Source organism: Esox lucius, chromosome 23, assembly GCF_011004845.1.
Source record: "Esox lucius isolate fEsoLuc1 chromosome 23, fEsoLuc1.pri, whole genome shotgun sequence".
Lineage (NCBI taxonomy): Eukaryota > Metazoa > Chordata > Actinopteri > Esociformes > Esocidae > Esox > Esox lucius.
Genome location: NC_047591.1, coordinates 19,649,967 through 19,757,155, shown reverse-complemented (window position 1 = coordinate 19,757,155; position 107,189 = coordinate 19,649,967). Strand labels below are relative to the sequence as shown.

General features: G+C 45.1%; 6 protein-coding genes across 12 annotated transcripts; 2 read left to right on the top strand and 4 right to left on the bottom strand.

Annotated features, from left to right (window-relative positions):
* Positions 1-5,343: 5,343 nt before the first annotated feature.
* On the bottom strand, positions 5,344-8,572 carry rhov (ras homolog family member V). Its single transcript, XM_010894235.5, has 3 exons — positions 8,204-8,572; positions 7,924-7,982; positions 5,344-7,608 (listed from the first exon to the last, which is right to left on the bottom strand). Exons 1-3 carry the CDS (start codon positions 8,415-8,417, stop codon positions 7,162-7,164), a joined length of 720 nt encoding a protein of 239 aa, XP_010892537.1. The 5' UTR covers positions 8,418-8,572; the 3' UTR covers positions 5,344-7,161.
* A 776-nt stretch (positions 8,573-9,348) lies between these two features.
* vps18 (VPS18 core subunit of CORVET and HOPS complexes) lies at positions 9,349-19,155 on the top strand. Its single transcript, XM_010894236.5, has 17 exons — positions 9,349-9,756; positions 10,048-10,189; positions 10,540-10,631; positions 12,356-12,606; positions 13,002-13,181; positions 13,362-13,535; positions 13,914-14,039; positions 14,328-14,434; positions 14,616-14,898; positions 15,170-15,415; positions 15,612-15,746; positions 15,959-16,054; positions 16,352-16,483; positions 16,612-16,752; positions 17,012-17,221; positions 17,534-17,773; positions 18,081-19,155. The coding sequence occupies exons 1-17, from the start codon at positions 9,654-9,656 to the stop codon at positions 18,381-18,383; spliced, it is 2,961 nt and encodes a 986-aa protein (XP_010892538.2). The 5' UTR covers positions 9,349-9,653; the 3' UTR covers positions 18,384-19,155.
* A 2,063-nt stretch (positions 19,156-21,218) lies between these two features.
* On the top strand, positions 21,219-59,195 carry ino80 (INO80 complex ATPase subunit). 6 transcript variants are annotated; one of them, XM_034290008.1, is made up of 36 exons: positions 21,219-21,389; positions 23,129-23,204; positions 23,439-23,620; positions 25,350-25,501; positions 25,799-25,866; positions 26,057-26,203; positions 26,694-26,808; positions 27,884-28,089; positions 28,210-28,263; positions 28,357-28,560; positions 29,834-30,026; positions 30,163-30,230; positions 30,366-30,569; positions 30,773-30,853; positions 31,271-31,366; positions 32,552-32,754; positions 33,117-33,201; positions 33,308-33,425; positions 34,444-34,529; positions 34,681-34,848; positions 35,309-35,448; positions 35,611-35,678; positions 35,835-35,928; positions 36,051-36,246; positions 36,971-37,114; positions 38,245-38,470; positions 44,635-44,762; positions 49,514-49,608; positions 50,239-50,311; positions 50,396-50,554; positions 51,343-51,445; positions 51,583-51,671; positions 54,241-54,405; positions 54,701-54,896; positions 55,991-56,212; positions 57,148-59,195. In XM_034290008.1, the coding sequence occupies exons 3-36, from the start codon at positions 23,481-23,483 to the stop codon at positions 57,396-57,398; spliced, it is 4,737 nt and encodes a 1,578-aa protein (XP_034145899.1). In that variant the 5' UTR covers positions 21,219-21,389; positions 23,129-23,204; positions 23,439-23,480; the 3' UTR covers positions 57,399-59,195. The 6 variants fall into 6 exon arrangements, with proteins under 6 accessions (XP_034145899.1, XP_028972754.2, XP_028972753.2 ...); XM_029116921.2 differs by having other exon boundaries at positions 25,341-25,501; positions 26,697-26,808; XM_029116920.2 differs by having other exon boundaries at positions 25,341-25,501; positions 57,151-59,195.
* Positions 51,689-60,236, bottom strand: LOC105024346 (complement C1q-like protein 2). 2 transcript variants are annotated; one of them, XM_010894238.5, is made up of 5 exons: positions 59,408-60,236; positions 53,253-53,638; positions 52,998-53,060; positions 52,667-52,795; positions 51,942-52,329 (listed from the first exon to the last, which is right to left on the bottom strand). In XM_010894238.5, the coding sequence occupies exons 2-5, from the start codon at positions 53,602-53,604 to the stop codon at positions 52,046-52,048; spliced, it is 828 nt and encodes a 275-aa protein (XP_010892540.1). In that variant the 5' UTR covers positions 53,605-53,638; positions 59,408-60,236; the 3' UTR covers positions 51,942-52,045. The 2 variants fall into 2 exon arrangements, with proteins under 2 accessions (XP_034145900.1, XP_010892540.1); XM_034290009.1 differs by lacking the exon at positions 59,408-60,236 and having other exon boundaries at positions 51,689-52,329; positions 53,253-54,232.
* A 954-nt stretch (positions 60,237-61,190) lies between these two features.
* Positions 61,191-63,012, bottom strand: chac1 (ChaC, cation transport regulator homolog 1 (E. coli)). The gene is made up of 3 exons (XM_010894244.5): positions 62,353-63,012; positions 62,165-62,200; positions 61,191-62,034 (listed from the first exon to the last, which is right to left on the bottom strand). The coding sequence occupies exons 1-3, from the start codon at positions 62,521-62,523 to the stop codon at positions 61,588-61,590; spliced, it is 654 nt and encodes a 217-aa protein (XP_010892546.1). The 5' UTR covers positions 62,524-63,012; the 3' UTR covers positions 61,191-61,587.
* Positions 63,013-73,656: 10,644 nt separating this feature from the next.
* Positions 73,657-85,335, bottom strand: dll4 (delta-like 4 (Drosophila)). Its single transcript, XM_010894245.4, has 11 exons — positions 84,818-85,335; positions 84,413-84,673; positions 83,952-84,009; positions 82,806-83,069; positions 80,814-80,874; positions 79,440-79,570; positions 78,839-79,008; positions 78,394-78,613; positions 76,673-77,429; positions 75,689-75,800; positions 73,657-75,143 (listed from the first exon to the last, which is right to left on the bottom strand). Exons 1-11 carry the CDS (start codon positions 84,869-84,871, stop codon positions 75,138-75,140), a joined length of 2,094 nt encoding a protein of 697 aa, XP_010892547.2. The 5' UTR covers positions 84,872-85,335; the 3' UTR covers positions 73,657-75,137.
* Between the last annotated feature and the right edge of the window lie 21,854 nt (positions 85,336-107,189).

Below are 107,189 nucleotides of genomic sequence, written 5' to 3'. Positions count from 1 at the left end.
CCCTAAACCACCCTGGACTAACTAGTAATATACCAGTCAGTACTATCCCCCACCAACCCTAAACCACCCTGGACTAACTAGTAATATACCAGTCAGTACTATCCCCACCAACCCTAAACCACCCTGGACTAACTAGTAATATACCAGTCAGTACTATCCCCGCCAACCCTAAACCACCCTGGACTAACTAGTAATATACCAGTCAGAACTATCCCCACCAACCCTAAACCACCCTGGACTAACTAGTAATATACCAGTCAGTACTATCCCCACCAACCCTAAACCACCCTGGACTAACTAGTAATATACCAGTCAGTACTATCCCCACCAACCCTAAACCACCCTGGACTAACTAGTACTATACCAGTCAGTACTATCCCCACCAACCCTAAACCACCCTGGACTAACTAGTAATATACCAGTCAGTACTATCCCCACCAACCCTAAACCACCCTGGACTAACTAGTAATATACCAGTCAGTACTATCCCCACCCACCCTAAACCACCCTGGACTAACTAGTAATATACCAGTCAGTACTATCCCCACCAACCCTAAACCACCCTGGACTAACTAGTAATATACCAGTCAGTACTATCCCTCCAACCCCCCCCCCCCCCCCCCCCCCCCCCCGTGAGTGACGGGCTGCGTAATGATGCTCTGATAGGCTGTTTGGTGTGTTAATCAACTCATTGGCCTCTATGTGTTAAATGTCAGCCTTGGTGGGTGGCATACTTTCAAGTTCACTGCTACTCCAGCATGACTGTTTCAGACAGCCAGTCATAGGCTGTAGACTGCAGAACGACCCTCTGAGAGTTTGATGAGCCATTTAGTGTGAAGGGAGCAGTTTGACGGCTGGTTCGGTTTGAAATGTTTTTCAAGTGTTCACGATCATTCCCTCACAATCATTCACCGTTAAGCATACGGGATGAAACAGTCAAAACAGATGGAAAACCAATTAAGTTCATGCTGGGTCATTGTGTGTGTGTGTGTATTCTGTCTCTATACGAGTGAAATTCTGAAAGTATTCAGACGGTGACACGTTTGTTTTATTCATTTTTTTGTGCAAAACCAGTCAAGCCCATCTGCACATCAAGCCATTGTATCATCGCTTCCAATCCATTGTTCTAGAACACAGAGCCAAAAAGAAGAAACAAGTTCCACTTTCCAAGTATTTTTGAATTCACTGTGTGTTGTCCACCAGCAGCAGCAACTTAACAACAAATATAATCCTGGTATTGTGATAATGTAGAAATACAGAAAAGAAAAAGCACATCCAGCTAATTATGCAGGACATGAGAACTTGTCAAAGTAAAAAGGAATGTCAGCATCTGAAGAGCAATAATCGTAATAATTTATTAAACTTAAATTGTGCTTTTTCCAGGCATGCAAAGCTCTTATTGTTGGGGCGAAATCCTACCTGATGGATCACCCATTTTTAGCAGCCTCTTCTACAAACAGTCTCACTTACAGGGGGGTTGCGGTGCAGAGTGTATGCTGCTGATCAGAAACGATTAGGACCTTCTTTAGTTGAAATGTGTATGTGTAATTAGCAAGAAAATGTCATTTTGATCATTTGCTTTCCAAATAACGCTTGCACCCATTAACCTTGTCTAACTTCATTCAGATTGACTCAGCGCCACATATGATGTTTAGAATCAAAACTGTGTCGCATCACTAAATTGTTGTATTGAGTCTCAGTAATATTGTCTGTTTTGTTCTCATAAATCGCGCCAGAAAGAGACGTTCCCATGTACCACCCCAAAGATGCCTCTTTCAAGAGGAAAAAAAAAGCAATGTTGTAAACCTCGTCCCTCTCTAGCAAAACTTGGGTTCTGTCCATCAAGGATGGAGACAGTAGGCCAGGGAGGTGGAGAAAGATAAGTAGGGCAAGATGGGGGGGGGGGGGGGTGTATAAAAAACGAATGAATGTCATCACCTCAAGGCACAATGTGACTTCCCTTCAGTCGAAACTGGCCGTTGACTGTTTACAATAGTTATTATTGCGATTCGTTGTGAGCCTGACAGTAGACGTGACTGATTGGCTGTCTACGCAAGGGTGCCTCAGGGAGATCTGCAAAACCAAAAAACTTTTCACACCAGCACCCTTGTACATCACTTCTAGAACCTGTGTGTGTGTGTGTGTGTGTGTGTGTGCACGCGGATTAGGACTAAAAAATCAAAGCACTCTTTTATTTGACCTTTTAAATCCATTGATTGGTCTGTCTTTCTGTGGAAGAGGGACATTATGTGACAGCGGTGCCAAGCCAAGTCAAAACAGTGTCTCCGGGCACAGCCGTATTATTAGCCAATGGGATGAGAACACAGCTTGATATACCTGTTACTACACCTGTTGTCTGGCAGAACCCCTGGTGAAACTAGAGTTCCTAGCACACACACACGAGTGAAACTGGAACGTGGCCAGAGGACTTGGCTAAGGCAAGGAGTCCTGGGAAGAAAGGTAGAGAGGGATGGCCCAGCATGTGGGAGAGGAGAGGAACAAAGGGATGACTAACCGTGTGAGAGAGAGAGCGGAGCCCATGGGAACCTAAAACCTGTACGACTTGCAATTTGGCCTTGATTGCTCAACGTGTGGCTTTGCGGCGTGCGTGTGTGTGTGTGTGTGTGTGTGTGTGTGTGTGCGTGCGTGTGTGTGTACATGCCCATCTCCTGGATGTGACAAGTCTTAAGTGCAGTTCAGGTACCACCTCTGTGTCGTACAGTTTGAGAACACACACACACCACTTATACATATCTATCACCACGACCGGCAGTTTTACACAACAGGCATGTCAGGGTTCTGCCTGGGAATAGTTTTAGGCTGGTCCTAGTCTTGCTGGTACTCATGGAAATGATTGCCAATGTGACCAGAGAGCAGAATCTGAATGAGACCCAGGTTATCCCTTATTGAAGAGATCTGGGCAAAATAGCAAGGCACAAAATGTAGGACACATTACAAAAGGAAAACATGAGCATCACGCGTAAATTATAACTCATCAAGCTTAAGTAGATCTTTCAATGGCATTCAGATGTAACATTAAATCTTTCAATTAAAAAGGGAACTATCATTAGAATTGTGTAGTAAATAATACAATATTCTGTTTGATGTGACAATCTGTGAAGGAGATACTTCCTTATTAGTTACTGGACTGAAATGGACAATTATTTAGAAACAGACAGATGTGTTTGCGATATTAGTCACTATTCTAAATGTTCCACATTCAAGAGCTTCACTTGAATGTCACTTCCTGTAGTGAAGGGGTTTGGTTCAAGTGTGTGTTGGTGAGGTTTTGACAGTGGGCCATTTTAGCAGGTCCGGTCACTTCAAACGTGCAACTAGTTAATTCATTGTCAATAGCTTTTAACCAGTGTGCTGAGAACGTTCAGAGGAACCTAGACTGAAAGGTGAAGCTTATTATACGACTTGTGAATTGCTATTGACTGTCTGTTTTACTCTTGCTTGTTTGCACAATGAATTAATTGTTTAATTTAGTGTATTCTGAGTGAAGCCTTGAGGAGCACAAAAGGACGCTAAACCTTTTCACACCATCATCAAAAACCCCTATATAAAGTGTTACCATTTCCACTGGTGCATAATCAAAGACAACAGGTTAAACAAAGTAACTCAAGGTTAAACGATTTAAAGAAATGATACATGAAAAACACAATGAAAATGAATGAAGGACACAGTATATAGAAGATGGAGACTGATCATTGCTTACAATGTACCTATTGCAACAGCAAGAATGGAATACTTTATTACATTATCACTTTTCGCTATCCTTGTTACAACCAGTCCTAACAAGTATTGTAATGACAAATGAGGCATTAGTACATTTTGGTCCTCACTTGAATTTAATTGAATTGACCCTTATTTTGGGTAAAAGTTGTGTTTAGATTAATATTGTGCTACAGGTTTAGAATTAGTCTTATAATTAGGATTAGAGTTAGGTTTAGGTATAAATGGTTATGTGTTAGGTTTAGATTTTAGGAATTTTTGGGGGGATTGTTAAGGTTAGGGTAAGGGTAGGGCTGCCATCTCCAACCCCAGATCTTTTCATCCAGCTAAGAATTTATAATTAGATGTGTTAGATTTGGTTTGGAGAGAACCTACGGGATGGTAGCTCTCCAGGAACAGGGTTGGGCCGCCCTGGGTTAAGGAAAATAGGTCTGTTAATTAGATGAAATGTCAGTCTCCAAAAGGTCCTGACAGGTAGTGTGCGTACGTGTGTACAGGTCCTGATTAAGAAATCATCATGGGGCTTTCTATAAAGCTAAGTGATCCAACAGGTACATGTTTTTTTGTTTTTTGTTTTCTTTGATAGTTTGTTTTTAATGTAATGATGCTTGACACCAGGAATCAGGGTTGGGTTTTTTGTATGTATTTTGAAAACCAACACGCGGACATTTCAGTTTTGATGCTAAAAACACACCCGAACATACGCACACACCTGATATTTGCAGTCTCCTTGGAGTACAGTTCCTTTCCTGAGAAAAGTACACATCTAATTGGATTATCCCGCTCGTATCCCAAATGCTGTCCTATGAAGGGCACTACTGGTTCGTAGTATTTAAAAGAAGTGGTCTAAAAGAAGTCAGTCGCCATTTGGTTAACGGCCAGTATGATCTAATTTGATTTCTATCTGACTTTCACACAGAGACAAGGGTGACTGAGGATCAGAAAGAAACCGATATTAAGTGCTGTTTTTGATAGGCTTGGTGGCTACTTGTAGCCGAAATGTACAGTATTTTATATGCCTAAATATAAGACGTCTGGACACTGGTTAGGGCCAGGTCAGGTTACTACGAGCACATATCCCATGTGTCAACCTTCAGGGTGGTAGTGTATATATACCAGTATAAAAAGGATGAGGGAATACACACGAGGAGCAGTTCCTTTTCAGTCAGTCACTCTGGGGTGGCACCTCATTCCCTCCCTCAGGGAACAAATGCTATATTCATTATTCATAAGCAACGGAACTTCACGGGTTTCCTTCCTAACCAGACCCTGGATCTGTAGCGCAACACTTGCTCACCGTTATCATATATCATTTTGTCATTTTGACACGCTCTCGCCCCTGTCACTTGCAATAACAAACAACATTCACCGGGAAAAGATTTCTACTTTCATATTTTTGTCATTTAACATCTAACATCACCAAATAGTGTTTTACGTAAACCACTATCCATGATTATGACCTGGCATTTCATCACGGCCAAAATCTTAGTTCTTTGTAAGTTGTTTACATGGAACCAATTTATATGGCAGGCAAGCAGCGTGCCATTTTTCTTTTAAATTATATTTTCATTCAAATGTATAGGATATAGGATATTACCAGAGAATAAAATTAGCTTTTCAGATAATTTATTTCCATCACTTCATTCAAACGCTGTATGAAAAAGAAGGCATTTTGACAGAATTAGAGACGTGACAAAAATATACAACTGCACAAAAATAAACAATTCACAGATTTAAAAAGCATAAATGGGAAGAGAAAGACTTCCAATAAACTGTTTAAAACCAACAGTAATAATTATCAAATGTACATTCACTCTTCCATAAGAAGCATATAAATCATATAGCCCTGGTGCCAATCTTTATCTACATGAGCCATCCTTTTAGACGGTCACAAATGTTCTGACAATCACTCAAACAACACAGAACCAGATGAGCACCCAGGCTATCAAACATGACATTGGCCTATTTGGCCTCCTATAATGTTCATAATATATTCTATAGATCCCTATATAGCAGCAGGAAGATTTGGTTGGATAAAGAGGCGGGACAGTGTGGTCATTACCAACAGATATTTAGACAGACAGACAGGAGTGAAGTCATCTTTAACCAACATTCAGACAGACAGGAGTGTAACATCCTTTGCAGGGTGAATGGGTTAGGGGTTATTGGGATTTCACCTGGACTCTACTCACTGAATCCACGCTCATTGGTAGTTTTTAAATCACAAATATTTCCCTGATGTATTTTGGAATACATGTGCAACTTAGGTACGCCAAAGAATGTATTTTTTTGGTCCATTTCTAAATGCATTTCTAATGTGTACAGGAAATGCATTTAAAATACAGAGTTTGGATAAATGGTGCAGGATGTAAACAAATAATGAAAAACAACAAACTGGTTCTGAGAGGGACAGTAGAATTCCCCGACTGCGTCTTTGCTGGGCTGGGTATATAAGCTCTCTCCTCTCCACCCCACTTGGGGCCTTTACAAATGCTTATTAAGATGGGGGAGAGGATGAAAAGACCCATGGGGGAGATTTGGCCAGCTCCCCTGCCAGCATCAGGGTATGGGGGTGGACTGCGGAATATAGCCTTTACAGTCACTACATTGTAATTGCAAATAGGTCTCCCAAGTTTCCCCAAGATTCATCCGAATAGAAAATCATTCTCTCTAGCGTGTCAAACAGATCCCAAAAGTTGATATAATTAGGAGTGTTAATAGAGTTACATTGATAAGTCAGGGGTGAGAGGCGTTGATGCTGTCAGTGGACCGCATCAAAGTCCTTTAATAATCAACACATTGGCCTGGGAGCCAGTTCACATACTGGTAAGAAGTTAACACCTAGCTTAGTGCTGGGACTGACTTGAGTCTACACTGTTGCATATGAATAGGGCTGTGTCTGTGTAGCTAGGCATCACCGAATACAAGGGAAACTGGCTAACAACCAAAGCTACCTTAACACTGCCTTGTGTCTTCCACAACTAACTCACCTATTGTCTCACACAAAAGTTGTGAGGCAGAGGTTGGAATAGGCACCAATCCAAATGAATTAACATCTTTCTCATGATGTCCCACCGACAGGATATTGCTAAAGACCTTGGTTAAATATTCTTCTCGTTTCTGTGCCACTCTTCCTTGTTGGTTACCAAAACAATGTGGAACTACTTGACCGACACTGTCAACCACCAACAATCAGGCATGATAGTTTGCCATGTTATGGTGTATTCAATGTATTGAGTAGTCCAAATGCAGCCCTTTGATTGTATAGCTCAAGCTTCTGTACCACTGTCCCCAGCAGTGAACAGTCAAGCTAGTCCGATACAGCTCAGTTCACATCTGTCTCTATATAAACTCTATTAGGTAAGTCCTCATAAGTTAATAAATAATAAGTCATTGTTCTCCCAGACCTGTGAGGTCTTAATCTCAGACAAAACAGAAGAACTTCTTCCAGCTGTATTTTGACAAAGTCTTGCTGCGTCTGCCCGACAGTCTCCTCTTCTTCTCCATTCTAGCCTTGTGCTTAATTGCGGCAAAGATGGCTGCATCGAACGCTTCCTTCAAGTTCTTCTGAGTCAGAGAGGAACACTCCACATAGTCAGCCGCCCTGATCTTCTGGGCCATTCTCCGTGCTAGAGGGGCAAGGACCGGTTTGACGCCGCAACAAGCCAGGTTGATCAGGACGTTGACATCCAAGAGGAGGTCAGACTGGGTGCCCACGAGGATGATGGGAGCTGAGGTGTTGCAGGCTCTGATTTCAGGTATCCACTTGTTGGTGATGTTGTGGAAGGATGAAGGATTTACCACACTGAAGCAGAGCAGAAAGACATCCGTGTGGGAATATGAGAGGGAGCGGAAATCATCAAAAACTTCCTGGAAACGTCCAAATAGAAAGGGGGGGAGAGAGAGTGAGAGACACACAGAGAGAGGCCAGGTTAGTGGATTCAGCAGTGAATGTGAAAGCTGTCTGGGGTCAACAACAACAGACACTGTGACAGAGAGAAATGACGACGCCAACAGTACACAGGCAAGCCCATTTACTGGTCTTTCAAACTAAACACTCAAGCCAATTCTGTGGAAACATGGAACATTTCCTTCTCAGTGTGTGTTTTGTAACATTTGTGACAGATTCTACAAAGTCGGCAGATATTCTGGTGTCTAACAATTAATCTCAATTCCATTTCTTACCTGCCCAGCAGTGTCCAGCAGTTGTATTCTGACTGGAGTTTCTTCTACTTGGACCTGACCTGTTAAACAAAGAATAATACAATTATTTAATAACTTTGTAAATTGTTTGAGTTGGCAAAATGTATGCCCTAGTAATTTCCATAAACAAAAATATTTTACATTGCAATAACTTATACAACAAGACAGTCAATTACTACATTCTTATAAACCGGGCTATACGGTTATAAAACACTATTTTTAAAATATGCATATATATCTCCACAAATGTACAGGTGCTCACCAGAAAACACATCAAATCCAGTCTGTTTATATTCCGCGGGGTATCCATTGGTTGTATAGCTTACTATCATGCTGGTCTTTCCCACTGCCCCGTCTCCTACTAGCATACAGCTGATGGCTGGTGATTCCCTATCCAACCCGTCATCTCTGCTCATCAGCCCGCACGAAGAGGAGACGCGTGATTCTTCACAATAATAATCCATTTGAGGTGGCATGTCCAATGATTAAAGTTGAGGAATCGTAACTTTCCAGTGGGCTGTCTTGTCTTATTTCTATGTGCAGTTCTCCAGAATAGCTGCCCCCTAAAAACTGGATACCGTATACGACACGCTCTGTAACATCACCTTGCTGGTTTCTGAATGCGAGTTGGTTTTGAGGGAACTTCCAACAAGACATGTTTAGCCACGCCCACCTAATTTGGCCAAACATCTAGGACGGTTGGATGGTTAATTTGCAGGCTATTTTTGAGATGAAGGCCACATGACAAATACATACAGTACTTTGACTAGATAATACATAGAAAAATAAATAATTCTAAAACATTTATTTGTGCAAGGAATTAAAGGTTTAATAAATTATTTCCTGTATTTTGTAAAACTGACTATGGTCATGTGAGGTATATGTATGTTTGTATGAATGTATCTCACAGAAGGAAAATATAAACATGAAACAATTTCTAAGAAGTCAGTTGACATGAATAGGCCCTAATCTATAGATTTCGCATGGCTTCCAGGAAGTGTGCAGAAATCCTTGCAACATGGGAACCATAATGTTCATGAGACATCTGTGGCATTGTATTGGGTAACAAAACTGGCATTTTATAGTGGCATTTTATTTGGCCGTAGGACGCATCTGGATCATGTTTAATCACCTCATTGATTGGCAACACAGCCACTCTCGTCCGATGGATTATGTTGGCATAGTAAGAATGCTCACTGACAATAATTGTACAACAATTATTATGCTCAAAACTTGAGAAAAATAATATTTTTGTGCATAAGGAACATTTCTGGAAAGGAATTGGACCAACACTTTGTATTTTATCCCAGTGCCCTTCATGAATACATAATATTGAAGTATTCTTTGAATAGGTGCGCCTCCTCATGTCAAACATTGAGTACTACAAACTAGTTCTTATCACATGACGAAAGCCTTGGATCACCTGACTGGTCGTCCCTTGTGCGTTTTCGGGAAGCTAGACCAAATTAGCATATGTGTACTGTTTTAGTTGATTGATTGTACATTCTTATTTGATCTAGACCATCATAATCCTTTTCACGAGACACCAGGCGGGCACCCCATGGGGTCTGCTAATTTCAGAAAGCTTGCTAGTATGTTGCGTTAGGTAAGACCTTGTCCGTGCCATCATGATTTGTCATTTTAGCAGTTAGCTAGCTGTCTCAATAAGTTGTTAGCTAGATTTTCCCTTTAGGTCACCTCGACGTTGTGCAATGGCTTCTATTCTGGATGAATACGAAGACTCGCAAAACAGGAGGCACCCGGTTCAACACAGTAGCCGTCTGGCTGCTGCCAACATCGGCATAACACACTCCGGTAACCTTGTTACTGAATCTACGGGCCTCTCAAATCGGTCTTATAACAAGGCTCTTTCGCGAAAATATTTATATTGTCAAATCTGTTCGTAGAATTACGTGCATGTACTGTTGTAAAATTAGAATATATGTATGGTTAGTTTGATACCGATTTGATAATATAGGATTGATAATGCCTGCAGTAATGTTGCAAAATTCTCCGAACAGTTGGATAGAGTTAATATGGCTAGCAAGTGATGATGATTGATATGACAAGTGTTAAACGTCGTTGCTTGCTTCTGATTCGTTGTAGGATTTGTCAATGTCAGGCTCGAAGAGGAGAAGCCTATTTTCAACAAACAGAGGATCGATTTTACACCGCCAGAAAAGATAAACCACTTCGCCGTCTGCAACAACCAACTATGCATGAGTTTAGGAAAGGACACTCTATTGAGGTAGGGTCCTCTATAATGTGCCACGCCTCTTCTGATGATCCAGCCTTTGATTTGTATCTACTGTTCATGCCTGTCAGGGAAGGTGTGAATGGTGCTGTTTGTCTTGATATCATCTCCAAATGATGGGATTAGAGGGTTGATCGTGTCAGTCATTCACGTTGATATGTCAAAGATTATTATGTTGGTGATGTCTTTTCACTTCTTCTGAAACTGTGTGTGTGTGTGTGTGTGTGTGTGTGTGTGTGTGTGTGTGTGTGTGTGTGTGTGTGTGTGTGTGTGTGTGTGTGTGTGAGAGATATGTTACGTGTTTCATAATAAAAGTGAACATGAGTCAATGTATGTTTGACTAGGATTGACCTAGCCAAGCCGGACCAGCCCAACCAGATAGAGTTGGGGAGAAAGGAGGACAGCAAAGTGCACAAGCTCTTCCTGGATCCCACTGGTGAGAGCCAGTGAATGGGGAAACAAAGGAGTATTGGGGTATGAGTAATGGTGATGGTAGTTTGCCCTGGTGGGGGGGGGGGGGGGGGGGGGGGGGGGGGGGGGGGGTCTACATTGAGCATTTGTGGCCAAACTCATGGCAATCATGGTTGTTAATCTCATTACCCTAAACTGCTCATAACAGTTTTACAGTATCTCACAAAAGTGAGTACACACCTCACATTTTTGTAAATATGAGTATTTCTTTTCATATGACTACACTGAAGAAATTACGCTTTGCTACAATGTAAAGTAGTGAGTTTACAGCTTGTATAACAATTTGCTGTCCCCTCAAAATAACTCAACACACAACCATTAATGTCTAAACCGCTGGCAACAAATGGGAGTACACCCCTAAGTGAAAATGTCCAAATTGGGCCCAAAGTGTCAACATTTTGTGTGGCCACAATCATTTTCCAGCACTGCCTTAACCCTCTTGGGCATGGAGTTCACCAGAGCTTCACAGGTTGCCACTGGAGTCCTCTTTCACTCCCCCATGACGACATCACAGAGATGGTGAATGTTAGAGACTTGCGCTCCTCCACCTTCCTTTTGAGGATGCCCCACAGAAGCTCAGTAGGGTTTAGGTCTGCAGACATGCTTGGCCAGTCCATCACCTTTACCCTCAGCTTCTTTAGCAAGGCAGTGGTTGTCTTGGAGGTGTATTTGGGGTCGTTATCATGTTGGAATACTGCCCTGCGGCCCAGTCTCCGAAGGGAGGGAATTATGCTCTGCTTCAGTATATCACAGTACATGTTGGCATTCATGGTTCCCTCAATGAACTGTAGCTCCCCAGTGCCAGAGCACTCATGCAGCCCCAGACCATGACACTCCCACCACCATGCTTGACTGTAGGCAAGACACTTGTCTTTGTACTCCTCACCTGGTTGCCGCCACACACGCTTGTCACTGTTTATCTTGGTCTCAGCAGACCACAGCACATGGTTCCAGTAATCCATGTCTTTAGTCTGCTTGTCATCAGCAAACTGTTTGCAGGCTTCGTTGTGCATCTATAGAAGAGGCTTCCTTCTGGGACGACCAATTTGATGCAGTGTGCGGTGTATGGTCTGAGCACTGACAGGCTGACCCCCCACCCCTTCAACCTCTGCAGCAATGCTGGCAGCACTCATACGTCTATTTCACAAAGACAACCTCTGGATATGATGCTGAGCATGTGCGCTCAACTTCTTTGGTCGACCATGGCGAGGCCTGTTCTGAGTGCTGTCATGTAACACTAACGAGTCACATGACACCGGGGATGGAAAATGTCTAATTGGGCCCAATTTGGACATTTTCACTTAGGGTTGAACTCACTTTTGTTGCCAGCAGTTTAGACAGTAATGGTTGTGTGTTGAGTTATTTTGAGGGGACAGCAAATTGCTATACTGTTATACAAGCTGTACACTCACTACTTTACATTGTAGCAAAGTGTAATTTCTTCAATGTTGTCACATGAAAAGATATACTCATATTTCCAAATATGTGAGGTGTGTACTCACTTTTGTGAGATAATGTAGCCATAGTAAGAGAGTCAATCCATTGAATCGTTACAGCATTTTCTGACACCCTCTTCCACTAACTCCCGCAGGGTCTCACTGGTTGACACGCCACAGTCAAAACCAGTTGTAACATAGTATTTATTCCAGCTATTACATCTATATTACGTGTCTCTGCTCCCCTCTGCAGGGTCCCACCTGGTGATCTCCCTCAGCACCAGTGAGTGCCTGTACCTGAACAGGAACACACAGAAAGTGCGGTCACTCTCCCGTTGGAGAGGCCACCTCATAGAGAGTGTGGGCTGGAACAAGTTACTGGGGACAGAGACCAATACCGGACCCATACTAGTGGGTACCAGCCAGGGGATAATCTTTGAGGCTGAGATCTCTGCTTCAGAGGGAAGCTTGTTTAACACCAACCCTGACCAGTACTTTAAGCAGGTTAGAACACACATACATGCGCGCACACACTCTCAGTCTCTCTCACTCCCTCTCTCTGAAATTGTTTTTGCAATTTTTAAAACCTTGCTGGGACCCAAATTAAACCTCCCATTCAGAATCTTGTCTTCCAGAAGTCTGAGTGGTCCGTCATTCCAAGCGCCTGCCTCCAATGCATGTATGAAAATGCATGAAGCAACATTTATCAACATAGCAATGCATGTTGATGTAACACTTTTTTTTTTTGTGGCACATTTTGTACCCATCAGTGGTACAGAAATAACTGACTTGTAAGGGGGTTGCAAAATTACGTATATTTGATACAGACTTTTGAAACTGGGTTTGTAAAACTGTGTGTGAAGCTTATGTCTCCTCAACGCTTCCTGTCCCTGACCCAGGTCCATGCCCTGGAAGAGGATGGGAAGCCAGCCCCGGTGTGCTGCATTGAGGTGGAGCGAGGCATGGAGTCCAAGGTCTTCATCATTGCCACGACCCGGAAGCGCCTGTTTCAGTTCGTAGGTCGCATACCGGAGGGGTCAGACCAACAAGGTTTCAGCTCCATCTTCTCCCAGAACCAGGTCGGTAAACAACTTTTAAAGTACAGAGCTAGATCTATTAAACAGGTATTAGTTAACAGAACCGGGTCCCAAGTATTTATGAGCTTTTAAACAGTCTAATAACAATGCGTCATCTTCCGTGAACCTTTATTATGCATTTTAAATAATGCTTATAAGAGGTTATGTTTTTATTGTTGCTAGGAGCTGTTGCCTAGCTTCCAGGAGTTTCCCTTTAACATGGGCTACAGTGAGATCACCTTCTACACCTCCAAGCTCAGGATCTGCCCCAAGGCCTTCGCGTGGATGATGGGTAATGGAGTTCTCTACGGACAGCTGGACTACGTGAGGCCGGACTCGTTGCTCAGTGACGTTCAGGTATGTCTGTTTGTGTGCTGTCAGTTGCAGTATATTTAGGAAGCGTACCAAATCCAAACATTTAATGCTTTTTAATGAGGGCTGTGTTGTATTCTGGTTTTGTAGTTAACTTGTCAAATTAACTGTAATTGTAAAGGAATTGAGCCCAAACCAGCATTTGTCCCTCTTCAAGTTGTCTAGACTCAACCACTTGAGAATTGGGTTTCAAATAATGTAGCTGTGTTTGATTTAGTTTGCCTAGGACAATCCAGCCAACATAGTATTACCAAAAAGTGAAATGCCACAACACCCCCAACATTTCTGCGGTGTTGGTGTTGATGATAAATATTTAGAAAATGTTGCTAACACTATAAAACAACTGTGTCATGCCCCCTGCAGGTGTGGGACTACACTCCGGACATAGACTTCAGTTTTAACAAGCCCATCTCCGTTGTGCTGACTCAGTTTCACTTCCTGCTTCTCCTCCCTGATCGTGTCAAAGCCATCTGCACGCTAAATGGGCAGGTGAGAAGTCATGATCGTGCCTTCTCTGTGGGCTATGCCAGGTTCCTGTAAAAGACATGTTCTGACAACTGCTGGGGTCAAACGGGCCTTTACAATTAATGACTGTGTTGATTGTTTGGCAGGTGGAAGCCATTCCAATTAACAAACATTAAGTATATCTGTAGAAGTTGGTTGGTTCTGTATTGGAAACCATCAGCAGTGGACTGCAATATAAGGTTGCTTGTTTATTCTGACATTCTCTCTGTCTCTTCCGCTATACCCACACCTTCCCTAATCAAATTCCTTTAGGTGGTCTACGAGGATGTATTCCCAGACAAGTTCGGCCCCCTGAAGAAGATGATAAAGGACCCAGTTGGTGGCCTCATCTGGATCTATACAGAAAAGGCTGTATTCAGGTACAGGGCTGACACTCTTACTCAGACATGACTGTTGCATTAAATTAAGACTGGCAGAACAACCGCATTTGTAGAAAGGCCTATCAGCAAAATCAGTTTGGGGAAGAACAGTGAGAGGGTGCCAGTACAGCCAGGGTAAAAAAACAACAACCCAACAGTACTTTTGTGTCTGTGAATCCAGGTACCACATCCAGAGGGAGGCCAGGGATGTATGGCAGATGTACATGAGCATGAACAAGTTTGACCTGGCCAAAGAGTACTGTCGAGACCGTCCTGAGTGCATGGACACGGTCCTGGCCAAGGAGGCTGAGCACTGCTTCCAGAACAAACGCTACATGGAGAGTGCCAAGTGTTACGCCCTGACCCAGAACTACTTTGAGGAGATTGCCTTGAAGTTCATCGAGGCAAAACAGGAAGAGGCTCTGAAAGAGTTCCTACTGAAAAAACTCAACAATCTGAAGGAGGTGTGTTGTATAAGGTTTTATTACTTTGTGTACCAAATGGCTCCCTATTCCCTTTGTGTAGGCCCTGGTCAAGAGTAGTGACCTATGTAGGAAATAATCTGCCATTATGGAAAGTGCTGTCGCAACTTTTCCTGAGGTAAATTATATTTGCATTGTGTTAACCCTGCTTGTTTTGCAGATTGTCTCTGGGAACAATAGAGATTGATTGATGCAAATAATTGATGTATTGAAATCCTTGATTGATTGGTTGATTGTTTGATCAACTGAACAGAGTGAGAAGACCCAGATCACCTTGCTGGTTATGTGGCTGACTGAGCTGTACCTGAATCGCCTGGGGCTTCTAGAATCCGACGAGGGCAAATATGGACTCTTCCTGGAGACACGGGAGGAGTTCCGGAAGTTTCTCTGTAGTTCCAAACACAAGGAGTGTCTTTATAACAATCGTACCACCATCTATGACCTGCTGGCTAGCCATGGCAACGTGGACGACATGGTCTACTTCTCTGTCATCATGCAGGTGTGTGTGTGTGTGTGTGTCAACCTGTCTATATATCATGCATTATCATCATCTGGGGTCTCTAACAGGAGTGCATGTTTATGCCACTGTTAATGGCCCCTGACATTTTCTGTCTTGTAATGTATGGTCGGCTGTTGTTTTAAATAGCATCCATTTGATTGGTGAATAACCTGCATTACTGTATCGGTCTTTCCAGGATTATGAGCGGGTGATCTCCCACTACTGTCAGCATGATGACTACGGCGCCGCCCTGGAGGTGCTTTCCAAGCACTGCGACGAGAAACTCTTCTATAAGTTCTCCCCTGTCCTCATGCAGCACATCCCCAAGAAGGTTTTTTTTCCCCGATCGTGTGCTACTGTTTGTTTTGGTGACACTTTATAGTCCTGACTCTGTGACAGTTCAGCTATCTTCCTGTCAGAACTCGGTGGCTTATCAACACATTGTCTTATCAACACACTGTCTCGGTAGTCTGATGATTGTGCGACGGTCTTTGGGAAACATACTTAATGACTGAATTCTAAATATATCTGTATTAATGCAAGGTGGTGGACGCCTGGATTAAGATGGGCAACCGGCTGGATCCTAAGAAGCTGATCCCAGCTCTGGTCAACTACAGTCAGATGGGTTCGACACAACAGGTACGTTTTTTTAAATATATAAAACCCAACTTTTTATATTATCACTAATTTTGTTGTAGTCTCCATGTAAAGCAATTTCAAAGATTTTACATTTATCAGATGAAACGCTACAGACAGTTCATAGTGCATATAAGTTTGAACTGGTCTCCCACGGGAATCGAACCCACAGTCCTGGCTTTGAAAGCCCCAAAGCCCCAAGCCACCCCGGACAAATCTGAAATATGAAACATCTACAAATGATACCAAGCGTAAAATACAGAAACGGCAATTGCATTCAACCAACCAATCTGCCCACAGATCAACGAGACGATCCGCTACATGGAGTTCTGTGTCTACCAGCTGGTTGTAACAGAGGAGGCCATACACAACTACCTCCTCTCCCTGTATGCCAAGTACAAGCCCGACTCCCTGCTGTCGTACCTGGAACAGGTGGGGCCACGTCTGACACGTGAATAAAGTACCAGAGGGGAACGTGTGATTATTATTATTATTATTATTATTATGGGCACACAAACCCGTGTTGTGAATATGCTGGTAAAATGGGGTCCCACTGGCAGGCTGGCACCCACGCGTCGGACATCCACTATGATCTGAAATACGCCCTGAGGCTGTGCGCCGAACACGGATACCTGCAGGCCTGTGTGCTGGTCTATAAGATCATGGAGCTGTACGAGGAAGCTGTGGATCTGGCCCTGCAGGTGAGTCGTCCTGGCTTGTCTCTGTGTTACGTACAGCGAGAATGCGCAGCGAGGCGTCAGAGGCCGTTCGTTTGTGCCCGAATCTCTCCAGGTCCCTGAGCTGTCCTTGGTCCACGCAGCGTGGACACCCTAGCGGTTTAGTAGCGGATTTGACTTAAATGACAATTGGAATTGGCCACAACGGTGGTGTTTACATTGATGTTGGGATGCAAGGCAAGGCACATTCTTGAAAGCGAAATGATGCCGATTACAATTCCAGGTGGATGTGGACTTGGCCAAGTCCTGTGCGGACCTGCCTGAGGATGACGAGGAGCTGAGGAAGAAGCTGTGGCTGAAGATCGCCCGTCACGTGGTGCAGGAGGAGAAGGACGTGAAGAAGGCCATGAACTGTCTGTCCTCCTGCAATCTGCTCAAGATAGAGGACATCCTGCCCTTCTTCCCTGACTTCGTTACTATAGACCACTTCAAGGTAATGGTGACAATTTGCCTTTTGATATCACAAGATGATGTGTTAATGTAAAATAAAGAAAACACAAATATGACCATTGCATTAGACAATATGTGAATATGTGTTGGACAATAACTAGGGTGTTTCTAACAACAGAGTGGTTTTCACTATGGCATACTGTCGCAAAAGGATTTGTCACAAAAAATTCCTGTTGAACGATGCTTACAATTTGCCTTTAGTAAACCACTGCCCAGAGGTATTAGTTAGAGTTTGGTGTGGGCCACATGCACGCACGCGCACACACAAAACACTACACTACGTAATATATTCCAGGAAGCCATCTGCAGCTCCCTGGAGGAGTACAACCAGCACATTGACGAGCTGAAGCGGGAGATGGAGGAGGCGACAGAGAGCGCCAAGCGGATCAGGGAGGACATCCAGGAGATGAGGAACAAGTATGGTCTGGTGGAGAGCCAGGAGAAGTGTGCCGTCTGTGACTTCCCACTCCTGAACAGACCTTTCTACCTGTTCCTCTGTGGACACATGTTCCACTACGACTGCCTCTTCCAGGAGGTGAGTTCACATCCGACAATGCCCAGGGGACCAGCACCACGCCGGGGAAGGTCGTCCCGGGTCGGTGGGTTAAATAATGGACAGGTCTGCCTTGTCTCATCACGCTTTAATGGAACGAGCTGTTCGGTTAAGTTTTTCTCCATCTTTGACTCCCACATTTTCTGGGCAGATGTTGTGATGATGCAAGGCAGTAATTGAGACATAAAAACTGGGAAGCAAGAATAGGGCGGGGGTCTGTCAACTGCTTTTGTTCCTCAAATGAACAGCCCTACATTGCGACATAATGTAACCGTCTGTCTGTCCTCAGGTGAACCCTCACCTGTCCTCCTACAAGCAGTCCAAACTAGAAGAGCTGCAAAAGAAGCTGGCTGCAGCCTCCCGGACATCCAAATCCCGCCCCCGTCCCGCCCCCAAGGAGAAGGAGGAGGGGGGTGACAGCGCCAGCCTGGGGAAAGGATCTGCCAGCGTCAGCCGCGAGCAGATCAAGTCCGACATTGATGACATCATTGCGTGCGAGTGCGTGTACTGTGGCGAGCTGATGATCAAGTCGATCGACAAGCCGTTTATTGACCCACTGAAGTTCGAGGAGGAGAAGTCCAGCTGGCTTTGAGCGAAAGGATTTGGAAGGTAGCGCTGAAGCTGCTCACAAATCTAAAATGGTGGACTTGAAGTGGCTCTCGGATATTCACAGGATCTGAAATGCAATTGAGCTGCCGATCTGAAATGACCAGTGAAGTGATGTGGGACTGAAATTGGCCTGAAATCCCTGAAATGGGCTTTAACTGTGTGGAGCTATGTGTGAAATAGAATTTTCTTCTACAGAAATGTCTGAGCTGATGACAGCATGTGTACGGTCTGAAATGTCCAGGGGCCTGTATGTACATCGCCTTGTGTAGGTTGGGAGTACAGCTGTTATTCTCTGTTATAATGGGATTTATGTTTAGCCACAGCTGCTCTGATGCTGATAGGAACACAGTCGAGGAGAAGAATGCAGGCGTTCCCATATAAGCTCTTATCCTCTATGTAACTTGACCTATTCTACAGTCGTTCTCTATTTGTCGCTCTGTGACACTTCAAATTGCACTGAGGTCATGTCTCACACATCGCTCTACTATACATTAATAAAACAGTTCATTGTCCGAGTTAACAAATTAACTGAAATGTTTTGTGAAATGTAATGCTTATTAATGAATATCAATTGCTATCAGTTTGGCTGGCAGCTGATATATAATAATATATGTGATGGATGCTTACATTTTGGTTATTTGTGGCTGTTGTTGCATCAGAAGAACTCCCTTTTGAGATCAGATGAATGTTACATTCCCCTTACTTACGGTTTGCAAAATGCTCTTATGACAAATAAACAGTTAATTTCTTCTTACTATGCAGATGTTTGAAGTGGATATGAACATGGAGATGGAAAGAACTCATCTGTGGTTCTGTGTTATTTTAGCATCTGCTCTTGCGTAGGCAAAACTACTGATGCGAGCAGGCCATTTCGGTAAAATTAGTTGGCCAATGATCCAGTTTGCTTTCTGGTCACATGGATAACTGCATCATCAGTAGGACCTGCTCTGAGTATCTCTGTAGTACGTGTGTTTTACCAGTAAATTTAAGTTTGCCAAGTGGTCCTACTACCCCTGGTTGGGAACCACAGATCTAATCTATGCAACACTGCCATTACTAGACCTTTGTTTATTAGTATAATATCTTGACATTCATTACCAGCAACTTGCCACAGTCTTAAGATTACCAAAATAGTCCATTAACCAGGAAAAATACAATTTTCTAAAATGCCAAATGGAGTTCTTGGAATAAGTTGACTTATTTAATAGGCCTACCTAAGAGTTGTCTCTTAACTCTTATTAAACCAGGTATATTGACATATTGCCCTGGTTCTCAAACAACGGTATGCAGTGCTCCCTTTTAGTGGATAATATAGTGAAATATTTTCTGAGGTGGTACGCAGCTTAAGAAGTTTGAGAACCACTGACATAGTTCAACACTTTCCCTTGTGCAGTAAAGATCTGTGCACAAAATTAGAAGGTAAAGCAGAAGAGAATAATGTGCAACTGAAAACAGAAAATAAGCAGCCTAAAACAAACAACTCTGGGGAAAAAATGGAGACGACTGCATCTTTTTCTTTCCTTTCCAAAAAAGTTGAAAAGGAAAGTTTTGAGTGAGGAACAGAAGCGTTCCATTTGCAGTGGTCTCTTAATTTTAACCATTCTGTTCCTCACTCAAAACCTTCCTTTTTGAATTTTTTGGAAAGGAAAGAAAAAGGTGCAGTGGTCTCTTAATTTTTTCCTGAGCTGTATTTGTTTTTTTCATAGAGTAATTTTATAATCATTAGAATCCTACTCTAATAAATATGTAAAAAACAAGGACAGAGAAATTGCCTCCAACTTCAGAGCTTGCATTCATGGTAGCACAGGTAGATCAGGATATCTATGAAAAATGGCAACCGATTTTGGGGCACTGGTTGTAGACCAGAAAGGGCCGCAAAACATGGTGTATTATGTCTTGTATGTGTCAATTTGTGCCACATGTCACCAAACCATTGACTTTGAAACTGGTAAATTACATGGATAACTGAGGTATGATAATAATGCTACTTATCGATTATGCAGAAATAACATATTGCACATCTAGACCAAAAAGGGAGTTTAAAATTATTTTGTTAATCAAAAAAGTCACTGCTTGTGAGCTACATTTGGCCACCAGGCCTTAGTTTACCCATTCAAACTTATAAATCTGGCCCGCTATATGTTTAAGTATAAAATAAATATATATATTTTTGTAAATATTTTTTATAGTTATTGAAAACACCCTAAAACTATATCAGAAGTATTTACAAATTATTATGTGTGCAGCCCTCCGTTAAAATTCAAAATCACTATGTGGCCCTTGAAATAAAAAGTTTGCACAACCCTGTCAGATGTGGACTGATATTCTCAGATAACATTCCCACCCTAGCAATTTATCTGTATTGTTACTCTTTGAAAAGTGAATGTAGGTTGTTAGGGATTAAGTAAAATATATTATGCACAATTTTCTTAAGGACCAGGAACACACAGTTGAAAACAATTACTACGCGTATTTTGTGTACGATTTAATGGTCTTATTCAATCAGACCTAAAATCGACATTTATTTCTAGGAAAATATTAACCGACTCGCGATACTTGTAACGAGTTTCCCTTTGAATGACGTAACATGTAGCTCGGCAATGTTCGGAAATAGCAGACTCCACTAGTAGAGTTCGAATCGAAAACTATAATGTCATATAAATCATCTGAAATGTACAATATTTACCACAAGTGGCTTCAAAATAATGTTTACAATGTTTCGATTGATATATTTCCCCAGGGATTCCTTCGACGAGCAGATGCTAAATCGTCACTCTCTCTGCATTTGATTAGTATGCCTGTTCCTTGCTCTATCCTCGCCATGGCGCCGTGTCCCTGCTCCCTCAGTTACAGAAAGTGGCCGCCTCTCTGCTGCTGTCGACCCAAAGCTCACAGACTCGCTCGTTGTCTAGACCCGCCATCTTGGAGTCAGAGAACTGAGAGTCGGCAGCAGCTACGAGAGAGCGCAAAAGGGGGACACGGGGCCAAGGTGAGAAAGTGTTTTGGAGGTAATATGGTGAGGGAGCAATGGGGTAAGATGGCCGGGAGGGAGAAATAATTTAAACGCGGGGATCCGAAAACGGAGGCTTCTGAGACTCCCCTCGTGCCTATTCGAGGAGACGGAGAGGTGCGGGGAAGATTCATAGGCCTCAGTGTAAACGGACAAAATTGCTATCCCCTAAATTAATTTTATTATTAAAATAACTATGCTACTCATGTCCAGGGGAGGTGGTGGCCTTAAAGGGGCAGAACCCATTTGAATAACTCCCAATAGCTTGTAACTGGCAACTTCTAAGCTAGCTGGCTAATTATTTTCAATGACAGAAACGCACCAATAATTGACAGTTAGCGATTCAAATATAAGGCCCTATTTTCAATGTAAAATAACAACGCTAGAGCGGCCTTTGATTATGAATTCGTGCACTTTATCTGCCGGGCCAATACCTAATGTAACCACAACATCATATTATACCTTGCTAGCTGCTTACCTTGAACCTACTAATATAGCTAGCTAGCCACAGTACATTTCTATCGTATGCTGTAGCTAATATGCTAGTTATTACCGCTAGCCAGATAGCGAGCATGCTAGCACGTTATTCAGTTAGCTACAAATGGTTACATAGCTTACACCGTATGCTAGGCGCGAGCTAATGCTAAACAGTGACAGTAAATTGCTGGCTAACAGGCTAAATAACGGTAGCTCGCATTATACTTTCAGATATAAACATTAATTTGGCAGTTAGCTTTGTGTTCTTCACCATTAAGTTCAATAGATAGCTAGTTCGGCTGAATAAGATGACTGTAGAAGCTAACGTTAATAAATTAATGTTTTGTGCTTAACAGTGAGTGGTCACTAAGGCTATATACAGTAGCTAGTAGTAGGTACATTGTAACTACACAATGGCTTGATTCCCACTTTTGCATATCAATTTTCATTAACTCATTCCACTCTGTATGACATACGACATAAAGTATTAGGATTGGACAAGACTGGTTACACAGGCTAATTGTAAAAGTTACCTATTGGATTTACTCACCACACAAGGCAATGGGAATCTAATATTTACATGCAGATGTGATATATGCTGCCTTTTGATTAATAAGGCTTGAAACTTCTGTTTGTGGATTTGTGGACATGATTTTTAACTAGTTATCATTCAATGGGTCCATAGGTTAGGCTAGCTCAGGATTGGGGTCAAAGATCACTTCTATAACTAGTGTCCTCTATTTAGCTTGGTAGAGCAATGTGCATTCAGTACCAGGATAGTTGGTTTGATTCCAAGGACTGCCAATTTGCTAAATGTACATGTCAGCTACATAACAGATGATATGAAGACCCTGCCTAAAACTGATTTTTAAAATGTACCTCTAGGTAATGTAAGAGTCTGATAGAGGATTACAAGATAATATTTACATTGTATTTTATCCTATGGGACTGTTCAAAGTCAAATAATCAAATCGTACAATGTTAAAAATAATTTAAAATAATAATATTTTGATTTGATAAAACTGTGGGAAGAGAGTGTTTAAGAATAGAAGTGTATATGTAACTAGATATATAACCATAGGCCATTAGCCTAAACATCTACAATGACCAAGGCCCCAAAATAACCTGTTTCAATCAGAAAAGTGCTTGATTGTCCGCGGGGAATAAGGTGATTGGTTGGTTTTGACAGCTGTGGTCTTGTGCAGTGTGTTCGTTTTGTGACCTATGGCTGTCCATTTCAGTTTCAGGCCTTTACATCTGCTGTGCTTGGAGTTGAAATTGGCTATGATGATGTCGTCCATAGCCCACATTTCTAAGGTAGCAATGTAGATATCTTCCTCGTACACACACCCGCTCATTTTTTTGTGTGGAAAATAGACTAGCAGGACAGTATGGAGGTTCTCCTGTGTCCTGGCTTGGAAAAAACACACATAACAAACTCAAGCTCAAATGTGAAAAGTTCTGAATGTGTTTTTTTCCCATGTTGTTTTTAATGGGATTGATGTCTCCCTCACTCTTTCTTCCTTTCTCTACCTTGTTGCGTCCATCCAGTGAGTACCCCTGCCCGGTAGGGCCTACTGGTCTCAGTTCTCGATGGAGTCGGTGGATGATGGGGCGGCAGGGTCATCATCTGGCCTGGCCAAGCCTCTTCACCTCCAATACCTGGAGAGATCCCTTCGCCTGGACAGCTTCCTCCGCCAGACTGCCTCCATCTTCAACAGAGACCTATCCAGGTAAAATACTGTTGTTTTACGATGCGACGCAACCAGAAGTGAAGGTAGATCACATTGCGTACCAGTAATGCTGTGCATCCAACAGTGTTAAATTATAGAGTTATTGTCTGTACTTATCTTTATTTTCTTTTTAATCATTGTAACTGAGATTTTTTACTGGTTTAGCACAAGAACACTATTTTGCCAGGACCCTACACTTTACCATTTTCACCCCTGATTTACACAGGTAAGGGGCCTGCTATACTACAGTATAACAGAACAGAGACCAGCTGTATATAGGAACAATGAAATGTCTGAAGCCCTGCACCTTCATGTGTGGTTTTGCTTCAGTGGCCCTTAAATGTTGATTTTCCAACCTTTGCCATTAATAAAGGGGAAACTGACTATTGGTCGGATTCTATTTGTGGTGAGAGGAAGCCAGAAGTCAGTTCTCTTCTAGTGTAGCCAAAATGTAAAAGTAATGCCAGGCACCAACACAACAAATATACACAGATCAGTCATAACATTATGACCCCTGACAGGGGAAGTGAATAACACCGATAATCTCGTTATCATGGCACTTCGTTATCAGTGGGTGGGATATATTAGGCAGCAAGTGAACATTCTGACCTCAAAGTTGATGTGTTAGAAGCAGGAAAAACGGGCAAGTGTAAGGATCTGAGTGACTTTGACAAGGGCCAAATTGTGATGGCTAGACGACTGGGTCAGAGCATCTCCAAAACAGCAGCCCTTGTGGGGTGTTCCCGATCTGCAGTGGTCAGTACCTATCAAAAGTGGTACAAGGCAGGAAAAGCGGTGAACCGGCGACAGTGTCATGGGCGGCCAAGGCTCATTGATGCACGTGGGGATCGAAGGCTGGCCCGTGTGGTCCGATCCAACACACGAGCTACTGTAGCTCAAATTGCTGAAAAAGTTAATGCTGGTACTGATAGAAAGATGTCAGAACACACAGTGCATCGCAGTTTGTTGCGTATGGGGCTGCGTAGCTGCAGACCAGTCAGGGTGCCCATGCTGACCCCTGTACTACTGCCGAAAGCACCTATAATGCGCACGTGAGCATCACAACTGGACCATGGAGCAATGGAATTTTTTTTTTGTGGATGGCTGGATGCATCGCTTACCTGGAGAACACATGGCACCAGGATGCACTATGGGAAGAAGGCAAGCTGGTAGAGGCAGTGTGATGCCATGGGCAATGTTCTGCTGGGAAACCTTGGGTCCTGCCATTCATGTGGATGTTACTTTGACACGTACCACCTACATGAGCATTGTTGCAGACCATGTGAACCCTTTGATGGCAACAGTATTTCCTGTTGGCATTGGCCTCTTTCAGCAGCAAAATCCACCCTGCCACAAAGCTAAAATGGTTCTGGAATGGTTTAAGGAACACAAACTTGGCCCCTAAATTCCTCAGATCTCAATCCAATCGAGCATCTGTGAGATCTGCTAGACAGAAATGTCCGATCCATGGAGGCCACACCTCACAAGAGGGCTTAAAGGAGCTTCTGCTAACATCTTGGTGCCAGATACCACAGCACAGAGGTCTAGTGGTGTCCATGCCTCGATGGGTCAGGGCTGTTCTGGCGGCAAAAGGGGACCTACACAATGTTATGCAGGTGGTCATAATGTTATGGCTGATCCGTGTACTGTATTGACATTACGAGTTGACTGGGACGTCTCCAGAGCCTAGACTTATGTGGACTTGGTTTTCATTTCACAGTGATGACAGTGATGACAGCGACAGTGGTGGATTGGGGGAGGGTCCTTACTTGGGGATGACTAATCAGCACGCGACACTGGCAATAAAGGAGGAGTCATGTGACCCGGAGGAGGAGGGGCTTGTTACAGAAGGCAATACCCTCAATGGAGCCCTGCTGCAAGGTAAAGGTGAACTGGCACAGTTCAACTTAGGTGCACACATGCTTCTTGTAGAAAAAGTCAGCGTGGAGCCCTACATTTTCCATATTGTGTGTCATGTGTCGTGATCCTGCATTTGCATCCTTTAGGATTTTGCTTTACACTTTAAGCGGTGTTATCTCCACTGGCTGGCCATATTCCTCGTATATTCCAGAGTCAAATTCCTTGTATGTGTACACATACCTGGCCAATAAAGCTGATTCTGATATAGAAAGGCAATGTTCTGTCTCCGTGCAATATCCCTCTATGTTCTCGCCACAGAATACAAGACAGACAAGGCCAGGCTGTACAACTTCTCCAAGTTGAAAAAGAGCAGGAAGTGGCTAAAGGTATTTGCATGACTTCCAGATTGATATTCTAATATTTAAGGAGTTTCCCCGGACAAAGATCCGTCATTGACAAAAACATTACACATGAGTACGCTTTTATTCAGGAACTGGTCGTGCGTGTCCAGGAAAGCAAACGCTAATTGTGTGATGAGATGTGCGTGTATTGTTCTCCTTGTCCCCTCCCCCACAGAGTATCCTGTTGAGTGGGGACACCAGTGAGTCAGACACAGACTCTGAGGACTCTGACATCAGTCTGTCCAGAGAGGAGCTACATGACATGCTTAGACTGCACCAGTTCACCAGGCAGCACCAGAACAAGTTTCACAAAGACCGAGAGGTACATACAGGTTGAGAGAGAGACACACACACACACACACACATCCAAAGCCAAACGTCTTGACTCACTGTTATGAAACCTACAGACATAAACCACAGTATCGGTGCTCCATGGACTTAAAGGGGCTCTGTGTAGAATCCTGCCTTTAACGTTCACAATACTGAATTTAAACAATGTTTGTCTCCTCTTCCCTTACCAAACAGAACTGGAATAGTACTAGCTAGTCCAGGGTGGTGTAGGCTGGGGGGATAGTATTGCGAGTGTCTAGAGTGGGTATGAGGTGACAAGAAGTCAATGCAAACTGATGGAAAGACCAGCAAGAAAGTTTAATTTGATAATATCTCAGGCGATATTAACTTTTTTGTAGAAACATGGTTTTGAAACACAAAATGTAAACATTGACTGCAGATGTCTTCTGGTCATTTCTGCTTGCATTTTATTAGTACAGTAAAACATATGGCCCATTTAACAGTGTATTTCCCCTGTGCAGCAGTACCAGTATTACAGCACGGGGCTGCTGTCCTCTCATGACCCCTTTTATGAACAACAGCGCCACCTGCTGGGTCCCAAGAAGAAGAAGATTAAGGAGGAGAAGAAATTCAAAGGTAATAAATGAAGTTCATTAATGCTTTTTTGTGTCTTTGCGTGTCTTGCTTTGTTGAGAGAATAGAGTCGTGTTCCAGCATGGTCCGGAGTGTTGGACAACGTCTGCTGCTGGCCCCATTCTCTAAATCCCAAACACAATCGATAATGAAGTTAACCAATTTAACAAATAACACTACATTTAAAATCATTTATGCAGATAAAATAAACAGAAGTGCAATTTCCTAATGCAGAAAAAGTTACTTCACCCCCACCTTTACAATCACATAAAATGGCAAAACATTTGAATCAGGTTCAGCAAAACACACAAGCAAAATACAAATGCAGGGTAATGGAGTCAATGCCCAGATCTCAATCTTTAAAAAACTATTCTGTGGGGACATGAAGTGGGCCATGCATGCAAGAAGGCCCTCAAACTTGGCACAATTGAAGCAGTACTGTAAATAGGAGTGGGCAAAAATTCCTCCCATGGATGTTACTGACAGACAGTTACAGGGAAGGGCTACAATAATTAATTTCAGCATTAAGAGGCAACAGCAGCTATTAAAGCTATATTGTTTTCCACACTATGAAATTGTATTTGTGTTGATTTTTAATGAATAAATGATCGGCAAGTATTATCTTAAAGTTTCATTGGATATCAGAACGGTTGAAGTGAAGAGTACATGTATGAAAAAAGGCAACGTTTCAGGGGGTGTACTTTTTTACAAAAATGTGCACGTGTTTTTCCTTTTCAATGAATTGGTGAAAATGTCTAAATGTGTTTTCACTTTGTCATCATGGGGTATTTTTTGTATATTGATTGCGAAATGGAAAATGTAATCAATTATACATTAAGTCTGCAACCCAGCAGAATGTGGAGAAGGTGAAGGGGTCTTTATACGAAGGCACTATATATAGAACATTACTTCACTTTTTTGTGACCACAAAATCATAAAAAACCTGGCACTCAACTCTGGCTAGTGCCGGTTACTCCTTTACTTGAGACAATGTACTACAATGTAATTACTTCCCAGTTTTCCTTTTTACATTATGGACAATATTAAGAGTGTCATTGAACCCTCCACATTCCCTCAGGCAAATTGAAGAAGGTGAAGAGGAAAAAGAAGCGAGGAGAGGGGGAGTTTTCCGGAGAGGGACGACCGTATGTCAACAAGGTCTTCGCCAAGTTCTCCCATGATGCACCACTGCCCATGCTTAAAAAGAAGCACCTGACTGTAGAGCAACTGAATGCACGGCGACGCAAAGTCTGGCTCACCATCGCTAAGAAGGAGTGCCCCAAGGTATGTTGGGTAATGGCTACAGTAGTCCTAAAAGGGCCTAGTATGAGAGTTAAGTACAGTTAAGTGCTGGGATTAGATGTTAACATCAGTTGTAAATGACTGTACTGTCATTTCTTCCAGGCATTCAAACAAAAAGCCTCTGCCAAGAACTTTGTCCTAACCAACGCCAGAAAGGTAAGAGGAACTGTCTAGGTCAAGGATGTTTTGATGTGTGTTTTCTGAGACTCAACGGCGTGGGCTTTCTGGGCTTCTTGTCCCTGTCTCCAGCTGGCCCACCAGTGTATGCGTGAGGTGCGCCGGGCAGCCATCCAAGCCCAGAAGAACTGCAAGGAGACTCTGCCCAGGGCCAGGCGGCTTACCAAGGAGATGATGCTCTACTGGAAGAAATACGAGAAGGTGGAGAAGGAACATCGGAAGAGGGCAGAGAAAGAAGCTCTTGAGCAACGCAAGCTAGACGAGGAGATGAAAGAGGTAGCACATACCGCTAAACGAGGAGATGAAAGAGGTAGCACACATCGCTAGATGAGGAGTTGAAAGGGGTAGCAAATGCTGCTAGACGAAGAGTTGAAAGAGGTAGTACACGCCGCTAGACGAGGAGATGAATGAGGTAGTACACACCGCTAGACGAGGTGATGAATGAGGTAGTACACGCCGCTAGACGAGGTGGTGAATGAGGTAGTACACACGGCTAGACGAGGTGGTGAATGAGGTAGTACACACCGCTAGACGAGGTGGTGAATGAGGTAGTACACACCGCTAGACAAGGTGGTGAATGAGGTAGTACACACCGCTAGACAAGGTGATGAATGAGGTAGTACACACCGCTAGACGAGGTGATGAATGAGGTAGTGCACACCGCTAGACGAGGTGGTGAATGATGTAGTACACACCGCTAGACGAGGTGGTGAATGATGTAGTACACACCGCTAGACGAGGAGATGAATGAGGTAGTACACACCGCTAGACGAGGTGGTGAATGAGGTAGTACACACCGCTAGACGAGGTGGTGAATGAGGTAGTACACACCGCTAGACGAGGTGGTGAATGATGTAGTACACACCGCTAGACGAGGTGGTGAATGATGTAGTACACACCGCTAGACGAGGAGATGAATGAGGTAGTACACACCGCTAGACGAGGAGATGAATGAGGTAGTACACACCGCTAGACGAGGAGATGAATGAGGTAGTACACACCGCTAGACGAGGTGGTGAATGAGGTAGTACACACAGCTAGACGAGGTGGTGAATGAGGTAGTACACACCGCTAGACGAGGTGATGAATGAGGTAGTACACACCGCTAGACGAAGTGATGAATGAGGTAGTACACACCGCTAGACGAAGTGATGAATGAGGTAGTACACGCCGCTAGACGAGGTGATGAATGAGGTAGTACACGCCGCTAGACGAGGTGATGAATGAGGTAGTACACGCCGCTAGACGAGGTGATGAATGAGGTAGTACACGCCGCTAGACGAGGTGATGATTGAGGTAGTACACGCCGCTAGACGAGGTGATGAATGAGGTAGTACACACCGCTAGACGAGGTGATCAGAGGTAGCACACGCCCTTGCCTGTTTTATTTTGGAGTCCCATTACTGCTCTTTCCCCCCCCAAGTATTTACATTGAAACAACAGAGAATAAAATAAAAAAAACATATTAGTTTGATAATTATTCTGCTAATAAAAAAAAAATAGGTGTGTTTTCACTGTTGGTTAATTGAAACATGCCGAACCTCCCCAGGCCAAGCGTCAGCAGCGTAAACTGAACTTCCTGATCACCCAGACAGAGCTGTACGCTCACTTCATGGGGGGGAAAGGCCCCGGGGAGGGTGGGGGACAGGAGGACATCCTCAGCAAGCTGGACGACAACACCTCTCAGAAACAGATTGACATCGGAGGAGGGGTGATGGTCAACGTTGGACCGGAGGATTACGGTAATGCTCTGTGACTTCATGCTTCTGAGCAGACGCGTTCTCCCTGGGCCGTTCACATGACTACTTCGCTGGTTGTGTAGAGGTTCCTGATGGTTTAGGTTTATCTGTAACTTTGGTGAGTTCTTCTCTGTCACAGATAGTGAATACTACAAGTCCCAGGCTCTGAGGAATGCCAAGGAGGCTTATGAAATCCACCAGGCTACAGTAAGTGGACACACACACACCCCAGACTTGTACTGATATGCTAAATGCCCCACTTAAAGTGTAGACCACTCAAAATGGCCTGCTCTCCGCTTGATTCTTGTGACTGGACGTCTCATACACACGGTCTCCCGTCAGACGCGGCTCTTCGACGAGGAGGCCAAGGACAGTCGCTGCGCCTCCCTGCACCAGGCCAGCGGGTCAGGGTTTGGGGAGAGCTATAGCCTGGCCAACCCCTCCATCCAAGCCGGAGAGGACATCCCCCAGCCCACCATATTCAACGGGAAGCTGAAGGGCTACCAGCTCAAAGGCATGAACTGGCTGGCCAACCTTTATGAACAGGTAAAAAAAAAAAAAAACGAAAGCAAGAGGCATCCACAAGCGAAACAGACCGGGTAGTCTACACAAACTGTTTCTAGATGCAAACCGCTCCTTTTCTTTCTTGCGTCGCCTGGTTCCCAGGCTGGCTTTTTCCTCTTGATGGTCTTTTGCAGTTTCTAAAGCACTCTGGTCCTGCTTTGACGTGACCTCTTCTCCCCCCGTAGGGAATCAATGGTATCCTGGCGGACGAGATGGGTCTGGGCAAGACCGTACAGAGCATCGCCCTGCTGGGTCACCTGGCTGAGGTAATCATTAGCCCCGGGTCCGGACTCACACTGCCCGGGGCACGGCCAAACGCTCTCGCACCACCGAAATTCCTGCCGCAGGTCACAGGGGTGACGTGCTGGTTTCCCATGCAGTAGCAGCGCCCGTGTTTCATTGTTACATAGAATGACTCGGGTGTTTTTTCTAGCGTTTTACGGGCTGATTGTTGATGAGTCATGTGAGACGGAGCAGTCCAGCTGCATCCATGAGCCGTGAGGTGTTTCGAAACCAGACGGGAAGTCCAGTTACGTTTTGGGAATTTGAGCTCGCGTCCCATAGGAAGACATTCTCCACAGCTTTACGACTCAGTGTTTCCTGTTTAACTTTTTACACACACACAAACACACACACCTGCCGCGGTGTGTGCCTTAGCGTCTACACGTATTTTTCCTCTACAGCGGGACAATATCTGGGGGCCGTTCCTCATCATCTCCCCCGCCTCCACGCTGAACAACTGGCACCAGGAGTTCACCCGCTTCGTCCCCAAATTCAAGGTAAGACCTCCTTGACCCACTTGTGCTCTGACACCACCAGAGCCATAGGAAACCCCCGCAATAAATGGTCTCCTCTCAGTCTGGTCTCTCTCTTTCTCTCCTCTCCTGGACACACACACACACACTCTCTCACCCCCCCACTCCACGGGTTGAGCAACAGTGTCTATTGTCTGTGAGGGGGAAATGGGAGAAGTCTGCCTGTATGGGTGGAGTCAGGTTGTCAAGATGTAGGATCTGATTTGGCCTGTAGGTGGCAGCGTCGGATTATGAGATTTATAGGTTTGTGTGAATATGTTGGGTGTCTTCTGACGCGCCCACACACAAACTCCTTCAGCCGCGTTCTGCTCACTGCAAAGCCATTGTGGTAGGCGGCTCCATTGGCTGGTGTTCAGATTATAGTAAATCATGCGTTTGACGGCGGTAACGAGGTGTCGAGAAACGTCCGATACATATCAGTCGGTTCCTCGGAACGAGGCGTCGGAGAAACGGACTCGACAACAATGGACACACACAAACACACAATGTAGCGTCTGGGAAGTGTTTCTGTTTGGTGATTTATTACGCTCACATTTTTTATATTGCGTCTCACGTCATTAATCCCCAGTCAATGGTCCGATGTTTTCTTAAAAATGTCTGTTGTCACCCTGCTGAGGAGTTTTTTGTTATTTTTTACTCTAATCATAAACTACCAGCTGCCCCACAAACAGCATGGTGGAAATATTATTTTAAAACGTTGGAGTTGTCTGTATGTCAAGCTCGTCAGCCTGGCCACTTGTTTGATTTTAGTGACCGTTGCTTGGCTGACAGTCTCTTAAAACCTGAGCACATTTTGAGACATTATTACAGGAAGGTAAATCTAAAGTGGTTCATTAGTTGCTAGGTAAACTGCCAACATCACATTATGATGTCTCTTTCCCTCTGCCCCCCCCCCCCCCCCCCCCCCAACAGCAACACTGGTCTTACAAACATGTTGTTAGACCATATGTAAACCAGTCTTAAATGAGGGGGTATGTGTGTGTACAATTTGAACGTTCCCGCTTTGATCTACAGTACCATTAGAAATGCCACCTTCACAGTCTTTGTATGACAGCTAATTAAGATCTGCCTTAATGATCACTTGAGATGGAGGATGGGACAGATTCTCGTAGTGTTTGATCCCACCCCCGGGCACTGTTTGTCCCTCAGGTGTTGCCATACTGGGGGAATCCACACGACCGCAAGGTGATCAGGAAGTTCTGGAGCCAGAAGACCCTGTACACCCAGAACGCCCCATTCCATGTTGTGATCACCAGCTACCAGCTGGTGGTTCAGGATGTCAAGTACTTCCAGAGGGTCAAGTGGCAGTACATGGTCTTGGACGAGGCCCAGGCCCTGAAGAGCAGCACCAGGTATTCCATCTGCCGCGCTGTACTCCTGGTCTCCTGGACACTGGGCCCTACACACATCAGAGTAATCAAGTGGCAGTACATGGTTCTGAATATAGCCCAGACCTAATTCTTAGGTTCTGAATGGCACTGAATGGAAGCACTGCTTAAGGATGAGTCCACCTGGAGCGCTTTGTTCCAGCTCCACAACGCTGCAGTGTGTTGCTTTTGGTCTGCTGTCGTAACCTGTCTGCTGTCGTAACCTGTCTGCTGTCGTAACCTGTCTGCTGTCGTAACCTGTCTGCTGTCGTAACCTGTCTGCTGTCGTAACCTGTCTGCTGTCGTAACCTGTCTGCTGTCGTAACCTGTCTGCTGTGGTTTTTTAGTGTTCGGTGGAAGATTCTGCTCCAGTTCCAGTGTAGGAACCGACTGCTGCTCACCGGGACGCCCATACAGAACACCATGGCAGAGGTGAGGCTACAAAGTTCCCCTCCTGGGCATCCTGATAGCACCGTGTGCGTACGTGTGTGCATGTGTACTGATTTACGTTTTGTGTTGTTATTCTTTCTCTCCTTAGCTGTGGGCCCTGCTCCATTTCATCATGCCTACGCTGTTCGACTCTCATGAAGAGTTCAACGAGTGGTTCTCCAAAGACATTGAGAGCCATGCCGAGAACAAGTCCGCCATCGATGAGAGTGAGTACACGTGAGGCTTGTTTAATCAACCGGCGTCAGCCGTGCTCAGACTGCTGTTTTCAAAGGAATTGAAAGTGACTCAGACCTGCTGTAGGACTTATTTTGTCAATGTGTTCATAACATTTGTTGTTTTGACCAGCTGAATGTTTACATGTCATCTGTCTTTAGACCAGCTGTATGTTTACATGTCATCTGTCTTTAGACCAGCTGTATGTTTACATGTCATCTGTCTTTTGACCAGCTGAATGTTTACATGTCATCTGTCTTTTGACCAGCTGAATGTTTACATGTCATCTGTCTTTAGACCAGCTGAATGTTTACATGTCATCTGTCTTTTGACCAGCTGAATGTTTACATGTCATCTGTCTTTAGACCAGCTGTATGTTTACATGTCATCTGTCTTTAGACCAGCTGAATGTTTACATGTCATCTGTCTTTTGACCAGCTGAATGTTTACATGTCATCTGTCTTTAGACCAGCTGTATGTTTACATGTCATCTGTCTTTTGACCAGCTGTATGTTTACATGTCATCTGTCTTTTGACCAGCTGTATGTTTACATGTCATCTGTCTTTAGACCAGCTGTATGTTTACATGTCATCTGTCTTTAGACCAGCTGTATGTTTACATGTCATCTGTCTTTAGACCAGCTGTATGTTTACATGTCATCTGTCTTTTGACCAGCTGAATGTTTACATGTCATCTGTCTTTTGACCAGCTGTATGTTTACATGTCATCTGTCTTTTGACCAGCTGTATGTTTACATGTCATCTGTCTTTAGACCAGCTGTATGTTTACATGTCATCTGTCTTTAGACCAGCTGTATGTTTACATGTCATCTGTCTTTTGACCAGCTGTATGTTTACATGTCATCTGTCTTTTGACCAGCTGAATGTTTACATGTCATCTGTCTTTAGACCAGCTGTATGTTTACATGTCATCTGTCTTTTGACCAGCTGTATGTTTACATGTCATCTGTCTTTTGACCAGCTGAATGTTTACATGTCATCTTTGTTTAGACCAACTGTCCAGGCTGCATATGATTCTGAAACCCTTCATGTTGAGGAGGATCAAAAAGGATGTGGAAAATGAGCTCTCTGACAAGGTAATGTGAATGGACAGACTGTACATATCATGAGTAATACTCCATCACATCTCTTCTCATCTTGTCCATGAGATCATCTAACAAATGAACAGATGTTGCCGTATGTATTTGTTCCCCTTTACAATCTGACCTAAGTCTCGCTGTCCTCCAGATTGAAATCCTGACGTACTGCCAGTTAACGGGCAGACAGAGGCTGCTCTATAGAGCTCTGAGGAACAAGATCTCCATTGAGGACCTTCTCCAGTCTTCTATGGGATCTGCACAGCAGGCCCATACCACTACCTCATCCCTGATGAACCTGGTCATGCAGTTCAGAAAGGTAGTGGAAGCCCCAGTCATGCTGTCTCAGTCCCTCCTCTGGCTCACATTGTGTCTCTGTGTCGTTAAGGGTTATCTGGGCGTGTCTCCATGTCGTTAAGGGTTATCTGGGCGTGTCTCCATGTCGTTAAGGGTTATCTGGGCGTGTCTCCATGTCGTTAAGGGTTATCTGGGCGTGTCTCCATGTCGTTAAAGGTTATCTGGGCGTGTCTCCATGTCGTTAAGGGTTATCTGGGCGTGTCTCCATGTCGTTAAGGGTTATCTGGGCGTGTCTCCATGTCGTTAAGGGTTATCTGGGCGTGTCTCCATGTCGTTAAAGGTTATCTGGGCGTGTCTCCATGTCGTTAAGGGTTATCTGGGCGTGTCTCCATGTCGTTAAGGGTTATCTGGGCGTGTCTCCATGTCGTTAAGGGTTATATGGGGCGTTGTGTCATTAACGCGGCTGTTTCATGTCCCCGTAGGTTTGTAACCATCCAGATCTGTTTGAGCGCCAGGAAACCCGCTCTCCATTCCACATGTCCCTGAGACCCTACATCTTGTCCAAGTTCCTCTACCGACATGGACTCACACACACCTCCACCCACACACACAGCAGAAACAAGTGAGTAACACACACATGATTCACTTTACATGTTTTACTGTATGTCATAAACTGAAGACATTCCATATTCACTTGGTCGGCTGAATGAGCTTGATATCTGAACCCTTTCCCTGTCTCGTTCTCCCGGTCTCTCTCCCTCTGTCCCTCCCTATCTGTCTCCAGGCTTCTTCAGGTGCTTCTGTCACCCTTTTCGCCTGATCACATCCAGCAGTCCCTCTTCCACAGAAAAAGTGAGTGTCCCTTTACCATTCAAGCGTCTGTGTCCCGTGGCCTGACAGTGACTGGGCCTTACTGTGTCCTTCACATGGGTCTGGAACCATCCTGCTCTTACAGGCCGTGACCCAGTTGTCTCCCCCGTCATCTTCCATTCTCTCCCTCCTCTCCAGGCGATCACGAAGGAAGCTGCTTCTCCTTCCTGCGTTTCATCGACGTGTCGCCGGCCGAGATGTCCAATGTCATGCTGCAGGGGACTGTGGTCCGGTGGGTCTGAGTTGGACTCTACAGAACACACACTTTGGCTGTTTGTTGGGGATGTTATCATTCATGTCATTTGTATTCTCCTTCCTGCTCCTTGTCCTCTGCCTCCCTCATTCCTCTTCCAGGTGGTTAGCTCTGTTTCTGTCCCTGAAGGCGGCGTATCGGCTCCACCACGAGCGCCTCTGGGGTGTTGAGGAGGAGGATGGTGTGAGGATGGGAGGAGGGAGGCCCGGGGGTCAGTGTCTGTCCAGGACAGGTCTGATTCTCTGGCTGGACAGGCCAACTGCCTACCCCAACACGCGCACTAGCACGGTGCTACGGGTGAGTGGGAAGGTCAAATGAAGTCTGGCAATATTGTTAAGGGTTTTATATAATAGTACGTGTTTCTTTAAATGTACACACACAGTGTTCAGATTAATTTATTATAAATATTTCATTTCAATTTATTGTCCATTTCGGCCAGCTGAGTCTGAGTCTGGACAATAACTTCACCCAGGAAGCCCGATTCTGATCCCGTTCTTCACGAATTGGTCTTTCGACCAGTCGGATAAACGCTGATGTCAGAAGTTCTTACAGAATTGCTCAAAGGGCCAATTAAAGCGGCCTGCTAACGGTGTTGCGATGTCACGGAGTCTGTCCCAGACAGCCAGTCTCCCTTGGGATCACCTCTGCGTCTCCTTGGTGGTCTCTGGTTCTCCGTTCATTCCCATTTGATGCGGATCTGTTACGTGTCCAGCCTCCGACCACCTCACATGTAACCACACCTCAGCACCTCGTTTTCAGCCTCTTTTCCCCACAACAACACCCCAGCTGCCACCGGCACTCCACCCGCCTCCATCAGTCTGCTCCCTGCTGTTCACAGCCCTGCCACAAGAGGGCAGTCTGTCCATGTTGGGACTAGACCAGTGAAAGGTCTCTCATGTATCAGGGACTTTGTTGGGTCCGTTGTTTCAGGTACTTTGAATGAACTTACAAAGACTCTTTATGTCTCCCCTTCTGTCTCCCTCTCTCTGTCTCCCTTTCCCTTTATTTCTGTCTGCCTCAGGATCTGGTGTTCAGCCACTACAGTCCAGGTGTGATGGGCCACAATGATGTTCTGGTCCACAGTCGGCGCCCCACCACCTCCACCACCCTACGACCTTGCCAACCCACAACGCCACCCAAGTTCCTGCTGGCTGCTGTACCACGGGTGAGGCCTGTGTTACTGCTGCCCGTGTGTGTGGGTAACAGAGAGAGAGAGAGATAGAGAGATATCTAAAGGGATGGTCAATAAATACATGTTATGACAGAACATTTTTGTTACATTTTCAGAAGTCGCTTTGTTTAGAGGGCTGCTGGAAACCACTGCAGGGCTCTCTACGCATAGACAGATGTATATACACACACACACGCACGCACGCACGCACGCACGCGCACGCGCGCAAATTCAGTCAACACACAAACACCAACACACACACCGATTGAATGTTTGGCTGCTCATTGTTGTACGTTTTCAAAGACAACAACACATCCTCTGGCTTCCATCGCTTGACCACACACACACACACACACACACACACACACACACACACATCCTGCTGATCCCGCTCTCTCTCCCTCCCTCTCCATCTGTTCTCCTCTTCCTCCATCCTCCTCCTCCTCCTGACCAGTGTGATCACACCAACATCAAAGAACCCCCTAGCTGTCATTATTTGTTTTCAGCGTACATTTGTGCTCCCAGTTTTCAAAGCGTTTTTCTTTGAGCTATTGCCCGCTGCCTCTGCCCCGGGGGGAGTTGGCAGCGCCGGGGCCAAAATCCCTGGCAGGCGCCGAAGGGGCAGCACGTCCATGGGAACGTGACGCAACCCTCTATTTATTATGGCAGAGTGACCCACGGGTTCACATGGCCGCCATTGTGTTGGAATTTTACCTTGGGTCCTCGTTTGGCACCAAACACGGGCGTACTTCACCTGAGATAAGAGACAGCCGAGGCCTGCCATCCTCCCTCCAAGCTACCTGACCACTGACAGAGAGGGGATGGACGGGAGCCTCAGGTTGGATGGATGGCTGGGGAACTATAGGTCACTAACGCCTGGGAGTCCTGGGAGGAAACGCTGCCGGCCCTCTGATGGCCCGTCACGGTTTCCCTGGGTGAGAGGTGACCGGGTCACCGTGCAGAACCGTGGACTGTGTCTGACGAGACCTTGTTCAGCTGGCGGGCCGGCGGGAAATGAGGAGGGATCTCTGACAGTTGGCGTGACGCCGCGCCCGCAGCTGGAGCTGAGGCAGGATTGCTTTAGGAGTGGAGCAGTCAAACCGATTAATGTCCGCGTTCCCTAGGTAACGGCGATGCCCATGGAGAGGTACTGTGACGACCGCAGCGCCGAGTACGAATGGCGTGTGATGCGGGCCGGAGGGGGCGTGACCGCCAAGCAGTGCTTCCTGTACGGCTCTCCGGATCTGGCCTCTGATTGGCTGTCCCGAGCCAACGCCTTTTACCCGCGCTTCCCTGGGGGTGTGATGGCCCTCTACCCCCGCCATGGGTGGTCCTATGTCAGAATACCAGGTACGGAGACTGGCTGAGTGTGTAAGAGTGGGTGTGTGGCTGAGTGTGTAAGAGTGGGTGTGTGGCTGAGTGTGTAAGAGTGGCCGTGCGCCTGAGTGTGTAAGAGTGGCCGTGCGCCTGAGTGTGTAAGAGTGGCCGTGCGCCTGAGTGTGTAAGAGTGGGCGTGTGCCTGAGTGTGTAAGAGTGGGCGTGCGCCTGAGTGTGTAAGAGTGGGCGTGCGCCTGAGTGTGTAAGAGTGGGCGTGCGCCTGAGTGTGTAAGAGTGGGCGTGTGCCTGAGTGTGTAAGAGTGGGCGTGTGCCTGAGTGTGTAAGAGTGGGCGTGTGCCTGAGTGTGTAAGAGTGGGTGTGTGCCTGAGTGTGTAAGAGTGGGTGTGTGCCTGAGTGTGTAAGAGTGGGTGTGTGGCTGTGTCTGTCTATGTGTGTGGCTGTGTCTGTCTATGTGTGTGTGTGTGTGTCTGTGTGTGTGTGTGTAAGAGTGTGTGTGTGTGTGGCTGTGTTGGTCGTGTGTTCCTGGGTCTGTACAGGGCTGTCTCCTCAGATCCGTCAGGTCACCCTGTTATTAGGGTTGATGTAATATAACATTTTGAAGCAGAAGCCCTGCAATCTCCGAGTTTTGTTTGAAAGGGAAGCCCCTCCTGGAGTGTGTGTATGTGTCTGTGTGTGTCCAGCGCTACAGCAGGCAGTTTTGCGTGTGAACCGGAGGAAGCTGGCTGCAGTGGTTGGTTCTCCTCCTAGCCAGGTCCTCCTACCACTGGGGTCAGCAAGGAGGGTAAAGTCCATGGGAGAACCACCCCTGGTCACAGAACAGCTTATACAGGGTTATCTCTTAAGAACGCCATTGAGCCCCTCTCTGCCTGTGTGTGTCCGTCCTGTTGCCATTTTCATCATGTGTGTGTTTATCTTAGGGCGGCTGTTGTAGGTCAAATGGCCCAGTGTTTCTGTCAGACAAGCTGACCTCTGTGTAGTGGATGTTAGACGTGTAGAAGGACAGCACTTCCCCTCTCACAGACCTCTCAACCCTCCGCTGAAATACCTGGCCTCACAATACGATGACATCTCACTTTTTATTTGTCGTTTCACTTTTTAGCAGACCACGGTTTGACCGTGTGTGTGTGTGTGTGTGTGTGTGTGTGTGTGTGTGTGTGTGTGTGTGTGTGTGTGTGAGAAAGGGAGAAACCAGATGTGTGAGAACAGTCTTAAGAGCTTGTGAAGTTTTCAGGGGAAGGACAAAGCGAGGAAGTTTAACTATTGATCATTGTTTCAGGGCCTGTGTGAGGCTAATAGTGTGTGTGTTTTAGGTCTAACTATGTCCCAATGAGTGTAGAAAAACCAGAAAGAATTGGACTCATGGGGACCTTTTGCCGGTCCCCATGAGGCAAAAGTCAATTTCCGGTTTAGGGTCAAACTTACAATTCATTTTAGAGTTAGAATTGGGGTTTCTTTAAGGTCCAGGCGTTGTTGGTTAAGTTTAGGGTTAATGTCAGGCATTACATCTAGGTAAAGTTTAGGCATAAATATTACTTTATTGAGTTTAGGGTTAGATTAGAGTTAGGTTAAGGTTAGGGTAAGGGTTATGGTTAGGTTTAGGGTTAAGATTAGGGCAAGGGAACATGCAATTTCTATTTTCTGGTCCCCATGAGGATAGCCATACAAACTTGTGTGTCTGAGGGTGTGTGTGTGTGTCTGAGGGTGTGTGTGTGTGTCTGAGGGTGTGTGTGTGTGTCTGAGGGTGTGTGTGTGTGTCTGAGGGTGTGTGTGTGTGAGGGTGTGTGTGTGTGTCTGAGGGTGTGTGTGTGTCTGAGGGTGTGTGTGTGTCTGAGGGTGTGTGTGTGTCTGAGGGTGTGTGTGTGTGTCTGAGGGTGTGTGTGTGTGTCTGAGGGTGTGTGACTAATATTCAGGCTGGTTGAAGTCTGACTTCTTCCTCCCAGACACTTTCTCAGGGCATTGTGAAGGAAATGGTTGACGCTTCCTTCATCCCCATCTACTTCTTTTACCATATCAGGGCTCAAATAGTTGACCAATGAACACATTCTTTCCTCCCCCCCTCAGTCTCTCTCTCTCCTCCTTTCCCTCCCTCCATCCCTCCCTCCCTCCCTCCCTCCACACCTGTGGAAAAAGTGTGCCGCTACAGAGAATGAGTCACTCACCATAACCGTCATGAGAACGTTAAAAGGAGTAGAGCTCTGGAGGGAGAATACAAGGGCGTTAATGGGCTTGATCAAAGTTGATGAGGTTGGCAGTGGTTCGAAGGGTGTTGACCAAAAATAGAAAGACAGCGTTGTTTGTTTGGAAAAACAGGTGGGTGACATCATGTTTTCTCTCAGCTGTTCACGGTCGCTTGGTCCCACTTTGTAAAGTTTGTGTCCGTTGACACACTCAAGGCCCCTGGTTTTTAATGTTTTACACTAATTCTTTAGTTTTTCTTTTTGGAAACGACTGTAGGTTGCGTAGGTCGGTCAGAATGGCGTTCAGTTTATTTCCCTTCAATGCTGAGTTGTACTATAACTCTCTCAGGGTTGTGTCGTCTGTCACAGGTCACTGCCTAATTCTTCTAGAACATTTCCCCACAGCTGACGCAGACAAGCACCCGAGGAAAAGGGCTGTGGGAAATGTGAAGCAGGGACTAGGCTGAATACCCTGTTCCTGTGGGGTCTGTCTGTCATAGTAAATTAACAGGCCTAAATGAATAGCGTCTCACCACAGCATCTCCTCTGTTTATTGTTTGCTTTGGGAGTCGTGGCTACGAGGTGTGTGTTTGTGTGTGTGTGAAGAGCTCTCAAGCTGTGGGAAACAGTGATTTGCCTTCCTGTCCCTTCAAAGAATTTCAGCTCTCAAGTAAAAAGACAGGAAACGTCCCTTTACTTTCTGATAGCGACACACACACACAGCTAGCGGAGCTACTTGATGTCTACTGTACAGTACGCGTAGTTGCCCTTACTCATGGTCACAAAGCTCAACTGGATGCAGGCTTTTCCCGTTAGAGAAGGAACCCGGCCGACTTGGCTGTCCGATCCGTCCAGCACCAGGCGTCACCTGTGGTCTTGTCAGACGTTAATTCATCTGAGGTCTACAGGGGGCGACATTACCCACATCATGATGGACTCGCCGTCTCAGTGGGTCTGGCTGAGGTTGGGGACCTGGAAGGAGAACTGGGTCTCCTCTCTCCAGCCTCCTGGAGGATGGAAAAACGTATAGGATTCTTTCCCCCAGTCTCTGAGCCTGCCAGCATTTGGTCCTGGTGTGTGAGCGGAGGTGGGCGTGTGGACCAAGGCCTCCCTCTGTGACCCAGTGTGATGGAGCTTCAGGACAGTGTTCACATGTGCTTCTGCCCTGTTCTGCTGCTCTGCAGTGGTCCAAGTATCCCACTAACACGCTGCAACACACAACCCCCTTTCACAGAGAAATACACCCCGTCTCACTGCCCCCCCCCGTCTCACTGTCCCCCCCGTCTCACTGTCCCCCTTGTCTCACTGCCGTCCCCCCTGTCTCACTGCCCCCCCCCCCGTCTCACTGCCCCCCCCCTGTCTCACTGCCCCCCCCCCCCCCCCCCCCCCCCCCCCGTCTCACTGTCTCCCTCAGTGCCTTTAACTACTAACATCTCTCCACAGAGGCTTGGATTTTCTTGAGGGGAAAAAGTGTTGTCCTGACACCATCTGTTCACCTGTCATTATGAACTTCCAAACTCCCAGTCATTCTTTTTCTATCCTGTCTTCCCTCTTTGTTTCATGCCGCCATGGATGGTGATGGTGTGGTATTAATGAAATGATGGTGTTGGAATTAGTCTTCAGGTCTAAGCTAATAGGCTAATTGTCTGCCCTTGGCTGGGTAGCAACAGCGTTTTAATTGGAGGGAATGTTCATGTCAGTTGGCTTTTCAAACACTTAAGTGTTAAGATTTTGTTGACAAAAATAGAAACACGTCCAGGGGAGACAGACATTGCTGTTTTGGGTGGAGCACCTTGTCTGTGAGTCAACCCATGAGATGGAGTAACCTACATTGTTAATTACGATGAACTATCCCTTTAAATCCCCTTAAACCCGTGTTAATCCGTCTTTCTGGCCTCGCTCACTTTCTTTGGTTCCAATTGTTTGGTCCTGATTGTTTATTGTTGTTGTTGTTGTTGACTAACCAGACTTTTTACGTTACGTTGAAAACACATGTCTTGGGTATCTTGGGAATCACTCAACCTTTTTAAGAGCTGTCAGTTATTGCAGTTGGGTTTGAGGTAGCACTTCCATACACAGCCCAGAATTCTCTCTTTGGAGAAGCTGTTAATGCCTTGAGGTAGTTGGGGTTCAGGGTGTGTGCACGCGAGCGTGAGCCCGGGAGTCATGCTGTTTGGATGGACTCGGAAAGGTCAAACACAACGCAGATTTATCTTGTTTGGCAACAAAGCGTCTCCCGCTCCTTCTTTTGACAGTTGCAAAAACTGCCTAAGTGGTTAATGGAGATGTTGTGGATTTGCCAAAGCCGGGGATTGTAATTTGATTATACTGAAAGGGTTGTGATGTTAGCGCCAGGTTTCAAGGGGGGACTTTGCTTCAGTCCTGGGTGGCAGACCAATCAAATGCCCTTTTTCAGGCTGAGCTCCAGCGTCGCTCACTAGTTCTCGTTTGTAGTTACAACAGTGCTTGAGGATGTCCGGGAAATTGTGGATCAAAACCTCATCAAAAGATGTTTGTGTGTGTTTATTTAGGCTGATTTTGTGTATAAAGCGCATGACTGGCAAAACATAATTCAGCTTTTCCTCCAGTTTTCTTTCTTGAAATTTCTGCAATGTTGCATATTAACAAAAAGAACCAACTTCTGCACATTGGGTCCCACCTGCTCAGAAAACTGAGCAAAATACTAGGTTTTCTCCTTTACAATCCCAGAAGATATCTGTCCGACAACAGTTACTTCTGAGGCTGTGCCCTTCTCTGTTTCATTTTGTCAGTCAACCTCTTCCCTGTCTCCAGAGACGTCTACAGGTCTGATGGGGTTTGTTATAGAGAGCCTGTCTGTCTGCCACTCTCCCTCTGTCTGTGTGTCTGTCTGTCTGTCTCTCTGTCAGTTATTCTCCCCCAGAATGTCAGTTGTGTTATTGTATCAGTATGAACTACATTTCTTCAGGCCTTCTCCATTCCTCTGTCTGCCTCCTTGTCCTTTCCCTGTTAGTTCCTCCTCTGTGCTGTTGAAACCTCCTCACTCCTCCCTAGTCCCTCCTTTTTTCTCCATCTTCTCTTTGTGTTTATATGTCCCATTAGATTGGCTTTTACAGCTCACAGAGGATACTTCTCAGGTCAGAGGTTGGAGTTTAACCTTGGCACAAATTAGCATGTGATATAGAGTAATCTGCCTCTGCGCCTGGCCACAGAAGGTCATCGGAGGTCACCAACCTGTTAGGAGTTGCCGCAACAACAAAAGGTCATGAGCACACCGTAACAAATTGGAAAAGCGGGGGACATAGTGTGGGAAAGGTTGGCAATATTGACATGTTTTTTGCATTCCTACACATTTTATAACAGCGTGTCTCAAAGGGCAGGTTGCTCTCGATTAGTTTTAGGTTGACCGATTCTACTGGCTCTTAAAGTGAAATAGCTCCCCGCTTTCACTCCACCAACATAGGCTGAGGAGTGGCACGCTTGTCTGTACAAAAAGGCACAGGAACCACACCACCGTTTCAACGAAGGCTCCCCGAGCCTGAACCTCCCCTGGGGACCTTCCGACCTGTGCCACACCCTGACCCCGACCCTGGCTTTACGAACCCTGACTCAGGGGACCGTGACCTGGAGGCGATTGGGTGGGACACACCCGTTCCCTCTGCCTCATTGTTGGATGACGTTGGAGCAATACCTCATTCAGCTGCCTGCCAGAGGTTCTGTTGACCCAGAGATGTGGCTTTAGATTAGCCAGTTCACACGGATACAGTGGGTTCTCTGTGCTGGCTGTGCACACGTGTGGTGTACTCCGTGTGTAGAATGCCATGGGTACACATGTTAGTGTGTTAACATTGCTATTAGCGTGTAGCAGCTGCTGTTGCTCGGGTCCACATGAGACAAACACAGCACAGAGCCGTCATGGAAAGGACCACCTACATTTCACTAGAGAAATAGATATTCATGTGTGTCTTGACTCTGATCCCATTAAATGGACCTCCTCGGGTCTTGTATTCTGTGTTCTAGACAAGGAGACCCTGATCACTGACAGCGGGAAGCTTCACACTTTGGACCTGCTGCTGAGTCGTCTCAAAGCCCAGGGACACCGGGTCCTCATCTACTCCCAGATGACCCGGATGATTGACCTGCTGGAGGTGAGGCCCACTTGACAGGGAGGAGCAGAAATGTATGTTTTGTTGGACATTTTGTGTGATGCCAGGACAGAGGCTTTGGCTGTCGGGAACCTTTCATTGTGATTCCAAAGGCATCGCTGGTCCTGATCCCACACTCTTCCTCTGGGGAAACACTGGACGTGTCATTCAGAACACAAAACCATGCAGTTTGTGCCCTTCTTATTTGTCTTTCGTCGCTCAGGGGTGAACTGGTAGAGCTGCTCAGATCTCTCCGTCCCGTAGCTCGTTAAAAAGACTCTGCCTCGTTAGAGGCCAGAGAGCTCGTTTAGGAGGCTAATTATCAGGTCAGAGTAACCCGCAAGGCCTTGTCTGTAGAACAGATGGTGGAGGGGGGGGGCGGGGTAGCGAAGAGAGGGATGGGGGAGGGAGGGGGGGTGGTGGTGAAGGGGGGATGGGGGTGGGAGCTGGCAGAGGTGTTGAATGAGAAAACATGTTGTCACTAACAGAAACAGAGGGGGGGGGAAACCACTAACAGACAAAAAAACTACAAGAGAAGAGCAAACCAGGTAGAGGGTGGAAACAAGGAAGGAAAGAAAGAAAGATATGAGAAAGGGAAGGAAAGAGATGAGAACGGGAAGGAAAGAGATGAGAACGGGAAGGAAAGAGATGAGAACGGGAAGGAAAGAGCAGGAACAGGGGAGGAAAGAGATGAGAACGGGAAGGAAAGAGATGAGAACGGGAAGGAAAGAGATGAGAACGGGAAGGAAAGAGATGAGAACGGGAAGGAAAGAGATGAGAACGGGAAGGAAAGAGATGAGAACGGGAAGGAAAGAGATTGAGAACGGGAAGGAAAGAGATGAGAACGGGAAGGAAAGAGATGAGAACGGGAAGGAAAGAGATGAGAAATGGAAGGAAAGAGCGGGAACAGGGGAGGAACAAGGATCTCATGGGAAGGTCTCTTGTTGATATCCAGACCAGGCAGGCGTGTCGTGGGAATGGGGGTGCTGAACACAGTGACACCGTGCTGAACAACAATGGCCTTCCAATCCCTGCTAGCTCCCTCCAACTCCGTCCGGCTGTATTACCTCACCAAAAAGAGGTGTGAAGACCGTCTTAGCACCTCTTTGGCCCCTTGGGTGAAATTGACAGGCGTTCCTCCCCAGTCGTCTCGTGGTTTGCTGGGATCTTTCTGTGATGAGGCCCTTGAATGGGTTAACATATCAGCTCTGCCCGCTTGCTGTGTTTAGTGAGACAGGAAGAGAGGATGGGTTAACATATCAGCTCTGACCGCTTGCTGTGTTTAGTGAGACAGAAAGAGAGGCACCTACGGCTAATTCCTTCTCCATTCCCTCTTGATTGGCCCCTTAAGTTTCCATTACTATTATGCTTTTGATGGTTGAACCAAAGGACCTCCACATGCTGTTACTGCGTTTTCCTCCGTCTAACACCTCAGTGTAACCTGGCCAAATGCTGGGGCTATCCCGTTGGTGGAGGAAAAAGTCCAATAAAATCGTGTACATGTCTGGTCTGCAGAGTATTTACAGCATGGACCATGGCCTCACATGACACATCTGATGGGGTGGGGGAGAAGCACCGGCTGAAGGCAGAAGAGGGCAAGTCTTCGGTGTTCACAGAGAGGTTATTTGTAAATACTGATTAACTGTCCTCTACGACTCTTTATAGAAGCCGATGCCAGTGATTGGAAAGCAACACACACACACAGGTCCAAAATGGACTGTACTTTGCAAAAAGACATTTTAAGCCAGTCTTGATTATCTTGACTGTCCTCTTTGCTCTTGTTTCATTCTGACTACATTCTCTCCCCACCAGGGGGCAGATGAGACAGGTTTATTTTAATTTAGACGTTAACGTTTTTTTTTTTTTTTTTTTGTTGGAAAAAAAATCCCACTTTTTAACCGTCTGTGTCCCATTCTTCCCACCTCGTCTCCCCCCCCCCCCCCCCAGTCTCCCCTCTCTAACTGGCTCTTCGGTCCCCCAGTATGCTCAATCTTATGATTTCTTTTTCTTCGCTTTGGGAAGAACCCAACCAAACCCCAGAGATAGTAATCAGTTGTCATTGTTTCTGTGTCCAGTCTTAGGTGTGATTGATGTGCTCCGTGGCTAGCTGGATGTGTGGGAGCGATAATGTCGTCAGGGCAGTGTCAAACCCGGCTCGCTCTTTCAGATTGCTCACAAACACATGTAGTAAGCTTATCTCCTGTAGCCTTTGCTGTGTTCGCAAAGTGCTCTCCTGCCGAGACGTTGAAAACAAGTCCATTGTGTTTGCTGAGTAGGTTACCAAGAACAGCAGGCCTGCATGCCAACACCCAGGCAGAGAACTGGGCCTGAAGCACAGACAGACAGAGATCAGGTTGCTTTTATGGATGTTTGAGTGATGGCTTATTTACCTCTGTCCATTGGTCTGGAGGCCGAAGAAAGATGGATGTAGGAAGTGCTTAATCACTGGCCTCTGAAATGAGTCAGGCTGGCTGGAGGCGGGCTTGGAGGGGACCCGGTGCTGTCCCATTGGCTAGAGCCCCGGAGCCAATCAGAGGCAGTTGGCTGCAACAGCGAGTCTTCAGTGTTCCTTCACCAGGACCAGATGTGTGGGAGCAGGGCCAGACGTAATAACATCACATACTAGATGTCATTTAGGAAACGTTGTTATCCAAAGTGACTTACGATCGTGTGTGTGTGTACATTTACGTACGGGTGGTCTGAGACAGGCAGCAGACACCGACAGGCGGAAAGAAACAGAGAAGGGCAGGCAGACACCCACAGACAGAGGGCAGGTTGTCAGATAGACAGGCAGCAGACACCGACAGGCGGAAAGAAACAGAGAAGGGCAGGCAGACACCCACAGACAGAGGGCAGGTTGTCAGATAGACAGGCAGGCAGGTCGACAGAGAGGCAGACAGAAAGGCTCCCTTTTGTTTGGCATCCAATGGCACCCCATACAAAATAGGGCACTACTTTTTAACAGAGCCCAGTGCTATTCAGGACACGGCGACATGGAGTGAGGGAGACCGGGACGGTGTGGGACGGCACTGCTTGTCTCATTTTGCATCGCAGCTCATCTTTTGTGGGGGAAAAGTCATTGGAATTACACTTATATTTTCACCGCTACACCATTAGTGGTGATGGATTCACACAGAGAGACGTGGGTTGAATGTGGCTCATTGAGGCAGCAGTTAGTCTCCTGTTTAAAACCTCTGACCAGGAACTAAAACCATAATTGCTCCCTGGTTGTTGGTTCATCCCCCCCCCCCATAATGCCATAAAGGGGGTGTTTTTTTTGTGTGGGGGGGGGGGGGTGTTATGTGGTCATGGTGAGGGTTTGAAGGCTTGTTCATCTTGACAGGTGTTAACGGTTTAGCTTCCTCCATTGACAGTGAGGGTGCCATCAGCAGAAACGTAACTAAATAACCAATTAGACCAAATCAGAATTGGCAATGCCCACAGACCAAGGGCTTCTGGGTATCTTCCTGCTACATTATAATTCCGGGGTTCAGGATGTATAATATATATGTTGTCCAGCAGACAGCTTTTGACTGGACTTCAAAGCAGTGGTTTGTGGCTTGGATAATCTGTCTTTTGTGTTAATTCACTGAAGGGAGTAGGACTGCACAACATGTGAGTCAAAAGTTAAGTGTGTTTTTCCCAAAAATATTTAAATTGCAGTTCTACGTACAACATGGATTAAAACACAGGGTAACTGTTCACGCGTCAGTCTTGTAAAGCAGTGGTTCCCAACTCTGGTCCAACTCTGGTCCAAACAGGACACATTTTTGTTGTAGCCCTGAACAAGCACACCCAATTCAACTCAATGAGAGCCTGATAATTAGTTCATAAGTTGAATCAGCTGTGCTTGGCTGGGGCTACAATGAAAATGTGTACTGTTGGGGGTACTTGAGGACCGTAGTTGGGAACCACCGTTGTAAAGGACCATTGGCTGGAAAGCTAGTTCTTGGAAACAGTCATGTTGGTGTCAGGTCTCGATTCTGAAATACACTATTGAACCAGTGTTGAGAAACAACTGTCTAGATTTATGTTTTACATTTTATTCCCAGACTTATTCCTGATGACTTGGACTGACTCAGCGTGTGATCCTGAATGTTAAGTGTTCCACGTAATCACTTGGCCTTTTGTAACTTTTGTAACTTGGCGGGGAAAGGAATGGAACCATTACGTATCTGGCAACAACTTGTGTGCTGGAGCCCAGAACAGCGTTAGCTGTTAGCTATTCCTAAAGCTTTTAATAGTTCTGCTGTGACTAGACAAGAGCCAGGAAAGCATTCTGGAAACGCTGCTCTCAACCGGTCGTCTTCGTCGCTGCTCAAAACCGGTCGTCTTCGTCGCTGCTCTCAACCGGTCGTCGTCTTCGTCATTATCATCCTCAAAATCTGTGGTCACTATACCACATTTAAGAGCTGTTCTGAGGCACGATGCATCGTGGATTGCCACAGCTATTGGCCAATCCGCGTTCAGGATTTGAAGCACCCTGTTTCTAATACATTTATCACATAAAATAAATTACAGCTGTTTTAAAACTGCTTGACGACTGCTCTTTCATCAAGACATTGGTCAATCCTTTCTCACTATCTGCTAAATAAAGCTTAATAAAGCCACAAAAAAAACTCCTGGAGGAAGATGAAGTAAAAAAAAACATGCCTGAAATGAGGTTATAAACCCCACAGGAGACATCACACGTCTGGCATCCTCTCCTCATTCCTCCCTCTCCTCTCTCCCTCTCCTCTCTCCCTGTCTTGTAGGAGTACATGGTGTATCGTAAACACACCTACATGCGTCTTGACGGCTCCTCTAAGATCTCTGAACGGAGAGACATGGTGGCCGACTTCCAGAACCGGTGAGTAGCTGTGTGTGTGTGGGGGGGGGTGGATGTGTTGGGGGGGGTGGATGTGTTGTGGGGGGGGGGTGGATGTGTTGTGGGGGGTGTGTGGATGTGTTGGGGGGGGGTGTGGATGTGTTGTGGGGGGGTGTGGATGTGTTGTGGGGGGGGATGTGGATGTGTTGTGTTGTGGGGGGGGGTGTGGATGTGTTGTGGGGGGGTGTGGATGTGTTGTGGGGGGGTGTGGATGTGTTGTGGGGGGGTGTGGTTGTGTTGTGGGGGGGGTGTGGATGTGTTGTGGGGGGGGTGTGGATGTGTTGTGGGGGGGTGTGGATGTGTTGTGGGGGGGTGTGGATGTGTTGTGGGGGGGGATGTGGATGTGTTGTGTTGTGGGGGGGGGTGTGGATGTGTTGTGGGGGGGGGTGTGGATGTGTTGTGGGGGGGGTGTGGATGTGTTGTGGGGGGGGTGGATGTGTTGTGGGGGGGTGTGGATGTGTTGTGGGGGGGGGTGTGGATGTGTTGTGGGGGGGGTGGATGTGTTGTGGGGGGGTGTGGATGTGTTGTGGGGGGGTGTGGATGTGTTGTGGGGGGGGGTGTGGATGTGTGTCTCTCCTAATGATGCTTTCTATGTCTCTTTGTCTCTCTCAGGACCGACATCTTTGTGTTCCTCCTGAGTACGAGGGCTGGAGGTCTGGGTATCAACCTGACTGCTGCTGACACTGTGAGTCCACACACTTGTAACCCCTCCCCCAGAGTAAATGATTGACGTGTGAATCAACATGTCTGCCTCCGCCCCCTTTCCTAGGTGATCTTCTATGACAGTGACTGGAACCCCACAGTGGACCAGCAGGCTATGGACAGAGCCCATCGACTGGGTCAGACCAAACAGGTCACTGTCTACCGCCTCATCTGCCAACACACTATAGAGGAGAGGATACTTCAGAGAGCCAAGGAGAAGAGTGAGGTAAGATAAACAGACACACGCTTCAGACCTGACCAGGAAATCCACGCTGCCTAGCCCTAAACCTAACCTTTACCCTAATCCTAACCTCAGGAACCCTGAGTTTTATGACTAAACTTAATCTAGCCATAAAACCCCTAAACCTATTTGGTGATGCCTAAACTGTAAACGAAACCCAATGTAGTTTTATAATTTTGCACCGGCATAACCAGATGAGGACTGGCCTCCCTTCAGAGTCTGGTTCCCTTCTAGGTCCCCCCTAATAGAGTTTTTCCTAGTGACTGTGCATTCATTTTAGCTGTTAGTTGCTGTTTGGTGTTATAGGCTGGTTATCACTTGGTGACAACTGCTTTAGAGGTCTTTATAAAGTACATTTTATTGACACTAGGCCCAATTGTAAGATGTCCCTGAGCCAGAAATCAAATGTGTCCACATTGGAACCTGCCACAAACCTTGGGGTGATTTATAAGGTTTTTTTAATCTGTGAGGGGACATCAGCACCCCACAAGCACACTCAAACACATACATACACACACACACACTATAAAAGAGAGGACACCACAAAGAGCCAAGGAGAAGAATGAGGTGAGACACCTCCCCCAGTCCTTCTAAGTACTCAGACCAGTAATGATTAAGCCCATATGGAGCCAATAAAGACTTCTGAGAATGACTCAATAGTGCACGTTCCTGGCAGTAGTCTGAGTGTTTGTCTTTGTGGAAGAATTGATAGCAGAGCCCAAATGCCTTGGTCCTGGTTGGCCCTCTTTGACCCTTTCCCCTCCACCACTCAGATCCAGAGGATGGTGATCTCCGGGGGCAACTTTAAACCCGACACCCTGAAACCTAAAGAGGTGGTCAGCCTCCTGCTTGACGACGATGAGCTGGAGAAGAGATGTGAGTGGATTTTCTGACGTGTGATTGGCTGCTCCCGAGCAGAAATGGTTGTAACCTTAACTCTGATTGGCTAATAGCAAGGCGTTGTGAGTAAGCCTGGCTCTGACTGACTGATGTCCCTGTGTGATGTCTTGCAGTGCGCGTTCGTCAGGAGGAGAAGAGACAACAGGAGGAGGTCAGCAAGGTCAAGGATCGCAAGAGGAAAAGAGAGAAATACGCTGAGAAGGTACCTCTGTCAAACCCTGTTACTAGATAGAGGGGGGTTTGAGCAGCTGCTCTCAGCCAACAGCGTGGGGTGTCATGGGCATAATGATTCAATCATGTCGTTATGATAAATTATTGAGGATGCATTAGGTAGAATGTCCGGTTGGCCATCGTCCTAAAACAATTGTTCTAAACATTATTGTGATTAATGGGGCGCCGAGGAGTTATCACGATAATAACAGAATAATGCTTTGGGGATCACATGAGAGCATGGTAAAAGTAAAAGAATTTTAATGCAAATGGAAATGTATTAGTTACAGGGGAACATTTCTGGGCTTCGTTTCCAGAGTTTCTTACGCCAACAGGAATAACAGTAGCACAGAGTAGTGTTCCCCTTTATAAAGGGAAGAGTAGAAACCCGCTGAAGATACTGTGGTTGTCTCTGTTGTCGAAAATCCCCCTGCCCCGTGGGAGATGCATGGTGACCGTCCCCCCCTCCTCCAGCTCCAGGACCACGCCGTTAGAGATGTAGGTGTGGCCTTCGCCGTTGTTATGCTCCTCGTTCCACACGACTTTCTTGCCGTCCCGGTCAAGACGTATAGCCAGGAACATCCCGCTGCGGTTGTCACTGGCCGTGAACCTGAAGTAGTAGACCCCGGCGACTGGGGCGGTGAAGATGCCTGCAGATAGGGACAGAGATCAGCACTGGAATTTAGCTGGATTCAGGACCACTGTTAGCAATGCTGGAATTTTGCTGGATTCAGGACCACTGTTAGTAATGCTGGAATTTAGCTGGATTCAGGACCACTGTTAGCAATGCTGGAATTTAGCTGGATTCAGGACCACTGTTAGTAATGCTGGAATTTAGCTGGATTCAGGACCACTGTTAGTAATGCTGGAATTTAGCTGGATTCAGGACCACTGTTAGTAATGCTGGAATTTAGCTGGATTCAGGACCACTGTTAGCAATGCTGGACAGTAGCTGTGTCAGTGTGGACTGATTAGTGTGGTCAGTACCTGTGGTTGGGTCGTAGGCCAAGCCGGTGTTGGTGAGGACTCTAGTGTAGATCAGTCTCCGATCACTATTAAAGCCTCCTAAAAATCCAGAATCGGTCAAACCAGCAGAAAACGCCACTTTTGGTTTATCTGTGGACACGAGATAAGTCGATGATTACATATGGAGTATACCAGCTCTAACATTTGTAAGTAGATTTGTAAGGAAACATTTCTAAAACTTTATGATTTATTCAGCAGATTAACATCAGTCATAAGAAACAAAATGAACGGTAGAAAAAAATCCATAATTTGTCCTACTGAAAATAAAAATGATTGTTCTAGTCTGTGTTACCGGCGTTCTCTCTCTTCAGTTCCTCCACTCGTTTCTCACTGGCACTCAGCCGGACCTCCAAGGCTAAAAACAGGAACATTTGAAATGTAGCAATGTGTTAAAATGAATCAGTTTATTACAATTTGAGCGTACCTAATGGAATGACGCATTGTCACTTCTGGCCTTCACACACAAAACCTCACTAAACCGCTGATGTAACACGTTTTAAGATGTAGTCTTTCATTTTCCTGCAGTGTCAGCTGCGTCTGATCTTACCTGCATTCTCTTTGTCCAAATCCTCCACGGTTCTTTCAGTGAGGACCAGATCAATCTTCATGTCATCCACTAGGTCCTCACTGTCCTTCAGTCTGGCCTCCATGTACCTCAGCTTGGACTTGGTGACCGTCAGCTCCACTATCTGTTTCACCACCATGTCGCTCAACATCCTCAGCTCAGCCCAGATCTCTGGGTTGGTGGTAGTTGGGCCGATCGTCTGCTTTGTGGTGGTCTCCTTAGCGTCCTTTTCTTGACTCTCCATCAGACTGTCTTGGCCCCCTCCACTTCCTGCCTGAGCCCATGTCCCAGAGAGGCAGAGCAGCTGTGCCAACAGAAAGGCAGCAGCTCTCATTCTGTATAGTCTCAAAACGCGGCAGTAATGATACCTGGTGAACCAAGCACAGTCTGACTTTACATGTAGAATCGTGCAAAACAAACGCTCATCAGGCAGATGTCAATGGCACGTAGATCAGCTGACTAACAGGAGATCCACATTGGGTGCAGTCTAGGTCAGAAAGTCTCAGACCTCCTTTATATATACCCCATACAACTTGGAGAGGCAAGCTGTGAGAATTTGACACATTTCAAAAATCTTAAGGACACTGATAAAGATGACCTCAGCAATCCAATCTGATGCTGTGAAGGTTTTGCAGATGATCTCCCTTTGCCTTCCTAATGTCTGTAGATTGCTGTCCCTGAAAGTGAACCGAGTGCTACAATACAATAGTTTGGATCCAACTGTGCTGGTTTGCTTTGCAGCCAAGTCCATTCAGACCTGAGAGGATCCACTGGCCTGGCGACTTTATTCTGCCCATGTCAGTCACGCCACACGTAGGCCGGCACAGCTCGGATGGAGTGGTCAGGCCAGGATCGCTCACAGTCCACGGGGGAACGCTTTCATAACCGCCCATTTTCCCCCCTCTCTCCCTTCCCCTTGGCCTCCCTCTTTCTCTGACCCCCCCACCCCCGTCTGTCCGTCCGTCTTCAGAGGAAGAGGGACGACGAGGACCCTAAAGATCCCAAGAGGAGGAAGGAGTTGAACCTGGTCATCCCTTATGTCCCGTCTGCAGACAACTCCAACCTGTCAGCCGACGGAGACGACTCCATCAGCATTGACCTGGACGACTCCAACATTCCCAGCCCCTTCAGCGAGGTGAGGGGCGGGGCGGGGGTTTAGGAGGACCGGCTCCGGGCGGGTTGGAAGGAGAGAAAGGGACAGATATTGATACTCCTGTACCATTTATCTTTCTTCTCCTATCCGTTTCCTCCATCGTCCTCACGTTCTCACGGTTCCACCTCCTACCTATATTACTCCTCCTCGCTCCTCCTGGTTTGACTCCTTCATTTTCCCCTTCTCCTTTCCAATTCTCTGCCTCCCTTGTGTGCCTGCGCCTCCTTCCTCCCTAACCCCCCAGGTGTGTCTCTCTCTCCTGTCTCTCCCTGGTCAGATCTCTCTGAGCAGCGAGCTCCAGCCCAGCTCCCTGCCCCCGGATCACGACCCCGACCATGACCCTGATCCAGACCAGGACGAGAGCAGCAGTGACATGCTGGTCATCGTAGACGACCCAGTGTCTTCGGCGCCCCAGTCCAGGGCTACCAACTCACCCGTCAGTGTGTCTGGGTCCGTTTCGGACAATATGAACGGTGAGAGATGATAAATTAACTGCCGAGACGACCAATTGGAATTTTCCTCAAGTGGATGTTTTTGTTTTGGATTTATGTTGTGGCGAAGTTAGATTGATGTTGTGGTGAATGCTTGGATATGGGTACATTTGCCTTATCCAGGATTGCCCAACCTAAATCAGTTAAGTCACAACTGGGGTTGGAGAGAACATACAGGACAGTACATCTCCATTGTAAGGCTTTTGCTTATTATTTCTGGCCCTCAGTTGCGATAAACACCATGGACTAAAGGTCAGGTTCCTGGCAACAACACATTGTATCATGTCTAAACGGGACGCTCGAGTCTGCAGAAACATTCACGGACAGATGTTTCACATAACATCATAAAGGATCCGTCACGACGAAATGTGTAGGATAACCAGCAGCAGAGGATCTTGTGTTTGGGTTTTCATCTCTGATTATTTGTACGGGTGGAATTGGGCGAAGGCTGCTTCAGGCATGTGGGGAAATTAGCTTTCATCTTCAGTTGAATGTTTCCTCTAGCGAGGCTGGTGGTTTGTTAACCGGAACGTCCAATCTCTTTAAAGCTTATATGTGGAATGATAACTATATCATGCAGCCAGACAAATTATGCACAATTTTAGTTCTGGGTTAGCTGAGATTAATGCCTGGATTTGTCTGCCGTTTTAATGTTGAAGAGACCGTCAAGGACTACACAGTCTGAGTGGATGAGTGGTGGATGAGTCCCCAGGGCTGCATTCCACTTCCACTGGATTCCTCTGTGCAACACTTTCTCCGGAAGAGTTTTGTTCATGTGGTTAATCAAATTCCCGGCTAAAGCTGGAATCCTTGATTATTACATCCACTGGATCTGGAAAACAAGCGATGTAACCGGAACGGACAGCAAGAGGATGAAAGGCGGGGATGAGCTAGGGAGAGGATGGATGAGGCAGGGGAGGGATGGAAGAAGGAGGAGAGGATGAGCTAGGAATGAAAATGGGATGAGGACAGGGGGGTGAGATGTCAGTGGGAAAACCAGGAAATGCAATGGAAGTTATTTTCTGGAGAGTGTGTTTCGTTCTCAGCTATGACCGCTGAACTGTCGTCTCCCTCAGGTGTGTCCAACCAGGACACCTCCAGCCCGGGGCGAGGCAGGTCAGGGAGGAGCCGGGGGCGGCCCAAGGGTTCCGGTTCTGGAGGCGGGGCCAAGTTGGCGGGGAAGGGGCGTGGCAGGAAGTCGACGGCGGGCAGCGCGGCCGCTATGGCAGGAGCAATGGCCGGGGCAGCTGCAGCTTCAGCCGCAGCCTACGCAGCCTATGGATACAGTATGTCAAAAGGTGGGCGCACGCGCACGCACGCACGCATGCACACACACACAAAGACACACACACTCACAGACACGCATGCATAGGTACATACGTACACACACACACAAAGACACAGACACGCATGCATGCACACACACACTCACAGACACGCGCGCATGCATAGGTACGTACGTACGTACGTACGTACACACACACACACACTCATACACGCACAGAAACACGGACACGCGCACGGCCACGCATATACACACAGGTTTTACTATTAAGGTGAGAAGTGGCAGTTTAGTACCAAACTCTAAGCCTAACTTTGACCTAAGCTAATCTTAACCTAACCCTGACCTTAACCTCAAACTAACCTTTTTGCCTAAACCTAACCCTTAATGACTAAACCCTGTTTCTAAGCCTTAAACCCAAGTCAAATAAAGCTTCTTGTTAAAGTGACGACTGGCCAGATGTCCTCACTTTGCATGGTTTTTCACACACAGAAACACACTATAGAACCAGATGGACTCTCAGACCTGCACAAGCAGTTCATTTGGTTTTTTCGTTAATTAAAAATGTGTCATTTAACCAACGCTCTTATTCAGAGTGAGTTACAGTAATGCTGAGTGCTTACGCTTTTGCCCTTTTACACTGTGGGAATCTAACCCAGAACTGCCACGCCCTACCACCTGAGCTGCACCGTGCGAGTGGTTTCCTAACCAGCGGCTTAATAGCATGTGTTTCTACATGGCAACATGGTAAAGAAAACCCACGGCACCGTTAAGACGGGTGTATTCAATTCCATTTCTTTTCAGAAAACACCGCCTCCACTGTTTCATGGTGAACTATAAAGCTCTCTTTGACCTTGTTTTCATTGTTTGGTCCAACATTGCCAAAGCAGTAATAAGGATCCGTCAATTTAATTCCTGTCCATCTCCTCCTCCCCCCTCCCCCCAATCCAGCAGGTCTCCCTGCAGCATCAACGCTCCAACCGTCTCTGGGTCGGTCAGGGACGGCCCCCGCCTTTTCCCCCAGAAACAGTCCCTCCCCACAGGGGAAGGGTAGCTCAGTGGCCCCTAGCCCCCAGAGACAACCAGCCTCCACTCAGAGTAACCCCCAGCAGAGACAGCCGACAGGCCACACCCATCACCACAGTCAGGGCCACGGGACAGCCAGGAAGGCCAAGGGACCCGGAGGACCAGGGGCTCGATAACACACAGCGATCACAGACATTAACACACACATCTACTGACACACACCACCAGCCCCATCCACAGCACTGCATGAAGAAGGCCCTGGGGCTGGGATGATAGGCACCCCACACTCCCAAGAATGTCACCCAATGTTGTGGGCTTTTAAACACACAACAACATCTACTGCACTGACTAGCTCCCACTGTCACCCCCATGTGACCCTCTCTTCAACCAATCCACGCAGACGTGACGTCATCCATTCCTGCAGGACCATGCTATCCCGGAGGGCAGAAGGAGAGGCTCAAAACTCATCCTGTTCCCTTTCACCAGGGACGTTATCCTTCCTTCCATTAATTGTTATATTTCGTCCCTGTCAGTGGACAGATTCTTTCTTGAGTGGTGGTTTGTGTTGTTGGCGACTGAGAGTATTTTAAAGTGCTTTTTTTTTGTGGAGGACAATGTCATTTTAAATGTTGGTGACGCGCAACTGATGGCCTCCTGATTTGTGGGTTGGTTTGCTGACATTGTGACGCTGGCCAGCTTGCGTAAGTACCAGGCTGTCTGTGATCGACTGTCAGCTCTTTTAGTTGACCTAGCGTTTAGAACACAAACAGAATGGCTCTCAGGCTATAAGGCAGCATCTCACGTTAATGCATAAAGCGCTTCTGACATGATATGTCGGCCTGTCTCTAAATGGTGTCTCCACTTGCACACTCTTCTCAGTCAAAAAATACTTGTTTAGCATTAGAAGGAAATGTTAACAGCAGGATCTTTAGGTTGATGTCATATTTTCGTAGATATGTTTATTTCTTTATTACCATACAACTATTCTACTGCATTTCAGAACAAAATGTGAATGCATACCAAACTAAAACCGTTCTGCTTTTGTATTATATCTCTTATTTTTATATTCAAAAAAAAAATAGGTGTTGTCAGTGACTCACATAGAAATGGCACATTTGTACTTATCTCTCTTCATAGAGGTTATCCTTACACAGAAAAATGGAGGAATGATAATATATAGATATATATTTTCTGAGAACATGATCGAAGATCGAAGGGTATTTTGTGGTAAATTCAATGTAATTCCAAAGTTCCGAGCACTGCTTGATAATGATGTTGCTGATTTGTTTATGGAGAAATCTAATGTGCTTCCGAAATGGCACCTGGTTTCCAATACTGTGCCCTCCTTTTAACAAAAAAAATGGACCGAAAGGAGGGCATTACTTCGGCAATAAGGTGCCATAGGATTCCTTAAAACGCTCGGATTGTATAATGTACCATAGAACTTAAGTTAACTTTAAAAAGTGGTTAATAATTTATGAGAATTAATATGTACACTGTAAAAAATAGTATTGATGCCATTTTTATTTTTGAAAACAGAGGGGAGAGAAAAGTTGTACTTTCGATCAGAGAAGTTCACAACTCTTATGTTTTTCGGTGACATTTTATTTTTGGGCATGACCGCTCAGGGTTGCCAAATATCCAGAAAGTTAATGGATTTCCAGCCTTTCTGATTCTACTAACCATGATCACCGTAAATGAAGAGGTTTGAGAAGGCTGCGGGAATTGTGCGACCCCCTTGTGGAGCCAAGCACTACATCGAATTTGAGCTTGTGTTGGATAATATACTGTGATAGTGAAATCTGTCTAGTACCTTGATGTAAATAGTATTTGAAGGTGACACGTTCTCCCCTGGTTGGCCCCTCCCCCAGTTTGCCTGTCTATTTTTATAGGTCATGTGTAAATATGAATACAAAAATGTCATTTTACTAACAGGAAAAGCCAATTCAAAATAAAAACAGACTGATAAATCACAGTGTTGTGATCGTCCATTACAGATGCTGCAAACCAGAGATGTGTATTTAGTGATCAGAATAATACATATCACTGCAAAAATGATTGTCAGTTATGTCAGCACACTGTCAACATTACATGTGCAATATTTAAACAATGCTATTTCAACTAAATCTCTAGGAAGGGATTTAGTTGAAAACTATTTCTAAAGGTACCCACTTTTCATACATACCCTTAGTAGCCAGTTGGGTGCAATGTCAAATTCCCCACAATGTACCCTGTAGCGTCATGCTGATGGAGGTCTGGATTTGGGGGCGAGCGGTGGGAATCCGTGGGCCCATCCAACCCGGGGTCAGCGGTACAGGCCGACGGCGTGGGGAAAGGTTTGTCCGGTGCGTCGCCAGGGGCTACGGCCTTAGTCACATGGATACTTCCAGCGGGGTAATTTGCCACGACGTCACAAAGCACTTATTGTGTCAGTGGTTTCAGGAACATGACAGTGAGTTCTGTCCACCTGTGCAGTCCCAGGGACAACAAGCCAATAGAGCGTCTGACCAGGCTCCCAGTCCCTACTGCTGAAAAGCACGCCCTGTAGCCTGATTCTCCGACCGCCACGATTCACCACGCCAATGTTATTAGACATCCCAGAAACAAGTGTATTTGAGGAACTTTTAAAGGTAGTCCGTTGCGCTACAGTTCATTCAGGTGTATTTGCATCGGGGTGAGTACTGATAAAATGACTACTTTCTGTGTTTCTAATTAACTTGGAGCAATTTGTAGATTCTATTTCATTATTGACATTGTGTTGATCATCCATGAATTCCATTTTGATTTCCTGTTGTTACACTATCAAGGTCCAAGGCAGTGAGTAAATGCTTTTTGAGAGCCACTGTATGGTAAGACTTTGAAAAACATCTGGACAGAGAATCGTTTTTGAGTAATAAGAACATCCTGGTGTCCAAAGCTTTTACAGATTTACCCAATGCTCTGATGTTTTTAGCAAAGTTATTTCAATGATGTATTGACTCAAGCTGGCGAATACTTACGTATTTCATTTGCGTGTATTGTTCTACTATATATATTTTAATAATATTAGTGTTGTTGTCACATTTTGTAATGCATGAAAATGGTGCCATACTGTGTGATTGTTCCTCTCAGATTGCTACCTCCTTCCTGGTGCCCTGTTGAACTCTCCGAGCTGCGGATTCCTAACACGGGTCTGTAATGTTACGTAACACCCAGATAGTGTCTGACTTGACTGACATCCAAAAGGACACTGAGCTCCAGCCAATGTTTGGGAACTGTTGTTTTGTATGTGTACGCCAGTGAAAGAACGGTACGTACAGCACCCCCGGCGCTGTCCCCAACAACAGGAGGCGCCCGCACATTTACTGGAACGATTGATGGGCACTGAAGAAAATCTCTTGAATTATTTGAATCAGGAACATCAAATTATTCATCTAGTTTTAGACATTTCTATGAGCTTAGATGTAGTCTATGTTTTTGGGTTGTTTGGATTAATGGATGCTCTCCAGCAAAACAGAACCAAATGTGTTCTAGTTACACTGGACAAAAATATAAACATCCTATGTCTCACGATCTGAAATTGTCTTTAAGCAGTGTTCCATCATTAGAAATCCAGACATGTTTCTCAGGAAAACCTCTTAAATGGTTTAATTTTTTTGTTCTGTATCTGCATTGTGTATGCACTCAGCCTGAGTAAGGTTGAAAACTGTACATCTCCCAACACTGTGGTTCTTACAAGGTAAGGAATACCAAGTGTGTCCTACCGCTTGAGGTACACACGGACGAGTTTGTGCTTAGGTGACTGTACCTGGGCATGGTGGACAGCTAGGGTGCCCTGCCTGCTTCTATAAAACAAAGACGGTTTTATTACACCTACTACCCATCATTAGTGTGACCGCTGTGCCTGTGAATTGGAGAGTAACTTCGCTACATCGTCCCCCAAGCCACCCCCCAACAGATGCCGAACATGAATTGCAATGAGACACCAATCCATTTTGTACAGTTTATTGGAATATGCGGTTATGAGTGACAGAGAACAACCTTGTATAGTGCGTGACATCACAGCAGCCAGCTGATAATTCAATGCCAATAGTTCAGATGTAGCGTATATTAATGGACAATGAAAATTAACAGTTGGGTGTTAAAATGCCAGCAAAGACTGCATCAACATTAACTCCATCACTTTCAGGTTGACATTTAAGTGACTACAATCTGTATGCTAGTGTTGAGAAAAATAAACTGTTGGCCTTTTCATAACCTCTTTACTCATGTTACTTCTGTATGGCTCCCGGTAAAGTGGATGGAATAAGATTCTGCGTTACACCACACCAACATTTCACAGACAGAACACAAGACGCTTAATTGCAGCCTTTATACAACTTCAGCTTAGGAGTGACTGACCGTTAATCGGATAGCATTATCAGACCTAGTAGACAGATCGAAGGGTTTGAGTGAATTGGCACCTAGCAGATAGGGTATTAGGGCTCGGGCAACAGCCTCAATAGAGAACAGGTGTCGATCTTTCACGTGAGGGCAGCTCTTCCTCATAAACTTAGCCAAGCGAAGGAGGTACTCCAGGTTGTGGCCAGTCTTCCCCTGGCTGGTGACTATCTGGTATCCAATCTCCTCATGGCTAGCACGCCCAAGGAAGAGAGGGTTGTCTGGGGTAGCGATGTAGAGGAGGGCCTGGTGGACCTCTGTCTCATCCTTAGAGATGAAATCAACCATCTTAGTGATGTAACCTCCGCGCACTGCCTCGCGTACGTTCAGGTAATTGAGTGACTCCTCTATCTGTGAGCCTGTCACCTCAAAGGCCACGCCCCAAGTGGTTGCCTAATAGGGGGAGAGATGTGTTAGACAAAAACAGGAAAAGCGTTGACATTTAAAAATTACGCATGTAGGGTATTTTAAACAACTGATTTCACTTTGTTCCGGGGGGAAAGAGGCAGAAAATTCCACTTACGTCATCATCTTCAATGAGCGTCACCACTCTTCCGGGCTGCAAGTGAGTAGAGGAACATGGATCAGTATCACCTACGACACTATGTCGCAATAGGAGTACATTACAACAGCCCATACTGGCGTGGGAATGAACTAGGCGATACATTTAGGAAACATTATATTTATTATAACTATTGATGTTCGTCTTACTTTGTCGTCATTTCCACGATGGAAATTGTCTCCGTGCCAGAAGCGTCTTTTGTAGCCTTGAATGTAGCCGACCTGGCTTCTCCTATACTTAAAATCAGGCTTCCATACCAGAGAGCCGTACCCGAAGATCCACAGACTGGTCTTACCCGCAATGATATCTTGAGGTTTCATTGTGATCAGGGGTGCCTTGGTATTGACGTTCAAAAGAATCGGTGCCGGTGGTTCAAGATGTGGAATGATGGTTCAATTTATTAACGTAAATTACTAGCTAGCTAATGTTAGCTTCCTTCGGTCAAGGAGGAGTGGTATAGGTTGGCTCACGGTGATACCGCGGACGGTATTTGAGCCCAACTGCTTGGCAGTTGTGAAGATGGAGTTTCGGAGTCTGTTTTTCCTTGCACGATGCATGCCGATGCATTAGTTTCGCCGCATAACCGCCTTAAAAATCCATGATGGTAGCCGCTTGGCTAGCAATTGGTATCAAAATAAAAACAAAACAACCGTTTGGCTACTTATGGGAGCCAGCAGGTTGTTGTTCGTTTAAGACTACGACAAACCGAGAGCTATGTATAACCGCTGATGTTACCAGTTCTGACGCTCCTAGTCAGCCTTCTTACTCCCGGTTGTCTCGTCGTTACTTTGATAACTAATGGCGGTGTCTTCTTTTGGATTTATAGTAAAGAACATAAGCGTTTGCGTCACTGAGATTTCATTTTCCACCAATAATATCGCAGAGTAGGCTGGATGTCACGGGGTGTTAACAAATCAAAACGTGTGTCCCCAAATAGGGAGGAATTCTAAACAGCGATCAAAATCCTATTGGTGTTCAGGCCGTAACAAAAACACACCCATGCCTTGCAGCAATTGGTTTCTGAATAATTCACCTCAACAGGCCAACCTCGGATTGGTTCGTTTTGCTTTAAATCTAGACAACTGTGCATATCATTAGGCTTTTCTGGCTGATGCAACTTGCTTCAGCATTTCAGTCTGAAGTCAACACCTTATTGCGTAAGATTCTATATACTAAGAGCTTCAACTAGCTAGAAGAAAAAAAAAAAAAGTTTTTTATCTTGTCTTAACATGGACATTTATTTGAACATGTGCAATGAATGAACAATTCAAAGTTAGTGTTTAACATTTTCATTGTGTCTGCAATGTATGTCATTTGGCACTGATGGCCTCTGACTTATCGGAATAAGAAAGTACCTCTACAAACTTAATTTGGATTATGTACACGGTACACGTGTGTGTGTATACGTGTGTATCCTGCCAAGCCAGGGCCCCGTGAATTCTACCCCTTTCCCCTGCACTCCGGTGATACTGTATATGGCGTCAATATGCTTCTGCTTAGACAAGTGGCCTAGCAGCTGGTCTAGTGTAATGAGCCATACGTGGCTTCCCACTGTACAGTGCCTTGCTTCGCGCCTATACAATTCACAGTCACATTCCTCCGAAACTGCTGAGGAAAAAAATAGATATTTTTAATCAAAACAACAGCCACATATATACTTTTGTGGTAAATTGATGGGGTTGAACGATGGGGTGATTAGATTGCGTGATACAATTCAGACATGCCTATGAGCAGTATATGAAGGCTACGTTGCAGTTGGTATCCTATTTATAAGGACCCTGGTCAATGTTAATGCACTACATAGAACCTTTTTGTTTCAATATGTAGATGAAAATCTAGGTCCGACTGTTGTCTCAAAATATGTTTTTGTTGTTTTCCCCAGGCATAGTAAAGCAGATTTTCCCAATCCTGGTCCTGGGGACCCCAATCAGGTGTGTAAGTGCTAAGGCAAAAACAAAAATCATCCCTTGGGGACCAGGTTTGGGAAACACTGTGTAAAGGACAATGAAAGCTGAAGGACACAGGGGCACCGTGAGAATGTTCCTACTGTTATAATCTCTGGAACAGTTTTTCCTATCCCTTTTCCAGCCCAGGACTTCCAAAGCACAGTTGAAAGCTGTTTTCTTTGTTTCAGTTTTGTTGTACTGGAAGCTTAAAAAACAAATGAAGTATTACCAATGTAATCATAATGGGTCCCCATTTTATATGTAGTTTAAGAAAATTAAGAAAAGCAAAGTCCTCCCCCTCACATTCATCCCCACCACCCAAATACCTAGAATTCCTTTCTGCTTTAAAACTTACTGAAGCAAATTCCCCTCTTGGACGTTGCCTGCTTATTACCATTGCATTTTGTTTTTTGCTGAAGAATTCACCAGTCTTTGCCGATGTCAAACATGCCCATGACAAGATGGATTTGATTCGAATGAAGTGGGATACATATGACAAGTGCTGAATAAAACGTCTAGTAGATTGAAATTGTAAGAATGACATATTAAACATGTCCTCAATACTGTCATTTAAAACAGATGTTAAATAAAAGTGTACATGTTAAGTTAAAGTAAAATACTCCATGTAAATAATATTTTCAGTCAAATCAGTGTCCATATACATTGTCAATATGAGTTTAACCTTTTATTAATTACAACTATTTGTTCATAGTGCTCCATTTCATGGTACCAAAAGTATTTGGACAGATTAACATTATGCACTGATGTTATGTCCTTGGTTGCAATGATTCTCTTGAGGTCTATGCCTGCGATGCTGGTTATCTTCCCTGGTGATGCTTTGTGTTCAGTTCCTGCATAAATCAGGGCCTTTTTGTCTTGTAACCGGGAGAGACACATGGGATGGACACATATGGAGTGTTCAGTGTCCTGTAGGGACACTGAACACTCAAAAGACAAACCCCTTTAATGGGGAGGCGGCTTTGTCTCTGGGGCAGTGGTGGTTTGGGAGAAATTAATGCTTTTGCGGCTCCGGCAACCTCCGTCTTCCTCTTCCTCCATCTTGTAGCCATTCCTGGTTCCACGGTTATGTTGGTCTCGGCCTCATGCTGCTCCCTGGGAGCCCTCAAACACATCCCCACACAATGTCCCAATGGGAGGCAGGGTTGTTGCGGCGGGGGGGCTGGCTCTACTAGCTGTCACTGGAAGATTCCGGAAGCTTCCAGCATTCTCTGTTGGGGGCGTTGGTGCGTCACTGATCCATGGTATATGGGCGTGTTTGCAACACAGTCTTCAGTCTCGTTTTCAGTATTTGAAAGGCACGTCCTATTGTATTCTGTTGGCATTAGGCTGTATCTGAAGAGAGAAGATGTTTCTGTACACATCCAAATTAATTATCCTATTGGCATCAGCAGTTGCATCAGGACCAAAGAAAAGTGAGGCAGTTCCAGTGACAGCCATGCATACAGAAGCCGACTGCAAAGCTTGCCATTGCCTTCTGTCTTCTTGATGTACAGTGGATATAAAATGTCTACACCCCTGTTAAAATGCCAGGTTCTTGTGATGTAAAAGGAGACAAAGATGAATGTCAGAACTTTTTACACCTTTAATGTGACCTATAATGTGAACAATTCAATTGAAAAACAAACTGAAATCTTTGAGGGGGAAAATAAAAAAACTCACAATAACCTGTTGGCATAAGTGTGCAAACCCTTAAACTAATACTTTGTTGAAGCACCTTTTGATTTTATTATAGCACTCAATCTTTTTGGGTAGGAGTCTATTAGCATGGCACATCTTGAAATGGCAATATTTGCCCACTCTTCCTTGCAAAAGCGTTCCAAATCTGTCAGATTGCGAAAACATCTCTTGTGCACAGCCCTCTTCAGATCACCCCACAGATGTTCAATTGGATTCAGGTCTGGGCTCTGGCTGGGCCATTCCAAAACGTAATCTTCTTTGGGTTGTTTTCGTGCTAAAAGGTGAACCTCCTTTTCATCTTCAGCTTTCTAACGGACAAGGTTTTGTACCAAAATTGCCTGGTATTAGGAACTTCCCCCCAGCCTGACTAAGGCCCCGGTTCCAGCTGAAGAAAAACAGCCCCAAAGCATGATGCTGCCACCATCATGCTTCACTGTGGGTATAGTGTTCTTTGGGTGATGTGCAGTGTTGTTTTTGTGCCAAACATACCTTTTGTAATTATGGCCAAAAAGTTTAACCTTGGTTTCATCAGACCATAACACATTTTCCCACATGCTTTTGGGGGACTTCCATTTGCTACCCTACCTCCTAGCTCATTCATATGAAGAATGCGGGAGATTGTTGTCACATTTAGCACACACCCACTACTTGCCAGAAATTCCTGCAGTTCCATTTAATATTGCTGTAGGCCTCTTGGAAGCCTCCCCGACCATTTTTCTTCTCTTCTTTTCATCAATTTTGGAGGGACGTCCAGTTCTTGGTAATGTCTCTGTTGTGCCATCTTTTCTCCACTTGATGATGACTGTCTTCACTGTGTTCCATGGTATATCTAATGCTTTGGGAATTATTTTGTATCCTTCTCCTGACTTCTCAACAATGAGATCCCTCTGATGCTTTGGAAGCTCTCTGCGGACCATGGCTTTTGCTCTGAGATGCGACTAAGAAAATGTCAGGAACATCCTACTAGAACAGCTGAACTTTATTTGTGATTAATCAGAGTCACTTTAAATGATGGTAGGTGTGTAATTACTTCTATTTAACATGAGTTTGAATGTGATTGGTTAATTCTGAACCCAGCCACATCCCCAGTTATAAGAGGGTGTGCACACTTATGCAACAAGGTTTTTATTTTTTATTTTTACCCCTCTAAAATGTCAGTTTGTTTTTCAATTGAATTGTTCACATTATAGGTCACATTCAAAGTGGAAAAAGTTCTGCCATGATTTATCTTTGTCTCATTCTTTTACATTACAAGAACCTGGCATTTTAACAGGGTTGTGTAGACTTTTTATATCCACTGTACCAAGCACTTGGTTCTGACATGCAATAACAAAAGAGGTGAAACCGGTCTGTCCTGAATAGTGTCGACCTGAATCACACCAGCTGAGCCTGTCAGCCAGAGTTTTCGGTGAATTGTTTTAAACCTGTATCACCCTACTTCAGCCTGATTCCTGCCTTTCTTATGTATAACTGTGATAACAGCCTCATCCAGACTAGGCAGAAGTGTTCCCAAATCACCTGATGGGTTGAATATGTTACACCACTATGGTGGGAGAACATTGCAAAAAAAATTTTTTTTATTACTGGTTAATTATTTCTGCCTTGCCACTATTTTTAGAGTTCTTATTGTATATTGTATTTCGCAGAGAGATGTCCTTATTTATGATCAGAAAACTGTTTAATGTAAAGTATCATGCTGCTGAAAATGTAAAGTCTGTAACAGCCCTAGTTATTATAATTTAATGTTCAGTTTTCATCCCAGTTTTCCTCTGTTTTCCTCTTATTCCCTTCTTACTTTCTCTCACTAGATCCCAGTCTTTTTGTTGGCCATTGTTTGTAGTTATGTTTGAGTTTCCTGTCCTTACATTTGAGTCCAGGTTAGCCTTGTCGTGATAAAGTAAGTCTTTAAGTAAAGTGTTTATTAGTGATACTCTATGATTGTGTCCTGCTTCTTCCTTAAACCTGACAAAGTAAATATGATCAATATAAGAAGATAAAAAAGAAAGCCATTTACTATTATAAACAACATTCATTGCAATATTTAAAATGTGTATGAAAACATTCGCATTTCCTTCCATGTTAATATTTTTGGAATATAAATATTTATAGAACACTTGCAATAAATATGCTTATTTCTGTAAAAATGGGGAATTTTAAAAACAGTGTAGCCCTGTGTTTGTGAACACTGTTTTGAATGACTGATGACCCACTTCAGGAACAGAGTCAAGCAACAGCTGACTGGACCAAGGCCATGAATGTCAATAGTTGCTGCTTGTCTTAGGGGCTGTCCTGGCTTTAGGTTGGGGAGGGGGTTGCTGCCTGTCTTAGGGGCTGTGCTGGCTTTAGGTTTTGGGGGGGGGGGTGCTGCCTGTCTTAAGAGTTGTCCTGGCTTTAGGTTTGGGGGGGGCTTGTTGCCTGTCTTAGGGGTTGTCCTGGCTTTAGGTTTGGAGGTGGGTTGCTGCCTCTCTTAGGGACTTTAGGTTTTTAGGTTTGGCGGGGGGGGGGGGGGTCAGTATGGCTACTACAGCACTAAAAAAACAGAGTTTATTTTGTCACTGGAGTGCATGTGGCTTGGCATAGTAAACATGGCACAACAAACACTAAAATGCGTTATCTCATGGGGAAAGTCAACCAAAACACCATAGCACATCAAGGTCACCATGTGCTACTAGGAACAGCATATGTATTCCTTTTTCCATGGGTTTGACTGAATTCAAGAGAGACTTTAAGCAACACCTGACCACTCTACTGTCTCCTTTAGGGTCTGTTTTGGAATAGCATCAAGGGTCTAAAGGGCTGAGTCTGGAAAAGGGACCCGACCATTGGGACCCCTACATCACTTTCACATCCCCAAACAGCTGTACGGTATTTCTTAATAATATTCAGAAAGGCTTTATCTCCTTTAGGAGTCTGCGTCATGAGTTTATCTAAACTGTAACTGGGCTGAGGGATAATGTTAGCAAAACTAAAACCTCATAAGAAAACAAAACTAACCTCAAATTCTGTATTTCATCTGCCTGCTACACAATAGTGTTTCTCAGCAACAGTATCAGCTTTGTAACGTCATAGAACTGGTTTTATTATTTATTATTATTTTCAGAGCTAAAGACTTACCAGATAACCCCAAACTTTAATTATTGTGTGTACAATTATTTTTGGGGGATAGAAAACAATACTCAATACAAAGGAATAAATTGGACAGCCTTTCCCAGAAGTGTTGCCTGATGGGTATTCATTCATTTGCCCTTATTTTACCTGGTAAGTTGACTCAAAACACATTTTTCTTTTACAGCAACGACATGGGGAATATCTAAAGGGAGATGAGAGGGGAGGAATGAATGAATTCAAAACTGGGGGATGACTAGGTAGCCATGTTGGTATGAGGGCCGGATTGGAAAGTTAGCCATGTGACCCCTACTCTTCCAATCCGTGCCCGGAGATATTTAGTGATCAGGCCACCTGTTAATGACACCATCCCACCGACAAGACCCTACGCAGGGCAATGTCTCCTTCAGTGCCCTGGGGAATTGGTATTTTTGACTAGATGAAAGTGCGCCACCTACAGGCCCCCCAATGCCACTTCCAGCAGCATCTGGTCTCTAACGTTTAGGTTCAGATGCAATCCAGCAGTAGGTTGCAGAGTGCTATGCTGCGGGCCAAATATATATATAAATAGCCCTCCAGTGTCATGGCTCTCATTGACGGAGATAGTGAAGAAAGGTGATGTCAGCGCAGCAAATCAGCGAGATCTTACAATCGAAACATGAGAGAATTCTAACCTTTAATTGGGGTAATTGTAATTGTAAAAAGAAAAAACAAAATGAGGAAAGAATGTTTCACGCAAGCATGTGCCATGGTCATTGGCATGCCCGGGAATTAGTTACAGACCTGTAGCTGCCTTAAGTCTTGATGAGAGGCTATCTTCAGGCTGGATGCCGTAATAGCTTGTTGTATGTGATGTCTATCTCTTATTTACATACTGGGTAAATAATTGTGGAGGGCACTTGATGTGTATTTAACTGTAAGGGAGCTTTTTACTGACACCTAGTGTTAATTAGTGAAAACTGTAACCATTAGGGATGTCTTGGCAACCCATTACACATTAGATGTCTAAGCATTTACGCTTGTAACCGTGCACAAAGTTTACGTTCATACCATAAAATGCACTTGTGCTAAATATCAAGACTTATCTGAATGAGTATTTGTGTTACTTGGCTTTTGTATAACTCATGAACCGTACTGTAAACCATTGTTTAATATCTGTGTCTAGAAAGATTTCCTTCAATGGGGAAGAAAGCAGCTTTTCACTCATACAGGTTTCACTAAATGCGTCCCTGTTTGTCCATCTCTTCACAATGTGACAAGCAGCATAATATTTAGGGTCAGAAAGATTTGGACGCAGGAGATGTTTCCTCATTCCCGACCCACGACATCAACACACACACTTTTCCCCTTTTCCCTCAACAGAATAAATAGAATTCATTAGGAACGTTTGTTTTCCTCTCCTCTGCTTGTTTGGCCATTGTTTCCTGAAAAGCTCAGGCTTTCACCAAGCAACGTGGACGAGTCGAGCACAGGGCACATCGCGGATCATGGATCGGCCTTTCCCAGGCGGCACCCTGTCCCCGAAGAAGTGCACTAGTTTTGACCTGAACCTCTGGCCTTAAGTAGTGTACTAGAAATGGAGTAGGGTACCATTTGGGACGTGGACCTGCAATCTCAGGGAGAGATGCGTGAGAAAAGCAGTTGGCCTCCGCCGGCAAGTTCTGCATTTTTTAATCAGATAGGAAGTAGGAAGTGATGTCACTAGGTCACAAACAGGATGCTGTGATTATAACACAATGAGAATGCTTGGCCATGCTGAGGAGACCCAGGGACCATGGAGCCCGGACACTTCTAGTACTGTATATGTGTGTGTGTGTGTGTATTTCTGTGAGAGAAAGAGACATGGGTGTGTGTGTGTGAACCAGGGCTGGACAGCCCCTTCATTGTGCGGGCGAGACAGTTCCCAGGGTAACAGGTTGAAAGCTGTGTGATCAGAGCCGTGGAGGGTTTCACCAGATGACTGATGGCTGTGATAACAAGTGTGTTTTCAGACAGGCTGCTCCTAGTGCATCTAATTTTCACACACACACACACACACACACACACATGCACAGACACATCATGCACAGTGGTCGTCCCAAACGCCACCCTATTCCCTTCATAAGGCACGTGGAGGGATGCAGTAAACCGGGTGACATTTGGGATGAATCCACAGCCAGATCAACAGGATGTGTGAGAGAGGAAGAGCTGGGGAAATGTCTGACACGAGGTGTTGATTGCTTTTGATTGGGGCCTGGGCGTTTGACGGTGGTGCTGCTATGTTAATTGGATTGAGAGGGTTTTACGCACATCCAACTTCTAGCCTGGGCACATGGGGACGAAAAGAAGATTCGTTACTGAGAACAAAGAGAAGTTCCGTTCACTACTCCCAGTGAACAATGTGAGCCATGTTAGTTTCATCACTTGGGAAACAGCACGGGGTTACTAGTTTGGGAGTCAAGAGGATAGTTCCAGGATTCCGTCATACGACAAATTTGACATTTACGTCCGAATCCCCTCATGGGCTTGAGGGGTGGTTCTGTTGCTGTTCAGTCAGGGCCAGCTCTCGGCTAACTTCTCATCCGTTGGTCTTTCATGAGATCTCTAGCTGACATCAGAGCTCGATGTTCAGTTTGGGGAGTGCATGACTATTTACGCCGTGTTCGGGGGCTCCCGAATGTGCAGCGGTGAAAAGTCACTGACTCGTTGTACGGCTGCGGTTGAAATGGCCCGTGCTGCGGCACACAGGCAGTGCCGGGGGCCTGGAACGGGGAGTTGCAAACTGTCTCAGCACCAGCTGGAGCTGTTTGGTTTAGTGTCCCACAAGATTGCATTGCGTTGTTGCACTGTTATAACTCCTTAGGGTAGGTTGGATGCCTGCATGCTCAGTCAAGGTTGTCGGCTGGTAAATGCGTTCTCCAAGTGTGTTGGTTAGTTATTAATTCAGACTGGTTAAGGGTTAATGTTTGTTATTAATTCAGACAGGTTAGTGGTTAGGTTTAGCCATTAATTCAGACTGGTTAAGTGTGAAGGTTAGTTATTAATTCAGACTGGTTAGTAGTTAAGTTTAGCCATTAATTCAGACTGGTTAAGTGTGAAGGTTAGTTATTAAATCAGACTGGTTAGTAGTTAAGTTTAGCCATTAATTCAGACTGGTTAAGTGTGAAGGTTAGTTATTAATTCAATTCAAACTGTGTAATGGTTAATGTTATTTATTAGTACAGAATGGTTAAGGGTTAAAGTTAGTTATTAATTCAGACTAGTGAAGGGTTAAGTTTCTTTTTTAATTCACACTGGTTAAGGGTTCATGTTATTTATTAATACAGAATGGTTAAGGTTTAATGTTTGTTACTAATCCAGACTGGTTAATGGTTACTTTTTAATTAATTCAGACTCGCTAATGGTTATGGTTAGCCATTAATTGAGATTGGTTAAGTGTTCAGGTTAGTTATTAATTCAAACTAGTTAAGCGTTAATGTTATGAATTAATTCAGACTGGTTAACAGTTAAATTTAGTTATTAATTCAAACCGGTAAAGGGTTTATGTTATTTATGACTTCAAACTAGTTAACGTGAGGTACTCATTTAGACTGGTTAAGGTTTAAGGTTAGTTAATAATTCAGACTAGTTAACGGTTAAGGTAAGGTAAGGGTAAGGCTTGAGGAAGGGCTACAGGAAAAATTACTCAAATCATAAATCAACTTATTTAAGCCTTATGTGAACTCTTATTTAAGCCTTATTTAAGTGAATGTTTGATGCTTTTAAATGCAGTGAGTCCTAACGTGTAACCCTTGTCTGGTCTTCTCTATAACCTCTGACCTGTAAGTGGTCACTTTCTCTGCTTCTCCTCATACTTAGCATTGGCCCTGTGTGTGACGTGTGTGTGTGTGTGTGTGTGTGTGTGTGTGTGTCTGTGTGTGAGAAGAGGGGCCCCAGGCAAAGGAGATGTGATCCCCATGGAAAGGCCAGATTGTGCCCTATGACAGGTCCATAAAGTTTTCGACGTATGACATCTCTCTTCAAACCCTACTGGCTCCCATCTGGGCTCCGCCCCCTCCTCATTCACAGCCCCAGTGCCAGGCATCTTTGTTTGGACGTGTGTTTGTGTGGGATAGAGAAATGGTTTGTGAGGTGGTGGTACACACAGTGAGGCAAATAGGTTGCCTGTGTGTGTGTGTGTGTGTGTGTTGAGTAGTATAGGGCAGGAAGCTTGGCATATGCCGCTGTTTTTGTGGCAGAACAAGGTCTCACCCCGCACCCCACGGCATCTGCTTGGCTGGGCTCTCTCTGATAGGGGGAGGGTGTTTGGGAGGGGGGGGGGGGGGTATGTAAAGGGGGAGGTTGGAGGGGTAGGGTCTCCTCTCAGCCCATTGCCTGTTTTTGTTTCACTATTTCCAGCTTGAGGGGGTGGTGGTAACCATGGAAACAGATTTGAATTTCAAGCAAATTTAGAGGAACCGGAGAGACTAGGGAAGGCTCCTGGAGACAAGGGCGTGCGTGTCTTTTTGAAATATATGTATTTGAACGTTTTTCTGAAATATTTTGTTACCACATCTACTTAAAATGTATCCAAATACATTTTTTACCACTCTTTTGTTGTTGACACGGTAGTTTTGTTGCGCTGGCTTTCAAGTTGGTTTGTATACGGTTCTAGTTCTTATCATCATTATTAAAATCACCACAAACACAATATAATTTTTCACTCATTGGCATCAGAATCCTTTTTTTAATTAAAGTTTTTATTCTTCAGAAGTTTGGTCCTTATAAATATGCATTATATACAAAATAATATTATAAAACATATAAAGAGCAGTCAACAATATTTAAATTAAACTCTGGAAATAATCATATTCTTCATTACAAAATAATTACATTATTGGTCATCATAGGCAGGCAGTGGTTTGACAGTCTTTCATGAATCCTGTTTCATCTCAGGGCTGTTTGTCAGCATCCATAATTATACCTTATTCCCTACACAGAGCACCACTCTAATCAGGGCCTATAACCCTCTGCATGAAGCTAGTGCACTAGATATAGAATAGAGCGCCATTTGGGATGTAGGCCTTGTTGCATATAAACTGTCAGTTTCCCTTGTACTGCGCCCCTTTGGTTAATTCTTCTGCATCCCAAATATCTATACCTTATTCAGTATGACGAGTGCAGGCCCATAAGGCTCCTGTCAAAAGTAGTGCACTTCATAGAGAATATGGTGCAATTTGGAACACACAATTGATTTAAAACGTGTACTTTTCACCTCTGATTTTCTTTTGGTAGTGCAAACAATCCAAGATAAGACACGGGCACACGTTCTTGAACGTGAACCCGATGTTTTAGTTTAAGGCTTCTAGTGATTTTGGGCTGCGTACAATCTCTTCACCGTTTGCATTGGAAAGTCGATGAAAGTCTGATTAGGCGTTTGTCTGCAGTGATTGACAGTTGAGACGTTTGTTTGATTGTTCAGCCAGACATTCATCGTCCTCAGTGTTTCTGCTTGTGGCGGTTTGGACAGCCGGTCAGTAGGTGGGTCTTGGCAGTTGCCGGTTGAGTTACGACGAGTCAGTTGCACACTGGACCCTGGGTCTTGCATAGCTGGCGAATGATGCTGGCTAGGGGGTCAGAGATCGCTCACATCTCAGGCACTTCCACTGTGATTAGTCGGCTGTCCCAGTCACCATGATTATCCCTGGGGGTCAGTCAGGGGTCAGCTACGAGGCCAGGCGCGCTCAGGACATTTGTCTTGCTGCACCTACTCTCTCCTTGCCACGAAAAACAATTCGGGTCATGTTCATTGCTTTGCTTGCTGAAAGTTTGACCAGTCCCTCCATTCTCCACAGTAAATTTCAACCACTTAATTGACCGTTTGATTTACAGAAGTCTAGTACATCTTATATACAAACACTCAGTGTACAATAAAGTTCAGTAAAGTTCTCAGTCTAGTGTTTTTTCGTTTACAGAGTAGAGGAGTTATTCATCCCGCTCTTTCTCTCTGTCTGTCTGTCTCTTTTTCTCCCTCACTCCTCTCTCTCTCTGTCCAGGTCTCAAGTGTTTCAGAGCAGCACTGACATCAACAGTGACATCAACAGAGGCATCATAAATGGTCTCCAGTCTCTCCTCAGGTTTTTTTGTAAACAATCCAGAAAAATGATTTCTGCCTCGATTGTGTGTTTCTCCTCTTCCAACGCTGTTCAACCCCCCCACCCCACAGCTTATACCTGGGGTAGATGAGAGAGGGATAAAGCATTAAATACGTAATAGCACACTCCCATTTTCTTTATGAACTGTGAAACCACAACACACATCAAAAGCTTAGAACACTGTGTATGAACGGTCTAAATAAAGAGTTACGGGTGTGTTATCTGCATGTTGATTTGCTTGGCAATTTCCCCTCTCAGCTCCATTCATCTTGGTGTTAAAATATGTACGCGAGGTTTGGCAGGAAGAGTTAAGTGTGTGTCGTTCCAAATGTATTGAAACCATATGCAACGTGCGGTCCAGGGGACTGGACTGTGTAGGGTGAGCGGGTCTGTTTGACATCCACCATAATCCCTGCTTAGGCTATGAAATTGTCCGTCTGAAGCATAATGACTGGACCCGCTTTCATCGTTTAGAGGGAGAGAATCGCCTCATAGGATCAATACTCTGACGTGTTCTTCCAGAAACATGTAGAACTTGAACAATGTGCGTCTGGATGGACCCAGTTCACCACTATCGACCACTGGGTGATTTTAAGAGAAGTTGTTCTTTACTTTCTCCTTACCTCTGTTGCTATGACGCACTCCCTCCTCTCTTCTCCTATAACAAACACGGACTGGTAGATCTGGGAGTCCCGAGGGGAACATATTGTTGATATCCTACACTCCGTGTTTTCACTGGAACACACAAATCAACACACACACACACACACTAAGTTCACCATAACAACACAAAGTAAAAGCACATGGGTGCCCCCTGACAAGATGGGAACGTAGTGGGAAGCGGAGACAGAGCGGTGCCAAGTTGCTTAAATAAAAATATATAATGATAAAAACACTCTTGACACCCCCTTTAACCTGTATTTCGGTACAGTATACATACATAACAACCCCCCCCCCCCCCCACACACACACACACACACAAAGACACGAAGACAGAGAGGCTGGGGATGAACTCTGTGCAAATTAAGACCAGTATTTTGTTTCCAACGAGCATCTCTGTTAGGGCCTGTTGTAAGTTAATTTATTTGGAGTGAAGGAGTTTAGGAGATTAAAAGAACATTGGAAATCATTAGCAGCTTGGTCTGATGCACAGGGACTTGGCACGGTGCAATGGGGGATTTGGGGTTCCGTTTGGGCGTTGGACTTGCCTCAGAATCCTTCAGGACCCGTGTGAGATCGGATCAGCAGTGTGCGTGTGTGGGTGTGTGTATGTGGAGTAGAGTTGTGTAGGGGGTTCAAACTGTTGCGGTCAGGCATGGAGCAACTGACAAAATGTCCTCCTCTCACAATAAACAGAAAAGACGTGAAGCCATTGTGACAGCCTATAGCTATAAGAAAAATATTCAGGACACATAGCCTTGACCTTTCACACACACACACACACACACACCAGAAACTGTTCCCCGGAGCTGTAAGTATAGCAACACTTCCAGGAACTGTTAGTAGTCTGTTTATGGTAGCTTGGTAACAGCCATTAGCTGCATCTGCATGTTTGTGGTATACCACCTGAGAATCAGACAGATTCAAACAAAAATGTTTTCTCTTACCTGTACATTTTATTCAGTGGAATTTTCTCTTCTAAACACTTTTCGTAGGTGTGACTCTGTCTTTTTTCCTCTAGCGACGTATCGTCCTTGAACTCCTTCGACTTCGTGTTACTATACGAGTCCAAGTGATAGTTCTTATGGATAAAGTTCAACTTTTCCGATTCGCAGTCCACCTCTAGTCCCACCTTCTGATTGGTGTTCTTCAGCTGGGAGGCGGGGATAAGGTTGTCCCTCTGAACGTCTGATAGGTTGTTCATGGTCTCCCGGTCTCCCCGGTCCCTGCCCGCCTGCATGCGGATGTGCCTCAGAGCCAGGCCCACCATGCACAACAGCACCATCACAGCCACCAGCCCTGCAGCCAAGGAAACCGCAGCCCACTGGAAGCCATCTTGGCTCTCTCCGGTGGAACCGTCTCCACTGACTGGCAACGTCACGGCGAAGAACTGGCAGCGGGGTCCAGTGAACTCTGGGGGACAGACGCAGGTGGCCGGGGGTTTCCCGGGGCCCCCTCCCCCGGTACAGAGGCCATCGTTGAGACAGGGGTGCAGGGAACACTCGTCCAGGACGCGGTCACAGTTTCGCCCGGCGAATCCGGGGGGGCAGGCGCAGGTGTAGTCGTTGATGCGATCCAGGCACGTCCCTCCGTTGGCGCAGGGGTTCCCGGCACACTCGTTGATGTTGACCTCGCAGCGTTGCCCGGTGAAACCCGAGCGGCAGCTACACAGCCGCAAGCCGCTGTGGATCACACACAGACCGCCTGAAGAGAGGTTCAGAGGTTAGTGCCTGGCGCATGGGGAACGAGCGAACACACACACACACACACACGCAAAATGGTCTGTCCTCACACCACACACCTTCAGGTGTCAGAAACCAGTTGATTATTCTGGCCTTTCCCTGAGACTGTCAACATGCTGGAGCATTTCGCCAAAAGGTCACCCTGAACTAGGATAATGAGGCTGACATTTATGTGTTCCATTATTTTCACTTGTACTCTGTCCAACAAACAGAACATCTGCAGTTTGTCGTTGGGAGATATTTTAACAGTACACCTACATTCTTGTTTTGGGTGGTCTTTAAACAACACATCTACATTCTGGTTTTGGGTGGTGTTTAAACAGCACATCTACATTCTGGTTTTGGGTGGTGTTTAAACAGCACATCTACATTCTGGTTTTGGGTGGTGTTTAAACAGCACATCTACATTCTGGTTTTGGGTTGTGTTTAAACAGCACATTTACATTCTGGTGTTGGGTGGTGTTTAAACAGCACATTTACATTCTGGTGTTGGGTGGTGTTTAAACAGCACATTTACATTCTGGTGTTGGGTGATATTCCTGGAAGCTGACTGGAAGACATCACATGTTTACATCCAGGACAATAGACACTCAGTTCCCACAGGTTCCTGTTGTTCCATAACACTTCCAGCCCGCAGGCCCAAGGAATTCAGGGAAAGGGAAGGGAGAGGAGAAGGGGGGGACGACAGTGGGGGTGGAGAAGGGTGGTGGGACCAGGTTGTAGAGAGGGGAGGGGAGGGAGAGAGTACAGGAGTTCTCACACACTTCCAACTCGCCCGAGTAATTCCGCGGAAGTGTCCGTCTGTGTGTGTGTTGTTGTTGGGGGGGGGGGTACGGTTACGGTTACGGGAGTTCTGTCCTACTTCCAGCCTGTCTGAAGGCTCTCCTCTGGGGAATGAAAGACGGGGGGAAGAGGCTGTGACGTACCGTTGGCGCAGAGCAGGGACGTGCACTTGTCCACTCTCCTCTCACAGTTGAGGCCGGTGTATCCGGGAGGACACTCGCAGACGTAGCTGCGTCCGCTGTCCTTTGGGCGGCACTGTCCGCCGTGGAAGCAGGGTGAGTCGGCGCAGGTCAGCAGGCTGTGTTCGCAGTGTGACCCCTCGAAGCCCTGAGGACACGAGCACCTGTAGCCCACATCCAGGTTCTGCGCAGAAGGAATTGGGAGAGAGAAGCGGAGAGTAAAAGGAAAGATCAATCATCCGTTCCTTTTTTTCTTCCACATTAACCAGTCATTTTGAGTCCTCCATTCCATCAGGGGCTGTCTTTTCTAGCCTGGCTATTAAGCGCCTTCTGTCCCACAACCCACTTGTTCCTAACTACCGAGGGGGGGGGGGGGGGGGGGGGGGGGGGGGTTGTCCCTTCGACTCACCAGGCACAGTCCTCCGTTCCTGCAGGGGTTGCTGTCACACACCTGGAGCTCCAGTTCACAGTTCACCCCAGTGAACCCTGGGGGACAGGTGCAGGTGTAGCTGCCCTGGCCCGTGTTCATACAGGTGGCCCCGTTCACACATGGCCGGTGGTGGGTGCAGAAGTTCAGATCTGGGAGGGGTGAGACAAAGGTCGAAAGGTCAAATAAAGTTCAAATAAAGTTCAAATAAAGTTCAAACTTTTCAATGGATGTCATCTTTGTAAGGTTGACCGCTAACTTGAACACGTCGGCTAAAATTGTTTTTGCTCACGCACCAAGCTAACTAACTAGCTACCGCCAACAAAAAGCTAACTCCATAAAATCTGAAAAAAAAACTATTTTTTAGACATTTGACCGTTAAAAAAAACGTATAACCCTGAGCACAGACCCTATGCCTAAACGTAACCTTAAATGAAGTCCAAGATGAATATTTAACTGTTGATGCAATTTTGCAGAAAACACCAAAAGAGTGATTCCACCTCTGTCGTGCTCCAGTCCCTCCCGATCACCCTTTGTCTGTGGGGCCCCACGGGGGGCCATGGGGGCGAGGGCGTACTCTTACCCTGGTCACAGAACAGTCCTCCCCAGCCCTCCTGGCAGTTGCACTGCCAGGGCTGCTTGCAGGTGCCATGCTTGCAGGCCGGGTACTTCTTACATTCGTCACAGAACAGACCCTGCCAACCTTCTCTGCATCTAGGTGGGGACAAGAGAGGAAACGGCGCCATTACGAATCTGCGATTCAACAACCACATCAGGTACCTTTACCGGTGAACTCAATGTAGCGTACGCATCACTAATTGATTGAGCGCAGCTAAACAGGACAGTGTGTTTCACCCAGCTGTGTTAGAACGTGCTGGGAAAGTGTTTTTATGACTACATAGACCAATTTCACTGCTCAATAACACCCCAGTAAAGATTTCCATATGCACTAATTTCTTCTTTGCCTTGCATGGCCAATATACTAGTAGATTTGAATGAATAATAACCTTCCACTGCTCAATGAACAAACCATTCATGGAGGAAAAATGTGTGGTTCAACCGTTATTTTAGAATGGTAAGAACAGATTCTTGTTTACAGATACAGCCTGGGAACCAATTGGGCTAACTGTCCTGCTCAGGTACAGAACGACTGGGTTTTCCAACCTGATGGCTCTGGGATTCGAACCAGCGGTCTTTTAGTCACTGGCCCAATGCGTTTGACCACTAGGCAAAGCCTACAGCCCCTGAGGTTTAACACTGGAAGAAATTGAGTGTCTACACAAAACCACATATGTGCCCTAGATCACAGCCAGTCACAGCAGGACTACACAGAGAACACCTGATCAATACTGCCTTCAAATAGGATAAAGTCCCAGGAAGAAATCAATCAATCCAAATCTTATAATCAGGGATGAGTAGCTCCTTAAGCGTGTAGAGTGTGTGAGACACACACACACACACACACACAGGATGTGAGCAACAACAAGGCAAGAAAGAGACAGGGAGAAAGATTGAGAGGAAGAGAGAGGTCATGACTATGGAGGGCTGTTTAGCAGTCCTATATGCATCCAATCCAACTTGGTTGAGTGAGCAGACATATGCAGACATAAGCAGTATTAACACCATAGAGTTGTATCCGCTATTAAGGTCAGTGATAGTAATGGGGCAGAAGCAATGGTGTGGTAGTTATGGATTTACTATTTTAAGTATTAGAATGGTAAAAAGACAGACAGGCAGGCAGACAGACAGAAAGGGAGAGAGCAGGTTGGCTGAGTTGGTTCCTTATTCATGAGAACTTTGAAAAACAGATCGCTCTCTGCTAAACAGATGAGAACAGATGACATTGCATGAAATATTGGGGAGATTTGGAGGATTAGCATAAAAATCCGGTGCCACATACACACACGTGTGTGATTTCCCGTCTCTACAGACATTTCGTCATTACAGCATTACTTACAGACATTCGCCAGGTTTGGAGCAGTTCCCATTCCCTTCACTGCATCCCTCCAGGCAGATGGCTGTAGCACAGAGAAAAACACATCCAGGATGGTTAATTAGCTGTGGGGTCTCAAATTATTCACCAGTCATACAGCAGACCGTGGAAAGAAATCAGACTGACTACATTATATGCATTTGGCCACAGTTATAACACGCAATCATCAGATCGATCAGCCACAGGCGTACTTGTGCAGACCCAAAAACGCACGGACGCACGCAGTAACACCCAGCAGCACCGAAAAAAGATTCCGGGCTAGACTAGATGTAATGTAGAACAAAACAACGCAATAATGAATACTGCTTGTGGCATTGGGCTGTACATTCTGAAAGTTTCAATAGCCTACAGCGATAAATATTTATCCGTTCTGATAAAATCTTTAAATTTCAGCCGCAATGCTTCTCCAAAAAGCAGACTGAGAATGTAATGTAATACCACCAATCTACAGATCTGAGGAAGACAGTTTAGATATGGCTTGTTTATGTCGTGGTCTAGGACAGAGGTATTTTGTGTGTGAGTGTGTTTGTGTGAGTGTGGTTGGGTTGCATAGGTAACCGACCGCAAACGGCCGGTTGGTCCCGAACAGATGCCCGTGTTCAATAGGGGACAGCTGCCCCGATTGTTGTTTGTGGTCTGCGCGAACCCATATTTGCAGCTGCTATGTGGTGAGCACCAACAATAGACCGAGTAGAATTTCGGTGGCGCGTGGAGGATAATAATGCGGCGATTAACCCCGGCGCATGCAGGTCTTCTCCAGTGATGCTTAACGCTCCAGGATTAAATTACCAGCCACGCGCTGCGCCCTATTCCCAGGTAGTAGTATGACATAAATACAAACCTCTATCAAAACCAGAGAGAAATAAATTACTGTGTGCGTAAACGTGCCCTCTTTGAAACCTATCATTTCCCTCTTACTTCTCATTCATTTATTTCTACAAGGGAACGACGTGGTGCTACGTTATGTGCGCCACGTGACCCAATCCCTAATTCAGGATTTGGCGCCACCGTGGTAATGGAACCATACAAAGTTAAAAAAAAGGTCGTTCCCCGACTAAGAGGTTGTGACGACAGATCCCGTGTCGCGCTGCGGTTTCCAAATGACTCTAGCACATGGTAACTATTACCTTTAACGATATTTCCCTGCAATCTTGTATTTGATTAATTTGTTTTGTTGAAAGAGGCACACACATAAACCTTTAGAAAGCCTATTGTGCAGCCTATAAACGCAGTCTAATGCTCTTCTTAATAAATCTTAGTCAAGAGGTAGCTTTGCCCAAGGCAAACATTTTTATGGGTAGACTGGCTTTTCTCTGTGAATGGTAGGAACCCATTCACCCTCTGTCAAAAACCACAGAGAAAATGCCTTGCCCACCAGTTGTTTAAAGTGAACTAACACCATGTTTAGGTATATTGTAGGTTTAGCTAAACTGTTCAGCTTGTCCATATTTCTTAACACAACTACCCCTTCTAACAGTAACCTCTTTAAGCTGATAGGCTGCTAGGGCAGAGGGGCTCAAGCCTCTCCATAGGACCCCCAGTCATTCAATGTGTTATAGAAATGCCAGGGCTTCGAACACCTGATTTAACTTCTCCTAGTTATTCAGCCCTGGATTTGTGAATACGTTGAGGTAGTTTGTGTATAACAAAATTCTGAAATGGCTGTGGGGGTTGAGAGGTTTAAGAACCGTTGTACTGGGGTTTATGTCTCCATTCTCACATGTGGTAGTTCTTCGATATATAGCATCCTCAAGCAACATAAAAATCACAGCCCAGGCCCAAGTAGGCTACCCACTGAAGGGAAAGTTTATTTTCAATGTATTTGTCAAAAACACAGGTGTGATATTTTGGAGACAATGAAATGAGAACGGTCACAGCCGACTAGGAAAGACCAGTGGGGCTGAGTTGTGATTCGGTGTGGTTGGGTAACAGTGGGTTTTTTTCACGGTTGCTTACGTTCTTCGCAGTATTTCCCCTTCCAGCCGGGCAGACAGGACAACTGCCCGTCGCGGTCGCAGGTATAGTGTCCGAAGCGGTCGTCCCTTGGCGTGCATAATTTGGAACAAGTGTCTCCGTAGTAATTTTCATTGCAGATGAAGCGGTAAGAATACCTTAGCTCCGTCTGTTGGCCGCTCTGAACATCCTGAGACCAGGTGGTCCCTACACTCAACCTTCTCTGGATAGCAAAGAAACTTATCAACAATTCTGGGTTGCTTGTTTCTGTAAAGGAGAGAAAGAGAGAAAAGAGTCTCGTTATACATCAGCCCAGTAGCAGTTTTTTTGGAGACCAAAAACAATTTCTATAGAGCATTCAAATCACTGTTGGTCAATAAATTATATGTATTTATAAAACAGTTCACAGTGATCTATTCCAGCTTAAATCCTAACAACTGACACGTTACAGCATTTACAGCCATGTTGGAAACATCTAGTCTTCATTACAAGTAGCTTGGACTCCGGACACCTGTCAGGCTGGTCTCAGGATGTTCATGTCATAACTAATATGATTAAAATATCCTATTCTGTATAAAATATAATTCATGCTCTTTTGCCTTGGCCTGATTTGAATGTGTGTCTGCCTACGGCCTGTCAAGTCACCTTACACAGATTACTTCTTATCAACTGTCAGAATAACAACCAGAATGGTTTAGATGGAGAGTAAACTCAGATTGAAGTTTCCTCTTCCTTTCTGTCAGCAAAAACCTTCCCAGGCCACTACTTCCAATGGGCGGAACAGAGCAAGGTGTAAAGTACAGGAAAATGTAGTCACAGCTTCTTGGCAGGTTTTGTGTGTTCTCACCAAAGCCCTCCACTCGTTCCCACGCCAGAAATACATTACAGGAAGTCCAATTGTGTTGGAGCATTAGAATGAAAACGTTTTTTGAAGCTGAGTAACAAAGGACTGAGTAAAGAACTGAACATTTGAAACATATATGGGAACTATTAACATATTAGTCCAAAATAACCTATAATGGTAAGAATGTAATTATTGATAAGGGTTAACCTTTTTTGTTGTTTATGGAAGGTCCGTTACTTATAGGGGCCTATTAGTGAAATGTACAGGAAGGCCCCCCTCTTGTGGCAGAGAATATATCGACTTACCTAAAGGTTGATCCGCTGAAGGTGAATACCATGCTTCAATTATCAAGGAAAACGATCCCTATGGGCAGAACACATTTAGTGGTTAGAAATACAATTAAGAATCAGTGTAAAACGGCAACATAATGCTCTCAGAACAACACACAATCACATTTACAGTGGAGCGCAATTCATACGCTCCACTCAACTACGTCGAGTGCAATTTTTAGGATTTAAAATGTCACGGTGTTTTGGAGTAAACAACGTCGGGTATGCCAATCCTCTCTGTGTGACGATTTGGTGATACATACAGCATTAGCTAATGATGGATTATCTCATCGCCAATAACTATGTGTCCTCTCTCCAAGCCAATCACAATTCTCCCGTGTATGCCTGCCTGGCGGTTTCACAACTCAAAAACAATGACCTAAAAATGTCGTACATTACATGAGTAATATGGAATAGATCTAGAATATCTGACTTACCGGCCAGCCAAAGTTGAAAGGCAGTTGGATGAGTGTTTCGGAAGAGTCCCCGTCCTTGGTGCTAAACGAGTTGGTTCCCAGGACAGCAGTCACCTCTGTCCCAAAGATGCAGTCACCTGGCGACACTACCTCTTGGTAATTCTTTAGACAAACCCGAAAGAAAGTCCTGCAGTTGAGCCTGCACGAGTTGCCATTGGCCAGCAATCCTTTGCTGTTTTTAAATTCATGTAGATCTAGTTCAAAAACACCAGATCCGAATACCTATAAAGAAGAAAAGAGATGGTTTTAAAACACCATGACGCACACCCTAAACTAAGAGACCCCTTGCTTGGAAAAGGTTACTTAGAGAACTCGTTGAGAGCTCCTGCAGGGTAGGGTTATCCATTGGATTGGATTCCTCTTTACCTGTGTTAGTATTGTGGTGGCGAATGCGATCGTAAAAGTGAACCAAGCTGCCATCGTCGCTTATCCACCGCAGCTGCGTCAGCCGCAAATATATATCACACTGTATCCCAAAGCTCCCTATTCCAGTGTTGAGGGAAAATTCATAAAAATAAAAAATATATATAAATCCTTGTCTTTGTCTTTCACTTTGTTGGTTTTTCCGTTGTTAGAATCCTGGCTGGATGTTCCAACTGCAAAACGCACAGTTTTAGAATCCCCAGGTTATCCAAAGAGGTTAACGTTTAACGGAAGATCAATATCCATTTGAACCCTTTCTCTGTGCTCCGCTGCTCTGCTCCTCGCTTCCAGGTTAGTACACTCCACAATGGTTGCGTCGGTGTGTGCGCGTGCTGCACGACACCTTTCACCACCGTCTTGTTTTGGTGCTGAACTTCGTGCGTCAGCGTGGCACTGCGCTCGTGGATGTCTGTACAGCGCTAGTCTTGTCACTCGTGAATGAATACTTCAAGGGACGTCTTCGCCAACTTATAGACTCGTGCTGCGCTGGTCATTAAATAATCTGTCATCCAATACGTAACTCCGCCCAGTTTTACATATTGACACTCCCTCCTATTCCTCCTCCCTACAGCAACCATGATCCAGATCGTAATAAGCTACTGACCAGCCGTGCGCTATGTTGACTGACTGGCATCTATTTACAGCGTGCAGGAAAGAAGAGGAAGCACGAGGCATTGTGAAGCTTAAACTCTAAAATACAGACATGCAATTACTGCTCTTAACCTCTGAGTCGGATACATGCAGTCTTCTTCAGTTCTCCCCTCTTGTTGGTTCCACTAAAATGCATGGTTAATTGTGTTATTCCTAATTGGGAGCGTGCTCATCATGGACGGAAGGGTAGTTTCGTGACACAGGGGCTAAACGGCGCACCTTTTCTCAGGTTGCATAACCTGCTCGGAAAGGCAATACATAACTAAATAGCCCAAGTGTATTTTGAAATATTCGTTAATTTGCCCATAGACTAAATAACGTATAATAATGTGATTACATGTAGGCTAATTAGCTAGATACTGCACAAGCTACATTAGGATTTTCCACAGGTATTTTTACATTATAGCTTTGTCAATATAGTCTCCCCACGAAATTGCGTTTATTTTCATATAATTCGAATGAACATCTTTAGATTACAGGTTTATAGTGTAGTATATATCAATATATTTCCACATACTGTAAGATTCTTTGCAAAAACAATTGAAAACTAAATATCGTAGCCTATTTCTTCGCCTTACATGATTTATTTCTTGGTGACGCGTGTTTGCCTGCCGGTTTGGCTTGTAGCCTACAGCTCAGCAGCATCGTGCCTCCTATTGTTGGGACGCGTGCCCTTCCCTCGAGCTCACACGGGTTTAATGTGCGGGGAGACGTAACTATTCAGCTGTATGCTAATGAGCTCTACCCCCTTTCTCTCTCTTCATCAATCCTCTCTCTTTCCCTTCCTCCCTCTCAATCTCTCTGTCACCCTTCTCTCCTCAGCACCCGGAAAATTGGTTTATTCCTAGATACCCTTTCACAGCCGACTTTCCCACGGTATAGCACTAGCTTATGGACTAATACCTTGCGGCATTAATGTGATGGTCTAAATCCTATATTCAATGGTTTTGGCGAAAACATTAAGATGAATATAAATCAGAAATGACCCACGTTCCAAAATTATTACCAGTAGGATAGTGGTACAAGTTAATTGTTGCGTAAACCCAAGTAAATGCAACTTTTTTGTATTATATGAAAACGCACCTAATGTAGAAAATACATTTAAAAGTATAGAAGGTTTCGCCTTTTTTCATGAGTAGCCAATTTTTATTACTATTGTTTTATGACTGGTGATCTCAGTTTATTCACTGTTTAGCCTACTCGTTTTACCGTTACATTATTTGATTAGGCTATTTCATCTACACGGAGTCGGCAACGTATTCCACCATGTAGGCTTTAGGCTACACATTTTTTAAATAGGAAATGTTGCATACGAGTAACAATAATAATCATTACATTAATAATTATTGTAATACTTTTTAAATGATGTATGGTTTATTGAAATTCTTCCAATTCCTCTTGCTTGCATTGAGGCCTTTGATGTAACCTACATAAGGCATACTTTATAATTTAGCAAAGCCGAGTGTGGTATGCAAGTTTTATTTACTAAGCATTCATTTGTAGATGGCTATAGCTACGTTATTATACTTCTCTCTTGGATAGCATACTATCGTTCCTATTTACTTTTCTTTTAATCTTAATCAACTATTAATTGTAGAAGATGTTCAATATCTGAATATCTGAACTGATATGTTTGATCATCTGATTTATCGGGTTACCAGTATTAGATTGCAGCCTTTATCGCTGCGCTAGTGGGTTTCTCCGTTGGCCATCTGGCGGGAAATGGAGACTGACAGACACACTTGAGGTATCCATGATCTGTTCGCTGTTGGGTAGGCTTGTATATAAACCTATTTATTTAAATGGTTGGTGGCGCCGTTCGTTTGGTGGCCAAGCTAAACGTTAATTGCGTTGTACATTTTTTATAAATGATGATTCCAACAAATGCTGTGACGGAGGCGCGAGGCGCCCGCCCGCGCGCGCACAGACACAAACACACACAGTTGTAATACATCCTTAATTAAAAAAAATCTTCCCAGCTCTCGTGTTTCACCATACAGTAGCCTGTGTCTCTCCTTCATACTCTCCTTAAAATATTCCTATTATGTCCAAAAGATGCGGTCAATTATTTTTTCATAGTGGTCTCGGTAAAACCTGATTTTGGTGTAAACAAGTTGCCGACGTGAGTGGTTTCAACAGATGTAGCTAACTGTTGTCCAAACCCATAGCAGAAACCAGTCCGACTTTCAGGGGCCACCGTCTTTTGAACTGCTGCAACGAGGCATTTCGTTATATCACAAATGTAAGGTTGAATAATGTAATATGTCATTTTTGTTTGTGTTACGTTTTTTTCCCTGTGTGTGTGTAACATCGACTACGCCAATTGTGAGCATGCAGCATTTGTATTTGTATGTGATACTATAGAGTCAAGACTGTTTGTGTACCAGTGCAGAAATGCAGACGTTGTAGCCTAAACTGGCGATACACACGCTGTGTTGACACAACTGTTCGGCTGAACAAGTTTTTGATCAGATGTGGCCATTCTTCTGTTTGTCTGTTAAACTGATATAATATTCATTGTAATCTCCACGTCACAATTCTTGGTAATCTCCACGATCTGATAATCTCACATTAGTTTTAGAAAGTATTGATATATGAAGCGCAATCCATTTAGTACACAATTTAGTCGTCGCGTTCATTCGAATACACCTGTTTCATAGCATTTATTGTCTCTGCTGATCCCGACGATCCACGCCTTGTAGCAACCGGTTTTATTTAAGCTTATGTGTTTGCTGCGTATTACATGTACCCCCCGTCCGTCCGTCCGTCCGCTCCCGAGAAGGGTGTTGGCCAGCAGCAAACAAGTGCTCTGATTCTGTGGTTTGCCGTCTTCACCTCCGATCTGCTATATAATGTTCCATAATGGCCGTTAAATAGCAAATATCATGCCGATTATCTACCTCTCCGTCCATATGTCGCCACCCCTGTCCGCACAGAAATGCCATAAAAAAGTGTGACAACTGCGGTTTATGGGGAAGGTTTAACAAGTGAGCCCAGCAGATAACAGCATAATGGTCCTGCCTGACGTGGAGAATCATACAAGGGACAGTCGAGGTCCCTGCTAGGCAGCGGAAGACTAGCCCTGAAGGCCAGATATGGTTTATTATGCGGGGTTAGTCCCAAATCACACTCTACTCCCTATGTTGTGCCCTGTGGAAACATTGAGCTCTGTTCAAAAGTAGTGGGCTGTCTAGGGATTGTGTGGTCATATGGAACGTGGATGATTGTAATCTTTTCACAGTCAGGTACCATAGTTTATGGCTTACCTCTGTTTCGATTCCATTAAATTAGAAAATTGAAATATTAAATGATCTACCTAAGAGCTTTATCTATCATGTCTTTGTGTAGTCCTGTTGGGTCCCCCATTTGTATTGAATTAACACTTATTGCAGGTTGTAGTAGTCTATATAACCTAATCATTGTACTATTACTGGAATTAAAGTGTAAAAAATATAATTCATTGATAGATGATATGCTTATTAACAAATACCCACTCATCCACAGTCAGACTGAACAAAAATGCTCACAGGGATTCTTTGCTTATTATTCATTTTCCTTGTTCCCTCATTTTCATTCTGTTTGTAATTGTCTTCATTGACACTGCGTTGGACTATTATTCAGTTGTCACACAGCTTTGATGAGTTGTCATACCAAGTCTTGTTATCAAAACCAGATACTTGTGTGGAGAGACAGAGCCAGCGAGAAGGTTTCCAGTGGGCATGCAAACAACCAAAAAGGGCATCATAAAATCACCTCGGAATCTTAAATGTTTACATTTTGCTGTGGTTCTTGGGGAGTGAGAACCCAGAGAAGAGGGGAGACCGGGAAAGACTCTGTCTTAGTATCTGTTGCACTTCCACCACAGCCGCTATTGCCTCCTCGAAACCTCCAATTTTAAGACGGTTCTCGGACATCTCTCCTCTTTGTCATAGAGACTCTTCACATGGCCCAAGCTGACTCTCATTCCTCTATTCTCGTCTTCCTAGATCTATCCACTGCCATTGGGACTGTAAACCATCAGATCCTCCTCTGATCAGATCCACCCTGCTGTTCTCTGAAAACATCAAGACGGTGACTCCTGTGGGTTTCATGCTCTACAACATCCCTGGAGTATTATCTTCCCCCAAGCAGGAAGCAGCCCAAGCTCTAATCCAGACACTTGTCATCGGACTTCTGGACCGCTGGTACTCACTAATCCAGACACTTCTCATCTGACTTCTGGTACTCACTTCTGGTACTCACTAATCCAGACACTTGTCATCTGACTTCTGGACCACTGGTACTCACTAATCCAGACACTTGTCATCTGACTTCTGGACCACTGGTACTCACTAATCCATACACTTGTCATATGACTTCTGGACCGCTGGTACTCACTAATCCATACACTTGTCACCTGACTTCTGGACCGCTGGTACTCACTAATCCAGACACTTGTCATATGACTTCTGGACCGCTGGTACTCACTAATCCAGACACTTGTCACCTGACTTCTGGACCGCTGGTACTCACTAATCCAGACACTTGTCATATGACTTCTGGACCGCTGGTACTCACTAATCCAGACACTTGTCACCTGACTTCTTGACCGCTGGTACTCACTAATCCAGACACTTCTCATCTGACTTCTGGTACTCACTTCTGGTACTCACTAATCCAGACACTTGTCATCTGACAAGAAGAGGAAGAAACTGAAGGGGAATATCGCAAGAAAAAAAAGGGTTTGTATAGTTCCCTGGATGTTTGTGGATTAGAGACCCAGTGGACACAATCCCTGGTTCCTGTTCGCACCATGATGGCTGTGCTCTTGGAGAAACAGTGCTTCTAGAATGCAGGCTGTGGTGTGTGGGTGTAAACAGCTATGTGTTTGGAGAACTGGACAGTAGAATATCCATTGTTTGTCAGGGCTATGCCTGGAATGTTGTAGAATAAAACAATATAGCACATGATGTGTTGCTTGCCTCGCTTATCATCTGTCCGGAAACAATTTTCTCCAGTGAGTGGAAAGTTGGTTAACTCGTATCAAACATGATTGCAGTGAGAACAGTGGCGCTTGCCTTGCACATCGTCACATATCACCCAGCATGTTCATGAGCAACAGCAAACTCCAGGCCAGTTACTCACAGTGGATAAGCTTTGTGTTGTCACATTTCTCATGTGGCAATGTATTAGTTTTAGACCTCTGAGCTTCCCGTGATCTCTAGACCAAATCTCCTGTGCCATAAATGTTCCCCCTAATCTTCGATAGGCCACCTGTTACATTGATTAGGCTGTATTTGCTGTCTTGTGGCTGCTGCCTCTCAGTGTGTGTTTGTGTGCATGGGTGTGTGTGCACGTGTGTGTTTGTGTGTCCATGTTTAATGTCCAGATGGGCTTGGTCGTAAAAGTATAGTAAAATTTGATTTAGGCGAGGGAAGGCCAATATGTTGGAGGTCGGAGCAGATTGACACCGGAGGTACGAGACAAAGGGAAAAGACTGGGGGGTTTACGATGCGCTCCCTGCTCTCAGACCCACAGGATCAAACCCAGACCCAGTCTCAGACAGGTTAAACACCCCTGGGCTCCAGGCCCAAACCCAGTATAAGATTAAGAGTAAAGATGGGTGGGTGGTGGGACGTGTGTGTGTGTGTGTGGGGGGGGGGGGGGGGGGGGGGGGGTTGGGGGGGGGGGGGGGTAGGTGTGCTGCTCAGCCCCGTTGGTAACAGGTTCAGATTTTGTGACCGTCCCTCCGGGACCAGCGTATGAGAAGGGAGTCTCCATTAAGGAAGCCCAATGGTGACCTCCATGAAAGGTTGTACCGAGAGAAAGGGCCAGTGGTGTGTAGGCAGAGGAAGCCAAAACGTGTTGCTGCGAATTTGAGCTACTCTACGAGAACACCTTTGGAAAGTAGATCACATCTGGGAGCCCTTTCACTCTACAGGCTAAATGTACTGCCCGCATACGTCTTTGCTGTGGAACATTTCTCCCTCTCCGGCGCGGCAGCCGTGTAGTATTAACAGCTATAGTACCAGCTGTTAATAGACGCCATGATGATGCGTCCCTCTCTACAAAATGTCAATCCATTTTCACCTACAGGAAGATCTGATGCACTGGACTTTGAAAGGTAATATAAGTCAGTAAGACCAGGGCTGCCGGAGGACAGAGCAATGAGGAAAAAGCAGCAACAAGGACATTTACCTGCCTTGCGTGCCATATTGATTAAAAAAATATTCACGCTCTTTAAAATTATGAATTTGTATTATTAAAGCCATGTACAAGGAATGAACCACAATTTTGTGGGCTGGGGGGGGGGGGGTAAAGTACAAAACATGTACTTTACCCAGTAAACAGCTGTGAGTAAAACAAAGGATCCTCATGAAATAGAATCATCTGCATATTTAATTTTCAGTCGGGGGCAGGAGGGACAGGATTGCCTACGAGTTGGGGATGCTCAACGGGGCATCTGGCAGAGCCGGCCTCCGCGCTATGGGAAAAGCCCCTCGGGCCGGGGGCTTTGCCCTGGCAGCAGCCCTGGATGGGTGGGGTTCGGAGCCTTGATGACGTCAGTCATTCGTGGGTGTCTGTTGTGGTGCCCCTCTGTTGTGGTGCATTTTGTAACTGTACTGTGTTGTCAGGGGTGATTGTTCGTTTTGACATAAGCATTGTAGGTAAACAGACACCCAGTTGAAATAAGAGAGACGGTTTATTGTTCCTAAAAGATGACCACTTCTGAAAATCCTGAAACTAATAATAATCAGCTTCTTATGTACATTTTTTTAAGGGCGAGGTTAGTCGTACCGTGTAAAATGTAGAAAAAATATAGAATGAGATACAAAACCCACACGGATACAAAAAACATATGGAAAAAAAACAAAGAAAGAACACGAGGCAAATGGTTTTGAAGTGACTTTGATGAATTGATCTGCGAAATCCAATGAAAACAGTTTGCTCTCCTCTTCTTCAGGATGGGGAAGGTGGTATACATTTTACTGGCTCACGCAGCACTCAACCCTGGTAACTATGGAAACATACCGTGATCTCCTATTCTATAGGCTAAAGATAGGCACGTCTCTCGCTCTAAGAGTACCGCCACCTGAGTTAGATAAAAAGCAGCAAATTACAAGCACTACACCCGGTGATGTCAAATCCAGAGTTTGGTAATGCTGTTTGAGCAGTAATGGCCCTTCCCCTGGAATGTGGTCCGGTAACATGCAGAGATTTGTTAATACTCCCATGTTGAATTGATGAAACATATGTTGCAAAGGGGGAATGTAGATTAGTTAATACCTCCTGGGGTTCTTTAAGAGGTTTACTAACTACATGCATGATGAAAGAAAGATGACATTGTATAAATGCTCTCATCAAATTAAACCAGCAACACAGATTTACGATGACATTAGCTAAACAAACGCTTCAGACTGGAGTTGGTGTCTTTTGTCTGCTGTTAATAAGCAATAGGCCGTTGAATTATGTTTTTTAGTTTCCTTTATCATTGCTATTTTTGTGATCGCTGATATCAACCCTACTTTGTAACAAATATCTTTATCAATATGATAAGTTAATAAGATAATCAAAAATACCAAATACAGTATATTAAAAATACGTTTTTTTAAATGACCCAAAAATACAACTAAAACAACATGGAGCAATATAATACATATTTATTCCAACCACCAACTACTATTGAAAAGCATGCCATCACAATGCATATTATCTTTGATTTTGGAAAGTTTTCTTTTTGTGTTTATCAAGTCTCCCTAGAAACTGTTTTTAAGGGGTCAAGGGGTCAACCTTGGTATCAGTCACCATTACACTTGTCACACAGTCACCCTTCTGAGCTCTGGCCTGACAGAAAAACACGTTCATACACGCATTCCTGCACGAAGGCAAAACAAACCAGAAACCTTTACACGACTTATCTCGTCTCAACCTTGTAGCTTTGGTGTGCGTGTGATTATCCCTGGGTGTATTTCTATTACATTTCCCTGTGTGTGTGTGTGTGTTTACCAGCCATGCAGCTTTGGCCCACAGCAGGTGTGTGGAGACAATGGAATTAACCATGCCTACTAACACTAATCCCACTGTGGTGAAGGCTTTACCACACTCACCACGCTTCGCTTTCACACATGTAAATACGCTCACTCACACACACACACAAACATACAAACTGACATAGGCTTATGTCACATTTTCTAGATTTATCCTTCTCTCTGAGTGGTAATGTAGACAATACTAGACACACACAAACACATACACACTTAGGCTTATGTTGTTATTTCAAGCTTTATCCTTGTCTCAACTGGCTCAAAACACAGGTCGGGAAAATAAAGTGACTGAGAGACCAGCGCTCTCAACATGGGCTTACACTGCTATCTTGTTAATGTTGCAATGTGTCGGCATTGTTGGGCACCTGATGAGCTGTAAATCTTCCTTTTCAACTTTTTTAGAAAAGTAAAGAAAAAGGTGCAGTGGTCTCTTAATATTTTCCGGAGCTGTTTTTTTGGGCCAGTTATCGGGCTTTCCCCTGAATGTTTGCAGTACAACCCTGAGCTGACCACCACCAGAGAGAGACTCTGAGAGTCGAACCAGCAACCTGTTTGTTCTTAGCACCTTATACACTAGGCAGGTCATAGGTTGAAGAGGAATGATTTTAATACACCAGAAGGTAAGAGAAATTATAAAGAAAATGATTTGGTTTTTGGATTGCTTCCACATGAAATCATAGCTTGTTCTAAACAATAAGTGTGGCCACGACTCCTGTATATCTCGCATGTGAATAACATTGTAAATCCACGTATGTTATATATCCATCTCTTATATCCCATTATGTTATCTGATCACCCCCCATGTCAACTTTGTGGAGATTTTTATGCACAGTATTCTGACCCTTTTTGTTGTCTACCATTGGCTGTAGCCTTAAACAATGTAACACTCAAAATGATTAAAAACTTTTACTTAGCAATTAAAGGTTATGGGGTTTAACATCCAAACGAGGATCGTAATTTTGTAATTTATTTATTAGCTTATTAACATATTGTCGAATGCCCATAGAAACCATAGCCTAAATGTAGACTGAACTGTGGGGTAATGAGGAGATTTCCCTCATGTCATCTACACCCACATGTTTCAATTACATTTTCGTTGTTGGGTCGTGTTCTGTTAACCTCTTTACCCAATTTATACAAGGCTATGAAAAGAGAGATTGTAAAATTCCATAAGTCTTTGCTCCACTTCTCATCTGGGGACCAGCTTCTGCCTTCACTATAACTGGGAGTCAATGGTAGCAGCATGAACATTTTGCCATCAAATTGAAGAATTAGCGCAAGTCATGGCAGATTTCAGCTGAGAGCTCTGTGAAAACATCACCTAAATATTTATCGTTCTTGTCATTTAAACATTAGATTTTTCCATATAATCTACAGCCAGTTAGTAATGATGTTTTCCAGACACTTCTTTTCAAAGTCAACCCTGTAGTGTTCAGCAGTGCCTTACCTCTGGTCACATTAGTTCATTTATTTTCAAAACTTTTGCGTGGCATCTAATTATTTTCAACCCTGTGTTGCTGAACCTACCGCCAGCAATTCCCAATAGCTGTGTTCTTCAACCTAAAGACACTTTCATGATACTGTCACAAGGCTCTGTTATTTGCAGGTGCTGTTTGTGGTCCCTTGGCTTGGGCATACTGGCTGTGACTTGTCATCAGGTGGTTCAGTCAAGGTGAGCAGGTTGATAGTATACAGTACATGGGTATTTCAGTATCTGCTATGTAAAATACATTTTAAAATGGTATTTTAAATTCACAGACCTGAACAAATTAGTTTATCTGAGTATTTGAAAATTACAGTATTCCAATTTAAATAAAATAAATATATTACATACATTATTTTTTTATTTGATTTTTTTTAAACATATTTTCTTGTTAATGGGTTTCAAAGTAGATCTTTTGTGATTTGTAAAATTTAATGTTTTTCGTGAACCCCAGGATTATACAATAGATGCTTTTTTAGAAACTGGGGATCTTTAAACAAACATTGAATGAAAGTTGCAATTGTATTGACATTACAGAAGTAGTATATGGTTGGTTGACAAAGTTAAACGCCTCAATGGAAAAACGTTTTACTTTACATTTTGGTGTGTTTGTTGACAATCATGACAGGACAGTGTTTTGGTGACAAGCTTGTATCGGTTACAAACTCAGCTGTCGGACAGTAGAAAAAGTGACGTTTTCTGCCCCTATGAATAACAACCATTAAAGGTTTAGTGACAAAGTCAATTGATTCAATAAGGATGTTTACCAAAATTGCAATTCAACAGAATGGAAATGGAACTGGGAAATACTGGTGCTTCTGCTGGTGACAAAACCATTTTGGAACCCATTATTGACGGAGAGGAGACCCATGTACCCTGGTCCAAAGAAGCCAACATGAGGAAAGGGTAATATCTGCAACGCATCCCTGGGGTCTATAAGGACATCCTAATAGGAGGCTATTGGGAAGGAAATTGAATCTATGAGGAAGCAGAAGTCAGGGGTCAAAGGAAATTACCAAGGTCAGTGACCTCCTGCCAAAAACACACAGGATAGAGCCTGTCACCGTAATAACCAGCATGATGAGCACCCTGTGTCCCAGCAATGTGACCGTGTCCCGGTGGGGGGGGGGGGGGGGGTCAAATGGCACCCTAGTCACCACAAAAGGGTACTTTTACATACTGTAGTAGTGTCCCGTGTAGGCATTAGGGTACAAGTTTTAGATTGGCGTTGACTTAAACTCAGTTTAAATGACCAGTAGCTTTATTCTGTGAAACAGCCAGCGCCTTTGATTGTCAGACCGCGGCCTGTTCATTCTTCATTGTCCTGTCGCCATGAGGTTAAATTGTCAAAGTAATTTCCGACTGAGCCAACATTTGCAGAGATTGGCATGAATGCAGTCTCCGCTAATGCAGAGATGGTGTATTTGAGTCATGCTGTTACAAATCAATTTGAATTGTGCCCATAGTTGGGATAATGCAGACATAACACCAGCTCCAAGGCGGTGTGGAATTCTTTTCGAGGTTTTCCAGGTTTCCTAGGTTTACAGGTTTGATCCCGGGGCCTGTCAGTAATTTTTTTGCATCTCTGTTTCACCCTGTCCTGAACCTTAGTCTAGCACACTTAACCTTAACCAGTCCAACCAGAATGAAGGCGTAGATTTAACCGTCAGAGCTCCACGTTTATGGACAAACAACAGACATTGAAGAGAGATTGTAAAAGCTTGTTGTGAGATGCACTGGGTTGTGTTCATTTGACGTATTTTGCGGGACCCAACTTCATGTCCTGTCCCAAGGAACGCCGCTTGTCCTTCTCCTGAATGTCACATTTACAAAGCACACAGATGAACAGCTCCATGTATAACCATCGCTCCAGGCCACACATTCCCCCGTAAAGTAGTTTCCCACCTGCATCTCACACGTCCACACGTCAGGTTATCTGCTACCAGAGGAAAGATACAGCGTCACACCATACAGAATTCCTATCCCAAATGCAACCAGTAAGGTACTGAGTGGCAGCGTAGCGGTTAGAAAGTTCTGCCCTGTACCCAAGAGGTTAGGGTTATGTCTGGAGGAAGAGGAGGAGGAGGAGGATGCTCATAAGGAGACAAGCTCATCTGTACCACACACACACTCTGACACACACACACGCACTGACACACACACACACACACACACAGACACACACTGATACACAAACACACACACAGACACACACACACCTACACACATACACACATTTGGGTGATGCCTTTACCATGACGTCAGTCTAAGATGACCAGTGATGACGGAGGGTCTGTGGTCTCCACTTATTGCCTGGTCGGCGAGGAAGCTTACGACATAACTAATAAGCCACCAACGCCTTGGTTTCCTGGGTCGAGGGAGATGGGGGGGGGGCAGACAAAGAGAGAGAAGGAACTGAATGGTTGTAGCCCGAGCGTGTATATCAGAGAGAGAGCAACGGAGACTGAGAAAGGGAGAGAGCATGGAAGAGTGTGAGAGAGCGATGTTGGGACAGTGGGAGACGACGATGATGAGGAAGTAAGTATTCCGCCCTGCTGGGCAACAACAACAACACCAGAGTAATAATATTTCTGTTTATCTCCGGGCCGATCAGTTGCTCAGTCAGCCGGAGGAAGAAGGCAGATGATCCCGAGGTATTTTGGGAAGTTGACCTGTTGTTTTTTCCTCCTCTGATCCCAGGTTCCGGGTGCTTCTCTCTTCCCCCGTTCCCCCTGTTCCCAGCCTCCCTGTGAAAGCCGTCTCACTTCCTCTCCCTTCTCTTCTTCCTATTTTCAGCCTCTGATTGCTTGAAAGGAATGTTGTGTGTGTGTGTGTGTGTGTGTGTGTGTGCGTGCGCGTGTGTGTGTGTGTGTGTGTGGGGGGGTGTTCTGAGGATACGACCGGTAAGAAATGTGTGTACAGTTTCCGGAATGCTGCTTTCTCTGACCCATCTGCCGTTGTGATGGTGTTAGCGTGTGTGCCTCTTCACACCGCCAACCTTAGCCCAGAGAGATGTGTCATCATCCTGGCCCATTCAGGATTCAGAATCCTCTATGTGGTGTGTAAACTGTCTGACAAAATTCACGTCCTCTCTGCTACCATCCTGTCTGTACATCGCTGAATTCATTTCACATATTGTATTTTAGGGAATCACTGAGGTAATTGGGTTTTTACTAAAGTTTACTGCCAGGTAATGCTTAGGAACATTTACGAAAGCTGTTGCCACCTGGCATTTTCTGATTGAGTTTTGGCCTGCTTATAAAAATAGCCCCTGAAGTGTGTTCTGAGATTTCGCTTCACTCGAAAAGGAAGAGGATGTTTTCACGTTCCGTGTGTGAAACCAAACTGGAGTCTCCATCCCTCCAGCAGATTTGCGTGACCCCACACACTGATTGCTCCATGTTATTGTAAACATTTTAATGGATCAGGTATTTCAAAGTCCTCCACTAACTACAACATTTCCTGCATCCTGCATAGGATACTCTACGAATCAGTGAAGGCTGCCCACATAGACTATTTCAGTAGTCGACCTGTGTGAGTAGACTCACAGTGAGTACAGGGATGTTCTCATGCTCTTCCAAACACAATCATCACGGAGTAATGAGCCTTCAACAATCAGTTGGTTTGAAAGTACAGGATGTAGTGACTGGGGGGGGGGACCATGTGGTTGAATGAGCGACCCTGCAGTTTTATTTTAATTACATTTTCACCAGTGCCAATATAGCCCCGACCTCTTGACCTCTTGGGTTGAGGCTCTCACATTTGACATTTCAGACGAGCACGATGATGGTGAACAGGTCATCTGTTAGGTCTGTCCGCCTGCTGGCAGTTCCTACTGATGGGACAGCTGAGGCAGAGGTTGGCTATGTTTGCCGGGCAGATTTGCACGTGTGTAGTCAGGAAATCCCCATGACAACCGAGGCAGATGCAGGTTCCTTTCGTGTGCCTGGCTTCCAAAAGGCAACCGCTTCTGTGACTCAGAAAGAGGCTGGTCTAGTAATGTTTAAATGGAAGCTGAATCTAATGTCTCGTAAGCTGACTCGACAAGACAAAGGTAGGCAAGCCTAATGTCACCGTCTGTTCTACCAGAAATACCCATCTGCCAATAACACTAATTAGTTAGAACTGAAGGAAAAGTTTTAAGTGCAGCCAAATATTGCATGGTGAATGAAACAATCTCTGGTTTCACCTTTCACCTTGTCTCCCATCTCCCTGTGACCACGCCCGGTCATTACAAGTCTGAAAGAGGTGTCTCTAAATAGTATATATATATAGTACACAGATGTAAAACCTCTTTAGGCATGATCTCATCCATTACTTATAGTGAATCTAAAACGGTGGCCTGCGTTTTTTAGGCAGGCTTAACTTTGAGTTAAACCTTTTGCATTATAATTAAAAAAAATAGAGCATTTTCTTATCGTTTCTAGGTCACCTCTCTCTCTTTTCTGAGGAGGAAAGGGACCTGTGGGTATCACCTCAGTGTTGATATGAAAACACTTTTCCTCAACCAGTCCATCGGCCTCTGGCACACAACAGGTAGCACTATTTACCGAACAACAAGTCAGCAGCAACAGAGCCATCGAAGTTTTCTCTCATGTGTTTTCTGTCATGTGCACACACACACACACACACACACACACACACACACTAGCAAGCATGCTCGCGCTCAGTTAGTTCTGATTTAGCTGAATCTGGCGAACAGGGCCGCCTTGTTTGAAGAGGAATTTGTGGCTAATGCATTTGTTTTTATTCACCTTTTTCTTTTTATGACTCTTGGCATTCCCCTGTCACTCTCTTGCCAGTGTTTAATGTGTTAAACCAGGACCACACTAACACACCCTATACCCTCTAATATCTGCTTCTTTCTCTCCCCTCTTCTCTTTCTTTTCCCTTCTCTCTCTCTCTCTCTCTCTGTTCCTTTCCTTCTCTTTCAATCTCCAGCTCTCTCGCTCCCTCTCGCGCAGTGGTTCTCTCTCCTCTCTCTAACATGTGTTCATTCTCTTTTTCTCTTTCCGTTTCTGTCTCCCTTTCTATCCAGATGTGACACTGGAGGACCACAAGATAAAACAGGGAAAATGCTCACAGGCTCCCGGGACCTCGGATCGTTCCACGGCCGCCAACATCCAGAGCGCCTGGTACAGTATGCTGCGGTACGGTACCTGGACCACCCTGGACCACAAGGAGCCACAGAGGGTGGTGTGGACGGCCCAGCTCACCCTGAGCTCCTCGCCACCCCTGTCAGACGGCGTCAGAGGATGGCCTTCAGTCGCTCCAGCAAGCGCCACTGGAGTGTCAGTGGTGGGACTGGGTTGGGGTGAGGGACCAGCCCAGTCCCTCACCCCAGACAGATTTAGCACCGACCCTTTGAACACGGTTCAACCCACACGGTTCGAACCGTGGAAGGGGACCCACTGTCTGAGGACTGAAGGTGGCAGGGAAGTGTGTGTGTGTTTCTGTTTGGGTTTCAGTTTTCGTGTGTCTGTTTTGTTGTTTGTGTGCGCACAAACAGATGACGTAGGTAACTCTCCCATGCAGAGTTTTTTTTTTTTTTTTTTTTAAATACAGGGTTACAAAGAATTTGTATTTGCTTGACTGATAAATCAATATGGCAGATGTTTCCTAAAACCAAGGACATGTGAGAATTGTAACTAATACGTAAACAGCCTTAATTATGGTTTGTTTTGGTCCTGGGTCAAACATCTGAGGAGGATTTTCAACAACAAACAGAGAAGTTGAACTGCTGCCTCTTTTGGGCTGCATATTTGGCTAAGGGACTCTAACCAGACACCCATTGTTCTCAACCTTCTCTCTCTTCTCTTCATACGTTATTTGATCCCTCTCACTGTTCCCATTCCAGGCCAATGCTTTGTTTGCTTTCTACTGCAATGTATATGTTGTTAATTGAAAAAGACATGTTATTATTGTTAATATTATCCTGTGTTGAATCGTATCGTTGCATTTGAGTGATTTAACTCCCATTGAAGTTGCATCATTGTATGTCGTTGCAAATGCTATTCAGTTTCAGGTCATTTCCGTCCTTGGGAGTTTGGGCTGTTTCCTTTTAAAAAAGTAATTATGAATAACAAAAGGAAAGCGACTCCCATTGAGTTGTCCCATTATAATTCCCCGTTCCATTCAGTTTCATTACAGTCTCGGAGAGAGAGAGAGAGATGGAGAGAGAGCTGGAGAGAGAGCTGGAGAGAGACAGTGAGGGAGAGAGAGGAAGGTGGGAGAGAGACGTGGAGAGGGAGAGACAAGGAGAATAATAGAAAGAGATGGACATCACAGCTGGCCTGGCCTGATATCAAACACACCTAAGTGTTTCCCTTTCCACCCTCTATTTTCTTCTCTTTTCTCATTGGCATGTTGCCACCCAATCACGATCCCCCATGACCTACTACGATCCCCCATGACCTACTACGATCCCCCATGACCTACTACGATCCACCATGACCTACTATGATCCACCATGACCTACTATGATCCACCATGACCTACTATGATCCACCATGACCTACTATGATCCACCATGACCTACTAGGATCTTCCACAACCTACCACCATCTCACCCTAACCCAATCTCCCTCCCCAGCCCAATTCCTCATCCCAACCTGATCCCTCACCCTAACCCAATCCCTCAACCAAACCCAGTCCCTCACCCCAACCAAGTCCCTCACCCAAACCAAGTCACTCACCCAAACCCAGTCCCTCACCCAAACCCGGTCCCTCACCCCAACCAAGTCCCTCACCCAAACCAAGTCCCTCACCCAAACCCAGTCCCTCACCCAAACCCGGTCCCTCAACCCAACCCAATCCCTCACCCAAACCCGGTCTCTCAACCCAGCCAAATCCCTCACCCCAGGCCAGTCCCTCACCCAGTCCCTCACAGCAACTCAGTCCCTCACCCCAGCCCCTAACCCAGTCCCTCACCCCAGCCCAGTCCCTCACCCCAGCCCCTAACCCAGTCCCTCACCCCAGCCCCTAACCCAGTCCCTCACCCCAGCCCAGTCCCTCACCCCAGCCCCTAACCCAGTCCCTCACCCCAGCCCCTAACCCAGTCCCTCACCCCAGCCCAGTCCCTCACCCCAGCCCCTAACCCAGTCCCTCATCCCAACCCAGTCCCTCTCCCCAGCCCAGCCCCTCACCCAGTCCCTCACCCCAGCCCAGTCCCTCACCCAGTCCCTCACCCCAGCCCAGTCCCTCTCCACAGCCCAGTCCCTCACCCCAGCCCAGTCCCTCACCCAGTCCCTCATCCCAACCCAGTCCCTCAACCCAGCCCAGTCCCTCACCCAGTCCCTCACCCCAGCCCAGACCCTCTCCACAGCCCAGTCCCTCACCCCAGCCCAGTCCCTCACCCAGTCCCTCACCCCAACCCAGTCCCTCACCCCAACCCAGCACCTGGCTCTGGGCCCTCACCCTGTGATCCTGGTCCATTCAGTGGTTCATGTTCAGTAGATGAGTGTGAGAGGGGAAGTAGATTGGACAGACAGGAAGCTGAGAGGAAACTCTGCATTATGAACGAGGCCTGATAGTGGAGTAACACAGGAAACGGCTGAGGAAGATTTTCCACCAGGTCGCTTTCTCACACACATACGTAGGCAGGATCCCTGGCACTAGTGGCTCACACACACACAAACACACACGCACGCTTGCTTGCACATACACACGCACACACATTTTTGAGTTTTTTTAAATATAGTGTTTCATTAAATAGTCATTTATAATCCTTTTTATTCCATGAGTTTGTATTTGGCAACACGACTCCTGTATGTAGATCAATTAACAGGGATGCCAATCATTTTGGACCGATTATATCTACTAGCAATATGAATCTATTGTTAACGAGGTCTGTTATCTTTTTATTTAGCTGCACCTGCTGGACCTGGGGAACTTTGCCAACTTGACCAGGGCACTGTGCCTGCTGGACTAGAGGCCGTCGACACCACCCACCTCCTCTATACCATCCTCTTTCATCACCTTCAGGTTTTCTCCTTTGTTCAGGCATCTTGGAGGAGGGCCGTTGCAGTGACAACGCTCTTTTGTCCCTGGCGAACAACATGGAAGTGCATAAGGAGGACAGAGATCACCAGAGATGCTACTTCACAAGTGGGTTGTTAAACAATGGGGTTGTTGTTCAGTCTCTCCGTCCCTGTCAGCTCAGTGAGTATTCCCATGTTCTCAGGCATCCGTGGGAGGAGTCGTGACCAGTATGTTCCTCTTAGGCGTTAAAGGGAGGGGCTAGAGGAGGGTGTGGCTTATGGTGTTTTTCTAAGACTCAGACAGGGAGGGGTCCTTGTTTTCCTTCTGCTCTTCCTTTTGTTTACACTGTTGTTTTCCACAGAGAGGACTCATGCCCTAAACCTAACTGTTACCCTGACCATAACCTAACCCTAAACTTAACATCAGTAATCTAAACCTTACGCCTACACTTAATCTAACCCACACCGAATGCGCAAAATCAAACTAAACCCAAAACGAACTCCAATTCAAAGCTTTATTCTAAATCTAACGGTAAGCCATAAATGATCTTTTCCCTTGTAGGGGTTTGCAAAAAAATAAAAATCCCTTTAGGTTCCCATCATATATAGAAAAACCAGGGTCACACACAGACTCAAACGCGCACACACATTAACATAGACCCAGGAACAAAAACAGTACTGAGAAGACCTTGCCTCTCATCCTATGCATAGGTGTTTAGGGAAAAGGAAAGGCTATTCTGTTTGTGTGTGTGTCCCTACTGCTGCTCATCATTGGGGGGCCCAGCTCCCCACTATCTCAGACCTCCAAACCAAGCAGTGTCAAAGGAAGGATCGAAAATAGCCAAAGACTCCAGCCGCATAAGTCATAAACTCTCTATAAAACCACATGGCAGGCAAGGACACCATGCTATGGAAAACTAAATGTACCACATTTATAAATACGTTTAGAATTAAATTATTTATTTATTTATATTTTATTATGTATTTATTCAAATATATTCTTTAATTTAATTAAGGATTTGGCACATTTAGTCCTCCATATCAAGCAATACCAGTACACCCTGTCAACAACTGACAGGATCCTGTACAGCTTCTACCCCCAAGCCAATGTTTTACCTGAACGCAAAATGATTACTTTATGGCTACCTAGTCTGTGTGTATATTTACACATAACACATGCACACACGTTTTAACGTTGCACACACAAACACATGCGTGCACACACACACACACACACACACACACACACACACACACACACACGTTAACAGTCATCACAGAAGCTGTTGCTACTATCTAATGTCTATGCTGTTGACTAGTCGTCTTACCCTCATCTATATGTACCTGAACCTTACATACCCCATTGCCCTACACATGGACTCAGTACTGGTGCTCCATGCATATAGCCAAGCTATTTTCATTGGTTATTTATATTCATTTTGTGTACATATTACATACGTTTTCTTTATCCTGTTGCGTCACAGACCTTTTTTTTAACTGATTAAATGTGGAAAAAGTGACTTTTGGAAAATGGCATGTGAAACAATTTTGAATCGGAATTTTATTTTATTTCCTAACCACAAATCAAATATTTAGACAACACTTGTGTCTGACGAGACACATATTCAAGGTTTAAATATATAAGTTTAAATATATAGTATAAGATCTGGTAGATATTTGGCAGTAATTCGTTCTCCAATCTGACATACTGTATATTTCCTGTCAAAAAGGGAATATACAGCACAGTATGTCAGCTCATTCATCTTTGTGAACTAAGAGGCAGTTCATGATTGGGAGGTGACTGTTTTCATCAGTGTTTTTAGCTTATGTCGCTATGCATTTACGTTGACATGTTTTAAAAACAAACGTTTGTGATGATCATGTTTTTAATTAATATAACAATGTCAAGCCTGGGTCGATATGATTCTCATCAGTAACAGATTTGTTGTCATATTTTGGTAAAAAAAAAAGGTAAAAGTTCACATGCGAAACTTTACAGCTTGAATGAATGCTTTTCCTATGAATAATTGGATGTTCACGGACTACCATTGAATACTAAAGTCAGACTGTGACATTTTGGGCTGTATGATAGCTGTCTTGTATGAAATACGTGAGTATATGCGCATGCAGGACATTTTTGTACCTCGTCTCTCTCTTCAGAGGCTGGCTGTTCAAAGGACATCCTACCGGGGTGTTCCTCCCCCAATTCCCCCCTCCTGTCCCCCCTCATCCCCTCTACCTCTCCCTCAATACAACCCCCTTTCCTCACCCCCTCCCCTTATACACAGCTCAGCTCTGTGTCCTTATCTGCAGCTTACAGGCAGCTGTGTGTGTGTGTGTGTTTGTGTGTGTGTGTGTCAGTGAGAGATGGAGACAGATCGAGAGAGATAGAAAGAGAAAAGGTGTGCACAAGATAATGTGTGTGTGTGTGTGTGTGTGCTTGAAAAACATATGTGTCGTGATTGTGTTGGGGATGTGAATGTGCAGATATATCACAATTGATTGTGTGTCTGTGCGATGTCATCATGTAGACAGAGAAACCTTTACAGATGATAAAATCACCCTCCAGTCCAGTGCATTTCTTTCACATAGGAACAGAAGAAAGGACCAGGATATGACAGATGTGATTGAAATGCTGCGAGTTCAGCAGAAAAAGCAGGAGGGGAGAGAGACAGACAGGTGTAAGGGAGAGAGACAGACAGGTGTAAGGGAGAAAAGACACGTGTAAGAAAGAGAGGGGTGCCTGAGAAAGAGAGATAGAAAAACTGATTGTCAAAGTTAGAAGAACAGAATAAACATCCATGAAACCCAGTCTCTCCTAGCGTATTGAAGCCCTTTGGCAGCCATTATTTCCATGTTTTTGCGATGTAAGCAAACCAACTAACATGCTTGACAGTGTTAACATTCAGGCACAGCTCCTCCCTCCCAATGGCGTGGCATGAAAACTGATGTCTGGACATTATGAGGACATTGCAACCAAGAGGATACGTCACAGTTTGGGACAGGCCCCTCCAGGGCCCAGTAGGACCGTCTTAGTTGTTCCTGTAGTGACGTGCTAGGAACAAAGGACATGGGCAGATTTGGCATTCAAGTCAGCAAAGATGAGACAATATGCCTTGCATGGGTTCTCTTAATTGCAAAGGCAAGGAGAGTAGGGCCCAGAGAAATTACGCAGATAAACAAAAGTTGAGCTACATTGATCTCGTTAAAGCCAAACTGGGAGCAGTTAAGGACACAAACATGATCACGGTTCCAAACTCAGGGAGGCAAGTGCCTGGGCCAACATTAAGTTAGTGCCAACCTCACCCAGTGGCTCCCAAGCGAGTCAATCCATCTTAAAACTGAAGCATGTGGAAGAAGTTGCCCCCACTCAGCTCAGTAGGATCTGGGCGGGACAACCGTGCCAGATGACCACACCTAAAAGCCCTGTGAGGATTATTGAGGGTGGGGGGGAGTGGGGAAGGACAGGCACTGTATTTACAGAGCGGGACAGACTGGTATGGGGAGCCTTACTACCATTGCCAAACTGGATCAGAAAGGTCTGATGATGTGAAAAAATGGGACAGTCACAGTAGAATGATGCGCATATCAGGTGTTGGAGTAAGCAGTTGTATAAATGTATTGCCATAACAGTCAAACAACTGGATTTTTTGGGATGCACATTTTCAAAATAGAGGAGAGTTTTATTAATAATACAAACAGTCAACAATAACCTGTCTTCAAAATAGAGGCAACAGTGAAAACAATTAACACAGTAAACAATTGGTCTGAGTTTAAAACGAAAAGCTTCTAATGACCACAAAAAAAGGACAAAAGAAATAGCCACTTAACATAGAGAAGCATCAGCACCTCTTAAGATTCATACATGTCACCTTGCAAAGGCACTCCCTTTACAAATTCATATTTTACATTAAAACTTTGCAAAGAGACACATGACTTTGCATTATTATCAACAGAACAACCTCTGAAGGCACATGTTGGTCATTCTTACTGTCTGTGCAGTACAGCAAGTAATAATTATAAATTTTATATCTCAGTTGAAATTCTCAAAATATACATTATTATATATCGTAATTATTATTAAATTATTTACGGTTAACAATTTACCTGGTGACTCTATATGAAATAAAAAATCACACCGCGCTGTCCTGATCTGTCATGTGCTTATTAACTCATAT

What these genes read in the sequence shown, in the direction of transcription:
- dll4 (XM_010894245.4), bottom strand. Translation starts at nt 84,871, where the DNA reads ATGGCAGCTTGGTTCACTTTTACGATCGCATTCGCCACCACAATACTA. An exon ending in AGGACTGTTCTGTGACCAGG is followed by an intron (nt 79,009 to 79,439) that starts GTAAGAGTACGC and finishes CACCCCTCCCAG; the next exon opens with ATCTGAACTTCTGCACCCAC. An exon ending in CCACTGAATAAAATGTACAG is followed by an intron (nt 75,801 to 76,672) that starts GTAAGAGAAAAC and finishes TGTGTGTTCCAG; the next exon opens with TGAAAACACGGAGTGTAGGA.
- LOC105024346 (XM_010894238.5), bottom strand. Translation starts at nt 53,604, where the DNA reads ATGAGAGCTGCTGCCTTTCTGTTGGCACAGCTGCTCTGCCTCTCTGGG. An exon ending in TTTGGACAAAGAGAATGCAG is followed by an intron (nt 53,061 to 53,252) that starts GTAAGATCAGAC and finishes TCCTGTTTTTAG; the next exon opens with CCTTGGAGGTCCGGCTGAGT. An exon ending in GGCCTACGACCCAACCACAG is followed by an intron (nt 52,330 to 52,666) that starts GTACTGACCACA and finishes CCCTATCTGCAG; the next exon opens with GCATCTTCACCGCCCCAGTC.
- ino80 (XM_029116917.2), top strand. Translation starts at nt 23,481, where the DNA reads ATGGAGTCGGTGGATGATGGGGCGGCAGGGTCATCATCTGGCCTGGCC. An exon ending in AGAGCAGGAAGTGGCTAAAG is followed by an intron (nt 25,867 to 26,056) that starts GTATTTGCATGA and finishes CCTCCCCCACAG; the next exon opens with AGTATCCTGTTGAGTGGGGA. An exon ending in CGTTGGACCGGAGGATTACG is followed by an intron (nt 30,027 to 30,162) that starts GTAATGCTCTGT and finishes TCTCTGTCACAG; the next exon opens with ATAGTGAATACTACAAGTCC.
- vps18 (XM_010894236.5), top strand. Translation starts at nt 9,654, where the DNA reads ATGGCTTCTATTCTGGATGAATACGAAGACTCGCAAAACAGGAGGCAC. An exon ending in CCATCTTCTCCCAGAACCAG is followed by an intron (nt 13,182 to 13,361) that starts GTCGGTAAACAA and finishes TATTGTTGCTAG; the next exon opens with GAGCTGTTGCCTAGCTTCCA. An exon ending in ACAGAAAAGGCTGTATTCAG is followed by an intron (nt 14,435 to 14,615) that starts GTACAGGGCTGA and finishes CTGTGAATCCAG; the next exon opens with GTACCACATCCAGAGGGAGG.
- rhov (XM_010894235.5), bottom strand. Translation starts at nt 8,417, where the DNA reads ATGCCACCTCAAATGGATTATTATTGTGAAGAATCACGCGTCTCCTCT. An exon ending in TGGATTTGATGTGTTTTCTG is followed by an intron (nt 7,983 to 8,203) that starts GTGAGCACCTGT and finishes TTTGTTTAACAG; the next exon opens with GTCAGGTCCAAGTAGAAGAA. An exon ending in TGCTGGACACTGCTGGGCAG is followed by an intron (nt 7,609 to 7,923) that starts GTAAGAAATGGA and finishes GGACGTTTCCAG; the next exon opens with GAAGTTTTTGATGATTTCCG.
- chac1 (XM_010894244.5), bottom strand. Translation starts at nt 62,523, where the DNA reads ATGAAACCTCAAGATATCATTGCGGGTAAGACCAGTCTGTGGATCTTC. An exon ending in ATCGTGGAAATGACGACAAA is followed by an intron (nt 62,201 to 62,352) that starts GTAAGACGAACA and finishes ACTCACTTGCAG; the next exon opens with CCCGGAAGAGTGGTGACGCT. An exon ending in CGCTCATTGAAGATGATGAC is followed by an intron (nt 62,035 to 62,164) that starts GTAAGTGGAATT and finishes TCCCCCTATTAG; the next exon opens with GCAACCACTTGGGGCGTGGC.